We start from the raw sequence: 130,487 nt of genomic DNA, 5'->3' as shown, positions 1-130,487 counted from the left end.
GCACAATATGTTTGAACAAGAATAATATTTATTTCTTAGGGCAAGACAAAAATATGCTAACAAACAAGTATAATTTTTTTACTTTGAGCTATACAAAGTCTTTCTGTGTCATTTATTTTAATTCTTGGAAATTTGCGTTTTCGTGGATTGTTGTATGTCGCAAAAGGTCGAGATTTGTTTGAAATGAATGTTAAATGACCTCCCTCCCAGATGAGTGTGTTGGTGAGGTTTGTCTAAGATTTGCATATGTTTGCTGAGCTGTGTTGTTTGTAAAAATGCAAATTTGTTCAAAACAGCATTTTTTCCTTAGCTGTGCTTTGGTTCACTTTTAAGTGTAGCCTATGTTGTTTTGTTTTTCCAAGGGTTGTTCCGATTCCGATACTAGTATCGGAAATTCAACCATACCACAAAAAAATTCTGGCATCGGTATCGGCGAGTACTTGAACCCATCTACCGATCCAATACCATTTTCTTAAACAAGACCTATGCGCGCTAGCTTTGCTTAACGTTGCAAATCGGAAATCAATTATTCGTCGCTGCTCAGAATGCAAACACAGGAAGTTGTGCTGTGTTGCCACAATCAACCACTATAGAGCAGCGAAGAAGAAATACAAACGTGCTAGCACGTTGCCAGTAAATCACTCCCATGTGCGACTAAATCTTCACCCTAAATTATGTCTAATATTAGCCACTGGCTAATAAATAATCAGATGTTACTCGCGAGTGTGTGAGTTGGATGCTATGTATAAGTTTAGCACAGATATATGGTCACTCTCCGAACACTCTGACTGAGCGCTTCAGAGTTTCACTCTCAGTCAAGCGATCTATTTTTCAGATCATCTGAATGAATGCGCAGCGCACTTGTATTTGACGTACCGTAAACTCTAGTGTGAAGCGCACGACTCACCATTGCTTTGCTTTTTTCTCACAAGCAAAGAGAGAGAGAGAAAGAGTTTTACATGTAGCGCGTAAATTCTGCATGGTATATAAACGATATTCTTTGTTGTATTTTCCTGTCAAAATAACAGAGTTCCTTTGGAATTCTTCAGTGTAACTGCCGGTGTTGTGCCCATTTTCGACCCCCTGACAAATTATTACCCCTCTCGTTGAAATCGCTATATGATTGCCTAATCCTAACCCCACCCCTAATCCTAACCCCTCCCCCACACCTAACCCTAAACCTACCAATACTAGGGGGGTAATAATCTGGCAGGGGTCAGAATTGGTCACAACACCGGGTTCTCTGGTAGTAGGCGGAGCTAATGCGCAAACGATAATCTCATTGGCTGGCGCTCACCTATTATCGTCCCTGTTTTGATTTCAGCAAATCAGTTCGAGCCAATGCAGACAACGTGATTAATATTCATGAATCCAGCAGCTCCTTAATCCTTAGTGCGTTTTATATTGTTCTTAGTAGAATTCGTAGTATGATTATTATCTCATTATAGTTTTTTCCCCATATTTACAGAAACACTGAATGACCAAAAAAGCACCACCACCAGTCCTAAATTCAGTTAAAATGACTAATATGCATTCATATATGGTTACCAAGTTTTAATTCTAATTGCTAAAGTTCTATCATTAAATAATACTTGATTATCATAATATATGTATAATGCCTGACTGATGTTAAGAGTGTACTTTTAGATATTTAAAAAGATGTGCCATTTTCCAAACATTATATATTATATTTTTTGTTTACTTGCCAGACTATCTATTTATCTATCTATCTATCTATCTATCTATCTATCTATCTATCTATCTATCTATCTATCTATCTATCTATCTATCTTTCAGTACTCGGATCAGTACTCGGTATCAGCCGATACTGAGCCTAGGTATCGGAATCGGTATCGGGAAGGGAAAAAGGGTATTAGACAGTCTCTGGTTTTTCCCACCTGTGTCTTGAATTTCCTTCTGATGTTTTCTTATAAATGCAATATATTATAGTGTGTGAAGGTTCCAGTTTTCATAAAACACTTATGGTTACCATCTGAAAGCTAATTCTATGAAATCCCATCAATCACTTGAAAGCACCAAGACGAGTAACCATTCACTACATTTCTAAATCCTAAACACTCACTCACCTGCTATTGAGTTAAAAAATACTTCCAATGAGTGTAGAAATTTAGATTAAAAAAATTATGACACTTTTAACATTGTAATTGCAACTTACTTCACTAATTTGCTCTTTATTTAATACAAATTATTGAAAAAAATAATACAATCCTGGACATCTTCTAAAAATAAATATACAAGTATAACTTGTTGCATTTCTTGTGACATGGAGATGGTTAATAGGTTTAGTTAAGAAACAAATTACAGCTGATGAAAAAGCAATTACAAATTCCATGTGAATTAAACACTTCGAAGATCTCAGCCGATGTCAGTCATCATTTTTTATTGTCTTGGATGTAGCTGCCTAATATCTTCATTAATATTGCAGTCTCCTAGAACGAACCAAAAACAATTCTCATAAATCAATTGTCGATTATATTCAGTCACTGATTATGTTATATTGATTACGTATGTTAGATTAGCCTATAGGCTATATGGTTGGTAAAAATGCAGAATTATGCTAATTAGCTACATTTTAAGCCAAACAAACAAATGAATTCAAATCACATTTTTATGAAAAGTAATTACAACAGAAGAATATACTCTCTCATATTAATTTCAGACCAGAATAGAAACTAGCCTACTTCAAAAAGAACAGAAAATGCAGACTCGGTTCTTACCGGAACTTTAGGGCGGATCTCCTGAGAGTCGAGGTGCGTTTGAAGCGCGATCCTCAGCTTCTCCTGGTAGAGGTCCGCGGGCTCGAACTGCTGGGGATTCAGTGCAGCCTCGATGGCTTTCATCGTGGAGTCATCCTCGGTCGGCAACTGTCCGCTGTCCACAACACTTTTCTTCCCCATAAAATGACCTTAAGTGCCAAATCACATTTCTGTTCTAGGTATAAGTCACGTTATATGCAGCACAATAATAAGTCGTATATGCATCTCACCTGTTGCCCATAAATTTCCTCTCGGGTTAACTTTGATCTTTGCAACTTTGTTTCTTAGTTCAGTCAAGTCAAGGCTCACTGAGGACGCTATTGAAATGTAAAAAGAGAACAGCACAAGGTATGTGAGGAATCCACAGTGACAAAAACTGGCTACACTTAAACTGGACATTTCTAAACGCTGTTGGTGGCTCTCTCTCTCTCAACGCGCGTACATCTATTAAGACTGGAGGCGTCAGTTGTTGGTTTTATATGGCTCGGATGGGAGGGCTGGATGGGTGTCGTGTAGTAATGACTTCCAGCGAGCAGTGACAGTCATGTGCGACGTTGTCGATCACTGCAAATGAGGCGCGTGTTGGGAATACGAGGGAGCCTATGGAAAAGTAATTATCACTTGCCAACACGTGCCAACATTTTGCAGAGCCAAATTTCCCTGAACTGCAGCACTAAGTTCAGCACCATGGACAACACTCAGATCACATGCTACTATAGTGGAGGAAATGCTGTGACATTTGGCTTGCTAATGGCTTTCACATGCTTTCACAATGTCATACTGAGTAAAAAAAAAAAAAAAACATTTATCAGCCTTGTAGGTTTTTATTATTTTATTATAATTTCCTTACTCCTCATTCTCAGTGTGTTTAACGTCCAAAACAATGCCACAAGTGCATGTTGTTAATTAATGTTAGTCAGCTTAAAGTAAATAACCAAAGACTGATATAGTATTTTCTTGTAGAACATTCACAAATGACACAAATTTTTTATTATTATTTAGAACTTTAAAAAAAATATATATATATATATCATTGTTTACAGTGCATTGATGTGTTTGGTAAATACAAAAAGGTCAGGTACAAAAGGTCATGTTTATGAGTTAAACTGCCAGCACTTGCCAGATATGACATTATGAAATTGACTGCAATGCCTTCTAAATACCCTACTGCTTTTAATCATATTATGCTTTGCATTCTTTATTTTTATGCTTTGCATTCATTTTAGAGTCATGTTCATTTAGAATCAATGGCATGCCTTACTCTCAGAATATTTCTTGCTTAAACATTATACAAGGAAATCAACTTTGAGAAAATAAAGATTTGTATCAGCTTGTCCTCATCTTGTTTTTCTCCTCTCTGGAAATCAATGGGTTTCCCTTTGGGGGTGTTTCCTCCACAGTTTCCAGGTGGGGAAGGAGGGGGTGAGGACGTGGAATGAACTTACGAAGGGCTGAAGGTGAAAATGCAATCCATTACCACTAGTGACACCTCTTTTCCCTGTGGCCCGACATCCTGTGGCCCTAATGGTGTGACTGCAGTGAACAAGCATTCAACTCGGCTCTGCAGTCTGAAACAAATGGGCCAGTGACTCACAAGGGAAGCTGCATGCCATAAAACTCAGATGTGTGGAAGCAGATGATGGCTGATTAATGCTGAGAATTTAAAGGTGCTAACCTTCCCCTGCTTCACAACTTTCTTTATGATAACCCACATAAGAACTAAGCTGTAGTAAGTAAAGTGCAGAGAGAGTGTAAACCTCAACCTGTCCTGACTCTCACCCCTGTCATTTACACACCTTTTAAAGTGTGAAAACAGAATGCAGAATGATTCATGTTTTGTGACGCTGAATGTGATAAACACAATCTAATTATCACTTTGCATTAGTGTTTGAACTTTTTTTAATAAGATGCCAAGGACAGAATTTGTATCTTGTGTTTTGACAGGATAAATTGACGCAACAGAGGCAGATCAAATCATTTTCAGAGAAATGCTTTTAGACAGCTAAATGGTGAAAAAAATGTATTGAAAAAAAATGTGAGACTATTAACATGAAAGGTTCTCATCTACAAAGTAGAAAGACACTTGTCACTTCAGAAAGCTGCATCAATTAAATGTAATTGATAACTCAACCTTTTAAGAGAGAAGCTACTTTTATCACATCATTCATCTTGTATTAGTTCAGTACACTGGAATAATAGCCATTAATGGGTGGCATGGTGGCTCAGTGGGTAGCACTGTCTCCTCACAGCAAGAAGGTCCATGGGTTGAGTCCTGGATGATCCAGGAGGTCTTTCTGTATAACCTGCATGTTGTTTGCCATCACACATTTAAATAAATGAATAATGATGTTGAATTAAACAATGGGCTATGCGTTTGACAATATCATACTTATCAGCATGATAAATTGTTGTTTCTACAGGCAAGTCATATTTCTTAGGTGGTCACCATTTAGAAACCTGTCTTGTGCTATCATTGACTTTAAAAAGTGTGTCTTCTGCTTTATGATTTCATTGTCATTAGGTGGGTCTTTCAACCCATTCAGCCATAGATAACATGAAATATAAGCAAAACAGCTTCTACACTGGATTGCACTTTGTGAGATTTATGATTTATATAGATAATGACATTCCCCAGTGAAGCAGGAGGTGTACGTCACACTTTATTTATTAATAGATTCTTAATAGTGCTGACATTTTCTCACCTTTTATTGCGAGAATGTAGGTTTAAACTTTGGATTGGATTTGAATTGTGTTAGAGACAGGGACAAAAACGGAAATTAATTTAATGATTTTGTATAAATGCAAAAATGTATTGTTGTGATTTCAGAAGCAATCAGTGTTGATTTATATTTATTTGTGTGTGTGTGTGTGTGATAAATCCTTTTACTGCTCATCATGGTTGCATAAATGCTGACCCTGTTTTTTAGTGTTTCACACATTACATTCTTGACAGGTTGTCCATGAAAGTACCAAAATGTGAGGGTAAATAATTGATCTTCTTATACCATGTACCACCTGTGAAAACATAACATACCTCTTCCATTTAATATGTGATAAAATGTTTTTAAGCCTCATCTCAAAAGCAAATGTTTTTAACAGTGCCCAAAAATGGAGACACACACCCATTTCTCTTTTTTATTCAGAGAAAGTCCCATTTTTAAACATTTAGATGCATACATAGTAGTGTTGCTATGCAGCAAGAAAATTGTTGTAAAGGGCTTTTTTATGTAATAATAAAGACAGCAGTCTTCATGTTTGTTTGAATTTTCGAATGAGGAAAATTAAAACAGCAATTAATCAAAGTATTTCCATCTTTATCAGTCTGTTCTCAGCCTGACAATGCTGAGTAAATATTGCCATACTCAAAATATTTCTCTTTATTATCATGAAATTTTGTTCTAATTTCCTGTAGGGATGTTATACTATGAAGGAAATTTTTATGATCGTCAAACACAAACAATTAGGTGAGAGTAACTCAGTAAATTATGAGTAGGTAATTAGTCTTCGTGAGTAGTGTGAGTAATCTCTGGAACAACAGGTCCTGGCCAATTTTTTAAACATCTGTCATTGTTTACTGGTGATTGAAAGTTATTGGTTGCTTTATTGTCTTTATAAAGATACTGTCGTCAGTTTCAGTTTCACAACAACATCAACTGATCTAATAAGAACACTGCATAGTGTAGGTTTGCTCTTAAGAAACACCTTGATGGATGTTTGACAAATATTTATCACTTTAATTGCTTGGCTGGTTCCCATGACAATATGGGTACATCTTAGAGGCCTGCTAATCTTATCAAAATAATATTTGACACTCCATATGTTACGCTAATAAATAACAGCCAAGTAGGAACATGAGGATTCACACAATAGTCAGTGTGTACTGGTTAACTAGCAGTCATTGCTAGTCCCAAAAGAGGATCAACTTTTGAGAAAAACAAGAAAAAAGAACACACTTTGCTTCAGTTTCTATCCTTCCTGAGTTCTGACAGCACAAAACAGTTGTTTATACCCCCTTCTGAATCAGCCAGACTTCAAAGAAATATGACAACGTGCTGCCTGCTCCTGAGGACTGAATCATGACAGAGGTTGGCCTCATGCAAGCAGAACTTTATGTTTCTTTTTTTATAATATGAAGATTTGGTGAAGCATATCAGTCTTTGTATTGTTTATGTACATCTGACTTGTATAGTTTATGTACATCTGACTGCAGAATATGCAGCTAGATCTATTACACACACCCAGATGACTCTTAGTAGGAGTTTCCACCTCACACCATGGAGAATGCACATCTCTATTGCACTGTTTGCATCTTTTGCCACACCATTAAACCCTTTGACAACACACACACCTGCTCTGGGGCATTGTGACTCATATTCAGCCAGACAGAAGGACAACTTTGACTGAGTCACTTACTGATTGTGCCATTCTCTGAATGTCAGTTGATGGGATATTGCTGGTCAGTTATTAATGGCAAGGAAGCACATTATAGCTCAACCACCATGTTTTTATGTTTTGGCTAATAAATGAATACAGTGACTATATTTATTTACAACCACTGTAAAGTCACACAATGATGCTCAAATCACAAATCATTTATATCTATATGATTAAATTTTTTTTTAACAGAATCAAATGTGATGACCCTCATTTTATTTCTTCACACAAATGAACATTTGGCATGTTAAATTCATGAGATCAAATATGCATTTCACTCTCAGGAAAAATGAGTTTCCTGTGTGGATGTAGCCTGCTGATGTGTGATATGTTAAAATGTATTGACAGCAGATGGTAGAAATACAACAACGGAGGCTTATTTGAGAAGTGCGTGTTGGTTGTATTGAATATGTATTGATCATGTAAGTGATAATGTACAGCCAGCAGGGCTTTATCGCAAAATAAACATCGAATATTCACCCTGAGTGGGGTTTTTTTACGATAATGACCTCCTGACTGTACATTATCCTGCTTATTACACTACATGAAATATTGAAATTATTGCTATCATAAGTTGAATTATAATTTTTCCTGTATATTATGTAAGAAAAGTCCATATAAACAAGACGGTCTATAGCAACTAGACCAACACTGCAGCAATATTACAGTAGCCTAATAATAACTGCTCTGATGTCCTTTTCTTTATAACTGAGACATAAGATGGTGCCAGTTGTGTTTGTATACGAAATGAAAGTAGGCCCTATAGTGCCGGATATAAAGCTGCCATTTGTATTGCTGGTGTTGCTATTTGTATTTTGTATCGCTAATTGAGAATATACAGTATAGGCTACAATTAACTACCTCAGTCCTGCCTAATGTTCTAAATTATTAAACAAAGAACCTTTGATCTAACCTGTAATCTTTCAAAAAGCACTATCATATAATTAGCCAGTCGTGATATCATTCAAGAATGTTTAGCCTTTTCTCTTGTTGAGATGCACAGCGCGAAGGCTGCGAGATTGCTATCTGAATGTCAGAGCAACACACAGTTCACACACGGTCTGCAGTGCCAGATTATAGCCTAGCAGTGACAGTTACCACAGTGACGGCATAGACACACTGGCTGCCTCCAACTTTTTGTGGAAAAGAGATAAAAGTTGTTAAAATGCCAGCGCTATTGTGACATTTCAGAAGCTTCGGGTGCTTCTAATACAATTCCCTATTTAGTGCAAAAATTACATCCCGCGAGTCATCATGATTATCACCATGAAAACGATGACAGTATACTAGACTAGCATATGGGTTTTACTTGAATATTTCAACCTGACATTTTAATAATATAATATGGTTGAAGGTGTACTTTTCTCAGATGTTTTAAAAGCACATTGTTTACATATTCAAACAGAACCACAGAACACATCCTTCTCACTCTGCATTTGAATTTTAATTAATGAGTTTGTCCATTTATCCTTAAGTCTGGATCCATCCTGAACTAACCCTCCACTTTGTAGCTTATCCCATTAATGTACTTCATCATGACGTGAGCAGGCAATTATGCATAAGTACATGCTAGGGTGCTATAATTAGGCTCCCTCACAGGCATTTGCAGAACCTCAGGCTAGAATATATATTCATTCATTCGACTAATTTATCACAATCAAAGGATATGGCAATGTCTTATCACCAATATGTGAGACTATGTTAATGCATTCACAACTCTGCACACTCTTTTCAGATCCTGTCTAGGTTTTGGAATGTTTCATTTTGTATTCATAATGTTTTCTTCATGTGCCAGTGTTTGCCCACACAGACCAAGAGACACTTAAAAGAGATATATATACTGTATATTTTTACTTCATGATACTAAACACATCATCTAAAGTATGGACCATTTATATATAAAATGCAAAAATAAATAAATAAACATATTTTATGCTATTTTTCAATTGCTGCAGTACTTGTGTGAAAAATGAAGCAAAAGTACTTAAAATCCATTGAATGACAATTGGTGGAAAAATATTTATAATTTATAATATGCATATATATATATATATATATATATATATATATATATATATTGTATCATATATATGTTTCATATAATTCCGGTTAAGTAAAAATTAAAATTAAAAAATCAAAACATTTTTTTTCTGTCTAAGGACTGAACAACACCAGAGGGTTAAGGTCATTAAAGTCAGTTCTAGAACCTATTGTGATGTGCCTCATGACTGTCACGGTGAGCTAAAATATTAATAATAGCTTTACTATAGCTGTAAACAAGCTTGTCTCATAAACAAGGTGAAGTAGAGCAGATTAATTCAATTAAACTAGCGTGATTATTTATTTGACTTAATTACATTCTGTGGCCTAAAGTCAAAATGCTTTAGCGCTCATTCATGAGACATAACATATGACATTAAATTTTCCTCTTAAGTAAGACTTACTATGTACTCTTTGGATGGCTTCCTTTTCCTTTTCATCTAAACCAAAGGCAAATTTATAGACTGATCACCTGCATGTTAGTTCATCCAGTAATGCAATGTGAGATATCTGAGATAAGATTTTAAATGTCAACTCAACATTTAAGTCATGTCATTATTTAAATACTGTTATCATCAGTGACTGTGTTTCCATTATGCCTCTCATATCAAGCTCAGGTCAGCCATAAATATTCTCTCATTTTTCTTCCCCTCTTGTTGAGCAAAACCCATATAAAATAAACTATTTAAGAATATTGAGAAACATTTTCTAGATATGCATTATGCATGTTAATCCACAACCAAATGGAAATAATATGCTCTCATACAATAACACTCATTTATAATTAACTAAATTCATATTTTTAATTACTATTTACAAACAGCACCATACTTCCTTTATAAATAAACAAAGAGGTAATATAAAGTTTGTAGTGCTACAGCTGCACTTGACATTATCACACACATTTTTATAATGCCCTTTCAAAACAAATTCTGTAAAGAGCACTGCAACAGAAGATTAGGTAATGATTCTGGATTTACATATTTCATGTAAAATGTTGCATTTATCAAAAGAATGTTGTTCTTACTTACATTCGGGTAGTAAATGCAGCTGCATGCAGATCAGTGATCGACGTTCCGATTCAATAACAGACAGACATCTCTTTTTTCCATTTAGTTCTGTAAATGGATTGAGTTAGGTGGATGTCTGTGGGTTCAGTTTGCGGGATACTTTGGGGCTCTTTGTGGCCTTGCGTGGGGTCTGGGGACTGGAGGAGCTGGGTACTGTTTTTCGTTGTAGTAGCGGGCTGCTTGAGCCCTTGGGTCTGGTTGAAGTCTGAAGTGTTTCTGGGGCTTTGAGAGGTTTGAGGTTTAAGAGACCACAGAAGTAATTACACTGATGCTGAAACTGAAACTGCTCGAAAACCTTTGGATTAGCCTCACAAGGAAACCCCTGATACCTGCATTAGAAAAAAAACATCATGAATGCATCATGAATTTACATATTAATGTTGCACCACTTTATTTATTTTTTTAAATGTTTAAACCAATTAATTAACATACAATACCATTCAGTTCGGGTTTGGCCTCTTATGAAAAAAGTCTCTTTATGCTCACCAAAGCAAGATTACCATAAAAACAGCAATACTGTAAAATAATATTAACATTTAACTTTTTAAACATTTTAACTTTTTAAATATATTTTAAAATGTAATTTATTCTTATGATGGCAAAGCTGAATTTTCAGCAGTCATTACTCCAGACTTCAGTGTCACGTGATCCTTCAGTAATCATTATAATGAGCTGACTGTGTTTGAGAAACATTTCATATTATTATTACAGTTGACAATGGTTTTGTTGCTTAATATATTTATGGAAACCATGATACATAAATTTCTCAGGATTCTTTAATAAATAGAACATTCAAAAGAACAGCGTTTTGTCACGGTGCACACAGCAGGGACGAACGAGGAACACGGAGACGAGGATAAACTTCAAAATAATAGTCTTTAATCATGACATCATGACATGACATCATGACATCATGACATCATGACATCATGACATCATGACATCATGACATCATGACATCATGACATCATGACATCATGACATCATGACAGGGCAAGACAAGGCAAGGTTGACACAGACAGGAACACCGGGGAATAACGAGTAGACCGGACGAAAACTAACTAAACAGGCAGGAACTAAATACACATGACAATTACTGATAATGACTAAACACAGCTGGACAAGACTTAACTAATGATCACACTTAACAAGGACAGGAACAAGACCAAATATGGACACAAGAGGCGGGAACACATGACACACACGACAGAGGACTGACACGTTTATGTTAAATGTCACTTTTCTTTAAAAAAAAAAAATTCATACTGACCTCAAACTTTTAAAAAGCAATGTAATTCGTGTTAGTGTAAGTAGATGCAATAGAATGAATTTCACCATCAAAAAACCTGAATTGTTGAATTGTTTTAAAAGTACTAACTGGTACCCACCCCTTTGACCTGACTGCTATTCCGATATTTGTCAGTATTGTGTCAACTCCTGCAACATCAAAGAAAAACAATAGAATCAGAGTCATCATTTGAACTAAAAATAGTGCAAATACATGCACAATATTTGGTTTGAATTTGATTTAGATATATTTATTTTTAATTTACCCTCAAGTCTGGAGAACAGCACATTTCCATTGGTCCACTGGTAGATCCAGTGCTGGAGACAAGAACACTTTTGTGCCACTTCTAACTTCTCATTAAATACCAGTGACCTGGTGCAATCCAGTCCACAATACCGCAAATAGACACCCTTAAGCTCTGCCTCCACTGTTGCATAAGGAATACTGCTCGCTGGCAAGTACATGAAGTATAGCGGGTTTACCCTGAAAATATACGCAGTCACAGTGACAACACATGTGGGATCAGCTAGGATTCTCATATGCTCTTTGACCTTATAATTAAACCACAATAAAATCTTGTGCTTGGCATAGAGCTTAGTAGGAGAAAAAAATCTCACTCACTCCAGTGCTGCACCAAAGCTCTCTATCACTCTTGTCTCTGTAGCAAAGATCTTGAAGTACTCTCTAGCCATGTTCTGAATTCTACAGTCCTATGAAATTGTGAGGGATAACCGATAAAACTTATCTTTGAGAAATGTTAAATTTATCTGGACATTTAAAGAACTTAAAACATCTGTCACCTGTTTTGTGATTTGAAGATTCCTTTCAGCCAAGACAGTCTCCTCTCTGCTCTCATATGCAATAGGGCTTCGCACTTTCATAAAACATGAGCTGCCTGACTCAAACACAGGATCTAATCCATAGATCGCTTTCAGCCGTCTGGTTTTGTGCTCGCATCCCAGTCCGACCTGAGCTTCTTCCGTTGTGACCCGACCGTAGAACTTTGTGCCCCAGCAACCTGCATCAGCAAGACCTTTACCGAAGATCAGAGGAGTCATCTCAATCTCCTCCCCAACTACATGTAAGAGAGAGAGAGAAATTGTAAAAGACACAGAGATTTACATGTACCGAGGGGTAAACAAAAGACTGAAAGCACTATACAGCTGCTATTTTTTTACCTTCCTGGAGCTCCTCATGCAGAAACATATCAGACAGAACTGTCAACAGATGCAAGAGACAACACAAAACTCTGTCACAACAAATTCTCTAGAACAAATTCTCTAGAACAAATTGTTTGAGAATTTGAGAACATATGGGCAATTCACACAAAGGAACATATTAGAAAGATAATATGGAAAACTGGGTGGGGTGGGGGGGTCGTAGATTTACACTCTGCGCTAAGAAGATACTCCGTGGAATCTTTGCCATATTCATTGGTAATGGTGCATCTGTAAACACCACTGTCTCTTTTGGACATCTGTATAATAGCCAAGCACACTTGAGTCTCATCTCCTGCACTAGAAAAGACAACAACAACAACAAATACCATCAGAAGATACGATCAGCTTATAATAATATACATAATAGGACTAATATTGCACACTTGTCATATGAACAACCAGTCTTCATAAACCATCAGTCAGTAGTGATACTTTAAAGTTTCATGAATCTTAAAAAGGAAACAAACTTACTTCATTTACTGCATGTAACACTAAATGCAATGATATGATGCAGTTTAGTATGTGAGTCATATTGATTGAACTGAAGGATTTAGTGATTTATTCAGCGAGGGACTTTTCAGATCCAAACTGGTTATGTTATACTATGGGTGGGTGCCTTGTTTTCTTTTCTTCTTTCACATCTTAATGAAGAGGAACTGAGACGCGAGGATGCACAAATAAAAATTTGTGCTTTTCCCTTCTGAACAATTCATTTAAAGAACCGAGTCTTAAGGCCATTTGTTTGTGGACTGGACTGCAAACGTTGTGCTGTATGTGTTTGATTTAATACAAAGAATCGGGTTGTAAGAGTCATTAGTTGATATAAATCAGACAATATCTCTGTATGTTTTTGATTCACAGAGTCGTGTTTCTGAATATATGTATTATATTATATATATAATATATACTGGGCACTGAATACCACTTAGAGGTCAGTAAAACTTTGTGTGTACCTTCTCTTTATCTCAGCAATTTCCACTTCATCCTTGTACCATTTTATTGTTGAGTCACTTATTATGTTGAAAAACTGACACCAGAGTTTCAGATGTCCAGAGGCATCAAACACCTCTGGTCGGATTTTACGGATAACCTGTGGGACTGCAGATAGTTGAAAGGGAGGAAGAGAGAAAAGAAGATCAAGGGGGAAACAAAGAGTCATAATGGTGAGATACACAGTGGGAACAGAGGGTACTAGAAACACCAAAGGCCATAAGTGTGATTCCTAGGGAATGCATAAAATGCAATAGCTTTGCTGGAAAAGCAGCTTTTCTGTCAATTGTGGACCACTTGTTTAAACTATTAATTAAAAATACTGTAACTGCTGGAATTGTGTGTTCAGTGTCCATTTCTTGCCATCTTTACCTTTGAATTGGTTTTCTTTGTCTTTCTCTGTTGGTTTGGGCTGAACATACTCATTTCCTGCAGGTTTGGGGAGGTCAGCCTGGACAGTCCTCCGGGTGAGACGAGGGGAGTGTGTTTCCAATGATGTCTTCGATGGTGGGTTACTAACTGATTGTAATGGAGATGCAGGTTGTGTTTTCAAAGATAATTTATCCCCCTGATATGAATCTCTGTTTGCTTCTTCAAGACTCTTCTCTGTTTTAGTCCTGGGTAATGTAGTCTTTTGATCAGTCTTGGTGACAAGCTCGCTGTGGGCAGCAGTAGAGTTGAAGATCTGGTCTGTAGTCTTCAATGGAATTGTTACCTTACAGGTAGTGAGCTCTGTCACTGCAGAATTTACTTCCTCGCCACATTTAACATTGTCTTTCGCATTTATATGTGGTGCAGCATTTACCTTGGCTGTAGTACTTAGATTTGAACTCTCAAGATCTAATGCAGCCAACTTCATTTGTTTTATGAAGGTGTCCAAATCAGTTTTCAGATTAAGATCTGTTTCTGTAAGATGACTAATTTTAGCTAAGCCAGCTTCATTGGTCTCTATGCTTTTGTCAGCAGAGTGACGTTGCATAGTGACATCTTTCAGTCTAATTAAGTCTGATGCAACAAAGTCAGTGACACAATGACTTGATTCAGGTCCTTGAATCAGTTTTTCTTGAGTTTGTGGCTGTTGATCAGGCTTGTTGACTTCAGAGGGTTGCGAATGCAGGGAAAGATCAAGCTTTTCATCGGCTGTGGTTTTGTTCGTGGTGTCTGTGCATTCAGATATATTACTTACTTGTACGATTGTGTTGCTATCTGTCACTTTAGAGGTTGCTGTATTCATTTCAGTTCTGATTTGAACAGAATCTACAGTGTGTTCTGTTTCTGTACTATTTTGAGATGTGCTGTCCACATCTGTTATATATATTGTAGGAATGGTAAATTCTGTGGGTAAAACCTTTGAATGTTGGGAGAGGAATGTAGAGGGGCCAGAATGATCATTGCCTTTTTTTGCAGAGTAACTCTGCATCTCGTGATGAGTTAATTTGGGCAGTTCCGATGTGGTTTCATTTGACTGTGCCTGTTTGTCCATTTTAGCAACATTGTCTGTAGCTTCAAGAGAAGTGCTCTGACACTCTTGGGCCTTATTATCCTTCATTTGAACATTAGAGATTGATGAGTCATTCATGGTCTGTGGTTGCACCACATCTGAGTTTGTCGTGCGAAATTGTACAAGTTCTGTGACGATGACTTGATTTGTGTAATGGTTTGAGTTTGCCATTGACCTTTCTTTAGAAAGAGATGCAAGTTTTGCTTCACCTTTTAGTTTATCAGACTCTTTGATGTTTTGGCTTTCAGCTTTGCTATCCTTCTCACACATGTTAGTTAATGTGTCATCTCCTAATGAGGAACTCATAGCTGTAGTGACTTGGCCGTCTTGAAGCATGTGTGAAATATGACCTGAGGAGATTTTCTCACTCGGCGGAGTGTTTTGAGGCTCAGTGACAAGTGTACTGCTCTTTGTTGATGCGACAGACTGATCACCTGTTCTCAGCTTCTTTCCCTGTGATTCGAGGTGGCAGGAACTGAGTGTTTCCGTAACACTCGCAGTGACCTCATGCATTAATGAGGGTTGTTGCTTTAAATCCATGGGCGCGTCTCCACAAATTGGTGGCTCTGTGGGTTGAGTGTGAGTTTCACCTGCAGACTGAAATCATAGAATTTTCAGAAGCTTTATAGGGATAGTTCAACCAAATTTGTTCCAAACTCAGAACACAAAAGAAGATATTTTGAAGAATGTTTCTATTTTTCCATGTAATGAAAGTAATTGGATCCAAAACAACATTGGACCCCACTGTCATTGTACACCACCATTCAAAATACAGTAGAAAACAGTAATATTGTGAAATAATTTTTACAGTTTAAAACAACTGTAAAAAAGTAATAAATCTTATTGTAACAATGTAAAAATTACTGTCACTTTTGATCAATTCATTACATCTTTGCTGAATAAAAGTATGTTTGAACTCTAGTGTAGACTTTTTTCAAAAGATCTTTTGTGTTCCACAAACAAAAGAAAGTTCTAAAACAACATGAGAGTCAGTAAAAGAACAGAACAGAATCTTCATCATTTGGGTGAATCATGCCCCTAATATATCACTCATTGACCTGTTAACTAGTATATACAGTATATAGGTGCTGGTCATATAATTAGAATATCATCAAAAAGTTGATTTAGTTCACTAATTCCATTCAAAAAGTGAAACTTGTATATTACAGTATATTCATTCATTACACACAGACTGATATATTTCAAATGTTTATTTCTTTTAATTTTGATGATTATAACTGACAACTAAGGAAAATCCCAAATTCAGTATCTCAGAAAATTAGAATTAGAATATTTACATTTGAGTTTGAATAAATGACCATCCCTACAGTATAAATTCCGGGTATCTCTTGTTCTTTGAAACCACAATAATGGAGAAGACTGTTGACTTGGCAATGATCCAGAAGACAAACATTGACGCCCTCCACAAAGAGGGTAAGTCACAGAGGGTCATTACTGAAAGGTGTGGCTGTTTACAGAGTGCTGCATCAAAGCATATTAAATGCAAAGTTGACTGGAAGGAAGAATTTGGGTAGGAAAAGGTGCACAAGCAACAGGGATGACTGCAAGCTTTAGAATACTGTCAAGCAAAGCTGATTCAAACACTTGGGAGAGCTTCACAAGGAGAGAACTGAAGCTGGAGTCAGTGCATCAAGAGTCACCACGCTCAGACGTCTTCAGGAAAAGGGCTGCCAAGCCACTTCTGAACCAGAGACAACGTCAGAAGCATCATCTTACCTGGGCTGTGGAGAAAAAGAACTGGACTGTTGCTCAGTGGTCCAAAGTCCTCTTTTCAGATGAAAGTAAATTTTGCATTTAATTTGGAAATCAAGGTCCCAGAGTCTGGAGGAAGAGTGGAGAGGCACAGAATCCATGTTGCTTGAAGTCCAGTGTGAAGTTTCTACAGTCTGTGATGATTTGGGCTGCCATGTCATCTGCTGGTGTTGGTTGTGTTTTCTGAAGTCCACAGTCAACGCAGCCATCTACCAGGAAATTTTAGAGCACTTCATGCTTCCTGCTGCTGACCAACTTTATGGAGATGCAGATTTCATTTTCCAACAGGACTTGGCACCTGCACACAGTGCCAAAGCAACCAGTATCTGGTTTAAGGACCATGGTATCCCTGTTCTTAACTGGCCAGCAAACTCGCCTGACCTTAACCCCATAGAAAATCTATGGGGTATTGTGAAGAGGAAGATGAGAGACACCAGACCCAACAATGCAGAAGAGCTGAAGGCCACTATCAGAGCAACCTGGGCTCTCATAACACCTGAACAGTGCCACAGACTGATCGACTCCATGCCACGCCGCATTGCTGCAGTAATTCAGGCAAAAGCAGCCCCAACTAAGTATTGAGTGCTGTACATGCTCATACTTTTCATGTTCATACTTTTCAGTTGGCCAAGATTTCTAAAAATCCTTTCTTTGTATTGGTCTTAAGTAATATTCTAATTTTCTGAGATACTGAATTTGGGATTTTCCTTAGTTGTCAGTTATAATCATCAAAATTAAAAGAAATAAACATTTGAAATATATCAGTCTGTGTGTAATGAATGAATATAATATACAAGTTTCTCTTTTTGAATGGAATTAGTGAAATAAATCAACTTTTTGATGATATTCTAATTATATGACCAGCACCTGTATATATATGAAGAGTTCAGATGCAAAAGCCTTTAAGTGTCGCTCATTTTAGAATTTTCTTCTAAAATGATAATTTTTCTCAGGCTCCTATATTTATGTTCAGTTATTTCACATTGATGGCAATAAAAAGAACCTATTCATTGCCGCTAATGTGAAATTACTGAACTCACACATAAGATCCTGATAAAAATGCTTATTGTAGAAGAAAATTTCGATACTGTATATATACTGTATATATATATATATATATATATATATATACACACACACACACACACACACACACACACAAAAGATCCAGACATTTCCTTTATGGGAAGATAATGTTCTTATACACACATATAAAACAGATATACTGGTTCAGCTCAGCTGCACTGTACTAATGCCAGATCCCTAACCACTGTAAATCTGCAGGGAGATTCTGCCAATTAGCACTTCAGTCATTAATCTAAAATCAACAGATCATTGTGTTAGCTGAACCTCTGTAATATTATCACTAGATTATCTCTCATTTAGCTAAGATAAGAGAAAAACAAGAGAAAATAAGTGGATTCAACATTACTTTATTTGACAGAGCCCACATTAGATAATGTGAATTCCTTAATTACACGATTACAAGTTAGAATGAGAAGCCACCTGTTTCCAGTTAACTAGGTCTATCTTTGTTTTTTTATTTAGCATCTATTGCCTTGGGGAAGCTGTTGCACTCCCCATATTTAGAGAGTATTTTAAGGCTTTATGAGATCAGAGGGGAATGTGAGATATTAAAAGGAGAGCAGCTGGTCTGTCCACAGCACTTACGGCTTGCATAGTAAAGTTATATTTTGTATCTACTTTTGAACGTCATGTAGCAACAGGTGATTAGGGACAGCAAACATATTTGATGGATCTCAGGATCTCTATACTTCAATGTGCCCTGGAGCCACGATGTGCGTAATGGGAATATTATTATTGTCTGTTTCCCTACTTGTGTGTCATATAAGATGGGTCTTGTCACATCATCAAAGTCATGCTTGCGGCTCTATTTATACTTTATGATTGTGACTTAGGGGGGGGTACTTGTCTCACTACCACTGGGAACATTACACTCGCATGAGGTCACAGCCAGAGCATGAGGAAACACTCACCAAGCTCCTAAGAGAGCATGCAGACGCATTCCTCTCCCCTGTGTCCACATTGACGTCATTCCCACCACAGGAATGAGGAAAGATCCTCACACATGTACCTACTGGAGTTTTATTCCTGTGGTCATCAAAATCCATGCGCTTGCTGTCTATAACTCTTGGATTACAGTTCTGGACAGTATCTAGAGCTTGAGGTTGGAGGTTTGATGTCCCTTTGTCAGATGATTTAGTTAGCTTTGTGTTTTCAATCACCTTGGTCATCTGGGTTGTCATGGAAAACTTCAGTGGCAGTCGTTTCTGGGTTGTAATTAGCTTTTGAACGCTCTTTGATTCTGAGGAACTTTCCTTTGCTTTCTCTGACTGTTTATCATTCTTTTTTGTGTCTGTTATGTCCACTTTGATTCTTGACTCAGTCACTGAAGTGATCTGAGCACCTTGAGCTCGCTTTGATTCCTCTGAGACACTTTTGTTCACTTTCTCTGACTGTTTTTCATTTGTTTTTGTGTCTGTTATGTCCATTTTGTTACTTGATTCAGTCACTGAGACACTTTTGTTCACTTTCTCTGACAGTTTTTCATTCTTCTTTGTGACTGTTATGTCCATTCTGTTTCTAGATTCAGTCACTGACGCGTGGTGAGCTCTCTTCGATTCTTCTAAGGCACTTTTGTTTACTTTTACTGACTGCTTTTCATTAGTTTTTGTGACTATTATGTCAATTTTGTTTCTTGATTCAGTCACTGAGGTGATCTGAACACCCTGAGCTCTCTTTGATTCTTTTACCGGCTGTTTTTCATTCATTTTTGTGTCTGTTATGTCCATTTTGTTTCTAGAATCAGTCACTGAGGTGTGGTGAGCTCTCTTTGATTCTTCAGAGACACTTTTATTTACGTTTACCAACTGTTTTGCATTTGTTTTTGTGTCTGCATTGTCCATTTTGTTTCTTGATTCAGTCACAGAGGCAATATGAGCACCCTGAGCTCTCCTTGATTCTTCTGAAGGACTTTTGTTTGCGTTCACTGACAATTTTTGATTCTTATTTGGGGTTATGTCCATTTTAATTCTTGATTCAGTCACTGAGGTGATCTGAACACCCTGAGCTATTTTTGATTCTTCTGAGACACTTTTGTTCACTCTCTCCGACTGTTTTTCAGTTGCTTTTGTGTCTGTTATGTCCATTTTGTTTTTAGATTCTGTTGCTGATGTGATCTGAGCACCCTGAGCTATTTTTGATTCTTCTGAGACACTTTTGTTCGTGTGTGCTGAAGTTTTTTCACTTTTTCTTGTGTCTGTTATGTCCATTTTGTTTCTAGATTCAGACACTGAGGCAATCTGAGCACCCTGAGCTCTCTTTGACTCTTTTGAGGCACTTTTGTTCACTTTCACTGATTGTTTTTCACTTATTTGTCTGTCTGTTATGTCCATTTTGTTTTCATATTCAGTCACGGAGGTGATCTGATCGACCGTGTTCTGTACCTCCATCTTCTCAGTGGAAACCCCGCTCTCATTCATTATCTCTTCCCTTCTTCCAGTCTGTCTGTTTTCCTTAATTCCCTCTGTTGCTTCTGTTGAGATTTTGATCTTCTTCTTGACGTAATGCTCATTAGTCTGTTTGCTGGAGGCATTATTCACGGTATCATGGATATACGTTAGCTCCTGGCCATCTTTGTCTCTATTTGTGATCATTTCACAGTTTGAGATCTCATAAACAGATGCTGCTGCTGCTGCTGCTGACTCTTGAACTGGAGGTGTTGGACTGAGAGCATCCACCTCCATGTCTTTCTCCTCTGAAGGGCTGCCAGCTGCTCTGATCTCCATGGGGGACCTACGTTTCCTTTGTGCTCTTTCAGGACTGCTCACCCTGACATTCTCTTTGCCTGCATTGCGGGGCTCCTCCTGCTCACGACGTGGGTTCTCGTTTCGCAGTTTAAGCTTTGCAAAGTAATTTTGATGAATCTTGTACTCACTCATTGTTCCCACCTCCAACACCCCTGAACATGACACGATGCCTCGACTGTTCTGTGCTGATGCTTGGTAAATTGCAGCATCCTCCAGAGTACAGCTAAGATAGAAATACACACAGTTAAATGTTCACTAAAAAATAATCAAAACAAGAAAAATGTTTCCCAGAAAACAGCATACTTGTATATTTGGAGTGTGTGTGTCTTGTCATCACGTGAAATTTCATATTTGGGAAGACCGCAGTATCTGTCCAGCTGTACATCATCTTTGTACCACGTCACCTCGGGGACTGGATGGCCTGCAAATGTGACGGTTAAAATTAAAGACTGGGGAACAGGAAGTTTGGACAACTTGTTCCACAATGGATTCACTTGCTTTAATTGGATACCTGAGACCACACAGCTGAACTTGATGTTAGCGTCTTCAGACACAGCTTTGGATTTTAATGTGGTTTCAAATGTTGGCTGTATCTCCTCAGTTAGTTGGGCCATGACACTGCAGAGAGTGCTCCTAAAAATGGAGTTAAATATTGTAATCGATAAATCTGGTTAAAAAAAAAGTGTTAAATTTGCATTACTATTTTGCCTTATCATCAGCAGAGCACTGATGACATAACTGTCGTCTTTATTGTTAGCATTCATGCAAAGTAAGATTTACAATGTTTATATTGGCTAGGTCAGACACAATATTAAAATAAACTGAAAATTCTAAAGATTAAAAGTGTATATCAATCTCTTTGTTAGATGTACAAATTAGCTGAGTAGGTGCTGTGTGACTTTGTATAATTGTAGGTAATTCAGATGTTACTGCATCATTAACATCCGTAAGAATTTTCTTTCCTAATGACCTTACAGTAAGTTTACAAATTGGGTGTTTCTTCAACTTCTATGTCCCCATGTCCCTTTCATTTTTGTTATATGAAGCCATACATTTCATATTTTCATCAGTCATTCATTTTGAAATCCCTTTTATGTATAGATATTTTCATAGGTTTTATAGATTTTATTCTAGACAAATATGTCTGTATGAAATTAAATTGAAATGAAACATGATATGTGAATACAAACAAGAAAAAATTTAATTAATATAACGTGAGCAAAATATTTCGATTGTGCATCATTTATGCTCAAGCTGTAATTTTTAATTGTATGCATTAACACAGATTTTCTCCTCTGTATGTATGCATTTGTTTGAGAACTTTATTTAAAGTTTACAGAGAAAACAGAGCCTTAAATTGACGAAACAATCACCATTATGTTGACATTACAAACACTGTCAAGTAAAAATAAATATATATATATATATATATATATATATGAATCATCTAGCGTTTTAGGATTTGAAGTACACATCTGTTTCTTCTACTGTATAACTTTACTACAAGGCTGTAAGAATGTTAACCTGTTAGGTTAGTTAGTCCTGGTTAACAGTTGTCTTTTTACCTGGATGGCTTGATCTGAGAGAATCTATGACCAGCATAGCTAAGCAGAGATGAAGCAAGCACAAGAATCCATCAGCCATGCGCACAAGTTTGCTGTAGTGATGACCGAAATCACACAGAAACTACAGGACTCAAGTCTATTTGTATTTAAGTACATTAAGTTCTTTATATTTGGGGATTCTTTCATCTCAAAAATGTAACAAAGAAGTAAACAAGTGAAATCTCCATAGTAACTTATATAATGCAAACCTCTGCTGCTGTGGTAAATTGCGCATTGGTAAACACTAAAAGTCATTTATTGTGGCTGGCACTGCAGACTACTTATTTATAACATTATGACCTTCACACAAGTCTTTCAAGAGTTCGACTGACCATTGGCAGTAACATAAGAAAATGACCTCTCTTAGTGAGGGAACAGAATCCTTGAAGCACTCTGTATTTTAAGCAAACACATTCTTTTTTCCCTTTATTTGTTTGCTCGGAATTAAATGTCATGTAAGGCTGAATTCATTCATAGTCTGAGGAAGCTTATGGCTTTTAGTATCCATTATTTATGTACCGTTTATGTAGGCCTGTCTATTTAGATTGTTGTTTAAGCACCATTGCATTATTTACAACACTCACTATAAACATGTATATTTAGAAAGTAGTCATTTAACAAATGCTTTAATCCACATATTATAGTGACAGCCCAGAATTAAGGTTGAGTGCTTTATACAAAGAAACAATAGTGAGGGCTCATGACTCACTCACAGGGATCAAACAAGCTGTTTGAATGTTCAAACAAAATGTTTAAGCATTTAATGGTACTTTCAGTTATGCATTTAATGTATTTTACATCAGGAATCAGAAACCTCTACCTGCTTTCAGATCGAACACTGCTCAGATAACCGGCCCTTCTATTCTGAGAGCTGATATCACTGCCACCATAGTGAGACCTTCCATCACTCGAGAGCGAACGGTTCATCAGTCTTCTGGAACTCATCTTCTTGGTCTTTAAGTGTCCACTCAAAGTCAGCTGCTTATATTCAGCATATATTCTTAAAGACTGTCCACAAGAAACCGCAAAAGAAAGTTAAGGAGACCAGTAAGACAGCAGCATCCCAGCAGTAAATTCCCTATATGTTTTTGTCTTTACTTGGACACTCAGGGGTGTGCTCTAAGCTCAGTGTTTTCTTTCTGTGCTGTTGGACTCCTGGGGTGGTGCACCGGGGCATAAGACTGTTTCCAATCAGTCTGCAGCTTGCGTGGCCATGAAGGCTAATTATAGCAAGGCCACAAATAGGCACACAAGCACATCGCATTTTCCAAAACCGACTCACTAGCTTTTTTTTTTTTTTTTTGCTATCAACTAAAACATCCCTCTCTTACTGAAATCCATGATGGAAGTCCTTCTTAATTTTTTTTTTTTCCAAGTTCAGTACAGGGCCAGTACCACTAACATAAATCCTGTAGTAGCCCACCATAACCCTTAAATGGACTTCCTATTCAAGTAATCCTGCTTGTCTGCCTGATGGCATTTCTCTGAGCTCCATTAATGCAGACTATAAAGTGAGGCATCTGAGGACATGGGGTTCCTTTCCAAGCACCATGAAGCTGTAGTTACACGAACATTTCATGATGGGGTCTTGCTAGTTTTCATCTAGATTGCATTAGTGGAAGTATGAAAAGCTTGTGAAGGATTTGGACCTGTGGTGCCACATGCAGGTGAACATCACGTCACACCAGGATCCCCTGAATCCTTTTTATGGCATTTTATGACATTCTTTGATAAATAGAAAGTTAAAAAACTAAATTCATTTAAAATAATCATTATAATCTTTTTGTAAAGATATCAATTCCGTCATCATTATCAAATTGTGAATAAAATACCTGGTGTCGTTTTGTAGCTATATGTACTCTACAATGAAAGAAAATGTCAGCTTAAACCCAAACCCTAAATAAATAAGCATGTATATTTTTCCATTATTAAAGCCCGCATAATAACATGCAGTATATAATTCAGCTGATTTGCACTGGTGCTTTGTTACTTTGCACTGGTGTTGCTCTGAGCTGTGAGCAAAGGGAGTTATTGAAATTCTATGACCAAAATACATAAACATTCAAGATGGCATTGTGACATTTCAAAATATGTTTGAAACAAGGTTGGATAATTTTGGGTTGACAGTGTTGTGTTCAGTCTACTCCTTTTTTACTTTTCCCCTCACCTCTACTTTTTTAACTTGTATTTAATTTCATTGTCTGTTTAATGTCTAATCTCTTCTCTGAAAAAAAGAGAAAAGTTTCCTGTTCCAGTTTGAGGATTTACATAGATAATATGGCATCTTTGACATATTTTGTAACATGTTTTGACATGAATTTCTTCATACAAGCTCATCCTTCCCCTTTTGGGTTTGCCAGAACATGAGCAATATGTGAAAATCTGTTTTCTGAGATTTCTGATTAAAGGAGTGTTTCTGCCGACTAGTGGCAATGGCTTAACACTGCAACGAGACTCTACTAGTCTGTAGACTCAGAATGATTACTCAAATGCAATAAGACATTAGTTAAGGTCATTTACCATGCACTTTCACATCAGTAGGTTACACTTACTTATAGAAAATAAGACCATTTGGAGTAGTTTCTGGTCCTGCGATGTCCCAGGATCTCAGCAAGGTTACTGAACATTATTTTTAGATTTAATTATTCCAAAATAGTTCAATAACAATGTTGAGAAAGGACATTTACAAACGGTCTCAAGGCAGTTTGTTAAATACTGAAATTAGAACCAAGATCACCTACTACAGACCTTGGCATTTCTCATTTGTTTTTTAATGGGCTTGTCAGTAAAACTATACAGAAAAGTCATTTAAATTTGGTTTGGAGAAGGTTTATTTATTTTTTAGAAAAACATAAAAATAAACTGCTTTAATGTATTCTTGGTACAACACAGGGTAAACCATTTATGGTATGAAACAATAAAAATAAAAGTGATGTAATTTACAGAAAATAATAATCTGATGCTATACAGTGAGCAGGAAGATCACTGGGCTCAGGCACAGCCGAGTCAATGTATAACAGTGTGATTCATTATCCATTCAGATTGTCTTCTGAGCTACAACATTTATTCGTTTCAGTCTGCTATTGCTTTGAATGAAACTTACAATCTGAAATAGCTGAAACTGCGTCCATCACCATCAGTAACAGATCTGAAGAATTAGTCAGTCACAGTATATGGGAGCTGATGTATAGTACGGCCTGCAGCTTGCAACCGGCACAGCGCCAGACAAGCAATCAGCTAATTCTGAGGTTACTGAATTTGTAATGCAGTTTTGAACCATCACATTGCTCTAGGTTAAAAAAAAAAAAGAAAAGAAAAGAAAAAAACAACAACAACAAAAACCTTTTCTGCTGGTTTATCAGTGTCATTTGTATTGCTTCATTTCTTTCACATGATAATTACCACCACAGAGACACACATATCAGGATCTCGCTGTTGGTGTTTTTATCTGTGCCATCGTTGGTATTGTTGCATACTTTTTCTAGTTGTACTAGTCTACTCTATGAAGCTACACACAAGCGGCACACACAGTAGATAAAAGATTTACACAACACTCTGTTCCTTTCTAGGCTTTTTAACCCCCAAATATGATTCAAAGGATATTTGCATTTGCTGCAGGCCTTATATTTCGAGAGTACCCATAAGTTCCAGTTACGTTTTATTTATTTATTTATTTATTTTTACCAAAGATATTTAAATGTGCATAGCTGTGATTATGTCCACAGACCTTTGTGTCTTATATTTACCATCAGTTTGTCATTGAAATTAAATTACTCTGCCACTAGTCTTACGGCCTTGGCAGTACAACTCTTTACTATTGAATGAGTCTCATGAAGGCAACAGAAAAGTAATAGAAATGTAACATATTTTGGTTTAAGCTGAAAATGCATTTACTGATTCAACCACTGTGAGTCCATGCCTTTAGATAAGATAATTTCATAACCACACAACTGGTTAACCAACAAATTCATCATCACCTACAGAAGATATTATTCACATTTTAATTTTGATAATTAAGGTTATGCAAGCGGACGAATGAGCTCTCTAAAATTATGCATGAATTATGCATAATGTTGCATGGAAAAATAATTGAACAAATGATAGATTATTCCTTTCAGAAATAGTTTAAACTTTCAAAAATTTCACATTACTTTGTCTTTCTGGAGCACTTTCTTTACCCTCTTCAGAACATTTGAATCTCAAGGCCACCATCTACCACTAAATATCAGTGTTTGTTTGTTCATTAATCTTAATTTACCCATACTGTACCTTGAAATGTTAGAGATGTTAAATTAACATTAGCCAGGATGAATGATTATTCATCATTAGTTTATCATACCTAATGTTAACAAATTAAACCTTATTATAAATTGTCAATAAATTCTCATCAGAACATTACTGAAGCGCCATTAAAAGAGAGAACCCTGTCAGTGGCTTTGATCCATATTATCGACAAACAGTCTTGTTTTAGCATGGTATGGATCAAATATACACCCTTTACCAACATTGTACACTTACAAAATATCATCCAAAAAAAACTCATGCTCAGTCTTACATCCGATGTTAGAGAGATAGTTCACCCAAAAAGATCATGGTCATTTAAGTCAATTCTGATGAATATCATTTACTCAACCTAATATTGTTTAAAATCTATAAGACTTTGGTTACTCTTCAAAACACAAATTAAGATATGTTTAAGGCCTTTAAAACCTTTTTGGATCTTTTAAGATTTGGTTACCTGGACATACAGTGGAGGGACAGAAACCTCTCAGGTTTTATTTAAATATGTGCTTTGCAGATTAACTAAAGTATTATGGGGGAGTGTAAAAGATGATAGAAGTTTCATTTTTGGGTGAACTATCCCTTTATTGGCTGTCCCAGCCCCTGTCTATTTTCTGACCAATAAAGGCATCTTTGTCTTTGATTGCAGTATGAGGTCTTGCTCATCACAGTCTGGGTGAACATTCTTTGAGTGTAGATATTATATTTAAATGGTATATAAATTACAGTTGGGTGACAGCAGCATTTAAAGAGCTGCATTTATACATACCTTTTTTTTACCCGACTATAAAGTAGTGCTGCAGAGAACAATTTCACAATAACTAGAGCTGAAACATACACAGTTTTCTCGTCTTGGCATGGTATTAGAAAGTCCAAGGCTTTGGCTATGTAGATAATAGTAATTTCATTTTGATTTCATGGTACCATGATATTAATGCTCAGAATGTCCCACTCGTAGACTACAGACTACTCTCTGAGGAGACAGAGAGGGGTGATTACACACTCATTTATTAATGAGATGCCCACCCATCCAGCGCAACTTGCAGGCCAGCCAGCGCCTAAGGGGGCAAAAGTATTCATAGTGGAACTGCTGGAATTCGGGTGTCCTCCGGATGTCCCTAAGAAAGGCCAAGTCCAGCTCAGACTCTGTTAGCACAATAAGAAGTAGAAGGAGGGCAAAGAGCAGAGCCAGGGTCACTAAGAAAAGACGTGCCAAACTACAGATGAACTGATTCACCCCTTCCTCTGGGCCATGTTGGGTTGACCTAGTCTTCTCCAGTTGAGAACGTTTCCCTTTGGGTTTAACGCCCCGTGGCCTTGCCTGGTTTTGAGTACACAGTTCTGTTCCTCCTTCCTCTTGATTGCTGCGGGGGCCGTTTGTGTGGCGAACCTGAGCCGGGTCTGAGGGGTCGTTGGACACCGGTGTGGGAAGCACGCTGTCAGAGGGACTGTAAGAGTCCTCGGAAAATTCAGCTGTTCCGTGTCCTCCCTCGGCTCCATTTCCATGGGAGCGGAGGAATGAGTTCCCATTGGAGACCGATCGGACTGGCGTGGAATGACCACTGTCGCGCAAGGACTCCAGACCTGAAATACAGTGAGGATGTTCAGTGATTGTGTTTCATGTTGATGTGCTTTTAGGTTTCTGTACCATTGATTCATAATTTGAATTGAAGTAGCAGGATGCAGAATTGCAATTATACATTTGATGTAAGAAACTGCAATAATTGTCTTTTTTAGCTAGAAAAGGGGTTTGACAAGAGTGAAGTCTTGACAAATTGTTGCCTAAAAGTTTAAAAAGTTGAGAATTTCTGAACTTTCTATTCCTCAGTAAATCCTGAAAATATATCACAGTTTCAATAAAAATGTCAAAGTTTTCATTTATTTATTTATTACTACTTTCTTTCTTTTTTTGAGCAACAAATCAGCATACAGTATTACAATGATTTCTAAAGAATCATGCGACACTGAAGACTGAGTATTTCCCTCTCAGGAATACATTACATTTTAAATTACACTAAAACAGAAAACAGTTATTTTTAATAATAATACTTTTTTTTTTAGAATATTACTGGATTTTTGATCAAATAAATGCAGCCTTGGCTAGCAATACTGACCAGGATGCACTGTAAAAAAAAAAAAGTTGAGCCAACTTAAAATTTTAAGGCAACCAGCTTCAGCAGATTTTTGAGTTTTCTCAACTTGTCGTTTTAGGTTTATACAACAAAAGTTAATAAGTTGAGCAAACTCAAAAATCTGCTGAAGCTGGTAAAAAAAAAATGTTTTAAGTTCGCTCAACTTTTCTTTTTTTTTTACAGTGTGGAGGAGCAATTAATTTCCCCGAATGCTATAACCGGTTACATTTCTCTGAACTGTAATTCAGAATACTATCACTGTAAAAAAAAAAAAAAAAAAAAAGTTGAGCCAACTTAAAATTTTAAGGCAATTTTAAGGCAATGATTTTTGAGTTTGCTCAACTTATTTTTGTGGGAGATTCTCAAATTTTTGTTGTATAAACTTAAAACGACAAGTTGAGAAAACTCAAAAATCTGCAAGATAAATGTGTGGCAAATCTACTACTTCAGCTCATTAGTATCCAAGCTTTCTCCATATAATTGATATGCCCAACTTGCAGAAAGTTTCAGAAAGTTTGCTGAGTTAGAGGCAAGAAAAGCACTTCATATTATGTCCCAACCAAATATAGCTGAAAAATAATCAAATAACAGCTTGCAAATTCTAACAAACTGGTTAAACATTGCTGCAACAAGTTCTCATGTGTTTAATAACAGCAAACCTTGTGATGTTGCTGATATATTGCATATTAATATTTATTCACACAAGCAATAAAGCAAGAAAATGTTATTGGGAAAGGAGAAATAATTTTTTTGATATATACTGATAAATTGCGTTAAATATAAAAAATGTATATAGATCTAAACAACCACAAGACAACATATGAAAATATAGCTCCACCCACAATCCATAAAAGCTACACACAATCCATGCTAACAATGGTCACACTCCAATCCGCTATATATGTGCACATTCAAATGCAGTCACACTAAAATAAGATGACCGTCCAGCTGTTCCAAACAACCAGGAACTTTACCTCCAGTGCCGGTGGGTTGAACACCAAGTCTAGATGAAGCTCCAGAGGAAGTGGAGGAGCTGGGCAAGGACGGGAACAGAGGCAGAGCCCCTAGAGCTTTCCCTAATAGCCTAGGTCCCATCGTCAACACCCGTACCTTGACATCCCGGTAACAGTGGTTGATCATCCGCAGGTGAACGTTCACCTTTGTCTTAATCCGTATAAGACACTTCACCATGGTTTCAGAATGTAGCCGCTAACGTGTGTGATGTTCTCAGCCCTGCGTAAGTGTATCACCACTAGACCCCTTGCCTCCCTCTATCCTCCTGAACAAAAAGACATAACACAATGTTGTGTGTGTGTGTGTGTGTGTGTTTGTAAATGTGAGTGTGAGAAAGCGAGATCACCCTAAAGCCCTAAAGCTCTGTAAGTCCCAGTATGCCCAAAAGCCCAGCTGCCCTGCATGCTCCAACCCCCCTCAAACCCATTATGGGCTGTAACAAAGGAGCACATACACTACACACTCTCATTCTGACACAAACCACATGACATACATGGACAGGTTCTCTATTTATAGACTGTGTAATAATAGCACTGTTGATTCTTATAGTTGGACAAGTTTGTCAGTCCACATTGTCTCTGTATTTTCTTGTGTATGACACAAACTGTCAGCCCGCATGTAAGGCATGTGAAGTCTTGTATTTTCTGTCAGCTTTTACGTTGTACTTTAATATAGTAAATTAATGATTTTAAATATACTGGTACAAGCACATTGTGTCTGTTGTACTTTAGAACTTTCTGTTCAGAGCATGTACTAGAATAAAACTATCCTCAAACTCAAAATATAAAACATACTTATACAGTACCCTCACACACAAACACAACTATGATGGCAGTTGGCAGAGTCAGTAAAGTGACTGGAACAGGTGAACGTCTGGTCACATTGTGCACAATGAGAGCAGCTCTCGTGTTACACAGAGCAATAGAGCGAGTTGGAGTGTAGTGTATTCCTATCCCTGTCAAGAGCACTCTTTTGTTAAGTGTAATCTTTGGGGTCAGTAAGATTTTTTTAAAGAAAGTAATATTTTTCAGGGTTCCCACACCTTGGTTAACTTCAAATTCAAGGACCTTTCAAGGACTTTCCAGGTCCAATACCCTCAAGACTTAATGTGGGGACACATTTCAAGTGAGAGCAAAGGTTACATCGCGTCACCTTGTAAGATACATTGTTACAGTTTTCACGTGTCAAACACAACTATGCAAAAAAGCAATTTTTTTTTTTTCATTTATTTTTGGCCATAGGACAGAAATCTGATATTTGTCGTATTTCTGTTTTGCATAAAATTGAATAATATTTGGTACATACTATACTGTATTCTAAAATGATCTGATATTAACTTTTGCATGGATTTTATTGAAAAGAGCTTAGGCTCATGTAACCAGAAGTTTTAAGATATATGAATATGCTTTTAAGTTTTTCTTGCCTCATGGCTTTACATTATCTTAACAAGCAAAGAAATTCACATCCTTTGGATCTCTGGCAATCCATTCTTTGTAATCTTCTTTGGTGAGCCAAATATCTTGAAATTTGCATTTTCCAGTCATCACGTTTCAGCCTATTTTTGCAATGTTTCACGGTGTGTCTGTGAAACGTTGAGGTACAATCTTAGTAGTTTCGTGTGCGTGTGAACGTCATGGCAACGAACAACACAAAGTACCTCACGTGGGAAACACTTAACGTAACGCATAAATTTGCAACGAGCAAGCTAGTATGCACAAAGTGTTGGCGAAATAACACATTAGCGGACTGGATGGAATAATATGGATTTTGCAAGGACCTGTAACTATGTTTGTTTATTTTCAAAAACTTTCCAGGGCCTTGAAAATTTTTTATCAGATTCACAAACTTTCAAGGATTTCAAGGACCCGTGGGAACCCTGATTTTTATTCAGCAAGGACAAATTAAATGGATCCAAAAAGAAATCAGAAATTGATTTCTACTAAAATATTAAACAGCACTGTTTTCGTTATTTATGATAATAAGAACATTTCTTGAGCCGCAAATCAGCATATTAGAATGATTTCTAAAAGATTGTGTAACACTAAATACTGGAGCAATGGGTGCTGAAAATTCAGCTTTGTTATCACAGGAATAAATTGCATTTCAATTTCAATATTAAAAAAGAAAAGAGTTATTTTAAATTGTAATAATATTCACAATATTAAAATTTTTACTGTTTTTTGATCAAATAAATAAGAGCATAAGAGATTTCTTTCAAGAACATTAAGAAATCTAACCAACCCCAAACTTTTGAACAGTATTCTATGTGTTTTTACCTAATTGTGTGTGTGATGAATGATATAATTTGTAATTAAATAAAATGTAATGTAAATAACTATAATTTAAAAACTGCATTGTGAATTGTATTTATTTTTTTTTTTTTATCTATTATTACAATATTGGCAACAAGGGTCAGGCATTAAAAACCTACTGCTCGTTATATTCCAGTAAGGACACAATAAAGAATCCAAATGAAAAGATAAAACAAACCAAAAATCTCTGGAGTGCTTATATTATATAGTCACCCCATGAGAGGGGAAAAAACGTTATACCACAAGATGGCAGCATTTCAGTGCCTATGGACTAACATCCTTTGCCTTGAGTTGCATTGAATTCCGAAGACACGGAATGCACTAACATTGTTTTTCTAGTCACAAATCTGCTTGCTACCTCCATTCGAATTCAATTCAGTTTTTGTTCTTAGAAAGGAGTACTATATGCTAAAGTTGGTGTGTTTGTGTGTGCACAGGTTTGACTATACTTGTGAGGTCCAACAGTCCTCACTATTCAAAAATGTCCTCGCTAATAGTGAAACCAGTTGAACACTGACTACTGAGCCAGAGCTTAATAGTTAAAAAGGTGTATAAATCAGCCAAATCAATTTAATATTTAAAACTGTTGTTTAGAGCAGGTTTCTGAGAGGGATATGTTTATGGTTAGTGGTCGAGTTAGAGAATAGAAAATATCATTGTCTGATTATATAAAAACAAATGAAGTCTATGAGACTTCTATTGTAGGCACATAGGCTTACCCTCCATGATGGAAATATGGACCGCTCTTCTTCGTGTTCGGGGAACGCTACTCTGTCGTGGGCCATGAGTGATGGAAGGACAACTCCTACTGGGGACCATCCCAGCCCTGAACACACAAAATAATGCAATATGTCAATATACATACTGTCAGGTATATTAAACCTTTCAATGAAACATTGGGGGGACTCACCTGTGGATCTCTGGAGGTTCTCGTCTGATTTTGGCACTCTGTTCCATCACTTCTTTGGCCACTTTACCACTTTAAGATAAATTATGTAACCAAAATATGTGCGACGCTTACAGCTAATCCATTAATTAGCATATATTCAAAACACAGGCCTAATTAAGCAGAGCTGACGAACCCATGGGGTTCACTTCATAACCAGCATAGCAGAAAATACTCACCTATATCTAAAGCGGCTCCCTTTGAAGAAAAGATTACTACTAGATACAGTGCGAACTTGACTTGATTTCTCAAACCTGTAAGAAATAAAGAAAACAAGAGAGATAGATTTAAATAATTTAAATCTGTTTAAATTATTATTTAAATGATTATTCTGTGATTCTAGAATATTCAAGATTCACAATATGATTTCAGTTTACATCTTGATTTGTGTGTGTGTGTGTGTGTGTGTGTTTGTGTGTGTGTTTTGAGCATTTGAATTAATTAAAATGTTTTTATAGTGGGCCTATACTGAACTTTATGTAATACCGTACAGCAGCCTACCCTTCGAAGTTTGCTGAGGACAGTTACAAAAGTCAGTTACACACACACACACACACACGCACACACATAAAGTGAATTGGTCGAATTTGAAAAAGTAAGACTGATTACCACTTGGTTAACTGATAGTTGGCCAAACTAGTTCTTAAGACACAGTCTCAACAGTGGCTTTGTTTATGCAATTGCCTGAGAACCACAGGTGTTAACTAAGCATAGGTGTCAATGTTTGTGTCAATGTTTGAGTTTAATTTTAATCTGATATGTGACCCTGGACCACAAAACCAGTCTTAAGTCGCTGGGGTATATTTGTAGCAATAGCCAAAAATACACTGTATGGGTCAAAATTATTGATTTCTCTTTTATGCCAAAAATCATTAGCATAGTAAGTAAAGATCATATTCCATGAAGATATTTTGTAAATTTACTACTTTAAATATATCAAAACTTCATTTTTGATTAGTAATATGCATTGCTAAGAATTCATTTGGACAACTTTAAAGGCAATTTCCTCAATATTTAGATTTTTTTGCACCCTCAGATTCCAGATATTCAAATAGTTGTATCTCAGCCAAATATTGTCCATCCTGACAAACCATACATCAATTGAAAGCTTATTTATTCAGCTTTCAGATGATGTATAAATCTCAATTTTGAAAAATTGACACTTAAGACTGGTTTTGTGGTCCAGGGTCACATATGTCAAGTCATGTGAACATACTGGTAGAAAGCTTGGTTTTCCACCCCACACTTCCATAGATGCTTGCAGGCCTCAGGTGTTGGAGCAAAGTAAGTCAAGATGATCTTCTGATCCTTAGTAAAGGTCACAGGAGGTCAGAAAGTGTTATTATTTACTTCTGACCCTTTGTTCTTCTGCATTATCTGGGGCTGCGTTGATTTCACTCACCTCTTGATGAGTTGCATATATGTGAAATGTCTTTCCTTCAAACTTCAGTTTGGTCACTTCATTCCTGTACAATAAGACAAAACACTGTCATAGTTATTCATAAACACACAGTCATTTGATCTTGACTGCTAAGCAAATGAAAATGATATGAGAGATTAATTTCCCCTCTCTCACCATTTGAGGAAATGAATCCTCCTGTTCCCCTGTAGTACCACAAAGCCAAATGGGGTAAATGCGAGAAATGCAGTATTACCAGACACATCCTGTGATCAAAAAATAAATCAATTACTTTCTTTATGAATGTAAAATTTAACAGACTATTTTCAGTTAGGAAACTTCTGTTGTACTTTGAAACGATTTCCTGGATATGGGCAGCTGATAAGTTTTGCTCCTGACCTTGCATGGGTGTGGATCTACTCCATATGTTTCAAGAGTCTGAGCTTTCTTTAAGAAGTTCAGCTCAGCTGTCTCAGGACTCTGGCCTCTGTAGGAAATGAACAGGCTAGTTAATTTGCTGCATTTGTTCTAGCAGATAAATTTAATAAATTACATTTAATCTCTTCATTACAAACCTAACGTCCCTTTAAAAAGAGTGACATACTGCATGTGACAGGCTAATTGAATGTAAGCTTACGTCAGCTCGGATTTGTGGATCTCAGCAATGCGGCGCTCCAGGCGCTCAGAATGCTTGGGAAAAAACTGAAACTTAGAGCTGTAACCTTCCGGATGCTTCCCCGGGTCATAATCTCCAATCTCAGCTAAAAAATATGAGAGAGAATGAAACTAAACCAGTGTCATCTTGAGAGTCTTGTCTTACAGTAACGTCAATCATATATAACAAAGCTCTTGAGATGCCATAATTTAAAAAATGGCTGCTGTGACTGTGATTTGCTGTTACCCTGCAGAATAAATGCGGCCAACGTAGCAGCATCCGAACTTTTGCACAGGAGTCGGCCATGATACAAATCTCTTTTAATCTGTAGGAAGACCAGGTATCTGAAAACAATGCAGAGGACGTATTAAACTGTCACTGCGCTCATCATAATTACTTCAGAGAATTGTATAAGTTGGAGTACAATATTCCATATTCCAATTCCATATAGTTCTTTCTGATTATGTATGGCTAAATATATACATACTAAACTAAATATATACATTTTGAACAAAAATAGACTACATATTAATGAGCTGTACCTAGTGATCTCTTCTTTAAGAGCTGCAGGGTCCGGAGGATAGAATTTAACACGCAAACACATAGTGTAGGGTGGCTGGGCTAGGACATAAAACATTCACGTAGATATAATTAAGCAGTCAGTATAATCTTTTGGCATTTACGAGGGATATGAATGCAATGATCGTTCTTTTCACAACATGTATAAAAAGGATGTAGCTGGGATTTTCCACATACAATATGACTTACATCTCATTTGTTTGGTAATTGCCTTGCTGAAATCCAACCAATGCTGAAACAACAAAATCAAAAAGAAATTATGTCTATAATGCAGATAGAGATTCCAGATTAACACATTGTTATGACCAGTATTGTCATATCTATTGCATCACACCTTCATCTGAATAAGCATGTGATCATTGGGTGTCCTGCTTCACGCTCATGCACAAACATTAACATTGATACGTTCATCAGGCATGGTTAATTACAGCTCAGAGCTATATGTATTAGTATTAACCTTATGTAGATACCAATATTAAATTGATGTGACAGAGAGCAGGCTGTGATGAGTCTGATCATTTGATTGTATTTTCTGAAAGCAGGGTTTCTGCAGGATTTTTAAGCTCAAATTTAAGACTTTTTAAGACCTTTTTTATGACCTGCACAAATAAAATTAATACCATATGAGCGGGGAAGGACAATGTCTATAGTACCATATTAAACTGTGAAATTACTGTAAAAAGCATAATTTACAATTCAGATACAAGTTTTCACAAAAACAAAAAGTTTTATAAAATGATCAACTTTACATTTCAGCCTTTAAACCATTTTTAAGAAAATGGATCAATCAAAAGTATTGATTTAAACAATTATTATCAATAAATTATTATAGATTAAATAACATGAATTAGGGGTGTGTGATATTGACAAAAAAAATTATATCTTGATATTTTCTGGGATTTTATCGATAACGATAACTAGACAATATTTTGCTGAGTGTGTTATTGTGCTGGTATCTTAAAGATTACCGTGGACAGCTGACTCCTGAATTTTTTTGATATTCTTCATATTCTGTGTGGTCAGTTCACAGCAGTGATAGAAATTAATCTTTTCCAATAAGTTTTATGGGCATTTTTACCTTTAAGACATTTTTTCTAAAAGTGTGCATCATCTTTTGAGTCAAATTCTTACATTTGGGCTATTACCAAGCAAATGAAATCAGTATCAACAAAATTTATCTTTGCAATGCATCTGAAGTGGCATTTAGATGTATTTACACACTGTTTAATTCAGCTCAGAGGGCCATAGAATGCTAACCTGCAGTTATAAATGCATAAATGATGTTTTGATATTTGAAACATAAAACGTTGAAAACTGATGTTTGAAATTATTTTTAAAAATGAAGATACTTTAAATGTGAAATTAAAACCGCCAGTAGGTGGCAGCAAGTCACTGTTAATAAGTGAGTCATTGCGATTGAACCGAATCATTTAAACGTTTGATTCATTCAGGAACTAATCACAGTCATGTTGCTCAGAGACGCAAAAACAGTGCTGTGACTGTGTTTGGAATTATTTTTGTTGGCGAAATACAGCAAAAGCAGGAAATATGGTGTCTAAAACGTAAGTGTCTTAACATTAACTTTTTGTTTATTGAACTGTTGCATACTTCGTTACCTTACTTAAGTTGACATTTTGGGTATCTATACTTTACTGGAGTAATTATTTTTCAGCCGACTTTTTACTTTTACTCCTTACATTTTCACGCAATTATCTGTACTTTCTACTCCTTACATTTTCAAAAATAGCCTCGTTACTCCTGTTTAATTTCGGCTTGTTTTCATTCCGGCTTGTCATCCTTAAAAAAAAAAAAACCTATCCAGATAAATCGCCATCCGGATAAAGTGAATTTGATTGTGGTTGGATGAGAAGTGAAATGTAACTGATGTAGATTACCCTGTTGTTGTACATACAGGATTGAGTCCAAAGTGTTTGTTACATCTTCTAGTTAAATGTGACATTGTTGCCATTAGCTATAGAATTGAGCATAGTACAAACCAGGAAGGTATCAGGATTGAGTTATTTTTTGATTTGTATTTTTTGATTAATCACTTGGATTAATTATTAATTTTGACAGCGCTAATGTTTATTGTATATAGACAACCATACAAGGGTAATTGTTACTAAGCCTGCCCTGGGTACAGCAATTTTCTTGTCCGTTGCCCTCACAGATTCCTGCAGCTAAGCTTGGGTGTACATTTACATTCCAATAAAGGTTATTGATGACATGCCTCTGAAGTTTGACTTTTTGCACCATTACAATACTTTTAGGCAACTAGTCATCATATCTTCCGCTCCATGAAACACGTTAATGCTCAGTAGTACACATATATGGTTCTTTAATGTATTTGCATTGTACTAAAATGCACTCATTTTTAATGGGCATGTATGCGGCTGAAACAGGTAGCCTAATGCATCCCAAATTTTTCAACATTAACATTTTAATATAACATTATAGTCATTATGGCCTTTAGAAAAAAGTTTTTTTGAGGAGCTGGGGTAGTGCACAATAGGCCCCTGTGGCGCGGCCTAAGCTTTTGTCCTTAATGGCATTTTTTCCCTTACATTACTTTTACTTTTATACTTTAAGTAGTTTTGAAACCAGTACTTTTACACATTTACTTGAGTAAAAAGCTTGAGTTGATGCTTCAACTTCTCCAGAAGTCTTTTTAAACCCTAGTATCTATATACTTCTACCTGAGTAATGAATGTGAATACTTTTGACACCAGTGCATAAAATCAATATGACTTTTGTAATCATGCTGACATTTGGAGAAATAAATGGCACTCTTCGTGTGATATTAACTATATGAAATTATATAAATAGAGGCTATACATTTTCTGCCCCCATATCTTAAATTATGTGATCATTCTAAATGCATTTTAATAAACGACTGAATCGTGCAGTGAAAGAAGGCACTCCTACCTGCACTAGTTTAACCCATGTTAACTGATTCATTCTCTGCCAGCAGGTGTCGCGTTTGGCAGAAATATAACGGTTTCCCAGTAGCGGCAGAACACAAAGCAGCCAAGCACCGGACTTTGAACTTACAGCGCTTATGTTTATTTAATGAAATCATAGCCTTTTGAAGTTTAATCGTCACATTCAGCCATATTGCAATTCTGGTCTTTCCGTCTCCAAATTTAAGACATCTTGAAATCATAATTAAGACTTTCTTGTACAATTTAAGACTTTTTAAGGCCTTAAATTTGATACAACTAAATTTAAGACTGTTTAAGACACCGCGGAAACCCTGGAAAGTCTGCTTACTCACAGTCATAGTTTTGTTAATATTTTCATTGCTACATTGTCTGAGTAATCCACAAGTGTTGTAGACAACTCATATTTATACTATAGGAACTCACCCGTTGTTTGTCTGGGTCCACAAATCTGATGCCAAAGTAGTCTTTCTCAAGCAGGTTTAGATGCTGACAGACTTGCTCAAACAGCCATTGCCCTTTTGCATCCCTCTGGAACAGAGAGACACAGGAATCAACGTGACAATGCTGGGACACAGTTCTTGGGATCACATTGGATCATTTCTTTTCACAATGCCTCATCACTCTACTTTCTTTGCTGACATCCCATGTAGTGCAAGATTAGCTCTACAGTGTACTATTTCTAAACTGCGTAAAGTTTGGAGGAATTTTAGCTCTTAAACAAAAATCCATTACTCCCCTTTCTTTTACATGGGATGGCTTTAATGTTACCCAAATTCATTCTGTTGATGTCTAATCTCTTATGTTTTATATTGTAGGCATAAAGCAGGTTAAACAGCAGATATACAGCACTGAATCTGACAACACAGCATAAAAACGAGTTACTGAAATCCGCATTCTCCCTCATTTCACACATAATGGCTTTAATGTTACCCAGATTCACTCTGCTGATGTCCATCCTACTGTATATTGTATCCTAGAAAGCATTTTTGCTTAATGTGAACAGCTTCAGACATACAGCAGGGTTAGAGGTTACCAAAAACTGTTACCCCCCTCCATTTCACACATAATGGCTTTAATGTTACAAAAATTATTTCTGTTAATGTCTAACTTCCTGTGTTTTATATCCTAGAAATCTTTACATATACAGCAGGGTCACCAATTCTTAAAAAAAAAAAAAAAAAACAGCATGAGAGGTTCCCAAAATCTATTACCCTTCTCTATTTTACACATAATCCCTTTAATATCACCCAGATTCACTCTAGTGATGTCTAACCTCTTGCATTTTATATTTTAGAAAGCATTTTTGCCTGATGTGAACAGCTCCAGATATAAAGCAGGGTCACTGAATCCAATAACACAGCATATATTATCAAAATCTTTTACTCCCCTCTATTTCATACACAATTGCCTTAATGTTACCCAAATTCTTTCTGGTGATGTCTAACCTCGTGTATTTCCTAGAAAGCATTTTTGCCTGACGTGAACAGCTTCAGATATACAGCAGGGTCACCAAATCTGACAACACAGTATTAGAGGTTACCGAAATCAATTACCACATAATGGCTCTAATGTTACCCAGACTCTTTCTGGTGATGTCTAACCTCCTGTATATTATATCCTAGAAAGCATTTACCAGATAGATATAGCCTACAGTACAGTACAGATAACACAAATGACTGAAGTCTGTAACCCCCCATTTCATACACAATGGCTGTAATGTTTTCTAAATTCACTCTGCTGATGTCTGTGCTCCTATACAGTATCTCACAGAAGTGAGTACACCCCTCACATTTTTGTAAATATTTTATTATATCTTTTCATGTGACAACACTGAAGAAATGACACTTTGCTAAATTGTAAAGTAGTGAGTGTACAGCTTGTATAACAGTGTAAATTTGCTGTCCCCTCAAAATAACTCAACACACAGCCATTAATGTCTAAACCACTGGCCACAAAAGTGAGTACACCCCTAAGTGAAAATTTCCAAATTGGGCCCAATTAGCCATTTTCTCCCCCCGTGTCATGTGACTTGTTAGTGTTACAAGGTCTCAGGTGTGAATGGGGAGCAGGTGTGTTAAATTTGGTGTTATCGCTCTCACTCTCTCATACTGGTCACTGGAAGTTCAACATGGCAACTCATGGCAAAGAACTCTCTGAGGATCTGAAAAAAAGAATTGTTGGTCTACATAAAGATGGCGTAGGCTATAAGAAGATTGCCAAGACCCTGAAACTGAGCTGCAGCACGGTGGTCAAGACCATACAGCGGTTTAACAGGACAGGTTCCACTCAGAACAGGCCTCACCATGGTTGACCAAAGAAGTTGAGTGCACGTGCTCAGAGGTTGTGTTTGGGAAATAGACAGCATTGTGCCACCAGAGTGCTGCCAGCATTGCTGCAGAGGTTGAAGGGGTGGGGGGTCAGCCTGTCAGTGCTCCGACCATACGCCGCACACTGCATCAAATTGGTCTGCATGGCTGTCGTCCTAGAAGGAAGCCTCTTCTAACGATGATGCACAAGAAAGCCCGCAAACAGTTTGCTGAAGACAAGCAGACTAAGGACATGGATTACTGGAACCATGTCCTGTGGTCTGATGAGACCAAGATAAACTTATTTGGTTCAGATGGTGTCAAGCGTGTGTGGTGGCAACCAGGTGAGGAGTACAAAGACAAGTGTGTCTTGCCTACAGTCAAGCATGGTGGTGGGAGTGTCATGGTCTGGGGCTGCATGAGTGCTGCCGGCACTGGGGAGCTACAGTTCATTGAGGGAACCATGAATGCCAAAATGTACTGTGACATACTGAAGCAGAGCATGATCCCCTCCCTTCGGATCCAACATGATAACGACCCCAAACACACCTCCAAGACGACCACTGCCTTGCTAAAGATGCTGAAGGAAAAGGTGATGGACTGGCCAAGCATGTCTCCAGACCTAAACCCTATTGAGCATCTGTGGGGCATCCTCAAACCGAAGGTGGAGGAGCGCAAGGTCTCTAACATCCACCAGCTCCATGATGTCAACTCCAGTGGCAACCTGTGAAGCTCTGGTGAACTCCATGCCCAAGAGGGTTAAGGCAGTGCTGGAAAATAATGGTGGCCACACAAAATATTGACACTTTGGGCCCAATTTGGACATTTGAGGGGTGTACTCACTTTTGTGGCCAGCGGTTTAGACATTAATGGCTGTGTGTTGAGTTATTTTGAGGGGACAGCAAATTTACACTCACTACTTTACATTGTAGCAATGTGTCATTTCTTCAGTGTTGTCACATGAAAAGATATAATAAAATATTTACAAAAATGTGAGGGGTGTACTCACTTCTGTGAGATACTGTATTTTATATCTTAGACAGCATTTTTGCCTGATGTGAACAGCTGCCGATATACAGCAGGGTCACCAAATCTAACAAGACAGCTGCAGAATTACCAAAATTTGTTACCCCCCTCTATTTTACACTAAATTACTTTAATGTTATCAATATTCTGTTTTATAACGCAATTTTGCCTGATGTGAACAGCATGAGGTAGTAGGATCACTGAATCCGACAACACAGCATTACAAGTTACCAAAAAACATGATTGTGATGTCTAACCTCCTGTATTTTATATCAGATTTTGGTCTGTTGTGAACAGCTTTATTGTAGGATCACCGAATCCAAAAACACAGCTTTAGAGGTTACCGCACCAGTCGGGTACCAATGTCTTATGAGCCACACCTGGCTCTTTCTCAGAAATCATGTGGCTTGCCAGGTCTCTCATCTTTACCAAGATAAAAAAAATAGACAAATCAATAAAGTTCAGGTTTCTGCATAAAAAAACAGCCAATTATATATATATATATATATATATATTTTTTTTTTTTTTGCTCTACAGACTTAGTTAATGTTCAGAATAATAATATATTTACAATTATACTGGTCAAAGTGCGTGTTCAGTGCTGTTCGTAGGTGTCACGACAGCAATCAACTCAAAACCACTCAAGTTTATATTCTAAGCTGCTGCACTCAGATTCAAGTAGCTACGTAGCTTGTTTTCAGTAATTACGAAAAGAAAGTCAGGTCTGCTGCTTCAATTGTGCTGCGACACAGCATCCAGTTATTGGCACGAACTGGCACCCGGTTTACTCGTGCACACCCTGGGGTGAGGCGCTGGTGCACGCTTAGACAGGGTGTAAGGCTGGCACTGAGGACCCCCAGCAAACACATGAAATTCACAATGTACAGAATTGGGTGGGGGGAAGAAAGCATTTCGTTTTCAAGGGGGCCACACTTTTTACATCTGAGAAACAGACATTCACCAAAACAATAACAATCCGTATTATAACTGAAATATTTTAGACCAAGTTCTATATTAAAACAGATCACCAATACAAGATCTTTAAACCTAGAACAATTTAGATAAATTAACTACACAAAAACCATTTGCACTATGCCTACACACTTTGTAAACTAGGCCCGGTGTTCTGTCGATTTGTGCTACCCTGTCAGATTTTGCTACCTCCCTTTAAATCAGGTAGTACAATTCGCCAACGAAAAATGCTACCTATCAGATTATGGTTTATTAATGTCTACACCTACCCCAACCCTAAACCTACCCCTACAGTAATACAAATACAGTAATTATGTGTTGTTCAGTGTGAGAAAAATGATGCAATATTGATGTCCAAATCTATTCATTATAACAAACAAAGCATAGACACAATGTAAATGAGAGAATCATAGTGTGACAGAAATATAACCGTATGCCCGCCTTGGTGAGTAGTCACATAAACACAGTCAATGTAAGCACTGTTTGTTAGCACTGTGCGCTGCTCTTCACTCATTCACTCAAATACACACACACAACTCTGAAGAGGATGCTCCTCAGATGGTAACTTATAAAAGCCCTCTCCACAATTAATTTCATACTGCAAATTGTTTATTGGTCAAAAAAGGTTCCCTACCCCTGGGTTACCGAAATCCGGTACCCCCCTCTATTTCATACACAGTATAATATATACTGTCTAACCTGCCTAAAGCCACACTGACACGCTACACGATTTTCAGCTCGCCACGATTGTTTCACGATGCCAGTCTTTCGTCTGGGACAGCTGAAAATCGTGCAGTGTGTCTTGGGCTAAACAGAAACGTAATGGAGGCAGACTTCGAAATAACACCAATGCTCACCAGTCACTGGTATTAGTGGCAGTCCATGAAGTATTTATCAGTGATGCTTATATGTAAATCAATACTGATTAAACCAAAAGACTGCAGGTTTGATTTTTATCATTTTTGCTTTTGGTTATGTGACCATGCACAGATGATACCGATCTGACATCTACTCACCTATCTGAAGATGAACTCCATCCTCCACTCCTTCATTACTGCAAATTTATATATGACCCTGTATATATTCATATATTCAAGACCCATTTATAAAAAAAGAATGTTAGAAATGTGTAAAATGTACCTTTTAGACACTGTATCTTTTTTAGTGTGCTGTAAGATGCAAACCTGAAGAGAAAAATAAAATATAATAAAGAAACTGTCATTAATCAAATGATTACAGACTAAGCAGAATAAAACAGAAATGTCAAATTCTTAAATGTTATTATATATATATTACTTTATTAGAAGTATCTGGTTTTATTGATTATTTATTTTCATTTTCATATAATTTTTTTTTTTACCTTTTTACCAAATAAGGTGCATCCTAATTTGCATATTTATGTACTATTTGCCACATTTATTTCTTGGCACACTTTGGGCCCCTTAATATCAGTTGGGCATATTTATATTTAAACATACTTTTTATATTTTATATATAATTTTTATATTCAAGCTAATTTGCCTCCTCTGATGGATCACCACTTGTGATTGCAATCTTGCTGTTAGTGGAATTGCTGAATGAGGTATTTTGTTACAGTGGTGAACAGTCTGATACATCAAGCCCAGGTGGTGGCAGTCAGAGAACAATTAAAGAGAGAGGGTGTGAGCATGTGGTCTGACTTCTGTTTAAGTTCCAGCATTATGTCTCTTGCTCCAGAGAGAGCTTAATATTTCAGAATCTCTCTGGAGACATAAGAGCTCAATCAAATATTAACATTCACACAGCACTTTGAAGGCATCTTAGAAAGCTTTAGAGCTGTGTGATAGAGGAAAGTCAGATTTAAAATAATTATTATCTGCAAAAAGCAGTTCAGGAAAGTGAAGGATCAGGGTCACAACAGCAGCTTTCAGGATTCTAAACAGACAGATGTGAACTAGCAGACTGGCTTATCAGATATCATAAGCACTAATGTGGAGTATTTGCCCAGTGGTGTGAAAAACAGCCAGAGATTTTATACACTGCAACGGAAAAATCAGATAAGTATTTTATTTATTTTTTATAAGTGTGCTCATGATTGGAAGGGAGGCAGAGTTCATGCCAGAAAATACAAGCAATGTCTGACACTAGTCATCTCAGTTTGTTCTCAGATCTCTATTCACTCTTTTTAAATATTCAAATCAGCTCCATATCTGCATCACAAACAATATTAATAAATTATGCCTTTCTAGTCATGAGAAGGGAAACCTAGTGAGATGTTAAGGTGTGATTTGTGTATCTGTTTACGTGTGTGTGTGTGTGTGTGTGTGTGTGCATGTGCGTGTGTGTAAGAGAGAGAGAGAGATATATAAATGGTTTATATGGTTCTCTTGGTAAAAAGCAGGTTATTGCTTGCTTGCCTCTGCATGACAACTAAATAGTGTAAGAAGATGACAATGTTCTTAATGAAATCTTTCCATCACTCTACACTCTTTAAATACTTTATATGCAAAACCCCAAACCTTCCACATCATGATTTAGACTTAGCTGCACTAGAGCAAGTATCAAAATCTTGCAATGATGCCATATGGCCAAGATTTACTCAGAAACATATTCCCCTAATTTCCCAGGCAGGTTTGTATCAAATGAAAATCAGTTTCAATTCTCCCAAATACTAGCAACCATAAACAGAAGTCTGTTTAGTCCTAAAAAGTAAGTGTTGCTACAGGTCTTATTCCTTGCTGTGCATTTTTATACGAATATGATATAGCCCAGCATTTTTAGAGTTTAAAGGGTTAGTCCACCCAAAATTAAAAAATTCTGTTATCATTTACTCACAGGTTGTATGAGATTCATATTTTGTGTTCAGCAGAAAAAAAGCAATTCATACAGATTTGAAGCAACTTGAGGATGAGTAAATAATGACAGAATTTTCAATTTTGGATTAACTATTCCTTTAATAACCTGTTGTCACTATATGTGTCACTGCATTTATTTTATAAAAGAAAGTAACATCAACATCTCTTTTTGTCCACAGCAGAAAGAAAGCCAAATGGGGAATGATGCAAGGGTAAGTACATAATGGTAAATGTATTGTAAACAATTGAAAATGTATTTCAAAAATGTACACCTATACTCAGTCATATCAGTACATATCAGTTTGAATAAAAGATTTTATGTTACAGGAAGCAGAACACCTCAGGTGGGCCAAATGTCTCTACAGTGCATTGGTAACAGTCCAATGCAACTGTCATGTTGGCCAGTGCAACATGAACAAGAACTCGCCTCTTTAAATACAAACAAATATTAAATTATTCATACAAACAAAGATTCCATTGCTTTGAAGTAAAATCCCATGAAAATTATTTGGTTAGACTGTAAGCAACTTCTATATAAAGCATGTTTTCACAGAATGACTTGTCCTGTTGTATTTACTCAAATTTTCCATCAAAGTGTAAATTCACCCTGACCTGGTTTATCAAATCATCTTATCTGTTAGTTGCATAGCCCGAAGATCATCTTACAGGCAGCATCGGAGCAGGAGCAATATAGTGCCAACAATTGGATATGCAGCTGAAGACCTGCACAAACCAGTAAAGTCTTTATATAAAACAAGTGAGATATAAAGTCATCCTTTCACATTTCAACATACTGGCAAGCACACTAAATTGTGGGGGACAAGAGGCCCAGATTATCTAATTCTTGGTTTGTTGTCTGTCTTGTAACATTAGCTCAAGACAGGAACAAAGTCAGAAAGACATGCACTGTCACTGCTGCAGGGAGTGTGAGAAGAGGACTTGGAAAATGAAAATAGGCATGCGAACAATACCTTTGCATTGTCTGACAGTCAAAGAGATTTAAATTTGCATGACTTCATGCTGGCGTCTTTGTATTGTTACCATGCAAGAGAATATAATAAGCAGCTGAATTTGATCTACATTTGTGTGTTTGGCCGATTTTAGGAAAACATTTTATTAGTTCATGTATGTCCTGGGAACTGAACCCATGACCTTGGTGTTGCTAGCACCAAAATGAGGGGAGGGCTTTTTTTTTTTTTGTCTTTTGATATATTCTGCAGATTATTATATACAGCCACTATGACTCTAATGTTATGCATTTTATCATGAACAGCATGAAATCTATGTCACAATTTTTTTCTCTGTTGTTTTGATCATGTGTTGATTAAGAATGACTGACTGAGGAGTTTGATTCAACGAGGCAGAGGAACTGGCCATACCCCACGGTCATTTTACAAAATTACACAGTAGGTTGAGTTTGTAATAGCCTTCCATTTCAATTATTACTCTTCAGGACAATAACTGCTGGAGTACTGTGGGAGGGGAAAAAAACATTCTAAGCAAATCTTAGTTTTTCTAATTAAATGTATTTATTTATTTAAATATCCAAGTTCTAAGAGGAGTTATGTGCACTTCATTGATAACTTTGCTTTTGTGTTGTGAATGAGAATGAGGGTCTGCTGATATCTCCTTGATAGGCGAGAGTTGAGGATTCTTTTCAATTCAAAAGTGAGAGATAAAGAATGATACAAGGCCTACAATAAATAACCCTTCCTCCAATCACTCATAAATGCACAGATTGTATACAGCACAATCTTTGAGTGGCACAAGCCTCGTTACATCACATCTTTTCTCTTTTTCCCCCATGAAATACAACACCATCATGGGAGAAAAAGAAGAGAAAAATACAATACCATTGTTCTCATTCTACAAAGTACTTGGTTAAAGTTATTGATAATATGTTTTGATAGAAAAAAAAAAGCCATCCCTGTGAGAACAACCGCAAATCGTCATGCATGCAGCTGTGAGATATGAAGGAAAAGGAAGCAATTAGACACTGCAAACCATGTAAGATGTGCCTTCCTCGAGGACATGCCCTCAACAACTGCTACTTTCTTATGAAGTTAATTATGATTCTGAAATGTTAATTAGAACAATGCAGCCCAGATAGGATAAGTCAACAATGTTACAGGGGACAAACTGACGACGGTTATATAACATTTTATTATCTGAATAGTTGGCATCTTGCATTTGACAGGCATGTATTATGTGTGGCCCAACAATAAGCAGTGAAATCTACCTGAGAGGCAATAGCTGACCTACACAAAGGTGAGCTCTGTAATGAAGGTATATGTGTGAGTGTCTCAGATATCTGGTCTCTAGATGTGTGACTGCCAGGAGCCAAACACTGTCAGCAGTCTCTCAAAACAGAGAGGCCATATTTCACTAATAAGCATTTCATCACTAACCGAACTCCACTGTCCTGATCAATAAATTACAGAGGACGATCCCAAGTGGGACACGGGAAGGAAAGGACAGGAGAAGACTATCTCTATATACAATATACACCCGCCATGTTTGAATGAATCCTGTGTTAGAGACGGGTATGTGAGTGTGCACACGTGTGCTCATATCCTGTCTGACGAGAGCAGGAGCAGCTGGGAACCGATGATGGAATCGGCCTGTTGCCATGGAGACCACAGCATCACACAGAATTCCAAGGACAATGGAATGTCACAATCTAAGGTTGATATTCCCAGACACAAGACAGACATGACCTCACACAACTAGTGCCATCAGTGAATCACCAATGCACTCTTCCAAGAGTGAATGCTTCATGTTGTGAAAACCCATGTGTAAATAACTTACACAGAACGCTTATGAAATTGCAAACCAGTGAACTTCTTGTCTTAGAATAAGATTTTATATATTGTTCCAGTTGTCAAGAATTCTGCCTCAACTAAACTTTGAATATCTTCACAAAATCCAGTAACTCGCTGATGTAGCCAAGATAAACTATCACACCAAAATGTTCAGATACATGATCCTATAAATATTTCCCTACATTATTTATATTTAATGCACTGTTCAGTGTATTAAAAAAACACACAGCCAACCTGTGTTAATATGAAGGAATTTTCTGAATTGGTTTTTCACAGATGTTTTTCTAGTAGTTTAAATTGTGCATTAACACATTGTGTTGTGGTTTTGGGTTAAAGAAAATGTCCATAGATTAGCATATAGTGTACCGGCAGAAAATGACCAGTACCTTTTCTGTTTTTTTGTTTTGTTTTGTTTGTTTGTTTGTTTGTGAACATGGTACACAAATATTATCTGCTACAGTCTGCATTTGTATTTTATGTATGTTGTAGAGATGCAAGGAAGTTGTGAAAGGCTGATTCTGTTAATTGTAAGTGATAAGCAACTTATTTTTTTTTCAATATTTAGCCCAAAATGCATGTCAGTGGTGTCTCGTTTAAAATGAACCTCAAAATATACACATTAACTGAAGATTTGAACTTTTTTTAGCCAGAGCAGGTACTGCTTTAACACCACAGTATATTGCACATAGGCTCCTGCAATTTTAAAGCAACTATTGTTGATCCTGAACATCTGTGAATATTTGGCCCAAGAGGGAACTCATTAATAAAAACATGCCTAACACTGATATAGCACCTGAGACATTTTCATTGCTCTTCCTGTTCAAGCTCCACTGTGTGGATGAAAAACAGAACCACTGTTCTTCTTGGCAACTCAGCCAATGGTTCTGCTGCATGTCCCAAGTCTTCCTTTTAACTGTTCAGTTAATATAATGAAATAGTATCCTAATGCATTTATGCAACTCAATTCAAGTCATTTATGACATTCTAATCAACAATTTTACAAATCAATTCATCTTTCATCCACGCTTTTGGGCTGCTTTAGGCAAATAGTAGAAACAAAGCATCTCTGAATGCCTAAAGAAAGAGTCTGGCTTTTGAATAATAATAATAATGCATAATAATGTGGCTTGTAGTATCTGTGGCCAAATAAGAAGCACAACAGCTACTGTATCACCATTACAGTATTGCACGTAGGCTACTTCAATCTTTCAGCAGTTGTTATCGAGGATAGTTCGCCCCGAGAGACAATTTATGAAACCTTTCCAGTAGTGTCTCTTCCCGCTGAATGTGACTCAGGTCTCTCGGGCTGGCGGCAGCCACTACGTGACAGGTGACCCGCTGCTCTCTAAAGGCACAGACGGGTCACCGAAACTAGCGCTGATTCACTCATCGCGTGAGCCAAAGGAAATTTCCTAACACGTTAATTAGCCATTACGCATTGCAGCCCTTGTGCAGTGTCCAGATGCTCGCGGATATTCCCGCTTGAATGCGCAGCATCAGCAGCTCGAGCATTGAGACACGTGTGTCGGTGACGGGGATCACCCGCTCGTGATGATGAAAACATGTTAATACTGACCTGAACCGTACAAGTGTATTCCGAGTCGTCCAGCAGTCGCACCGTACAGTTGAATTCCCTGTCAAGACTCCGGTCGCTGCCACTCATCAGTCGGCTCAACATATTGGCCAGTCAGTACAGACGCATGAGCGTTTAGGACGAGCGCAACATGTCACTCACTGCAGACATGCCAGACAGACCCTTCTCGGTGATCAGAAGCCCTTTTGAGTCATCGCTCCCCATCATTATCCTTTGGACTGGACGGTGTGGTCTCCTCTGCCGTTGGTGGTTTTATGCCAACGTTGGAGGTAGTCCAATGCACTGAATAGACTCAGGCACAACAGCCCATCCATATTCATGCATTATTTCTGGGGAGGGCTGAGGCGGAATGTATTCACAAACTGGAAGCCAGTGAGAGTCGATGTTCATAACTGTTTAGATGAGGATAGATTTGTCTTTTGGAGAATCATTAACACTTATTATAATATGGAGAAAGACAGCAGGCGACGTTAATGAGAAGAGTGTTTCTCTTTACATTACATCATTGTTATCAACAGTTATGAAGGTCTTACTTGTGCAAAACAGATATTAATGGCATCTCAAAATACCTTCACTGTTTTTCACCCTCAAAATTATATATATATATGTACATATATATGTGTGTGTGTGTGTGTGAGAGACCCTGGATCACAAAACCAGTCATAAGTAGCACGGGTTTGTAGCAATAGCCAAAAATGCATTGTATAGGTCATAATTATCCATTTTTCTTTTATACCAGAAATCGTTATAAGGTCATGCTGAATGAAGATATTTTGTAAATTTCCTACCGTAAATATATCCAAACTTAATTTTGATTAGTAATATGCATTGCTAAGAGACTTCATTTGGACAACTTTAAAGGCGATTTTCTCAATATTTTGATTTTTTTGCACCCTCAGATTCCAGATATTCAAATAATTGTATCATCACAAACCATACATCAATGGAAAGCATTTATTCAGATTATGTATAAATATAAATTTCCAAAAATTGACCCTTATGACTGGTTTTCTGGTCCAGGGTCACATATATAGTTTCTCCTGTTGGTGAAAGTTGGCATCTTCTTATCCATCGCTTGTCCGTCATTATATGATATTATGACGACTCATAATCAATTCAAAACTTTGTTTTTAATTAGTCAATTAACACAAGGCACGAATATAAACAACACAATTCATGGTATTAATTTCATAATAAATCAATAAATGTCACTAATCGATTTAACATCCTGGGCTGAGGTATACAAAACAAGAATTGTTTGTAACAAATATCCAAAAAAAAAAAAAGTAATACATTTATAAAATAGCTTTTGAATTGCACATTAAGTTGATGTTTCAGTTACAGTCCAAAAAAAGTGCAAGCCCTTGTTCCATATCCCCAAAGTAACTTAGAGTTTGGAAAAAATCAGCAGTGGTGTGTGCGGTTGGCACTTACAATTATATAATTGTAGGATATATAATTAAGGGGTTAGAAAATAATGAATTTTAACAAGCATTTTATATTTTGCCAGATTTACATATATAAATTATTCACTATGGATTTTTCCCTTTTGAATGCGAGATAAACAAAGAAGGGCTTTGCTAAACAGAAAACTGAAGGTTCAACACAGTCATTCATTATCATATTGTTATAATTACCAAAACACAAACCACCAAAACTATTCTTTCTTTTCTATATAAAGTATATGTTAAGACATATGCATTTCAAGTTGACAAGTGCTCACACTTAAAGTGGACAAAGTAGAAGTTTCACAAAACACCACCGGTACAAACAAAAAACATTAAGATGTGGCAGAATAATGGTGCAGCAGGTCAATTTCTATTACTAATATAGTGATTAATGCACATAGAGGCCAATTTGAATACACTACACAAGATAATGAACTCTTGCATAGCTTTTAGTACATTATACCATATTTAAGGCATTTTGTTTGACACCGATGTAATTCTTGATGTTGGTTGTAGGCATCAGTCATGGTTGTTTTAAGGGGATCAGACTGATTAACGGAGAGAGAAAGCGGCAGACTAGAAAAGTAGGTCTATGTGCTGGTGGAAACATTGGCTTTCTTCTCACTGAAGAAACTCTTAAGCATAAGCACCTGGCCAATACAGACCAAAAACAGGATGACGGTCTCCCCGATGGACCAAAAGTGCACGCGTTCATTCAGGTCTTCAGCCCTGATTCGGTCCTGAGCCTCCCGAAGACGGTACCAAGTCTGAGAATCTGAAACCACTTTCAGGATCTCATGAATAGATAGGCAGGCTGACTCCATCTGCATGATTTATTCAGAGGTTCATGTCAAATGCATATATGCACAGTGCATGCTATGTATGAGTGAATGCTGTTTGTATTTCTCACCTGTGTGAGAGCTGTCACTTTGTTCATGTCAGGCATTAATCGGTCATCCTCTCCAGTTCTGAAGTCCAGGTAAACAGTTTTATGAGAGAAGGTTGAAAACTCGTTGCTAAAGCAGACTTTGTACACTCCCTTCATGGTTGTTGTATGGGAAAAGCTGTCATATTGCTTTTTTCGTTCCTGATACAGCACATTATTCAATGGATCTGTAACAAAACAGTCAACATCATAGTTTCCTCCAGCAATAACCTGTATGGAAAGAAAAGCATTGATATTAAGAATCTTTTAAAGTTGTTTAACAATGTTTTTCAACGTGGAAAACAAAACATAAATAATCAACATTGCAAAAAAAATAAATAAATAAATAAAAATAACCATCACTTTTGTTAAAAGCAGCTGTCGGCAAAATTACCTGAAAGTCTATATCAAACTTTGCTCCTTGCTCTAGGTCCTCGTAAAAGCATTGTTTCTCGTTATCGGGCAATTCAAACGTTAATTCGGTGGCATTTGCAATGGCTATATACACAGCCAAAATTAAAAGAAAAGGGTACCTCATAGTGTTTACGTCAAAGAAAACTTAAATTATTCTTTAGAATTAACAGAAAGCCTCCTCCATTGACTTACAGCTGAATTGCTGAACTTTCTCAGGCACTTGACAGCTTGAAGCGAAACACCACTGACGTGGCATGAGGACAGGTTACTTCCGGGTTATATGCCCCTTTACTTTTCAAAATAAAGATTATTTCCGAAATTATAAATCACGGATTTTTCCAGGTGGAACAGACAGGTTTTTAATTAGAAATGAAAGAAAAATTATGATCTGAAAATACGAAATAATAACAAAAATAGCGTGTATAGTGATATTTAAAAATAGTGATATTTTGCACGTGTTATAAATATTGCATTAAAGTTCTATTAAGGTTCATGGCTGAGGTGTCCGTACACTGTAGACAGTTACCAGTAGGTGGCAGTAGAGAAAACAATAAAATAGTTCTTATCTCATGGTGTCATATCCTGTTACTTAGGCAAAGCGAGTATGTATTGTACTATTGAACGTTTTCATAAGTGTAGAGTCAAAAACTGTTGTAGGAACACATGAGGTGTAAACCAGACACAAAAAGAAGCGATTTAACAAAAACTATAACCTTAACAGGTATAGCCTAGTTTTCTGAAGTCTTAAGCTTTGTATTTATATTGTCTTTCACCATTTCGCTATAATTTATAAAATATTATTTGTTTAATGTTGTATAACCAAACAACAAATTTACATGACACTGCAATGTGATCTGTTTCTAAATATTTGATTTTCCACACCGCCTTTAAAATGTTCACCTCTCTAATCACTGTCATTTTTTCAATGATTGGGAAGAAAAATAGGGTATGTAGCACAAAGTTATGTACACAAACCTGCTACGTTTCGTTCCCTCGCCTGAGTAGAAAGTCTCATGAAATACACAACCGAACACTATTATAACAATTATAATGACATTTTAAAGACAGTTGGCAGGTGTTTTCAAACATTTTATGCCAAGGATCCGCAAATAGGATTGCATGGGTCAGCGTAAGTCACACTGTAAACCAACACCACTAAACCGTTAAAATTTATTATGAAATTATGGATGATTGTTGTTTCTGTTTATGCTAATGTCGCATTTAAAGCCAACAATCGGACTCTTATTTTAAAATTCGAGACTGGAGCACGTGAGTCCACTGTGTTTACTCCGAGGTAGGTAGCCTGCACTTTTTCTGTGTAGAGTGGGCGGTGTCACTGCTGAAAGAGCTGGACTTTCACAACTGCACAGTTGAAGGAGAATCTACCAGGTGTAATAATGCAGGACTACACAAAGGCAGTGAAGGAGTTTGTAGAAGAACACCCTACAGAGATCACAGCTGTCCTGGTGACAGGTAGGCTAAACTTAAATCATTAGTTTGCATGTTTAAAACTGGTTGTGGCTTCCCACGACAACGAAAAACAAGTAAACATGTGAAACTTTAAAACTGAGATTTACAAGCGTTAAACATAACTTTAATAAAATCTGAATGCAAGAAACAAAAATGTAATTTATTCTTTTTTTCTTGTTATTCTCAGATTAGAAATACGTTAGTTTTTCTCAGTACAAACATTTTCCGGTAAACTTGAACGGCTGGTATTTGCAAGTCATGTAAAATGTAAAAGAGTAAGGTCATGAGACTTCATTAAGATGTGAGAGATGCGGGGACCATGTTTATAATGATAAATATTGATATGTAACGTTAGGCCTCTTGCGTCGTGGATGACCTTTGCCTTTGCTTATCAAAGGTACCGACGGGGTGGTTGACTGCTTTTTTTAAAGGCTTGATTGTGTTTATGGGGTGCAGTCTAAGGCCTTGTTCACACTTGGCGTCTTTTTTGACTAGAAAAAGTCGACAAGAGCGCTTTTTTAGTCAAATGAAAAGCTGGCAGCGTTTTGGTTACAAATAGCAGCTGAGGGCGTCTTTTGTTGCTATAACAACAGCTGCACTGTAGCCTAGGTGGCGTTTTAAAAAGCGCTCAGGACTTTTTTGAAAACACGGTTTACTCCATATGATTATAATGTAAAACAGACGCCGGCAGCTTCAAAAAAGACGCCAAGTGTGAACACGGCCTAACATGTGTTAATGCTTGGGTTTTTTTTTTTTAAAACCCGCATTATTATTCACATAATTTACCTCTCTGTCCCTTCTTTTATGACCGCTCTGATGATTTCCAGGTTCCCTCTCGAGCTTCACTCGACATCGTTGAGCTTCTCCGCTCGAGAGAGGCAGTTTAAATTAGGGATGTAACAATTAACCACGAGCCGGTTGAGATGCCAAACAAATTGCGATACAGTTGGAGTAGGAGTTTATATGAATGTATCTCTGAGGGGAACTGATTGTCTTTAGAAAAGTTTACGTAGTATTTTATTTTCATCTTGCCCCTGAACGATGCAGTAGTGTTTATAAGTGCAGCTGTGCTTTGCTTCCAGCAGTAACCCAGGAAACACTACATCACTGCTGTTCACAGCGCCACCTGCTGGCAGAGAGTGAATTTGCGTATCAGTCAGCTGCTCGTTCCAAGTAGATATCTGTCTGCAATACCGGAGGCTGCACTTTCAGGACCGCAGTTGTAGGACCGCACTTCTAGGACCCTAGTTTTTTGTGACAGCGCCACCTACCGAGCCGGAGAACCGCAGTCCCAGGAACGCATTTCCAGGACCCTAGTTTTGGAGGACTGAAAAAAGTGCCACTTACAGTATTTCCACCCAGTTTTAACTACATTAGAATTTTAGAGTTTTTTAAAAGTTTTATTACACCCAAATACTACTTTCTTTATTGCAATTAAACCTGGTTCCTAGGAATGTTGAGTAATTATTGGGTCTAAGTAGCATAATATAATAACTCAAGTAAAATAAACAAGGAATCATAGTCTTTTCAGTCACTAGATCAACCACATTTTCAAGTACAGAGGGAAGACACAAGGATGACTCTGGGGTAGATTTAAGATTGTGTATATTTTATAAAATAATATATTACAACAGTTGAACTTGAACACACACAAAAACAAATTTGTTCATGACGTGAACCACATAGAAAGAACTTCATGGACGACGTCTTCACTGACTCCTAAGAGAGAGAAAGAGAGAAGTGAATGAAAGGAACATTTAGTTGAACATGTTCTACTCTCTAATTTTAAATTTCATATTTAAAAGATCTTCGTTACCACAGAGCGCACACACATATACGATCCAAAAATAATTATATCAATCTTCATACTAATTAATGTTCATAATACTATTATTGCATACTGTTCAAAGATTTGGGAAAATTTTATTTTGATGTTGTGGGAACAAAGGTTCTTGAAACATTCATGTCAATAAAGCCCATCTGAACTGAGAAAAAAAACAATAGAGAGAGATGCAAGAAATCTGAATAGAAATAACATATTATTGACATGACTTTAAATATTTAAAGCACACGTTGTGATGCAGCAGCACTACCTACCACCTGGATGATCTCCCCTCTTTTCTCAGTTGTTTCTCTATCACCCTATTCAATTCTTCCACTTCACTGAAATAGTAAATGGAGAACATAATCACTGCTAGGTTAACAGAAATACTGGTAACGCTTAAAAAAGGATACATTGGACGTTGTGTAAAAACAATTCCAATACTTGACCAATTTATTTATTCATCTTATGTCATACTATTGCCTGCCCTGAGCTGTGTCCTTGAAAGCACTTCATATAGAGTACAGTACACAGTAAATGACACAATCTAACACGTGGTATTTTAACAGTCAATTATTATGATGGCCTCTCTGTTATGTCTGACTATTAAAATGTCATATGTCTGAATGAGAGAGAGAGGGAGATGCAGAGCAGGGGGACGAACAGGATTAAGAAACGCTGCTTAAGAACATGGATTTTGAAACTTGTGAATCCATTAGAATCGTTAGAAGACAGAATCATGAATAGATTTTTTCGTGCACCCTCAGTTTTGACGGCATGGCAACAACACTTCCTCTTCTCTAAAGCAGCGCAACATGGCTTTGCCTCCTTTGTTGCATGTTCCCGGGGGAAAGTTCATGTAAATTTCAGGGTTTGTGATGTCAGCAACCCGGGAAGTAGTATTATGGGAAGCCATAATTGTAGGCATTAATCTCCATTTGCATTGAACTTTCAGCTTCGTAACTTTGCAGATATTGTTTATGCTCAGACAGCAACATTACACACTAATTAAAGTTAAAAAAAGTGAAATCACAATCAACCACATCTTTAAGAGAGTAAGTTAGAGGTGATATAATGATGCTGGACTAATGTCGCACCTGTACCGGTAGGTGTCGGGCTCTTTGCCCTGCGGAGATGGCTGGCTGGGGGAGTCTGCCGCAGCAAAGCCCGCTTGGATGGCAAAACTGTTCTGATAACGGGAGCCAACACTGGTATCGGCAAAGAGACCGCGGTGGACATGGCCAAGAGAGGTAAGTTCATTTCAATGGAGCTCTAAAGATGTTATTTTAAAGTATTGGTTGAAGTAGCTTCATATGAGGAGTATACATACAGCGGAGGAAAAAATTATTTGATCCCCTGCTGATTTTGTATGTTTGCCTACTGACAAAGAAATTTGATGTTTCTGACTCCACAAAAGTTAATTTTATAATTTTCATCATAGTAGTGGTGCATTCAGTGTATTCAAGTCCATTTTTGGTCTGAAATTAATATTTAATGGGTTTTTGGGGGGGGGATTAAGATCCAGACACAAAATAAGCATCACATTAATGTCCATAAAAGTTGTGCTAAAGTAAATTCTGTTCTAGTATTTCACAAACAGACTTATTATATAATTTATGGAGGCTCTAACTCATTAACTTAATTGATATTTATACTGATTGATGTTCAGTACCCTCCTTATGCATTGGTGTTTTGAAAAAATGATGATAAATCCACATTGGGGAAGATAAAACTGGTTTAATTATGCAATCCATCTCTTATCAAACCACACTAACATGGCCCAGATTTTAATTCTTAGGCTAATGACACACCTTCATGGTTAGAAACATATGTCATCACCGAGAGAGTGCATAAGAGCCTTGTAGTATTGTTGTATTTGTTGAAGGATTGATGGTTGGTCATAATAACAACCATTTATAAACCATTGTTCAGGTGCAAGGGTGATCCTGGCTTGCCGAGACATGGGCAGAGCCAACAAAGCAGCAGATGAGGTCAGAAAGAGGAGTGGAAATGGCAACGTGCTTGTGAAGATGCTGGATCTGGCCTCCTTGCAGTCAGTTCGAGCTCTGGCCAAAGATGTACAGCAGACTGAAGAGAGACTGGACATTCTCATTAATAATGCTGGTAAGGAATATCAGCCAGATTGTAATGCATAAACACATGGTTGATATAGTTAAAAACTTTTATTTTTTGGAAACAGTTTTGCTCTGTTAGTGAATTAAACCTATTTATTTATGTATGTATTCAATTGTGTTTATTAAAATTTTATATTATATTTTATGTACCGGTATTATATTTTTCTGCCAACAGGGATAATGATGTGCCCACAGTGGAAGACAGACGATGGCTTTGAGATGCAGTTTGGTGTGAACCATCTGGGTCATTTCCTGCTTACCAACTTACTTCTGGACTTGTTGAAGAAATCAACACCCAGCCGTGTTGTCAATGTTTCCAGCCTGGCCCACGAGAGAGGTGTGGAAACCTATATATCTTTATGTGCTAAACTCAATCAAAACACTTATTTTTTTCATTATTTTGTAGTCTCTAAATTATTGCAAGTGGTGATTATACTCCTTATCCAGTTCTCTGACAAGATGCTCTGTTTTGACTAAATGTTAATGTTCTTGTGTTTTACCATTGTAGGGCATTAACTTAAATACTGTTTACGTAAAAACATAATTCTGATTGAAATGTATTACATGTATCATTTACAATGTAAACACATTTAAATGATTTATGCGGCACATTCAATATTTGGATTCCTTATAATATTTCAAATTATTTTCTGTTGGACAGGCAAAATTCATTTTGATGATATAAACCTGGAGCAAAACTATGATCCATCAGTAAGCTATCGACAGAGCAAGCTGGCCAATGTTCTGTTTACCCAAGAACTAGCTGTCAGACTGAAAGGTAAACTATAGACCTGAATCAGGTTAGAGGCTATATTGAATTTAACACGGATGAAAACGAGACTGTAAAAGATTTATTATCTTTATAATATCACCCTGTATAAATGTCCTAGATCATATTATTTTCACAACTCACAACTTTCAAAACAGTTTTATAAATTTTTTTTATATAGAAAGTTTTTTTCTTTTTTTTTCTGAAAGACGTTTCATCAGCTGAACATTTGGCATTCTGTTAAACTACAGTACAATCTACTAAATGCGCTGTACTTCTATCTCTCACAGCCTTGTTTTCATTCCTGTCAATAATTAAATGTGACACTACCCTGACTAAGGTCTATAATGAAAACTTTCTTACTCTTACAGTATTGAAATATCACAATGTCACATCTACACACACACACACACACACACACACACACACACACATACATACACACACGCACACACACACACTCAAACATGCTGCTTGAAAACTCTCTCCCTGTCTATCATTCAGGCACAGGAGTGACAGCTTATGCTCTTCATCCTGGGGTGATCCATACAGAGCTGGGACGACACTTTTTCCCCTCTCTGCCTTTATGGAAGAGACTTTTGTTCATGCCCTTTTTTTTCTTTCTCAAAACACCTTGGCAGGGTGCGCAGACCACCATCTACTGTGCAGTGGATGAGAGTCTGCAGAACACCAGTGGCCTTTACTACAGGTCAGTAGCTTTTTCTATCATGTGTGTTAAAGGGTTCATATGATGCTTTTTTAAAGATCATTATTTTGTGTATTTGGTGTAACAGAATATGTTGACATGCTTTAATGTTCAAAAAACATATTATTTTTCAAATACTGTACATTATTGTAGGTCCTCTATGCCCCGCATCTCTCAAACGCTTCGTTTTCTACAAAGTCCCTCCTTTCGACAAGCACAGTCAGCTCTGATTGGCCAACTGGCACAGTGCATTGTGATTGGCCGAACACCACAAGCACTCGTCGGAAATGTAACGCCCCTTTCCATAATCGCGAGCTTCAGCTTTCAAAATAAAAGTAAAGACAGTTAATAATGCCCTTAGTTTTACCATCAGTTCAAGCCCGAGAGGGGAACAGAGTCGCGTGACAGATACAGTGATGAAGCTCGTATGTGTTTGCACACAAGCCGTGATTAAGAAAGCTGACTCCACTGTGATGTGACCCTCTCTCTCTCTCTCACACACACACACACACACACACACACACAAGCCACGATTAAGATGTGACTCTGTCTCTTTCTCACACAAACACACACACACACATAAGCCGATAGCTGACGCGCTGTGATGTGACCAATGCTGTGTCCCAATTCGCCTACTTATACTATGCCCTAAAAGTATGTACTCTTTTTGTGAAGAAAAAGTACATACTTTTGAGTATGTAGCAGAATAGTAGGCAAGCTTTGGGACATACTACTTCGTCATAGCTGCGTCTTTTACGGACGCTCTGTTGCTTAGTTACATTCATCCTGTAACTGTTTAAACTGCCCTGTCAATCATCTTATCACAGTTAACATCATCCACATTTAGTTTAATTTGATTTCCAACCGTATTGGAGCAAAATAAAGAAGCACATCACGGGTCTTTCATGCTGAGAACTCTGCTCATGTGTTTGCATAATGATGTTAATGACCAATCGTATCATTATAAAAGTTCACAGTGTTGCTGCAGATGAAATATAACGTGGATAACATTAAATAAATATTTTTTGATCAGGTTAGACATTGATTATTTATCACTCAAATTCCTTTCTCTACCTGTCCGTCGGTTGCGCACATCCGCCATGTTTGTAGTTCTAATCGAATCCTCATCCACAGCGCAATGTGTTGTCGGCACTGATCTATTATAGATCAGTGGTTGTGGGCAATATTAGCCGTTAGAGTGTGCATCGATCTGCACTTCGAATTCTAGCCGGAAATAGTAGACCATCCGGGAATCTTTGGCATACTTTTTTAAACATACTATGATTTGGGACATACTATTTCTATTTTTGAATACTATTTAGGACGGATAGTATGCGAATTGGGACGCAGCACCTGTCTCTCTCTCTCTCTCTCTCTCTCTCTCTCTCTCTCTCTTACACACATACACACGACGCACAAAATTCCGCATTTGAACAGTCAATATCAAATATTTAAACCAATAACAAAACATACTTACAGTCGCTGATTCAGAAGCGCCAGATTGTCATAGCAAAGTCAGAATTACCTCCTCTCCTAGGTTCTCGAAACGGTCGTCCATAAAATGCGTTGTGATAACATCTGAGTTGTGCTGTTTTGTTGTAAGTAATCGTAATGATTACTAAATGCATCTACTTATGGAAGGCCAAATAAAGTGCTTTTGCTTTCGCACAGAAACACACAGCGTCTCCCTGACACAGCTGCATCAACACTACTGTGGTTACTGAAACCATGTCTTCTTTCTTTGCGTGCACATTTGGGCGGCGTTACGCAAATATTTCCACATCGTGACGTAGACATGTGGGGGCGTGTTTGAATGAGCCATTTTAGGGGGGCGTGGCAGAGTCTTAACTTTGATAAAGAATATCTCTTTGGTTTTGAGACTTTAGTCTTTGCAACTTCAGGGATCTTATCTATGCACAATCAGCTTGTAACACTCCAAAGAGAAAGGAAAACTTGAAATTGCATCATATGACCCCTTTAAATGCAGCCTAGTAAGATTTTGCTCATCAATGCCTGTGAGAGATGTGCACAAAATTTCTAAAGTTAGTATTACAATGGCCAAAGTTGATGACAAACTTGAGACAGAAATCTTTGTTTCACAATGTATGTCATTGTCATTTAATAAGTTCACAATGGAAAACAATTTTTTTTCACCACTTTTTTAAGCTTTTATGCACACAGTGTTTTCTGACCATTGCTGTTCAATTATGATCATTTCCGGCTGTGGTTAATTTTTCTTTTTTGGTGGTTTTACAGTGATTGTGCTCCCAAAGAGGCAATTCCTCAGGGTAGGGATGATGCTGAAGCTAGCAAACTGTGGGATCTCAGTGCTTCCATGGTGGGCCTGGCTTGAGACAATACCTTACCCAGTGAATATCACTCTCTTCATTGAAAAAGCAGTTTGTCACATTTTCCTGTGTAGATTGTACATTCCTAATTTGCAGACTATTACATCTGCCTACTTTATATGAAGTACAGATAGGCAGTTTAAATAAGAATGTAGGAAAGTAGTGTTTCATTGTCTGTAATGACTGCAATGTGTAACTGCAATATGAAGTGTGAATTTAAGCATTAAATAATTATTAAGAAGTTATATACCGTAATGCTATTAGCCATATTGTATGTAGCTATACAAATTAGACATGTGATCTATTTAAACAAACAAACAAAAAAACGGATTTCATTTTCAGTGCTTGTGTAATTGGAGACCATGTATCATGATAGAATTCTGTATGTAAAATAAATGTAGGTTAACATTTTTATGAAGCCTATTTTTGAATGTTGAAAATAAGGGATTAAATGGATTGTTAACCTATAAAAAGAAAGCCCGAATAAGTTATGGTAAAGAGCATTTTATAAAAGCTGTAGCATAACATGAACAGTGTTTTGGAATAAAATTAGAATTTTAAAAAATATTTCCCCTGTACATAAACAGAGTTTATTTAAAAGTTTGTTAAATAAACAAATTTCAACTTTAAACTTTGATGTTGTTTTCATTAAGCCATAAGCATTATTGTCATCAAACAGTAATGAAGTCTGCATTAGGAAACACTTTACAAATTTGCAGTTTATGAATCTAAAAACTACTTTTAACTTATAGAGATGATTGTGATTGAGAAATGTTCTATATATATATTTACATACACCAGAGACATACATACACATATATAAAGGCAGTTTTTCATGTATAAATGTCTATTTATTCTCTGTGAAAACACCGTATATATGGAAATATTTACTTTGATTAAGTTCTTTCTACTCTAATCTACTCTAATCTTTTTTCTACTTGCCAGTTTATATGATATTGTGTTCTCAAAATAATGTAGGGGCACCTCTGTCAATTTTTTTTCACACGTTTTATTATTCTCCAGTAGTACGTCAGACCTTAAGCCAACACCATTCATTATTTAAAATTTATTGTGAAACTATTTATGAATGTTTCTGCGTATTCTGCAGCCGCATTTGATTTTTACAAGCAACAATCGGACTCTTATTTTGCAAATTCGAGACTGGAGCGCCACAGTGTTTACTCCGAGGTAAGTAGTATAGGGGAGGTGATCTGTCTGTAGACACTTTCGCAGCTGAAAGAGCTGGACTTTCACAACTGCACAGTTGAAGGAGAATCTACCAGGTGTAATAATGCAGAACTACACAAAGGCAGTGAAGGAGTTTGTAGAAGAACACCCTACAGAGGTCACAGCTGCCCTGGTGACGGGTAGGCTAAACTTAAATCATTAGTTTGCATGTTTAAAACTGCTTGTGGCTTCCCACGACAACAAGAAATATATAAATATGGGGCACTTTAAACCTGAGATTTACAAGCATTAAGAGAGCAGTGGTGATGTAAAGAGGTGAGGTAATGATGCTGGACTAATGTCGCACCTGTACTGGTAGGTGTCGGGCTCTTTGTCCTGCGGAGATGGCGGGCTGGGGGAGTCTGCCGCAGCAAAGCCCGTTTGGACGGCAAAACTGTTCTGATAACGGGAGCCAACACTGGTATCGGCAAAGAGACCGCGGTGGACATGGCCAAGAGAGGTCAGTTCATTTTAATGGAGCTCTGAAAATGTTATTTTAAAGAACTGGCATCATATGAGAGGTCAAGTATATGTAGTAGTAAGCCAGTTTTGTGATATTAATGTCCAAGATGGTAACAAAAATTACAGCCTCCTAAATCAGTTTTAAAGCATGTTATGTGGTTAACCCATCTGTTTTTCACTAAAAGTATTTAAAGAATGTGATAGCAAAAACTGCATTTATTTTATTTATTTTTGTGACATGGCAACAAAAAAAAAAAAAAACTGAGCTTGATTTAAACAACAGAAGTTTAAACAAATATGTGACCCTGGATCACAAAACCAGTCATAATATTTTTTGAAATTGAGATATATGCATCATCTGAAAACTGAATAAATAAGCTTTCTATTGATATATGGTTTGTTCGGATAGAAAGATATTTGGCTGAGATGCAACTATTTGAAAATCTGGAATCTGAGGGTGCAAAAAAATCTAAATGTTGAGAAAACTGGATTTCAAGTTATACAAATTAAGTAGCAATGCATATTACTAATCAAAAATTAAATTTTGATATATTTATGATAGGAAATGTACAAAATATCTTCATGGAACATGATCTTTATTTAATATCCTAATGATTTTTGGCATAAAAGAAGAAAAAGATCATTTTGACCCATACGGTGTATTGGCTATTGCTACAAATATACCTGTGTGACTTAAGACTGGTTTTGTGGTCCAGGGTCACATATTGATACTATTTTAAAGGGCTCCTACTAAGTTTTTCCTACTTTCTTTAGTGCGTGATGTTGCTTTTTGTGCATGAAAAATATCTGCAAAGTTACAAATAGTCCACACTGCATAAAGTCAAATCCAAAAGGAGTTATTCTCTAAGCACAGTTTCTGAACTCCGTCGAATGCCTTGATTGTCTTTTTGAGTTTTTTTTTTTTTTTTCTTAGGAAATGCATGTCACAGTGTCCCCTCAAATTTTAAATATTTATGCCCAAGGTTGCATTAGTTGTGCGTTTTCGCCGTGTCCAAGGAACTCCATTTCACAGATCTAATATATTGATACACATGCAGACTGTGGCTATAAGAACTATGTGTGTTTATGGCAAAAGAGTCTGCTTTGTGTGTGTGTGTGTGTGTGTGTGTGTGTGTGTGTGTGTGTGTGTGCATGCTTAGTGTGTGCTCTCAGAAAACTGTTTATCAGATGTTTATACTGGCAAGGCTTTTTAAACACATGCAAAGAATAAACATTTCATAATGACTAATCTGCAATGTCTCATGAGCCCCACGGAGATAATAATAAAAAGGCAGTGGCTGTTTACACTGTGTTAATAGCGATAGAGGCTATTTAAACTAAGTTAAAATAGTGATAGATGCTATTTACACTGTTAAAATAACAGGATTTTCTGCTGTTTATACTACTTATTGCAAATAGTGGCAAATATCTGCTCCTCAGTATTGTAGTACATTATAAAACTGTATGCAATAATAATGTATTGAGTGTTGGCTAAATGATAATGTTAATTCAAATTATTAAATGAATGCCACCTCCCTAAACCTTGCCTAAACCTACCCAACCCTACCCGATACTTTATTTTCAACTTTTCGATCATTTCCTTAATTTCTATTAAAAATAAATGTCTTTCCGATGTGATATGAGATTTGAAAGGGGAGAAAAAAAGGTAAAAGGCAGATTCGAACCCGGATCGTGTTAGAAACAACTTCGGTAGGCACTTTACCATCTACACCACTACAGCAGTTAATAGACGTGCGTCTTTTGTAATGTTGACTAGCCTAATCACAAGTTGGTGGGCGGAGTTAGTGTAAATGGCCTCTGCCAACAAAGTGGGCTATTTGTACTTCGTGTAAATAAACACTTCTTAATGGATATTTTGTTTATTGTTGCCGTAGTAACCAAGGCATCTCTGAAGGCACAGCCCTCTTCTGGAAAGGGGGCGGGCAGCTCATTTGCATTTAAAGAGACACATGAAAACAGTATGTTGTTGCTTTCACCCAAAAAGTGATATTCACAGCATGTTCTGTTGTTGATTTGTGCTGAAACTTCACAGACGCAATAATGGTATATGCGATGGGTTTGAAAGGGATGATAAATCCACAGGGGGAAGATAAAACTGGTTTAATTATGCAATCCATCGCTTATCAAACCACACTAACAATGGCCCAGTTTGTAACTTATGACACCTTCATGGTTACTGATTTGTGATTTGAGAGAGTGCATACAAGCCTTGTTGTATTTGTTGAAGGCTTGATGGCTGCAGAAAAGCATTGCATCGTGCCAAGATACAACATAATGACCATTTTTGAACCATTGTTCAGGTGCAAGGGTGATCCTGGCTTGCCGAGACATGGGCAGAGCCAACAAAGCAGCAGATGAGGTCAGAAAGAGGAGTGGAAATGGCAACGTGCTTGTGAAGATGCTGGATCTGGCCTCCTTGCAGTCAGTCCGAGCTCTGGCCAAAGATGTACAGCAGACTGAAGAGAGACTGGACATTCTCATTAATAATGCTGGTAAGGAATGTCAGCCAGATTGTAATGCATCTGCATATGAACATGGTTTATATCTATGAATTTATTTATTCTAGAGCTGTCAGTTTAACATGTTAACTTAATTAATTAGTTATTTAAGCAGCAGATCATCCAGGTTGCTGCACACTGGTGGTGGTTGAGGAGAGACACCCCCCAACATGATTGTAAAGCGCTTTGGGTGTATAGCAATACACAATAGAAGCGCTATATAAAATGCTTCATTCATTCATTCATTCATTCAGTTATGAAAAATAACGTGATTAAAATATTTTAATGCAGTTAACGCACTGGCCCCGCCCCCAGACCTGTACGTCATCTTACATTTCATACAGTTGACTGTTGACAAATATGATGCAGGGCAACAACTCCATAAATGCAGTTATGCCCTAAAGTTCAAGATATTGGGCCAAAAAATGACCCTGTATGAGTTTTTTGTCTCATATTTAAAGCTGCAGTCCGTAACTTTTTTTGGTTAAAAATTATCCGAAATCAATATTTGAGCAAGTACATAACCAGCCAGTATTCAAAACTATCGCCTTACTTTCACCGATTCACATCGGTAAGCTTATAATAATGTTTTCTAATTTGAGTGGTACGGGTAGGTTTTCGCGGGAAATTTGAGCATGGCACTGCGTCATTATGTCACGTCTGTAAACAGACAAAGAAGTTGTCCCGGCTACTAGGCTATCGCATGCGAGGATCCTGCAGGTGACAGATCGTTTATAGACTTTTCTCACAGAAGCTAGAATTATTAAATGTATCATTTTGATGGCAGATTGTAATCCAGAAAGGATTATGTGTTTATGAAACACATATGAATGAAATTAAGTTATATTCCAGTTTTAAATGTGTTTCTGATTACAGATAGCCTAGGATTATACAAGATTTGTATTTAAAGAAAAACATTTCGAAGGGAGCATAGTTTCCTTTTTGGGTTAAAAGAATTTCTTAATATGAAATTCGAATGGTATGACAATTAGAGATTAGATTGTACAGAAATTGAAATCTACACGCTATTACACACTATACTCATAGTCACGCAATGCTGATGTTGTTAACATTAATAATTTGAGAATAAAATATAACAATAATAATACTTTGCACGGTTTGATGTGATATGAGCTAACCAATCTTTAGATTAAATCACCATTGGTAGTGCGAGTTATGGTAATGCTTTTTTCCTCAGTTGGTCAGAACAAACGTGGCAGACTTGTTACTCACATGTTCAGATGGCAATATATGGTGAAAATTCTTATTTTGGTCATATATTCCAAGACGTAGGCTTGAATCTGTGATTGCGAAGTACAGTAAACATCCACACTGGTGCGGTGACTGACAGCTACACATTCACCTCAAAACATTCATACGCACTGAAGCCGTGCCGAAGCACAGCCCATGCAAACAAGATAATTCTGCACACAGCTGCAATTCCAGGTTTTCAAACAGAGATGGCGACAGAGGCAAAACTTACGGACTGCAGCTTTAACTTATAGGCCTATCATATAAGCGATATCGATTTTGTCCCGAATATCACAAGTTTAAGTTAAATGTTATTTTTATACAACAGTTCAGTAAATAAGAAGTTGATATTGTGTTATATTTTAAAAACAATATTATGTGTTTTTGCTCAATTTTGCAGAGAACATATTACCTTTAAAGCCACAGCAGAATTGTGAGTCTCCGAGCAACACAGTGGTGTTTAGTTTCTAAATGAATCTGCGTTTTGAACAAATCATGTGAATCAATTATTCAAAGGCCCATTCATAAACACAGCCATTTACTTCTTTCCTGAATGAATCAGCCATTTGAATCCAATCGAATGATGACATTTACCGCCATCTGCTGGCAGATGTAGTTTCTTATTTAGAGTATAATTCAAGTATCATTTCATAAAAATAATAATAAAAACATTAAAGGGATAGGCTAAGTTCACCCAAAATATAAAAATTCTGTCATAATTTGCTCACCCTCATGTCGTTTCAAACACTTCTTTTGCATAAAAGAAGGTATTTTGAAGACTGTTGGTAACAAAGCTGTTTTGGTTAATGACTTTCGTTGTATGAACAAAAAATTCTGAGTTGTTTCTCAGATTATCTTCTTTTATATTCCATAGTTTATGTTAGGATGTTATAGCTTTAATGTTTGTGTAATATATTTTATGTTGAATCAAATACAATTTTACTTTCGAAAGCTACAGTTTGTAATGTCTACTTGATACTTTAAGTAATCTTTTGTGTATATTTTCAGTCAAATTTATTTTGCGATTAATTAATCGACACATCATGTAATTAATTAGATAAAAAATTGTAATCGACTGACAGCCCTAATTTATTCATATTCATGTATTTATGTATTATATTTTTCTGCCAACAGGGATAATGATGTGCCCACAGTGGAAGACAGACGATGGCTTTGAGATGCAGTTTGGTGTGAACCATCTGGGTCATTACCTGCTTACCAACTTACTTCTGGACTTGTTGAAGAAATCAACACCAAGCCGTGTTGTCAATGTTTCCAGCCTGGCCCACGAGACAGGTGTAGAAGCCCATATGTCTTTATGTGCTAAACTGAATCACTCATAACAAAACGCTTATTTTTTCATCATTTTGTAGTCTCTAAATTAGACAAAATGTACAGTTCCTGTGTTATAAAATAAAAGGGCATAAAATATACATGGTAATGTATTATATGTATTATTTACAATGCAAATACATTTACAGTGTTTATTTGGCACATTCAATATTTTGATTCCAATAATATTTCAGATTATTTTATGTTTGACAGGCAAGATTCATTTTGATGATATAAACCTGGAGAAAAACTATGATCCATTAGTAAGCTATCGACAGAGCAAGCTGGCCAGCATTCTGTTTACCCGGGAACTAGCTGTCAAACTGAAAGGTAAACTATAGACCTGAATCAGGTTAGGCCTGTGGTTCTTGATCCTGGCCCTGGGGACCCCCACTTTTTTTATGTCTCCCTTATCTGACACACCTAGTTCAGTTCATGGACTAAAACGAGCTGATGATCTGAATCAGGTGTGTTAAATAAGGGAGACATGCAAAATGTGCCCAGGACCAGGATTAAGAGTCACTGGGTCAGACGTTATATTGAATATAATGCAGATGAAATCGAGGCTGTAGGGGATTTACAGTCTTTACAATATTATGCTAATCCATTGAACGCACTGTACTTCTGTACTTCTAACCCGCTTCTTGAAAACTCTCTCCCTGTCTATCATTCAGGCACAGGAGTGACAACTTATGCTCTTCATCCTGGGTTGATCCAAACTGAGCTGGGCCGACACTTTTTCCCCTCTCTGTCTTTATGGAAGAGGCTTTTGTTCATGCCCCTTTTTTTCTTTGTCAAAACACCTTGGCAGGGTGCGCAGACCACCATCTACTGTGCAGTCGATGAGAGTCTGCAGAACACCAGTGGCCTTTACTACAGGTCAGTAGCTTCTTCTATCATGTGTGTTAAATGCAGTCTAGTAAGATTTTGCTCATCAAGGCCTGTGAGAGATGTACACAAACTTTCTAAAGTTATTATTACAACGGCCAACAAGATTTAATATGTGTGTATTTAATCTTGCATGATATCATATACTGGCACCAAATTGTAACAAGCTGATGACAAACTAGAGACAGCAATCTTTGCTTTACAATGCAAATTTTTTTTTTAAGCTTTTATTCACACGGTGTTTTGTGACCATTGCTTTTTAATTATGATAATTTCCGGCTGTGGTTAATTTTTCTCTTTTGGTGGTTTTACAGTGATTGTGCTCCCAAAGAGGCAATTCCTCAGGGTAGGGATGATGCTGCAGCTAGCAAACTGTGGGATCTCAGTGCTTCCATGGTGGGCCTGGCTTGAGACAATACCTTAACCAGTGAATATCACTCTCTTCATTTAAAAAGCAGTTTGTCACATTTTCCTGTGTAGATTGTACATTCCTAATTTGCAGACTATTACATCTGCCTACTTTATATGAAGTACAGATAGGCAGTTTCAGTAAGAATGTAGGAAAGTAGTGTTTCATTGTCTGTAATGAAATGCCTAAGCAATAAGATAAACTGCAATATGAAGTGTAATTAGTGAGATTTTATATACCGTAATGCTATTAGCCATATTTTGTGTAGCTATACAAATTAGATATTTGATCTTTTTTTTTTTTTATTGCCAGTGTTTGTGGAATTGGATACAGTGTATCATAATGGAAATCAGTGTGTAATATGAATGTAGCTTAATATTTTTACAACGCCTGTTTCTGAATAAGGAAATTACATTAAATGAGTCATTACCCTCTATAAAATGAAAGCCCTAGTGAATTTATTGTAAAGGTAAGAAGCATTTTATAAAAACTGTAACACAACTTGCACAGCATTCAGAATAAATTTGGAATTTTTAACATTCTTTACATTAACAGAGTTTATTTGAAATTTTGTTATAAACAAATATAAAACAAATCTGTGATATTGTTTTTACATGGTAAGCAAGTCTACATTAAGAAAAGTAGCAAATGCTTTCCCAGTTTGCAATTAATCTAAAAACTACTAACTTTATAGAGATAAATGTAATTGAGAAATGTTCTGGTAAACTTGGAATGCCAAATACAAAATAGATTAAAGTACAAGGTCACCAACTCATGTACAGCCTGTAAGTTTACACAGAGACATACATGCACCTCCACTAATATTGGCACCTTTTGTAAATCTATATTTTGTATATAAAGTAAGTTATAAAGACCTATTTATTCTTTTCGAGAAAACAATGGAAATATTTATTAAGTTGGAAGTTTATATATTTTCTACTCACCAGTCCTAATGATATTCTGGTACCAAGATAAGGCACCTCTGACAATTTTTGTTTTTTTATCCTCCAGTAGTAAGTCAGACCAATTAGTGGTAGTTTCTTAATTTTCCATCTTCTTATAAGTTCATACCATACTATACTCTAGTCAAAATTCGAACAGAACGTTGTGCTGGATTCTGTTCTCCACAACAAACTGCATATTTCTACTGTCCTCGATGTTCACACTCCTTTGAACGTGCATTGACAGAGACTGATTATCTGATTATGTGATCATCTGCGAAGCTCCGTTGTCTCTGGTAATGCTTTACAATAAACTTTCCTTTAGTTAACGTTTGTTAATGCATCAACTAACATTAACAATGAGCAATACATTTGTTACAAAGTTTATTAATCTTTGTTAACATTAGTTAATAAAATACAACTGTCCATTGTTATTTGTGTTAACTCAGGTACCAAGTTTACAGATAAACTTTTAGGCTAATTTAATAATGTATTGGTAAATGTTGAAAATAACATTAATGTTAATCAATACTTTTAAATTGTTGTGTATTGAACCTTTGTGCTGTACTTTCTGTTGCCAATTTGACATACAGTTTTTATATGCTACTTTTCCCACCCTGTTTTACATAGGCCCACCCACTTAACCATTTCTGGCCTCGCCCCTGCTCAACTTTGTACCTTGTCTACCATTAAAGGATGCATACTTGTATATCTTATGGTACTAATATGCACTCTTTTAGAGGTAGATAGGGGTGCACCTTTGAGGTTTCTTATCGGGAAAAAAAGTGATATTGCCCATCCCTACTCCGAAGTACACTTTTTGTGTGTAGTGTAGGGGAGGTGATCTGTCTGCAGACACTTTTACTGCTGAAAGAGCTGGACTGCTTATGTTACAACTACACAGTTGAAGGAGAATCTACCAGGTGTAATAATGCAGAACTACACAAAGGCAGTGAAGGAGTTTGTAGAAGAACACCCTACAGAGATCACAGCTGTCCTGGTGACAGGTAGGCTAAACTTAAATCATTAGTTTGCAAGTTTAAAGCTGGTTGTGGGTTCCAAGAATAATCAGGCTTCCCTTGACAATGAAAAATATGTAATTATGAAGCACTTTAAAACTGAAATTTACAGGAATGGAATGTGATTTTAATAAAATCTGAATGCATCATGGAATAAAAATGCAATTTATTATTATAGTTATTTCTCTAGTTATGCTCAGTTTTGAAATAGTTGTGAGTGCACACATTTCCCAGTGAACAGCTGGTTATTGCAAGTCATGTAATATGTAAAAGAAGTCATACGATTTCATTAATTAAAAGACATGAGGAGCATGTTATATTGAATGTAATGATAGTTAATATAGGCCTGTTGCTTCCTGGATGAACTTTACCTGTGCTTATCAAATGGACCGACATTAAGAGAGTAGGTTAGAGATGAGGTAATGATAATGGACTAATGTCGCACCTGTACCGGTAGGTGTCGGGCTCTTTGTCCTGCGGAGATGGCGGGCTGGGGGAGTCTGCCGCAGCAAAGCCCGTTTGGACGGCAAAACTGTTCTGATAACGGGAGCCAACACTGGTATCGGCAAAGAGACCGCGGTGGACATGGCCAAGAGAGGTCAGTTCATTTTAATGGAGCTCTGAAAATGTTATTTTAAAGAACTGGCATCATATGAGAGGTCAAGTATATGTATATAAAATAATGTTATAGGCTTAGCTCATCTGATTTCAATGAAAAAAGCTCAAAAGTATGTGACGTTAAAAAAAAACATTTCAAATTTCAAAGGGGTCCTATCATGCTTGTTTACATTTTCTACTTCCTTGAACTTGCTGTTTGTGCATTAAAAAAGATCTGCAAATTCACAAAGCACATAGTTCTCTCCAAAGGTTTATAGAGATATCTATATCAACACAGTCAAAGTCCTTTCGATCACACTTTATATTAGGTGGCCTTAACTACTATGTACTTGCACCAAAAAATAAGTACAATGTTCATATTGTATTGCAAAACACTCCTGCTGCAATTGAGGTGGGATACGGGTAAGGTTAGGGACAGGTTTGGTGGTATGGGTAGGTTTAAGGGATGGGTCAACAGTGTAATTATAAATGTAATTACAGAAGTAATTACATACAGGTATTTTAAAAATATAAGTACAATGTAAAAACATGTATGTACACAATAAGTGCATTGTACCAAATGATTAATTTAAATGTAAGTACATAGTAGTTAAGGTCACCTAATATAAAGTGGAACCGTCCTTTTTAAGGCAAGTAATTTCACTCAGCGGCCATCTTTAAAATGCCTCTAAGGGAGCTATTTCAGTCATGCAAGTACAGCTTTGTATCTCTTTGAATAGGGAAACATCAATTCTTGAAAGCTGTTCACCAAGCTTACGATTAAATTTCAATGAAATCTAAAAACAACTGTCTCATAAATTTTTCCTTATTCTCATATAACATTAAAAAGCATATTTTTCGAGCTAGACCACCTAATGCACAAAATACAGTAGGGGTGAGGCTTGATTGACTTGCGTTAGTGTGTTGTCGCAATGCCTAGAAGAATCGACTTCACAGTGGGGTATTTCAGAAAGCAAAGTTAACCTACCATCACATATAACCAATAAAGATATACTCTGCAAAAAATAAACTTATCATAATGACCTAGTCCAGTACAAGGGGTGACAATGGCATGCAACACAAGTACTGGACCCGGTATCAGACTCCTCCGCTGAGTCTGATGCCACAGGGTACTAGAGGAACTCGACCAGGGTTCACCAGATGGGGAAATTACTGGAAAAAGATTCCTCCATCAATTTATCTGTCCATACCCAACACACGGGAGGGAAACTGGCTCAAACCAGAGATTATAGAATTTCACAAAGGTATTAGGTGATGCCCAGCCCGCAGCTCTGCAGATGTATGTTATAGCGGCGCCGTGCCAATGCCAATGCAGACATGCAGGTTCCATAGATCGGGACATGGGTGCCAGAGCATCCGTGACGAGGGGGCCTCGGTCAGGTAGTAAAACAGCTGGCAGTGGGTGGATTCCTGGGAAGTGAATGGGTAAACGGGAATCTTCCTGCCCATTGCATACAGCACCCCAGCCGGCCTGGGAGGCATCTGTTGTGATAACAAGATGCCTCGACACTTGCTCCAGGGGAACACCTGCCAGTAGAAATGCAAGATCCGACCATGGGCTGAAAAGGCGGCACAAAGCCGGGGTAATGCCCACCCGGTGTGTGCTGACATTGTACTGATACGGTAAGCATTACTAAGTACAATTTGTTCCTGGATTAATATCCTTGTTGATCCTGGAACACCATTCCAATCAACCAATCAGAATTGAGGGATACATTTTCAGGAAATGTCAGTTTTAGGCTTACAATCAGGATTAGGTGCTTCTACACCCTTGTTAATCAGCTATCATTTCCCTCTGATTTTAGGAATAAATTATGGGTTAGTTTTAGGGGTAGGGATTGGGTTAAGTCTGTATTTATGGACCGTAATGTTGATCCAGGAACATTTCTTACTTTGCAGAATCACGGCGAACGTACTGATACACTCGACCCTTGAGAGCAAACTGAAGAAACGGCCTGTGTCAAGGCAAAATCGAGGCATGAAAGTATGTGTCTTATTGGGTATGATGAAATAAGGGCTGCAAAACCCTGACTTCATCTTGACTGGAGGAACAGGCTCTATTGCATCTTTCGCCCAGAGGACTGCAACCTCTGCACACAGGACATTTTCGTCTGCCATTGATAAAAAAGAATGCCTCTGAACCTGGGAGGGCACCTGGCAAACTGAATCGCATAGCCGAGCTAACGGCACCAGCGGAGGAATAAGCTTTCTTGGTGGTATATGCCCCCGGCTGTCCTTCGGGGGATGGGGCCCAGATGTCACTGGCCCAGGGCAAAGATCCTTCCATCTCTGGGTCTCCTGTCTGAGGGATGCTTCGTGGTCTTCTGCGAAGACTTAAGGGCTCCCTGAGAAGCAGGCTGTCCCCTCTTCCTGCGGGAAGCTTGACGCCCTTCTATGCTCATTAGACTTGGGTCTGGTCAGAGCAGGTGTTGATGCCACAGGGGGGGCGCCCTCGGCGACAGGCAGACGAAGAGCCAGACCTCTGCGGTTTGGTGGCAAAGTCGATCACTGTGTGCAGTTCCCACATCAACCCCGGGTCAGTACCTTCTGGATGGCCATGGCATGCAGGGCAGAGGTGGCCTGCCCCACAGCACTAGAAGCTTTGGTAGCCAGAGCTGACATCAGTTTACAGGATTTGGACATGGAGATAAGTGGTTTCTCCACGTTTTGCAGGCACAGGTGCACCACAACTGCATGCTCCACCTGGGGAACATCCACATACCCCTTGGTTGCCCTACCATCAAGGGTAGTGAGGAGAGAAGAGCTCAAATGTGAACAAGAGGTGTAGGGAGCCTTCCACGTATTGGTGAGCTCTTCATGAACATCCGGGAAGAAAGGTAAGGGGCGGAGCGTGGCTGAAAGTCATGTCCGGAGCCCAGATACCAATCATCCGGCTTCGAGTGCCCCATGCTCTCAGCGGCCTGGAGGAGCAAGGGCATTAACTTGGCTTGGGACTCTGACGGTGCCGCCGCCATTGCCGGGGGCTGCTCAGCAGAGTCTTCAGAATCAGAAGACAAAAGCCCCTCCTCTGATGCTGCGATTGACATTGTATCCTCTTCGGGAGCCCCAAATGAGATACTAGGCCAAACCCTTTGGAGGGACAGACCCTGTTGTCTTTACGACCAGAAGAACCGGACTGGGTAGAATCCAAGGGGAGCCTCATAATAAATGAGAGCCACGATCTCAGCATAGCCATTGACATGTGCTTGCAGTGCGGGCATGACCCATCCGTGAAAGCTGCCTCAGCATGCTTACAGCCTAAACATGTGAGACAGCAATTGTGTCCGTCATCAGAGGTAAGGAAACTACCGCACCCAGAAACACACGGTCGAAAAGACATCTCGAAAGACACTCACGATCATGCAAGCTGGTATAAGAAACTGCTCTTAAGGCTGATGTGCTCAGAGGAGGAACGCAGCACTTATCTGTGCTAGGAACGAGGGCAAACACACCGCTGAATGCACCATTCGAAAACACAGCAGAGAAGCCTCCTGATTTGTTGATAGCGCATTGACAGTAGTGACAATTCTCTTGCTCATGAAGCGATCGGGTCTGCAAAAGCAAAAATCTGAATGAGTGGATGCATGTCGCCATCTTATATACCCGAATGTACGGTGATTGGCTTGGCTTGCAAAATCCACTCGCCAATAATCATTGGCCGTTTCTCGTAAACTTCAGATGTGATTGAAACCCATAACGTCAACATAACTGACTGAAAGAGAACAGAATGTTTTTCTTTCACCCAAAATCTGGTATTCACAGCATGTTCTGTGCTGTAGATTGTACTCAAACGGGTACATGCAATTGGTTTGAAAGGGATGATAAATCCACATTGGGGACGATAAAACTGGTTTAATTATGCAATCCAAACAACAACCATTTATAAACCTCCATTGTTCAGGTGCAAGGGTGATCCTGGCTTGCCGAGACATGGGCAGAGCCACCAGAGCAGAAGATGAGGTCAGAAAGAGGAGTGGAAATGACAACGTGGTTGTGAAGATGCTGGATCTGGCCTCCTTGCAGTCAGTCCGAGCTCTGGCCAAAGATGTACAGCAGAATGAAGAGAGACTGGACATTCTCATTAATAATGCTGGTAAGGAATATCAGCCAGATTGTAATGCATCTGTATGAACACATGGTTTATATCTATGTATTTATACATTTATTTATTCATATTCATGTATTTATTTATTCTTTTTTCTGCCAACAGGGATAATGATGTGCCCACAGTGGAAGACAGATGATGGCTTTGAGATGCAGTTTGGTGTGAACCATCTGGGTCATTACCTGCTTACCAACTTACTTCTGGACTTGTTGAAGAAATCAACAGCCAGCCGTGTTGTCAATGTTTCCAGCCTGGCCCACGAGACAGGTGTAGAAGCCCATATGTCTTTATGTGCTAAACTGAATCACTCATAACAAAACACTTATTTTTAATCATTTTGTAGTCTCTAAATTAGACAAAATGTACAGTTCTTGTGTTATAAAATGAAAGGGCATAAAATATAGACATGGTAATGTATTATATGTATTATTTACAATGCAAATACATTTACAGTGTTTATTTGGCACATTCAAGATTTTGATTCCAATCATATTTAAAATTATTTTATGTTTGACAGGCAAGATTCATTTTGATGATGTAAACCTGGAGAAAAACTATGATCCATTAGTAAGCTATCGACAGAGCAAGCTGGCCAATGTTCTGTTTACCCGGGAACTAGCTGTCAAACTGAAAGGTAAACTATAGACCTGAATCAGGTTAGGCCTGTGGTTCTTGATCCTGGCCCTGGGGACCCCCACTTTTTTATGTCTCCCTTATCTGACACACCTAGTTCAGTTCATGGACTAAAACGAGCTGATGATCTGAATCAGGTGTGTTAAATAAGGGAGACATGCAAAATGTGCCCAGGACCAGGATTAAGAGTCACTGGGTCAGACGTTATATTGAATTTAATGCAGATGAAATCGAGGCTGTAGGGGATTTACAGTCTTTACAATATTATGCTAATCCATTGAACGCACTGTACTTCTGTACTTCTAACCCGCTTCTTGAAAACTCTCTCCCTGTCTATCATTCAGGCACAGGAGTGACAACTTATGCTCTTCATCCTGGGTTGATCCAAACTGAGCTGGGCCGACACTTTTTCCCCTCTCTGTCTTTATGGAAGAGGCTTTTGTTCATGCCCCTTTTTTTCTTTGTCAAAACACCTTGGCAGGGTGCGCAGACCACCATCTACTGTGCAGTCGATGAGAGTCTGCAGAACACCAGTGGCCTTTACTACAGGTCAGTAGCTTCTTCTATCATGTGTGTTAAATGCAGTCTAGTAAGATTTTGCTCATCAAGGCCTGTGAGAGATGTACACAAACTTTGTAAAGTTAGCATTACAACACCAACAAGATTTAACGTGTCACCTCTCCCTTCATATCATATACTGGCACCAAATTGTAACAAGTTGATGACAAACTTGAGACAGAAATCTTTGTTTCACAATGGATGTCATTGTCATTTAATAAGTTCACAATGGAAAACAACAAACTGTTTTCACCTCTTTTTTTAAAGCTTTTATTCACAGTGTTTTCTGACCATTTCTGTTTAATTATGATCATTATTATAATTTCACTCTTGGTGGTTTTACAGTGATTGTGCTCCCAAAGAGGCAGCTCCTCAGGGTAGGGATGATGCTGCAGCTCGCAGACTGTGGGATCTCAGTGCTTCCATGGTGGGCCTGGCTTGAGACAATACCTTACCCAGTGAATATCACTCTCTTCATTTAAAAAGCAGTTTGTCACATTTTCCTGTGTAGATTGTACATTCCTAATTTGCAGACTATTACATCTGCCTACTTTATATGAAGTACAGAGATTCAGTTTGAGGAAGAATGTGGGAAAGTATGCAGGATGAGGCTGGCTTTGTAATGAAGTGCCTATGCAATGAGATGAACTGCAATATGTGTGAATTTAAGCATTAAATAATTAGTGAGTTTTTATATACTGTAATGCTATTAGCCAGTCTGCAGAGCTAAATTAGACGTTTGATTTACCTTATAATAAAATTCAGTGTGTAACATGAATACAGGTTAACATTTTTACAAAGCCTATTTTTGAATAATGAAATCAAGACATTAAATGTATCGTTACCCTCTGGAAAATGAATGTGTTTATGGTAAAGGAAAAGAGCATTTTATAAAAGCTGTAGCACAACATGACCAATATTTTGGAATAGAATTGAGTTTTTTCAAATTCTTTCCCCCTTTTATAAACAGAGTTTTAAAAAAAAATCATTATAAATAAACAAATTTAAAATATTAAACTTTTATATTGTTTTTATTAAGTCATAAGCATAATTGTTATCAAATGATAATCAAGTCTGTATTAAGAAGAGTAACAAATACTTAACCAATTTGCAAAGTTTCTAAATCTGAAAACTACTTCTAACTTATAGAGATTAATGTTGTATATTTGGTAAAGCCAAAACAGATTGAAAGTACAATGTCAAGTTCTACATAAAACCTACATTTTGGATTCAGTATTAATATGGTCAAATTAATAAATACATCATTAAAATGAATTCTCATTGGGATCATAATTTTCATGTACAAAACTCAAAACATAGTTGCTGTATGTATAGATATGACATGAAATTATATAGCTTTAGCAGTATCTGGAATAAAAAAATATATCATATATCATTTAGTAAACATTTAAAAAATAATATTGATTTAAACATATTAAGAACTGTCAGTTATTAAGTCATTGACATTCACAAATGTGCAATCACCACACATCCGCAACGCACCCTGACCTGAGTGCCCAGCGGACACAAAGCTGTATGTGTCAGCCACATGCCCTTATCAGTTCTCCGTCCAACAGATTCACCATCTTCAGCTGGGCTGGAAAAGTGATAAGGAGATGTGAGCGACCATTTGAACAAACATTCAACAGTCCTACTGAGAACTCCAACTGCTTCCATACAAAACTCCGGCACAAGTTCCCACCTGCTCTGTCCAGCTTTATTCTTTTAGCCAAAGGAACATCAAATGCATCTTCATGACATGATAGGTAGCTGCAGCTGAGATTACCAGGTCAGGGAGGACATCTGGGACTTTTCCAGTAGCTTTCGACCAGGAGGAGTACAAGTCCGTCTTCCACAAACCATAGTTTTGAGGCAGGAGATCTGCGTGGTGGAGCACAGCCTCACAGTCTGTACGTATGCCACTGTGGACACACCCCACAGATGAGTTTTATTTCCTCTCCACCCCACCTATCTGCAAGTCAACCATGACATGCTATTGGTTCACAATTGGGGATCATAGGTCAAACCCCTTTAGCGGCCAAAAGAGGGGGTTTATTTGTTGTTCGTGCTGTCAGTCATGATCAAATCAGCCAATGAAAAGGGAAAGGCCATGTTTGCTAGGTGTGTTCATCCCAGGTGTGACTAAAATGAACATTCCGGTCTTCACATACCTGTCTGCCCATCTCTTCTTCTGCTTTCCTGGCTGCGACACACCCTCTTCAGACAAGAGACAGAACACTTCCTGCTGTAGTTTCTGTGGGCTTTCACCTGTCAAAATCACTCAGCCTCACTTGTCACTTAATGCTCAGAGATAGGAAAAAGTTTGTTTAAAAAAACCAAGAGGAGGACCATTTTAAAAGAGTAAAGCTTTTGCTCTGTTTTACTGTACGGAATCTCACATGCACACTCATTTCCTCCATGCTGTTCTTTGAAATATCGGTCCTTAAAGGGATAGTTGACCCAAAAATTTAAAATCTGAGCACAAAAGAAACTATTTTGAATAATATTTTTGAACTGTTTTTGTCCAGATTATGTAAGTCACTGGGGTCAAAGCAACATCGGACCCCGGTGACTTTCATTGTATGGGGGAAAAAACACTGAAACATTTTTCAAAATATGAAATGACAAAAATTAATTTTTTTGATGAACTATTCCTTCAACAGGTGCAAGCAGTAACACGCACTGTTAGCTCTGAGCAATCAACATCACATATAATTTCCCCATGCACAGACACACAGCAGGATGTATTAGGGTGTGTGTGTGTGTGTTTGTCATTGTACACATGTGCCCTAAGGTGGTGTGAGAATGCAGGTTTGTAGCATTCCAGGCAATACAAACTCAATGTACAGCTTTTGCCTAAGACGAGTTAAAACAAGTAAAAAGCTTAATCATCCCTCAGTGTGACTAAGAACTTATCACTTGCAATCATGTGTAATGGATGTCAAAAGCGTAAGAAATATATAACGCTTATATCTGGTTCACAACATAGACACGCCAAGATGCACACACACACACAGATTTTAACGCACACTAGGGAGGTGGCCAGATAGCTGTCCAAAAAATTAAATCACACTCATCTCTCAACGACTCGACAAATACTTCGCATACGGACATGGTGCACTAGTTTAGTTGTAACTCTAAAATGAACTTATTCTTAAAAGTTCATACTTAATAAATGTCCATTAAAGTCAAAGCTGTTTCTGAAATTTGCAGAAACCCAGTTTAAATTGCCCCTTTTTGGATTTTTAAAGACATAAATGGGCCTATAGCAGGTTTATATGCAGTTTTATATATGTGTATATATATATGTATAAATAGGAATTTTTGGAGATCTGTAATGAATATATTAATTTAAACATTATAATAAATCAGATAGAAATACTTTTCAGAAATACTTTGATTTTATTGGCAAATTTCAATGACTCAACAACTGTTGAGAGATGAGCAGTCGTTCCGCCTGACTGGTTGTTTTGCGAGTGATGGTTAGTGATGTCTTAGCATGCCTGTGTCAGGGAAAGGGAGCCAGTTACTCTGTGGGCTTTGTGGCTAATTATCTAGTTGAGTTCCTCTGGATGGTGTGAAAGTCGCATGCAAAGCAAACAAGCTTCAGTTGTCCTTTATCTGATCCTGGAGTTCCGTCCAAATCAGACACCAGGATCACTCATGTGGATAATAGGATATATGCTAAAACATCTTCAGCACCGAAGCAGGATTACAGAACACACATTCCCAGCATTACTATCAGTCATCTCCTGTTCATCACTTTAATACAAAAATTTAAATATAAGTTTAGTTCTCAATTATTTTTTTATATTTCATTTTTGTGAATAGATATATATTTAGGGCATTAAAGCAAGTGAAATTTTGTCTTTACCTATTAACAAAAATGATTACCCTGCCATCTAAATTCTGTTTTACTCTTAAGGACAACATAATTATGGATTTCAGCACCATTTAAGAAGCATTTTTAATTTCATTTTTATTTTGTTTTTATTTTTAATTTTATTTTATTTATTTTTTTATATCTACCTTTGTCTTATTCATAAAATGTTTGAGATTTTACTGACTGTTGTATTTATCTATATTATGAAACGTTATGGAATGTACATATTATTGATGCATTACTGCAATAAGTTAAATTTAAAAATTAAATTAATAAATCAAATCAAATAAATGTAATTTATTTCTTTTTTTCTCAAAATAAACCACCACCTTTTAATTTTTGTTTATCACACCACCTACAAAAATGTTAATGAGTAGGACAGTGTTTAAAATAAACCAACCAGAAATTACAAAAATGTACATTAAGATCAGCTATAGCATATATTTCCATCATCACAGTTACAAATATTAAAGTGTTAAAATGTACAGTATATTCATATTCCTTGCTTTATTTTCAAGCGATTATATTCTGCCTTATACAGCAGTTTGTTTGAGGAAAAGGTGCACAAGTCACTGGGGTGGTAGGTCTACCTTTTCGAAAGGTACACTTTTTTTTTTTACCTTTTAGGTACTAATGTGTATCTCTAAGGTACCAATATGAAGCCTTTAGCTACAAATGAGTACCTTTTGAAAAGGTACCACCCCAGTGACAACATTTGTAACTTTTTTTTTTCTTTCTGAGAGTGTATGAAAAGGCAGTCGGACCAACTGACTTTGTTAAAAAAATAATAATAAATAAATAATAATAATAATAATATCCCTGAGCTACAAATTCTTGACTTGCAAAGAAAAAAAAGAAGAGAAAAAAAATTCATTTATGTCAAGCTGAATGTATCACTTTTTGTCTTTCCTGGGTCTTAATTCAAGTTTTAATAGTATTTACATTTATTTTTAGTTTATTTTTAAGAAATATGATTATGAACTTTATATTTTCAGGCAAAGATAAGCTAAAAGCAACAAATTTTTGGCCATCACTACTTCTGCTGTTGACAGATAAAAGTTTTGCAATCAGTGTTGAGGCAACTACTGTTAAAATAGTCACAGTTTAAAGCAGTTAAGCTACAGTGAAGCTACTCATAAGATCATAAGATGTAGTTCACTGTTTTACTTATGAAACAAATTAGAACACAAACATTTATAATAAATATACCATTAAAACTAAAAGCCACATATGATAACATTTTTGAGGTTAACACAAAATTGTGTTTTTGTGATATAAGATTATTTTCTGTCTTATCCCTTCAAAGGCAATTGTAATACACAGGGCAGACCTTAATATGCATTAGCGCATGTGATCCAGTGGGCCTAATAAGGTTAACTTTCCTGCGTTATGTATTTGAACTTCTCAGCCACAAGAGGGAGACACTATCCTGGAGTGCTTCATCTTGACCGAAGCAGTGTGACTGGGAATGTGTCGTCACAACGGCAATGCATTCTGGGAATTTAGGTCACGGGAGCTATAGCGGAGGCTGTGAGTGGTAGTGAATGTAGACGTTTTATATTATTTAATGTTTATATTATTCTACTTAAGATCGCGTTGCAATGGTTAAGGCTTACTGTATCATCAATTGCCATATCCCTTTGCACGGCCGGTGTGAAAAGCCTGCTTTCTCCGCGTTATAATGCCGAAAAAGCCGAGGTTTTACCTGCAGACATTGACAATAAAGGCTATGGCAATTGATCATTCCAACGCGATCTAATGAATCATATAAACATTAAATATGTCTACATTCACTACGGAACTCGGTATGGTAAACATCTAAAATAAAATGTGGCTTTATAATTCATCTCTGTAGATTTAATATATTAAAGATATGATTTGCATTAAACTGTAAGCCCTCACACCACAAATAGAAGGAAATCATGTATGGAAATGTTATTTGCGGCAGCTCGTTAATAGCCGGCCACCTTTTGTACGGATTCAGTTTCGTTCATTCATTTATTTGATCGCTAGCACCGTTGTTCGGCATCGCAAGTCTTCAACTTGGTTCGGTCAAGTCAATGTATTTATTTGCATAGCATCCACAATACACATCGTTTCAAAGCAGCTTCAAGGTCTGTTACCTCTATAATGGCTTAACTCTTAACACTGAGCAGTTTTACCGGGCAATATAACGATATAACAATGATCCACTGTTTGAGATCTAGCTGTAGTGTATTCTCCCCTTACAAAATTAGCCATGGTTTTGCTACTCTAACCATAGTTTATCCATGGTATTTAATAAGATTGTGGTTATACAAATGGTAATACATACACCAAAAACACGGTCGCTACACGTTTACTATAGTAAAACCATGGTTAATTGTCGTAAGTGTTTTAGCAGTTAGCATATATTAGTAACGTTATCACTGTAGTGAAGGAGACTGAATAGTAATAAATATTTGCAGCCTGTCAGACAAACAACAGAGCGAATTTTTTTTTTTTTTTTTTTTTTTAAGAGATTTACATATTAGTCCGTTTTATTCTAAGCGTATGTAAGATGTTTTTCAAAAAATATTAATGTAAAACGGTCGGCTTTTTCTTTGGTGATTTGCATTGTTTACGCTGTGTGCTCTGTGGGCGTGACCTAAAACATGGCGGAATCTGACGCGGCGTGACATGGTTCCCATGCTCTATTATGCTATTTCTAATTCTGAATTCAACACGAACACCTTTGGGTTCGGTGAGAAGTTTACTTTTTAGACCGATATTATATTTACCTTTCATTTTATGTATGTATTTCTTTATTTACAATTTATTAAAATGAACATTGGTTATAGTATTAATTTATGGCATTATAGTATTTATGATTTTAAAATCATTCAGATATTCAGCATCTGAGTTGGCTAATTTGCAGGACCCCTTTTTTTTCTCAGAAATTAAGCCGTTTTACAAGCTTTTTAAATGTCTGTCACCATGATACAGAAGGCATACGGGTTAATAAAACGTTAGAAGTGATTCAGTTCAGAGAATGTAAAGCAAGAATAAAATAATATATACATAATTAACAATTGATTCGTCTAAAAAAGCTTTAAATTGCAAATTAATTACATTTAAAGCTTAAACGACGTGTTCGTTTAGTGTATGTCAGGTGCACTGGTTATTGACCTAAACTAAAGGAAAGGGTTACATTATTACCCAAACATGAAACGTCAAGAGTGCGCATTAAAACACCTCCCAACTAATGAATATCAAACAAGGTCTTCAGAGATTAGCAAATCAACTTCCACTTTTTTAGTGTCATAACAAAAGGGGCGGGAACAGTTACAAAACGCATCAGTAACGCGGGAGTTTTCATAACAGCTTGTTTTCAAAGGAAGTGTGTTGAATAACCCCACTTGCATAGACATGGATGAAAATAAAACTGATTTAAGTTTAAAGACGATGCAACTTTTACAGGTGAGCTCGAGGTTCGCTCCCTTCCTGAACGTTTCTCACTTCCACAGTATATAGAAATACAACACGTGCTTATAACTAGTCAGTATGTATCTTGACATGATCTGCACAAACATATATGTATGGACAGTTTACTTATCGCCCTGTACGGTAGTTTGCATGCGTTTAAATTTACGTTTGATTAACACGTATGGCGTTACATTTTATGCTTGTTTAACTTGTTTAGGTCCGCTATGATACAGACTTAATTTCGACAACTGCGTGTTGTTTATCTTAACGACGAGATGATGAGAATATTGAAACTGGTTTACCTGCTCCTTGGATTTAATATTGGGGCACAGAACGACAGCGAAGAACTTTATTTTTGAAAGAAAAGAAAAATTAATCACTGTAACCGTAGAAGAAAACCCGATTCGGTCAGTGATGTTGTATTTGAATGTTTTATCTTTGCAGTATTAAATATTCAAAGACACCCCTTGCAGTTCAAAGCAGTGATTAGCGCCCCTGTAGGACACAGCGCTTAAACCCTGCCGGTCGCTAACGTGTAAAATTATTTTTTTGGATCTAAAAACTTGTCATTTTTAGGAGAGGACACCGCCTCAGGATCCAGGAATGGACGGGCCAGAGCGTCGGACGTCCCGGCGAATCAGAGAGAAACAAAACCAAGAAAAGAACCAAATTTTATCCCCAAAATGTCTGACATATACGTCTGAGGTGAAACGACGTCTCTCTTATGGAACATTTTAGTTATAACTCTATTTATTAGCGTGTTTATTTACTATTACATATTACCTTTAGAAAAATGACAGTGAGGAAGAAGATGATATTGAAGAGGCAGAAGTAAAGGATGATAAGGAATCTCTTCCCGTAAGTACAAACACTGCATCATCACCTCAAAATGTTAACTTTCCACCTGAATCCACCTGACAGAATCAACTTTTTTTTGTTTTTTTTTGTTTTTTGTCATCTTAAACAGGGTTACCGTGAGGGTTTGTCTGAATATGAGCTGGAGCGACTGGAGAATATCAGACAGAACCAGGCCTTCCTCCATTCCCTGAATTTACCTCAGGTAAAACTTTGCAGTGAGGCAGGAGATTAATTACATTTGTTTTTGGCTTTTAGCTGTTTTTCCACATTAAACTTGCTTGATTTTATGACCGTAATTGGTACTTGTTTGCAGATATCTGAAGCTCTGAGACCCAAGCCGAAACCTACTCAGAAAGGCCTGAAAAGGTATCTTTAATTAGGAACTATTCAAAATGGCACAAATGAAAATGTATGCAATAAATAAATAAGTAATATGTATTTAAATATAATTGCATAAATACAGTAGCAGATATATTGCTGATATTTTTTTAAGTGCTCTTAATGGTCAAAGGTCAAACACCCCACCATCTTACTAACTAAAGAAAGTCAATTATTGTAGGGAAAAGACAGAAACAGAGATGCTCCCTGTTCGCAAGTCACTGCGGTTACAGAATAAGGGTCCTCAGAGAGCCATTACTGTAGACACAACCTCTTACGCAGCCAGAGAGCCTGTAAGTCACTGTCATGCATCTATAGTGTTTAATGTTAAACTTAAACATAATTTTGATTAAACGCTATGAAATGATTTAATCTGAAATTAAACTGTCTGTCTTCAGGAAGAAAAACCAAAAAAAGCCCCAGGACCAATACCACTCGATCCAATCAACCTGGATGAACATGTCAGGATGCCAGAAGATTTGGTAAAACTCTGGAATGAGGTGAATGTTTACATGTGACAATGTTCACAAAAACATGTAGAATCCTGTATTTATCAGAATTTGGTCATATTCCAAAAAACCTGTGCATAACCCGAATCTGTATGATGTCTTCTATAGGTCCCATTAAAACAAGAAACAGGAACATCAGATTTGAAATCGTGAGTAACGTGTCATAAAGAGAGTGTTTACCTTTACATGTCATTTTGGTGTCTCCTGTATCAATTTCAGATAAGGTTTCATCTTGGACTAATTAGTTGTCATTTTCCTCACCTGCATAATGAGAATGTCATATATTGCATTTAATGTGTCAACAAATTTGTTGTCAGGTACCAACAAATGCTGCAGAAATTGTCTATCAATGACAGCTGTGTGGTGAAAGTTGTGCAAGATCGGATCTGTTCAGCAGCTTTTCACCCCACCTCTTCCAACTTGCTCATGGCAGCAGGAGACAAGTCGGGCCACCTGGGGCTCTGGAAGCCGGTGAGATAACTGTGGTCTGGTGTGATTAAAAAAAGAGAGATGTTTGTGAAAGTTGAAAAGTGGCAATGTGATAAAGTGACTAATGACTATTCCAGATTTTCTCCGCTTTGCTTGTAATAATGTATAATGTTAACTGTGTTTCCCTCAGGATGCTAGTTGGGGCAATGATGGTGTAATCTACTTTGAACCCCATTCTCGTGCAATTACCAGCATGGCCTTCTCATTTCACCCTTGCAACCTCATCACAGTGAGCTATGATGGCTCTGCACGCAGCATGGACCTGGAGAAAGCAGTGTTTGATGAGGTGAAACATTGGTCATGCATGTTTATAAGACAAGACATATTATGTACCCATTTCCTAATGTCATAATTGAAATTAAGCAGCATTTTACATGGTGAAGCTAGTCTTTCTATCCACATACTGTATATATGACACAGTGTGACTGAGTATTTGAAGGATTAAATACATGTTGCACGTCATGTTGCACATGTAGTCTGATTAATGTGAATTAAATTTGGATAAGGACATTTAAAGATCAGTTGGTTTTATCTAACTGAAACTTTTAATTTGCCTGTGAATATACACTACTGTTCAAAAGTTTGGGGTCAGTATTTTTATTATTGTATTATTTTATTTATTTTTTAAACTGATACATTAATTTAGCAAGAATGCTTTAAATTGACAAAAAGCAAAAAAATACAGTAAATGCATTTTACAAAAGATTTATATTACAAATTAATTATTTTTATTTTTGTACATTTCCTTTTCATCATAGAATCCTGAAAAAATTTATTACTGTTTCCACAAAAATATTAAACAGCAACATATTTATATTTTATAATAAGAAATGTTTCCTGAGCACTTGGTAAGCAAGAAAAATTACTTTAAAAACTTTTTTTTTTTTTTAAATGGTAATGTATAAATAACAAAAAATAAGGTATTGGCAACAATAATGAAAAATGGAGAAGTGGCAAAATATCTAGATTTTTGTAAATATCTGTAATAGAATCAGTATTTTTGTAAATATTGGAATCATTTAAAAAACAAATTTGTTTACTAGTAAATCCCTGTACCATTAAATATCAGGTAAATATTTCTTGGTGCCAGTTTACAGATGTACAACCTTCAACACATTTTACAAATAACACCTCTCTTTTGAACTCAGGTGTATCGCTCATCCTCTGGCCTGAAAAGTTTTGACTTTTTGTCAACTGACTGCTCCACTTTACTACTTGGTGAATGGAATGGGGATGTTGCCGTCGTTGACCGTAGAACTGAGTATGACCAAAATATCTATATATTTAAATATGTAAGGGATAATCAACGGCTAGCTGTGCATTAATTTGAATGCACAACGTGGAGGCGAAGTGCATTCAAATCGTTTAATGCACAGCTAGCCGTTGATTTATCCCGTTTATGCCATGGTCATTTGCCAGCATTCACATATTAAAGATGTTAATAATATTTGCGCTGCAATATTTGACCGAAACGATAAAAATAACGGTTATTTTCATCTGTATTACTATTCAACTGTAACTGTATGTTACTATGGTTACCAATGTTTATAGGAAGCGCATTAATATAGAACGTGATTAAACTGACCGAACTACCTGTGCAGTTCAACTAATTTAATCAACACCTGCCAGCCAATCAGAATCCAGTATTCAGACAGACCATGGCATAACTATATCTAATATGTTTATATATGAATATTGAGTTTATTTGCAAAAACGGACAACTTATTTTTATTTTTCAAAAATCATGTTTTTATTTTGACTTGTGATTGCAGGAAAGCATATGAATCTCTGTATACCATGGCTCTAAATCCTCTGCGCTGTGTTCATGTCCATCCTGTGCAACAGCACTACTTTGTAGCGGCAGAGAGCAGGTATTATATAACACTTCTTAACTAGAATAATGCTGGTTGAAAAAGTTAATTTTTACCAAATAATTATCAATATGATGTTCCACAAGTTGCTGAGTGAATGATTACATACCCTGCAGACTGAAGCATATTGTTTATTTTCTTTTTCTTTTTTTTAGATTTGTAAATGTATATGACTTGCGCCATCTGAAAAGAAACAACAATCTAGCAGTTGGTGAACTCATCGGTCACAGCCGCGGAGTCGCCAGTGCCTTTTTCTCCCCACTCACAGGCAACAGAGTTCTGACCACTTGTATGGACAACATGATCAGGTGCTCAGAGATCTCAAGTGTCACTGGTAGAAGTGCTTGTATTGAATCTAGAATGTCCCTCCGTTCTCTCTTGCTAATGTACCAGGAGAGGGTGCCAGAGCATCATGGCTATGACCGTATTTTAAGCCACAATAGTTTGTGTTGGCTTTGTTTTTTAGCTACTAAAAAGTTATAAAGTTGTCTTCCATTGTCTTACAAGAATTGTCAATGCAATCCATTTTCCAAACCGCTTATTCTCTGTAGGGTTGCGGGGATTCTGGAGCCTAAAGAATTGGAAATGCATTATAATTTGTATTACAAATGTTTTTATTAGCCTTTTTGTGGTTTTGTTTCAGGGTGTTTGACACTTCCCTAATGAATGGCAGATCTCCTGTACTAAATTCAATTAAGTAAGTATGGGTGTTCATATCTGTAAAAAATTAACTTAAGTTTCCATTGATCAAAGAATCTTGAAAAAAAGTATACCGTTCCACAAAAATATTACGCAGCACAACTGTTTTCAGCATTGATGATAAGAAATGTATCTTGAGCAGCAAATCAGCATATTGGAATCATTTTTGAAGGATTGTGGGATGCTGAAGACTTAAGTAATGGCTGCTGAAATGTCAGCTTTGCCCTTATAAGAGTAACTTCAGTTTTAAAATATATTTAAAAAAAAAAAAATTAAGTTGCAGTACTATTTCACAATATTACTGTTTTAATTGAATTATTGACTTGGTGAGCATAAAAGAAGAAGAAATCTTGCCTATTCCAAACTTTTGAACAGTGGTGTATCTTTACAATCATCATGATACAGACCTGTTTATAAATCAAAAGAATTACTTAATGTGAAAATAGCTGCAAAAATGGTCAAAAAACATATGTAAAACGATGCCCTACAAGGCAGAAGAAAACAGATGCCATGATGTTGAATTTATGCAAACACACACATCTGGCCTTTTCCAAAAGTTTTTAAGCCATTTTTGTTCAATAACTACTATTGTAACAGCATGCTAAATATTTCCTATGTAGGCACAACATGCAGACGGGTCGGTGGTTGTCCAAGCTAAGTGCAGTGTGGGACTCCAAGCAGCAGGACTGTTTTGTGATTGGCAGCGTAGACAGGCCTCGCCGAATGCAGGTATATCACGAGAGCGGTCGCCGCCTTCACACTTTTCAAAACATGGACCACCTGACCACAGTGTGCTCCATCACGGCATTCCACCCAAGCAGGAACACTCTGCTTGGAGGCAACTCAAGTGGGAGGCTGCACATATTTACTGACAGTTTCATCAACTAGAAAATATAAAATTCTTTATCTGTTTGTTTATTTGATGTGTTGGTTTTCTGCTTCCCTCTTTTTTCCCTTTTTTGTACACGCAACAGCATTTGCCTGTATGGTTGTTTTATATAAAATATGCTGTTTGTTTTTGTTCCTGTAACATTAAATATATAATATTAAAGAAAAAAATAAACTCTTGAATCTTATCTTAGTCACATTTTTTCTTTCAAATAATGCCATTTGACAATACAATAACTGGACCTAGATTGTGATTTGTATCCGTTTTTATAACATGCTCATCCTCAAATTCACTTAAACCAAGTTTATAGTCTAATCTAAAAGTCAGTTGAGAACATTGTCCATTTAATTATTCATTTCAATACAAATACTTACAAAAAATAACTTCAAAAAACAAGTTTATTTAAGAATCTACAGAGTTGCCTTGAGAAACAACCTACTATGAATGTGACACAGGCTTTATCTCTTTTAGTTATACCAGAACTCAAACAGTCAGTGATGAAATAGGCTCATTATAAGTAATTAATTGGCTTTTCAAAGTGCAAAATAAATAGCAAATCAATACAACGGAATAGTAATTCTCCACTCAGAGGTTGTTAAACCCAACTTTAGATGAAGCTTAGTTCTGGCAACAGTAGTGGTGCTCAGGAATGGGCAGCATATGGTCCTGTACCAGACGAAGAGCAGTAGCTTTGGTACACTGGGCCCAGGCACGCACTCACTCTTTATTTATTTTTATTTTTTTACCCACAGAAGCCTATCTCATGCAGATATCCAACCATTTACATGTGCCTTACATGTGGTGGGTTTTTTTTAAGTCTCTAAGAGATACTGTAAATGAAGGCAGTATAATTGAAAATAAGTTAAAAGACTGCTCTGAGGTACCAAACTGATGAAGGCAACAAGGCTGCATGCACCTGCTATTCCCAACCAAAATTATATTTGGAGGATGGCGTGTATTACTTAACACAAGACTGCATGTGTAAGCACCTGCATTTTATGATGCTAATGTATTGGGTATTAACATAATCATGTGATCCACAACATACTAAAAATATAGCATCAATGTTTGTTTGAGCTGGAAGGAGTCAAAGGACTTTGCAAAACTATAGGTCCGTTTCATTAGAGACAGATCTGGAGTGTCCTACCCCATGAGATCAACCCCAGGAGGTCAAGATGGCCTCCAACTACCTGCTCATTAACAACTGCAAAAAGGTGAGCAGTGGTTCTCATGGAGGAACATCTCAATCAACTCATGGTTGATAAGTGCCAGCACAGGCCATTTGTTACTTAATATTTATGCAGCTTAACTTAAATTCAAACAGTTTTTTTTTATGCTGTGCTGTAGTTTCCCACATCCTTCCCAAAGTTATAATAGTCAAGTTCCTGGATGGCCACCTCAGAGAGCTTAGTTAGGTTTGGCGCATCATTTTCCATATTCTCTGGTGCTGTAAAACTGAAGTTCTCATCCTCATAGTCCTCATGGGGCTCCATGTCTGGTGGGCCATCTGTATCAAAAATTTAAACATTTTTTTTAATAAAAGATAGACAATTAAGATGTTTTACTGCCACATTTGAGGATGTCAATTAGCTACTGTTAGGTTCTTCTCACCTTGCCCATCTGGAGAGACATCCATTCCATGTTTGACCTTCATGTGCCTACTAAGATTTCCCTTCAGGTTAAATTTACTCGAACAGTATGCACACTTGAAGGGTTTACTGCCTGCATGGAGGTGCATATGGCCCAGAAGGTTGTACATTCGGTTAAATGACTTTCCGCACACCTGTTGAAAACAAATCAAAAGAGATTTACCACCCTGATGGTGAAAGTGTCGCATAGAGATGAGTGATAAGTGTTTGAAGTTTTACCTTGCACTTGAAGGGTTTCACAGGCAGGTGTACGATCATGTGAGTTTTAAGGGTCTGTTTCTGGACAAAAGATTTGAAGCACACATGACACTGGAATGGCCGGACACTGGCGTGGATTAACATGTGCCTCTTCAGGTTTGCAGACAATGTAAACTCTCGGGCACATACGTCACACTTAAACCCCTTTGTTCCCTGGTAAAAAACAAGCACAAACAACAAGTGAAGAAATAGTACATTTTAAATTAATTAGAATTTTTAATCTGCAGTAGATAATTATTGTAAGCCATTAAAAGCATGTCTATGAAATTGTATGTTATTGGCTGAAATGCTATACTACAGTGTTTAATACTAATGCAGGCTACATAGATCATCTGCTACAATGGATGTTGTTTACAGAAAAATGGCTGAATATACAACATTATATTGTACAGTATTTAAGATGAATATTCCTTTTAAAATAATAATAATAAAAGGAGAAGGACTTCTGGAATCTGCTGGTTAGATGAAAAATGTTAGACAACAGAGTTCAAAGAGTTTAAACCAATGAATTCGAATCGTTGGTTGAGTTTGAAATTAAGTAAACTCAAACCCAATGCAATAAACTGTACGGGGCCCCAGAAAACCTAGCGAAAATACTGTTTTAAGTTACTGTTTGATGATAATCTAAACTGTAAACAGACAAAAATATGCAGTATTATCAATACCAATAATTAAAACAATTGCTGATAATGTACTGAAATAAAATATTTGAATTTAACTCTAAGACTGTCACTATTTATGTTGGATGTGACCTCATCATAGCAAACAACAGCAAACATACACAGTTGTTCAAAAGCACACTATAACTCTCTGTACCTTGGTAGCACGGGCCTGAGGCTTGTTTGTCTTGTGTGTGAGGGAGTGTTGGCGTAGCTGATGAAGCTGAAGAAACTGCAGGCCACACTGACTGCAGGAGAAAGAGCGCTGCGTTTGGTGCTTCAGCAGGTGATTCTGCAGCTGGCTGCGGTAGGCGAAGGACTTGTTGCATTGGCTACACTGGAAGGTGGATGGTCCTTGGTGGCTCACCTGATGACGCTTCAGGTGGGCATAGGTGGGAAACTCCATGCCGCACTGCGAGCAAACGTGGCAGCGACCTCGTTCGTGCTTTACCTCGTGAGCACGGAGTTCACTGGGGTATGCGAAGCCACGGCGACAAAAACGGCAACTGTAGGGCTTAACGTCAGTGTGCTGCAGCATGTGCCGCTTCAGGTGGCTGGTCTGGGTGAAGCCCTTCTTGCACACGGTGCACTTGTGTGGCCGCGTGCCCTGATGCGTCAGCAGGTGCGTCTGTAGGTGGCTGGGCTGCTTGAAGAGTTTGCCGCAGTGTGGACACGCGTGTGGCTTGATGCCATTGTGGCCCAGGATGTGCGTGACCAGATTGTACTTGGAAGTGTACGACTTCTCGCACATGCGGCACTTCCAGCGCTTCAGGCCCTCGCCGACGTCCACGCAGTACGACTCGTTGATCTGGATGTTGATATCCAGTCGGTCGATACGGCGGCCGCGGGGTGCCTCTCCTTCTACTGGCTCTGTCCAGAACATCCCCTCGCTGTTCTCATCGAAGTCTCCGACACCTTCCATCTCGCCACCTTCATAGGCGACCTCGCTCGGCTGAAAGTAGCTGCTAATTTCCTCACCACCGGGTCCTGCTTTCACCATGCCATTTCTCCCATTGTCCCTGTCCTCGGTTACCTCATCTACTCCTTTTTCATGTGTGTGGACCCTGTTGCGTGAAGGTACCTCGTGAGGTGCGTGGCTGTGACCATGGGAATGAGGGTGTAAATGTGGATCGGGTGCGGGATGCGTACTCTTGGGGTCTCGGACACAGGTGGAGCAGCAGTTGTTGGGTTGAACTTTGGGCAGGACCCTGTAGCTGGAGGGGTCGACCATTTGCATGCCTTCTCTGGGCACCATGTTGTTCATCATGTGAGTGCAGGAGGGCAAACCTGGAGTCACAGCCTCTCCTTTAACGTGCAATGCCATGTCTTGGTGCCCTATAGGGGGTTTGCTGTTCTCGGGTTGCCCCTGCCACCTTCTCTCAGCACAGCTGGAATGCATGTGCCCATCCTCGCCTAAATTTTCCCCAAGATAGTCACCGTTGGCGCCTATAAGCTGGTCGGCGTACTCGTAGTCCATTCTCTCACCTGGTGGAGCGGGGGATTCTTTGGGGTCTCCGGTGTAAAAGCCGTTGGGGGCGATGGTGGCACCAAAGACCTCGTTCTGGGAGATGAGTCCCAACACAGCAGCTTGGGCCAGTGACAGGACCACCACAGGGTCTGTCTGTGTCCCTGCATCCATCTGCTGGTGCATGGCCTCAGAATAACATCTGACCAGCCGCTGTGTCTTCTCCTCCTGTAAAGCACAAGCACATGCAGATTAGTTTAGTAGGCCTACAAGTTCAGTTTGTCTGTTTGTTCGAAACAGTCAGACCAGCATCTGAAAATGAGCATTTGGCAAACTTGGAAAAGTCCTGAGTGGCCTAACTCGTTACCTAATATAATCAACCAGCCAAAAAAAATCTGCTTTTAATAGGTGATTTACTTGACTTCGGAAGCTACCATAAACATCAGCATGTACATAAAAACTGTAAACTTCAATCTTAGTGCTTCTGTGATTATCTGAAAGTCAGTAAAAAGAAAAGATATTGTGACTATTTGAGCTACGTTGAACCAAACTGTATTAGTGGCACCAAACTGAACTGACTGTTTTCAAACAAGTTTCCACCCCTCCCCTCATCTGACATAGTTTGTAAAGGTAGCCCCATCCCAGTCTCCCACAACTGGCTAAACTGATGTCTGCCTGTACAAACTAATGACTGCAATGCTATCTGGTGCCACTAGTGGTGCAAAAAATACACTTCCAGGGGCTTAAAGGGATAGTTCACCCAAAATGTTTAATTCTTTATTTATTTACTCACTCACTCTCATATCATTCCAAACCTGTACTACTTTGAGGAACAGTTGTGGGAGACTGGGAGGGGCTACTTTGACTTTCAATGTATGGACCAAAAAAAAGAGCCCTAAAATATTTTTTATTATTTCCCACAAAAAAAGTAAGTCAGGTCTAAATGGCATGAGGGTCAGTAAATGATGACAGGATTTTCATTTTTTGGTGAACTGTTAGTTTAAAACAAGGTAACCTAGTCAGCGCTGTTCGGTTTTTATACTTGCTACCTCTCCATCTCACTCATTCAATACAAAACCACATTTCCTCAGACAGGTGACTCTTTTTAAAGTGGATTCCACACCTTAAGAAAATTCTAACTCTGCTTGAGCGTCATGCAAATAATGTAACAAAAGTAATTATGTAATGATAATTGTGCTAGTAGGCGTTTTCAAGAACAACTGTATGTCTAAGATCTTTAAAAAGACGGAGATACAGACTGAGGAAAAGAGAAGGAATAGACACAGACAGCAGGGAGAATGAGTGAGTTAACAGAAAGAGAGGAAGAAAGAGAGAGGGAGGGGCAGAGAGTGGCTGGATGAGTGAGTGAAAGCAAAAGAGAGAGAGAATAAGAAAGAAATAGAGATTGAAAAAATGAAAGGGAATATGAAGGATTAGAGTGTAAGAGAGACAACGAAGACAGAAAGCATCTGATGAATTTTAAAACTGAGCAAATAATAAAATAATCACTGCAAATATAAACAAGAAGCAATCAAAAATATTTTAAAAATATTCTAAACCATTTGATCCGGCCACTCAACTGGGCTATCCAGTTTGATGAACACACACACACATAAACAAACAATCTGCTAAACAAACTGAGCTCTCAGAGAGCAGTTGTGAAGGGAACTCACCACATTTTTCTTGGTCTGTGGCTTCAGGTGTTTGAGAGATCTCATCCTGAGACAGAGTCACAGGTTCGAATTCACCCGCTGCCCTCCCCTTCATACATTATATGTTGTCTGTACCAGAACAGACACTCTCTCCTCTGTGTTTCTTGTACTCTCTCTCTCTGTTCTCTGTGTATGTGTGCTCTCTTTTTCTTCTCTCACTCTATTTCTCTCTCTGCTTTCCCCTCCCCCACTCCCCTCTCTCTCTGTTTCTGTCTTTCTCTCTCTCTCTCTCTCTCTCTCTCTCTCTCTGGCGCAAGCAAGTGTACACACATACACAGTGCTCTTTTCCCTCGCTCCCTCCCCCTCTTCTTCATTCTTTTTTTCTTTCGTTCGTTCTTTCTCTCTCTCTCTCTCTCTGTCCCTTCCTGATACTCTCTCCAACTGTCTCACTCAGACATTCTCTCTTGCATACACTTGTGAAACATGTTTGAAAACACAAACATTCATGCTGTGAAAAGATTATGAGCTCAGCCATAAACATATACGGATACATGTACATCACAGCAAGCACACAAAGAATAGACACACTTGACAGAGTGTAAAAACAGAAAGCTGCAACAAAGTATATATAAAGGGGAATACACAATTCTATAAAACAGTCCTGATTAAAAGGAGTACATAACGGAAATGCATAAGCAGATGAAAAAAAGGAAGTGACAGGTTTGATATGTAAAGCTTAAAATCAACGCTTCACCACCACAGTCTAGGCAGGTTGACAGAACAGAGGATGAGCGAGCATGCATGCATCTGAGAGCGTCTGTGCCAGACGAGGACCTTTTGGCCTGCGCGCTGAGAAACGGGTGTTCAGCACGTCTTTCTGTTTTAATGCTCAGCAGACTCTATGTGATGTGCATTTATGGTCTTACATACGAGTATCCATTAAAACTGTGTCAAGCTGGTATGATGCATCTGAGCTTTATAAGCCTTCACATTCATATGCCTTACTTTCCAAGTGAGTGTGCACAAATTCAGTCTAAATGATTCTCACACACAAACAAAACAGTAAAATATATAAAGCATGTAATGTAATAAAGTCATGAAATTGGATGTGCATCACAATACAGAAGAAAAGATCTGTTGCTACTTTTGTTACATCACAACTTTAACAAACAAACTTGGTATGGACAAAAAGCACTAATAACAAGATGTATATTTAAATAAGCAAAAAGGTATGAGAGGCTATGCTATATAGTCACAGCCAATCAGTTTGCATTAATTAGTTTGTATAATTCTAAATAGCTGTATATACATAATTATGAATGTGGACAATGCACTCACATTCATGGAAACAAGCAGAACAGTGTGAATTGTTTGTAAAGCTATTCTTACAAAGTCACAATTTATGTAAGAACGCTTTTATGAACCATTCATCCACACACAAATTCATTCTGTTTGTGTTTCATGAATGGGTCCCATTGTTGATAAGTGATTAAAATTAATTTATAACTGTGGGACATAATTACATCTTACTGCATAATTTGCAATTATTGAGTGAGTACTGATTTTTAATGGATTTAAGATTAGTAGATACACCTCCGTATAAAATGGCTGAGAAAGAGAAGGATTCTGAAAGAAGAGAAAATGGAGGGATAAGGGAGGAGAAGAGAAGCCTTTACCAGAGAGAGGAGAGAGAGAGAGGGAGGGAGGGAAGTATTGTGAGAGAGCAAATGGTGAGAGAGCAATAGAGGGAGAGGGGAGGAGATAAAGAGAACAGGAAAGGGAGGGGAAAGAGAGAGAGAGAGAAAGATACAGAAAGAGAGAAATGGGAAAAGAGAGAATTATAGCAGTAGGCAAGGATGGAGGAAAAAAACTCAGAAAACAGAATATGAAAAGTTAAGTCAGTTTGAATGTGTGTTGTGGGGCTATTAAAGGGAACAAGTGAAAAAGAAAGAAAAAAGAGAATTCAACCCATTGGGGGAAGGGAAGGAAGAGAGAAAACGGGAGAAAGAGAAGGATTGAAAGGGTCTCCCCTGAGAAAGATCTGCACATCTCAGTAAGATGTTCTGGTAATACAAAAATAAAATACAAAGGAATCTGAGGCAAAGTTATGAATAAAAACTAATAATAATATTCTGAAATATGCAATGAAGTTTAGTAATACTCAGCAAAGAAAATCACAAGATGCAAATCAGATCAGCGGGCAATGCTTTGATTATTGAACTGGTATGCAGCACCCCTGAATGTGTTGATGAATAAGGCGGCATAACCCATATGTAATGCTGCGTATGCATATGCCCTACAACGTCAAAACAGCAACTATGGCAACATTGACAAAACTGTATACATTTAACTCCATTCAGACTTCTCTGAATCTGACTATAGTTGTGCCAGACAGATAGTTTTCTGCACTTGTATATCCTCACACACCATATTATTTCAAGCAGTAGTCTGTGATATTTAATACAGGACTTCCTGGCAACATACAGTACCACTTCATTACAACTTCAAAAAAATTTCCATTACTTGCATGACATTTATCACATCAAAGAGGTGCAGGCTGATACACTAAGAACAAACTAAATGTTTCTATTTTAAATGGAAACTTAGTTGCCTGACACGGAAATAAGTTACAATTTAGAATCTTTACATTTTTGAAGCCAAACAACCATACAGTTTAACTTCTCATCTATCTACTAAACTCTTCTTTACTTTTACATAACACATAAAACCTTGTATCAACACTTCAGTATGACTAAGTTCAAGTTTTAAAAATCATTCATGTGCTATTTTTAGTCTGCAATTGTCTTTGTTGTCTCAAACGTACAACTAATATAGATGCTGGCCACATACAAACAGAAGCTATTTTTGATATGCCACAGTGAGAGATGCTTACTGCATTTATAGGGTTTTCAGAGTACAGCAGCAAAGGTACAGCAGGTAGCTGGAGTAATACCTAGATAAAGAACGTTGTGGCATGATTCACTGGACTATGTTTCCAATACCACCTAGGTCAGTCAAGCCTAATGCTGCGCTATAGACACATCACATGATAAGGTTTCCAGCAAGAAAGTCACATCACAAAAGTTATTGCATGTGCCAAGGTCTTTAAAGAGTCTCAGTGATTACAGCACAGTCTAAACTGCATCTATACTTTTCACAGATGTATCACAGACATCTTTTAAGCCTCAACACTGCGTGATATTACATAAAGTACATGCACTCATTATTATCTACAAATCATGCCCGTTATCTTTATAAGAAAAACATGCACTGTGATAGTCAAAATCTCAACAACAGCAATGACAATAGAGCAGGGGTGACGATCATCGGTCCTGGAGAGCCGCAGCCCTGCAGAGTTTTGCTTCAACCCTAATCAAACACACCTGAACAAGCTAATCCAGGCAGGCAGGTGAGTTTTTATTAGGGTTGGAGCTGAACTCTGCAGGGCTGCGGCTCTCTAGGACCGGAGTTTGCCACCCCTACAATACAGCATTACATCAAGCAAGCAGAAACATATGCAAGAATTTAACTACCCTCTGTCCCATGCATCTCAAGTAGAGCTACTTTTATAAATAATGACTGTTAGATTTGTGAAGGTTATAATGGTAATAAGGACCGCCAATATCATTCATATCTACAGATACCCGAGTGAAAATAAACTGATTATGTCAGTTTATTGATTCTGATTATGATAGGTGTTGCTTGCTTTACAGCATTAAAAAATAGTAGCTAAATGCTTTATAAAATATAATTGATAACCCACATCTCTCGTCAACTTTGTCTTTATAAGAACTAAGATTTAAAAACCTTGTGTAATACAAGATGTTATGCCATGTGACAAACCTAGGCTGCTCTTCCCAAAAGCATCATAAGCTTAAGTGCATAGGCCCATTGAAACCAATGGAGCTACGATCAACTTAGGCTTACATGCTTTTGGGAAACGCAGTCTTGTTCATTACTACATTGTGAAAAACACAACTAGTGGTGGGTTTTTCAATGACTAGATAGAGCAGCCAGTGGTTGATATATACATAATTATTACTATTTACATTAAACATTTAAATTGCGACAAATGAGAGTACACCAAATAGCATAAATAAAATCAACATATATTCACAATATTTACTCAAATTTCATTAAAACATACAAATGTGTATTATCATCAATATACAAAGCTGTTTGACAGACTTTGAAACCGCCGTTCTCACCATACTAACTATAACGACAAAAGGTAACTTAATTTTCCAATGGACAATAACGTTCGGATAAGCACGCACGCTTAATGCTCAGGTGGATTCAGACTGGCTGTCAGTGTTTTTTATCGTGTAAACATCATTCTAATGTGATCCCAAAAATATCATCCCTGCATTATTATCATCTTAACTGTAATAGATACAATTATCGTACACTATGCGAACAACAGCCCTTTAACCTGATGATACACTGGGCAACTTTTTGAGCAATGTTTCTGGAAAACTTTGGGAAATGTTGCCTTCAGTTGGCAACCAGGTGAGAGACAGGACCCACGATTATCTATCTAATATATCCAGACAGAAATTTGTTACCCATTCTCAGTGGAAAAAGTTGCCCTGTGTATCATCAGCCTTAAGGTCACGGACGAACGGCAAATTCGGAATCACTTTCAGAATGATTTTTCCATTTGACGAAAAAAAAAAAAACCTTAACAGCCAATCGGAATCCTCTCTCTCTCTCTCTCTCTCTATAAAAATAAAGTAAATATAAGTAAAAATAAGCTGAAAATAAGTGCAACTGGTAAGCTAAATTTGGCTGTGAATGAACTGAAAGAGAAAGCAAGAAGGGCCTTTTATGCCATCAAAAAATCTATCCAAATTGAAGTACCAATTTGAATCTGGCTCAAAATATTCCAATCAGTCATAGAACCTATTGCATTATATGGCAGTGAAGTGTGGGGTCCTCTCCTAAATCACGAATTTGAAAAATGGGACAAAAATCCGACTGAAGCCCTGCATGCTGAGTTCTGTAAAAGTATCCTCAGAGTACAGAGGAACATACCGAACAATGCATGCAGGGCAGCATTAGGCCAATACCCTCTACTAATGCACATTGAGAAACGAGCCATCAAATTTTGGAAACACTCAAAAATGAGCGACCCCAACTCTTACCATTTTAAAGCCCTTAAAAACCATGAAGTGAACCCTGAAAAAAGTCCCCTGATTCAGATGGTCCTGAAGCTGCAAAAACAGACTAACATGATTAACAACATCCAGCATCAGGACACTGAAATATTCATCCACAAAATTCGGCCCAACCAAATTATAAAAGCACAAAAAGAAAATTATCTAACCTATTGGAAAGAAACAACAGAAAAACAAAGTAAACTTGAATGTTATTTGGCCCTAAATAGAGATTACACAACTGCAGAATATCTGAGTACAGTGAAAGACTGTAAACTAAGAAGACAAATGACGAGATACAGACTGAGCAACCAGACTCTCACTATAGAGACGGGCAGATATCGACAGCACTGGCTGCCCAAAGAGAGCCGCATCTGCCCATACTGTACCCATGGGGAAGTGGAGACAGAGCAACACTTCCTCACCAGCTGCCCTAACTATGAAGAAATTAGAAAGAAATTTTATCCCAAATTTGAACTTTGCCCTGACTTCAAAATGTTAAACAAGAAAACACAACTTCAATATTTATTAAGTGAAAAACAATATTGTATCTTACTAGCAGCAAGATACATTGACACCTGTCACAAAAAGAGGGAGGAGTCAACAAATCAGTGATGCGCCCACAAACACCACACTAAATTTTAAATTGTTCATAGAATTCTACGATTCGTAGAATTGATTTGTTCTATTTTGTTTTATTATATATAAATGCATGTATTTTTTTTTTCTTTAAATACATATTTGTTCTATATTTATTGTGAACACTATGCTTTGGCAATACATTGTACCAATTGTCATGCCAATAAAGCACATATTGAATTGAATTTAATTGAAATTGAGAGAGAGAGTTTAAAGAGGCAGGTGATGTAGAACGTTATCGGCCAGTGGTGTGGACACTAATAGTTATCTTTTAAATAAACAACGTTATGCAGCGTGCGGTAATATAATTATTGTTATCTCATTACAGTGTTACCATTCTTTGTATGAGTGGGCTTTAAATAGCCTAGGTGTAGTTATTGGCCTTTGCCGATCATTTCAAAACCACCATATCGGTCCACCACTAAACAAAACTATCCACTTAATATTCATATAAATCAACAAATGTTTGGACAACGTCGTCTTCAAAGTCAGATTTAACCATCATGCATCATGCAAGGTGAGTGTGAACACTTGATGCCTAAACTGTCACCCGGATGGTAAAAGTTCAAACTGTGATGCTGATACTCTTTCAGCGCTCAAAACAGCGGATCTGAAGATAATGTGTGACAACGATGCACCTGCCCTGCGGAAGGTCCGAGATTTCGACAGACATACGCAGTGATTATAAAGAAAACCATAACCTCTCACTCTCAATCTTTCATCTTAAATACAGCAACGAGTACCCTACACTACAACAAATCCCAATTCACTAGCCAGCTAGCTACAACTTAAAACTTAGCCACATTCTTCAGCATCAACAGCGACATTCCATCGAAATGTAAAGAGTTGAAAAAAAAGAAACTTAAGAGAGGGAAACTTGAATCCAGAATGCATGAGGATGGGCCTGTCTTAAGTTTTGCTCCGGTCATACAGTGAGCTAGGCTAACTGACGGCGAGTGTGGCCTGCTCTATTCGTTTATGCGGCTCTTTTTCACTCCCTCCATTCCCCTCCCGACGCCATCTGTTTGTGCCATGAGAGAATGTGGAAGTAAAAAGAAAAGGCGACATTTTGGCTCTATAAAATGACCCACATACTGAATCGCTCTCTCGGAAATACGAGCGCAAATCGTAATGTAGATGTCAGATGAAAAGCGGAAATGTAAATATCAGCATCCAGTTCAGAGTGCACATTATTTTTGAGGGCAGTTAGACAGAAATCGGTGAGTTTCGCTGGGATAGACAGTGGGACAGCCGGGTTTTTTCGGGGGCTATAAGATCAGTTTCGTTTTCTGTTTCTATGGCAATAATGAACGAACCGTTGTCGAACTTACCACGCTCCAAAAATCGGCTGTATACGTAGAAAACACTTTGGAAGATTTGAATGTCGCTGTCTAGTTTGAATTGTTGCTGGTCTGGTTCTCTGTTGTTCGGCAGGAAGGAAGGAAGGAAGGAAGGAAGAAGGGAATGAGAGAAAGAGTGACGTGAACGAATAAACAGCCTGGGCTCCTCCTCGCTGTCACAAGTAAATGATGGAGCTCGTGGCCACAAAATATCTGCCTGTTCCCTCATTTGATTGCAAATATTGGCAACACAGAGAACTATATTTGTTGAAGAAAATCGACAGAATGTGAGAAATATGGTCTAATGTAGTGATATGCCTTTCAAAGCACAACATCTATAAATATTAATGTTAAAGCAGTATGTTTATTCCGTGTCTGTGTTCAACGTGCACTTTTTTGTTTTGGGTAATTTATGAAAATTAGAGGACTTATTCAAATAATGGACGTTAGAGGACGCTATTGTTTCACTAGCCTTATTCACTCATATCTCTAGCGTAAGCTTGGTAGTTTCTTGCACTACCAGAAGAGGTCGCTCTGTCATTATCTACTGAATTACTTCTTGAGGTCAGTCAATGACAAAATCTCAGTGGTTTACGTTAAATTACCATGGTTTATTAAATGTAAATTTAAAAAGCACGCTGCGGCTCTCCCATGTTGTTCCACTGAAGCAGGGTTGAGTCTGGTGATCATTACCTGGATGGGCGACCTCCTGGAGAATACAGTTATTGTTGCTAAAAGGGAGATTGGCATGTGGTGGTTCTATTGTGTAATCCTGGCATGGCATCCTGGTCGATTTGCATATTGTCCTTTATCAGTAATGACCTCCTAATTGTTCCCATATTCACAGGTGGTGGTAAAGGACCCATGTGAAAAATGCTGGATCAGTGTAGCAAGTGTAATATGCTGTAAAACAGGGTTCCAGAGTTGGCCATTATTGGCCAAATTACATGCTTCGACAGGGATTTAGGTGTGACAGTAAAACAGTACAAAGTATGGGTTTAGAGGAAGAATAAAAAGTGCATTAATGATTGTGGATCATGTGCTTGTGGAAAAGGTCACAAGTAACTGAGGTAAAGGTTTCTCATCTGTATATCAAACATTTAGCTTATCATACAAGATTTTTTTCTTTAATCGTTTTGTATAGTTTCAAACAATTAAGCATGCATTTTTATATCATATATTTATATTCAATACAAGATTATTTGTGTAGTGTTTCGAATCATTTCATATTATAATTTGTTCAAAAATTAATAGGGTAATGTGTTTAATTGACATGTTTTTTTTTTTCTTCTGCCTGCTGGATTCACGTTAAGTTATTGCTCAGGGTTAGTGCTGATCTGAGCTGAGATGGAGATCTGTTTCTTTGCATTGCATCATGTCCCCTCAACATCTGTGACCAGTGGGATCTCCAAGCTGGAAGACTGTGTGTGTGTGTGTGTGCTTGACCTTGTGTAAATTTTATTAGGTTTGAAGTGTTCCGATCCCATCAGCATGCATCTGGAAGGAGTAATCGTCATGATTCAAGATGTCTCCTGAATGCAGGAATTATAATATACAGCTCGCTTATATGTATCTGTATACATGTGCACAAACACATACATACATCAACAGGTGGTTACTGTGCGATAAGCCAGAACATTATTTCAGCTCTTGACATCTGAATGTGTGAAAGAAGCCTTTCTCCTTCTATGGGTGTGTATCCACACCCACAGTGGGGTGTGTATAGATCCAGTGGGAGAGATTAGCTTGATAGTTTCTGGCTGCAATTCAGTGCTGAGTGAATCATAAAAAGAACATGTACACACACACACAACACATGGAGTACATGTACTCTCCCACATTTGGCGACACTCCACCCCCTGCGTACAAAGTGAATGGAGTGGCATTCAGCACTAGGTTGACAGGTCTGTATTAACCCAGTTCCCATCATGCAGAGTTGGCCTAGTGTTTTAGGACAAGACCCTCATTAGTATCAGGCCTGGGCATACTGAGTGGAACTAATGATGAGAAGTGAGGTCTAAAACGGCACTTCATGTCCTGACTGGTCTTTTATTAGGGTCAGTGCTACTTTCATTTTGGAGATCCGGAGAGATTTTTTTAATTCTGTCAAGATGAGCAGTTATACAGTTTAGACTTGTTTAAAACTAACCTGTTACTGACAGAGAAATTGGAGACAGTTTGTTGAGCCGCTAAAGAAAGGTCAGGGCATTGACTTTAAACATCCTGCTCTGTCGTTCTCCTCTTCTCACAGCCTCCCACCCCCTTTCCCTTTTTCTTTCACGGTTTCACTCACTTGATTCCTGTTTTGTTGCTCTGAGAGATGAGGTAACGGTCCCCAGAGCACTGTCCATTCTCATTCAATTCTCATTCAAATATGTCTTGCAAATAAGCCTGAACAACCCAAAAAGTATCCTCTTAACAGAAAATAAGCAGATACTTGGATTTTGAGTTGCATTCCTAGTAATGACGACATTACAGCATTGTTGTTTCTCTGAAATACCAATTTATTTTTTGTGTACAGGGCTCAAACTAACACAACTGTGTTATGACAGCTCATTATTTCTGAGAGTTGGCTGCCTAAGAACGGTCAGGTCATCATTTGTTAGTCTGCTTTCCTTGTTTTATTGTTTCAAGAATGCAACTGACCCACATAGATTCAATGAAGGACATTACTGTCAACTTTCATTTTGATAAAAAACTTTACTTAAAACCAACTGGTATGAAACTGTTAGTATATTTTATTCAAGTCACATGTCCATTCCTGATATATCCATTACATTCTATTGTAAACATTTAAAGGGACAGTTAATCCAAAAATGAAAATTCTGTCATTATTTACTGACCCTAATTTCACCTTAATGTTGTTCCAAATCTATTGAAGCTTGTTTCTGCCATAGGATAAAAACAAAAAAAAGTTAGTTGCAACTTTTCTCACAACTCGCAATTTTAAGATGAATACTCAGAATTGTAAGATATGAACTTGCAATTGCAGACACAAAGTCAGAATTCTGATATAAAAGTCAAAATGATTAATTATTAATCTAATTGATATAAAGATTATAAGTCACAATTATATTTTTTTATTGGCAGAAACAGGCTTCCATGCAAACCTGTAAGATTTACTTTTTTTTTTCAGTGAAATACAGAGAAAGATATTGACTAAAAATATAAACTATTTCAGTTATATTTGTCCAAACATTTTTTTTTTTTTCAGAAACATTTTTTCACAGAAATAACACAAATAGTACTTTTCTAAGTGATTCCTGTAAGACTTGTGGTAAGCTCTAAACAGATTGTGACTGGTCTGTGAGCTGGTTGGAGGCACTGTTTCTTTAGTTATATGGAGTGCTGGTCACTCTGACTAACGTCAGTTCTTAATCACCAGTCAAGTCTCCGAGCCTGGGAATGCAACCCCTGTGTTTACACAAGATATCCCTCTCCCTTGCCACAACTCATCAGACTGTTCACGCCATGCACTGAGGGGCAGAACTGCCCAGCAGCAACACTCTGAACTGGCTCGATTCCTAGAAGCATTAACAGTTTGGTGACTCTTGGATGTTTTGATTTCATTTGAATTTGAAGAGGAGGATATGACGGCTTGCTGAGTCAAACACATGTGACTCGATGTGTATATGCAAGAGAGAGGGAAAAAAGAATAAGAAAAGGAGGATTTGGATTCAGCATTGTCAGCCAGTCCATTAGGGGTACCAGAAATATCTTGAGAGAGAATCTGTCTTTCTCTTTAGTATCTCCAGTACCCCAAAAGAGTGCTTAAGTTGCATGTCTAGACTATTTTGGTTGTCTGCTCTTTCTGCTGAATGCATTTGTTCTCTCAGTCTATCAATGTTTCATACACCAAACCACATTTGATGGACCATCATAAGTCATCCATCTAGCATTTGTATGTCTTCCAAAGAAGCAAATGTTTCAGAGATTTATGTGAAATTACATAGTACTCACTACTGCACTAGAGTCATTCCGAAACCGCATGATATTTATGAATTTAGGTGCACACTGCACACAGCTGTGACAGACGACTCACCATGATAAAATATAACCTTCAGGTAACAAAAGAAGAAGAAAAACATTGTGTAAGACCAGCGGTTTACATTTAGGTAGCAAACCTAAAATTGTAGACGAAGTTGTTATGGTCCACTGAGTGAAAGCGCATTGTGCACATGACTCAGGGCTCTCATTTCTCATTTGTTCAATTGTGGAGTAGACCGAACAGTTACTGGTTTCCTAGGAGACAAGCTAGGAGATGGTAAGGACAGACGCTCAGCTTACGCCTGTACAAATAAGAAGACAGTACAGCATGACACAGAAGCATAAGAACCTTTCTCTCTGGTTCTTCCTCGTTATAGATGAAACACTTTTTGTATTTACATAAGTTCTTCACAGCATGGATTCTGTTATTTCTGCACAAACAGGGTGCAGTTGATGAATGAATACCAGGTGAACAAAGCAACATTCTAACTTTGAATCTCAATCAGGACACAATAACAGAGTGAATGAATCAAAAGAATATCATTACCAGTCAAAAGATGACGGAAAACACTGTACCACCCGAGGTTGGAAAATATCCTTTTGATAACCAACTCCTAACTAAGAGCACAACTGCTCATTAGAAGTATTAAACTGCATTTGATGCCAGTCTACCGTAACTTTACCAGAGATTTCATGGATGCCTGAGCTCAGCTCTGGCCCTTGCTGCTGATCTACCTCTAATCCCCTGTAATTTCCTTTGAGTGCTACACTGTGAATTATTCTCCTCAATTTGAATGACTATCTTAACTTAGGGAGTCCCATAAAACCTTTTTAGATAAAAGCAACAACAGCAAACAAACAAGGATTTACATATGTTGATATAGCCTATTTACATTTAAGGTACTTAAAAACACTTTTTCAAGATAACAATAGTGACCAATGTACAATTTTTGAGTTAAAGGTTTTATATATACACACACATATATATATATATATATATACACACATATACATATACATACACATACATATATATATATATATATATATATATATATATACATACACACACACACATATATATATATATATTGAGAGAGAGGAGATTAAACCTTTAACTCAGTATATATAATATAATAATATAATATAATAAATAAATTATATATATATATATATATATACACACACACACACACACACACACACACACACACAGTATAAAGATTGTTCTGTCTCATTTAAACTGTAAATTTAAACATTTCATGTCATCAGCATTTAATAACCTGTCAACCAAAAAAACATTTTTGTATAATTAACTGATTAATTACAGTATGTTACATTAAATTACAGTAAAAGGAAATGTGTGTTTATTGTTCTTGGATTATAATTTCTTGTCCCCCAAAATTGCTTGACAGAAAAAAAAAAAGAAAAAAACCTTTTGGGTCTTATTTACCAACTGAGCGATTCTGGCTTTAGTTTCCACATTGGTCACAATTGTGACAATGAATAAAACATAGTGTTTCTCCGCCAGACCTCAGGATAAAGAGAGTAGGCTACCTCTAGTTTGATGTGTGAGTGTGTTAGAGGTGTGGCTCCAGTGAATGGTTGGAGGAGGGTCGAGTGTCTCTGTCTCAGATCCATGAGCGAAGAAATCAGCGGCTGAATTTTATACAGTTAGCCGGGATTGAGAGGAGCCATGCTGGAATACAAATCTAAAAGCTCATTTACGACTCGCATCAGCTGGCAGTCTCTTCGGAGAGCGGTGTAATGGCTTTAAGCGCTTTAGTGGTAAGTTGCGTACATAAAGAATAAGTTAAAGGGGCAGTGGGTTGACCAAGAGGTGCGATCGAGGATTCAGTATTGTTCGTAGAAGATGTAGGACTGACCACATTTATCTGTTGAATGGTGTTGCGTAAAGTCATCTGTTGCAAAACATCACTTTTTAATGTAAGTCAATTATTCATTTTCGTTTAACATAAGTGCTTTGGTGCTAAAAGTGTACTAGGACCCAGACTGTATATTTCGTGTGTTTGTAGTGGTAGTAGAGGGTGGGTGGGTGGGTGAGTGAGTGAGTTGGGGGTGGGTAGGTGGGTGGAAATGGGCTCAAATAAACAAGGTGGTGCTGGATTGTGTGTATGTGCTCTCACACATTCACCGCAAAGTAAAAATCGACATCTACAAGTATGTGTGAGGGAGAATAAACGTTGGAAGTAGGGCGCACTGTGCAAAAACAGAGCACTGATAAAAGCTGTGAACTCTTAGACTTTTATTTTTTGTGTGGTGCTACCACCCTCTTAACTGTAAATGAAACGTATCATAATTGTGTTGCGTTCGTTCATTTTTGGCATAGGTGTTGATTTTAATTTGAACCGCAGATTCAAGTCAAGTGAGGCAGATGGCAGTGGCAGTCTACAGCAAATGTGACCACTATATGTAAAGTAAAGCAATTCTCTTGACCCTCATGAATAATGAAATGGAGTTATCATTTTTGATACTGAAGCTCGATCACATCAACTTTGATATCAGGCAAATTAAGGCATCTACAGAATGAAAAAAAATATTTATATTTGATTGGCTACTGGTATTTGAAGAGCATTTGATCATAAAAATGCGTTTATCCCACTTTTGCAGAACTCATTCTGTAAAAGATTACTGATTGATATTAAACATTTTAATTATAAGTGGAATCTGAAAACCAATAATATCCTCACTTGTGTCGGCTGGACTTTTTTGTTTTTGCTCCAGACCATGTGACTTTAGAGTGTAGTATAAGGAAGGTTTTGATAATGATTAACACTTGAGATAACAATTTTATTGAAAATAGTGATCAAAACATTTTTTTCTACAAAGGATTATTTTAGTTACTGATTTATAACAAAGTAATCGAAACTGAGGAAAGCTTTCTAATGTTTCCAATCAAAGACTGAAGACTTCTGTAGTTCCTCTCAGTGGTTGGGTGAGTGAAGAGAGCACATGAAAGCAGTCCTTTATTGTTTACTTAAACTCTGGTCTGTTTAGAACTGCATCAGCCTTTTGGATCAAAGACTAGGAGGACTAGACAATGAATACCTTGTATGTCCTATCAAAGAACTGTTTGATGTTTACATTATTTAGTAAAGATAGTGTTGAGTTCTTCTGTTTTGAGTCAGTTGGGAGTCAACAAATGATAATCTCTCTCCATTTGGCTTATTACTTTGTCAGAGGAAGACTGTTCTCAGCATGTCACACCTCAGGACAGGAAAAGATCCTTTGCTTTGTAACAGTCTGAGAACTTGAGCACAGGCTGTTGCTGCTTGTACCAATGTGCAATTTCTGTTGTTTGTACTTGTAGATGACCTTCAGGAGTTTCAGTAGAAGTTATTGATATAGATGCCTTTATTGGACGTTTTGCCCTTGGGACTTACCTTGCAAATGAAACTAGACCAATGTTGTACTGCCCTCTTCCAGTTAGTATAATAAAAGTGTTAGGGGAATGATGCTATACAACTTGTAAATTTTATTGCATGTATCAGAGATCTTTTTGAAGTGAAAGATAACAAGTTTGACCTCTGTATCTACGGCTTCTGTAGATGGTCTATAGTATGCAATGCATCACATTTGTGTTGACAATGAGAAGACATTCACTTATGGTGCTTGATTAAGGGTCTGCTGAGAAGGATTTAGCCGTATGTTTAGATTTGTTCACACTGCATAATGTTTAATTCTGTTAAAAAGAGTTACATCACATTTTGAATCAATTGTAATCTTGTGTACAGAATCCTCTGGTTGAGCGGTCATATTATTAATCATACTTTTTTATGTCATCATCTTTTGATATTATGCACTAAATCAGGTAATTTCAACATAAATGGAGGGTTATTAATTGGCAAAAATTATATATTATGTAGGGGAAGTTTTTATAGAGCCATATTTTTGTTTATGTGTACATAATGGTGCATGCAATTGGGCAGCTGTAGCTGTAGTTCATGTAAGTGTGAGCAACATGTTTTATTTTTACCTCAGTCTTTAATCATTTAGAAGTGTCTGACTTCCAGTTCTCACTCTTGAGTCTTAACTTAGTCTTAATGTGTGTTTGTGTACAACTTGTACTTGTAGTTTAAACATCTATCCGTCATTTTGTCTATATTGTAGATGAATACATCTATATTTGTACATTGTTTGTCATGGCTTAACTTTGACTATTTAATTATCTAAATTGTTATTTAATGGTTTACTTAAGACAAAATAGTCACCTGATCTATCTAACAGTTTATTTTATGTCAGTCTATTTGGAATTAGATTTGAATGCTGATCTAATTTTCTCCAAAAGGAAAGCAAAATAAATAAACAATACATATATTACAAATCAATAGAAATTGAGAACATGAGCGTAAACAGAATGGCATTTTGTAATTTTATTTGTGTGTTGTGTTTGAGGCTACAGAGACTACACAGCCTTCCTGTTTTCAGGACATACCAACCTTAAAAGCTGATCAGGCCAAAAGGGAGGAGTTGTTGCATTTCAAAATTATGTTTGGATAATGTCATGCAGAGGAGGACATGAGATTCAGCCTCTTTCCCAGAAAAACACTGAAGCATGTGTTGTGGATGAAGAGATCAGTCTCTTTTGTACTGAGAAGCACCTCTTTATTTTTAATGACAGTCTTTAATTCAGACTTCAGATGTCTTTTGTATCAGCTGTGAGTGTCTGTAACTCAAGTTTTTTGTGAAACTAAATTATCTTATTATTCCTCCGCAGGGAAGCTGCATCATTCAGTGTGTTAGTTTCTGTCTGATCATGTGACTTAATGTGCTTCTTTTTCTCTCTCTGTAGATTCCAGGCTGTCTAATTGGAGTTTGCCACACAGATAGTCCCTAAAAGGAGGAATGTGTGGGTTTTCCCACAAGGATCTGATACCTCTTCACCTTTGACTTCTTTGAGGACATAATTGAAATATGGCAAGGTCTCAGTGACCTTAAAAATCAACGACGGGGTGTAAACATAACATCTGAATACCAAAAATACCTGGAATATAACCATCTTCAACTGCAAAGCAGAAACCATGGCAACCAAATGTAAAGACCAATGGAAAGTATCCATGGAAACCACAAACTCTGTCTGGCTCTTGTTTTGGACCATATGGATTTTTTTGGCTGGAGTGGCGAGTGAAGATGATGTCACAGCACGCATCAGTTTCACATACAGTGAGTGCAAGAATCAATTATTCATTATTTGACAGATGCGTTCTTATTTAAAGCTATTAGTATTCACAATTTACTTACTAATATAATAGTCCCACCTAGAGCTGGTGGGGGTTAAGATCTTTCATACTGGTGCTATGGTAGCATGATATTCCATGATGTTTCAGAAATACAGTAAAAAAAATAAAATAAAATAAAAATTCAATTACAATTCAATATAACTGTTTTCTTTTTTGTTATATATTTAAAATCTTAATTTATTCCTGTGATGGTAAAGCTGAATTTTCAGCAGCCATTACTTTAGTCCTCAGTGTCACATGATCCTTCAGAAATCATTCTAATATGCTGATTTGGTTGGAAATGTTTCTTTTATTTTCAGTGTTGAAAACAGTTTTGTTGGAATATTTTTTGTGGAAATATATATTATCATGGTAGTGCCAGAAATGTTTAAAATAAATAAATAAATAAATAGCACTTTATTCTGTAGAAGAAGCTCTGCTGGCCCAGATTCCCTCAGACTCCCACTCATCTGAAATAACTTAGCTCAATTTTAGGGCTACTTGAACTGCCATGATGTTTCCTATTCCCGAAAGACCCATTACGAGACTGTTCCAAATGTTTCCTTCACTCATCTTAGCCAAACACACAGGAGAGTTTAATCCTTGATTGTAAACATTTACAAGAGCTATTAGAACCATTTGCAAACCCTGGCTGGTGTACTGTATCAGAGTAACAGCCATACTCATTAATCATTTGAGGTTGAAAATGCAAATGTAATGGTTGTACTTAGAACAAAACGGCTTGTAAAGGGTTTTATATGAGTAAACACTGATGTTAGTGACCTCTGTGCCCTTCCAGGAAAACCTTCTGGTCATGCAAACCGACGTAATTTTAAAGGGTTGGTTTGTGTGCCAGGGTTTTGTAGTTTTGAACAATTACATGTGAGGAATATACTGTAAGAATCTGGCCTGTAAGTTGAGTAGATATGTATGAAATCTAAAGCTTTGTCAGATAAAAAGGTTTTTTGTTCTTTTTATTAAGTGAATTTTAAGCTGCGTATTTAAAGTAATATTTTTGCCTGTGTGTGTGTTCAGATGCAGAAGGACGATCAGTGAGAGAGTTCTCTGTGGATGGTGTTTATAACTATTCAACCCTTCTGCTGAGCCCAGATGAAAACAAGATCTACGTGGGAGCCAGGGAGAACATATTCTCTCTCAGCCTGGACAACATCAGCATGACGTATCTGCAGAAAGCTGTAAGTGTATGCGGGAATGTTTGTAGTAGTGTGTAGGAGTGCGTTTTGATGTTACTCAGTATTGTTCTGTATCTTTTGCAGCTCACATGGAGCACTCCTGAAAGCAAGAGGAAAGAATGTATCTTCAAGGGAAAGGACCCACAGGTACGTGGGGATTGATAATATAAATCTGAAACAATATATTAACAACAAACTAAAAAAAACAAATCTGTCTATTATGTGTTTCAGACTGATTGTTTTAACTACATCAAGATTTTACTGCATCTGAACAGCACACACCTGTATGTGTGTGGAACGTATGCCTTCAGTCCCATCTGTGCTTACATTGTGAGACTTTTTTTTTTTTCTCTTTATGATGTTCAGTGATATTTAACTGTATCCTTGATAAAGAATGGAGAAAAAGTCTTTGTATTCATATTGTCTTCATATGGTTTTAAGAAACTTTTGTCATTTTGTCATGTTACTATCAAGTAAAAATAAAACAAATTATCCAATATTTTATAATACTTTTTGACCTTTACACAGTCATGAAGGTCTGTAGACATTTACTTTGATATAATTTATCTTTTTTTTTTTTTTTTCCATTTGTTGGTTGGAAGACATGACTTTTATTTTGCATTTTTCATAAAATTTTAATAAGCAGTTTTGTTATTGTTATTTTTTCTGAATAAGAATAGATGAAAAGATTGTCGATAAGTAGATTGTCTAGGTAAAATATGACAGTCTACTTAATTAATTAGATGCATTTAAGTCATTGTATATTTAAATAAAAAAATGTTTTATGTATTTTTGAACAAATTACTATTATATCATTGACCCATGTGTGTAAATGCATCTGGTGTCATTTGTTCTAACTGTTCCTCCATGTTTTTTTGGAAATTTTATAGAACATTTCAAGTTTCTCTCTGGAAAGAGATGAAAAGGGGGAACACGTTATGGAGGACGGACGTGGACGCTGTCCATTTAATCCAGAATACAGATCTACAGCTATTACAGTGGGTGAGTATGCTCATGCAAAAACAATGCAATCATTTTGTTTGAACTTCATATATAAACATCATTAAGTTTGATGAAAATGGTGATTTAGTGTTAATAAGCACTTGTATGTTTTGTTGTGTTACAGATGGGGAACTGTACACTGCTACTGTCAGTAACTTCCAGGGAAATGAACCCACCATATATAGGAGTCTAGGGTCTGGCACCCCTCTCAAAACAGAGAACTCTCTCAACTGGCTCCAGGGTAAATATATACAAACACACACACTTCCTCACAAGGGACTTCTTAGGAGATAAATATCTAAAAATAAATGCCAACATCAGTGATTACAGAACCCTGCTTTCTCACGCATGTTGAAAACAAATTGCCGACTGATACTGAGGTTAAATAAACAGTTATACAATTTTGTTTTCTGGAATATGTTTTATATGTTGTTGAAAGTGTTTTTGTTTCTGTATGTGTGTGTGTGTGTTTGCTGCGGTCCGTTAGACCCAGCGTTTGTAGGTTCTGCTCATATTACAGGTTCAGACAGCGAGAGAAGTGATGATCAGATCTACTTTTTCTTCAGCGAAATGGGGAAAGAGTTCGACTTCTTTGATAACACCATAGTGTCCAGGATTGCACGTGTGTGTAAGGTGAGATGGATTGTTTAAGCAGTTCACACACTGTTGATAAAGTCAGCATAAACCTGAGAAAGAACACGTACAGACACACACATACACAAATGCCAATATTTACAATATCACTATGCACTTAGCATATTCTTATCTTCTAAAGATTCCTCAACTCATTCTGCTTTAGCTCTAAAGGTCAACATAAAAATCTAAATGTTTTCTGGTGTTATTATGCAAAATCCATTCTTGCACATTACATTATAAAGTCTTAATAGTCTTTTATTAAAATGTAAAGACTTGCTCTGGCTCTGAAATAACTTTTTTGTCCCCTATCGGACAACGTTAACCAATAATTAAAAAGCTCCGTTTTAGAAAACTCATATTTAAACTAGCTTAATTTACTTTAAGACAGATTTTAGTTGACAAATAAACATCTTTTTGCAGGTAGCATGGAGAAAGAGTACACATTGTTCATTTACATATAATACAGACATTGTAACAATTCAAAGCTGGTTGAAAATCTACTAACTTGTCCTTTAATTTCAAGTCATTGAGTGTGACAGATGAAGCAGGATCAATTTAAAAGTTATATCTCTGGACACTTGTAAATCCTGGGCTTCTGGTCACCCTAGTAAGTTGGATGTTAACTTAAAAAGCTGATGGTGAATCATAAGAGACTGTGAACGCTGCCCTATTTCCCTAAACTTGAAATTCACTATAGCATCTATAAAGACAGCCTTCATGCTTTCAATGTGGAACTAGCCACAGCTAGACAGACCTTCTTCTCAAACCTTATAAACAGTAACTTAAACAACACTCGCACTCTTTTTGCTACTTTTGAGAGACTGACAAACCCCCCAAGTCAGATTCCCAGTGAAATGCTCTCCGACAGCAAATGCAATGAGTTTGCTTCCTTCTTTTCTGAGAAGATCAATAATATCAGAAAGGAGATTGGCACATCCTCAAGTTATGCAGAGGTCACACAGATTCGACCGCAATTTCAAAAAGAAGTGACTATGTCTGTTTTTGAAGCAATTGATAGCAAAATTTTGGAAGAAATAGTACAGCACCTTAAATCGTAAACCTGCTATCTTGACACACTTCCCACATCTTTTTTCAAAAGTGTGCTTAACTGTTTAGAAGCAGATCTCTTAGAAGTGGTGAACGCCTCACTTATTTCTGGGACTTTTCCAAACTCCCTGAAAAGTGCAGTTATTAAGCCCCTTCTGAAAAAGTGCAATCTTGATAACACCATATTGAGCAACTATAGACCAATATCAAATCTTCCTTTCATAGGTAAGATTATTGAAAAGGTAGTTTTTAATCAGCTGAACAACTACTTAAACTCAAATGGATGCCTGGACAATTTTCAATCTGGTTTCCGAGTGCATCACAGCACAGAGACAGCACTCATTAAGATAATAAATGATATTCGCTTTAATTCTGATTCTGGCAAAATATCAGTGCTGGTACTACTGGACCTTAGTGCTGCGTTTGACACTGTCGATCATAACATACTTCTAGAGAGACTGGAAAACTGGGTCGGGCTTTCTGGGATGGTACTCGAATGGTTCAGGTCATACTTAGAAGGGAGAGGTTATTATGTGAGTATAGGAGAGCATCAGTCTAAGTGGACGTCCATGACATGCGGAGTCCCACGAGGCTCAATTCTTGCACCATTATTGTTTTGCCTGTATATGCTCCCACTAAGTCAAATAATGAGAAAGGCAATTTGGTTCTATCACAGCTATGCTGATGATACCCAGATTTACGTAGCCTTATCTCCAAATGACTATAGCCCCACTGACTCCCTCTGCCAATGCATTGATGAAATAAACTGTACTTTCTTCAGTTAAACAAGGAGAAAACTGAAGTCATTGCATTTGGAAACAAAGATGAAGTTCTCAAGGTGAATGCATACCTTGAGTCTAGGGGTCAAACAACTAAAAATCAAGTCAAAAATCTTGGGGTGATTCTGGAGACAGACCTTAGTTTTAGCAGTCATGTCAAAGCAGTAACTAAATCAGCATACTATCATCTCAAAAACATTGCAAGAATTAGATGTTTTGTGTCCAGTCAAGACTTGGAGAAACTGGTTCATGCCTTTATCACCAGCAGGGTGGATTATTGTAATGGTCTCTTCATCGGCCTTCCAAAGAAGACCATTAGACAGCTGCAGCTCATCCAGAACGCTGCTGCCAGGATTCTGACTAGAACCAGAAAATCTGAGCATATCACACCAGTCCTCAGGTCCTTACACTGGCTTCCAGTTACATTTAGGATTGATTTTAAAGTACTTTTACTCGTTTATAAATCACTCAATGGCCTAGGACCGAAATACACTGCAGATATGCTCACTGAATATAAACCTAACAGACCACTCAGATCATTAGGATCGAGTCAGTTAGAAATACCAAGGGTTCACACAAAACAAGGGGAGTCCGCTTTTAGCTATTATGCTGCCCGCAGTTGGAACCAGTTTCCAGAAGAGATCAGATGTGCTAAAACATTAGCCACATTTAAATCCAGACTCAACTCATTTGTCAAATGAGCACTGTGTTACGTCCGAACTGATTGCATTATGTATAATCATTTTCTATTCTTAACTGTTTTTAAAAAAAAATTCAAACATTTTTTATATCTTGTTTTTATTATTATTATTATTTAATTCCTTGTTTTTATTGTTGTGATTTTTTTTTTTTTTTTTTTCTGACTTTTATGTAAAGCACTTTGAATTACCACTGTGTATGAAATGTGCTATATAAATAAACTTGCCTTGCCTTGCCTATTAATGCTCATAATTTGTGTTACTTTCCTTCCCAGTGATGCTCCCTAAAACCTATGGGAGTACCATGATAATACCATGTTTTGTTTTATACGTGTACTATGTATTATAATATTATTCTTTGAGATGCCCTGAACTGGAGAATTATATAAATAATATGATATATGAATATCGTAATCATTCAGTACCATGTTATGATTATCTGATGCTGTACTATGATACTGCAACAATGCTTTTTTTCTTTATTTTGGTCCAGATTCTCTGAAACCAGGGCTGGCGTTATGATGCCCCCTAGCGGTCTTTTTGAGTATTGTGAATTATTGAGACTATATACAGTATGTTGGCTTGAAAGTGTCAATCATTTGTTTGTGTGTGTATGACCTCAGGAGGATCAAGGTGGGGAGAGAGTCCTGCAGAAGAAATGGACCACATTTCTGAAAGCTCAGCTCTTGTGTTCGCTACCAGACGATGGCTTTCCTTTCAACATCATACAGGATGTATATGTGCTTCCAGCCCAACGCAAGAAAAACACACTCCTCTATGCAGTCTTCACTTCTCAGTGGTGAGCAAAAAATGTAGAGCGGCAAAGGAAGATAAGTTTGAAGGGAGAGGATGTTTTTCATTTATTAATCATACTAGAACCTGAATGTAACATTGCAAATTTGTTGCTATTTGTTTTGTAGGAGTAAAGGTCTAGCTGGCAGTTCAGCAGTGTGTGTGTTCAGCATGGATAAGGTAGAAAAAGCGTTTAATGGCCGTTACAAAGAAGTGAACCGAGAGACACAGCAGTGGTACACACACACTCACTCTGTACCTGAACCACGACCTGGAATGGTAAGATGACACACATTCCTACATATACACTTTACCAGTTCTATATAAGTGGAGGATCTTTGAGTTTCCGTGAAGCTTTTTGTGAAGCTTTTTTTGTCCTTTCTGCAGTGTATTACTAATGCTTCAAGGCAGCTGGGAATAGTCTCATCACTTGATATGCCAGATAAGGTACTAAATTTTGTGAAAGACCACTTCCTGATGGACAGTCCTGTCAAAAGTCGGCCCGTGCTCTTCACACACTCTGTGCACTACACACAAATTGCTGTGCACCACGTGAAAGGCCTCCACAAAGCTTACGATGTGATGTTTATTGGCACAGGTATGTTTTTTTGAGTGTCTGGGCTGGGTCTGTAATTTAATTTCTCTTCTAAATAGCTGTTGATGTTATGCTCTGTGATTTGTCAGATGATGGACGTTTGCAAAAGGCTGTGAATGTAGCCGGTATGATGCACATCATTGAGGAGATCCAGCTGTTCCCAGAGCAACAACCTGTACAAAACATAGAGCTGGATTCAGCTAAGGTGTGTGTGTGTTTATGTGCTAACACTTTTCAATTTGTTACTATTAGCTAATGCATTAAATGTCATGAACTAACAATGAACAATACTTTTACAGTATTTATTAATTTTGGTTAATGTTAATATCTACATATACTGATGCAAATTTCAATTTCAAGAACATGAATTAACAGAAAGTGTTACTGTTTATAACTTATGAAAGGGTGCATAAAAAGTAACTTTTGAACACAGTTATGCTGCTTCGGGTTTTTTTTGCAGAAACTTTTCAGAGTTTTTCCATGAACAGAAAGTTGAAAATAACAGCATTCATTTGAAATATAATTTTTTTTGTGACATTGTAAATATCAGTTTTGATCATCTTAATGCCCCCTTTTTTGAAAAATATTGTATTGACCCCAAACTTTTGAATGGTAGTGTATTTGAACAAACATTTACACATTTTACTTGCCAAAACATTAATTTCACTCTTTTACTTTGAACCCTCTCTCTCAACAAACAGGGTTTGTTATTTGTGTCGTCACACTCTGGTATTGTGCAGCTGCCAGTAGCAAACTGCAGTTTCCATAACAACTGTGGCGAGTGTGTTTTGGCCAGAGACCCATACTGTGCCTGGACAAGCACACACTGTACTGACGTCACACGTATCCCACCACAAGAGTAAGTCTTCTCTTCTTCCCTTTTCCTGATCATCTGTTGCAGTAATCATTTTCAGTACCAATACCAATTTCTACCTTCCTTTGCATATTTCAGCCAATGGCAGCAGGATATCGAGAAGGCAGACACTTTAAAATGTAACAGCAAAATGTTGAGCTCAGGTAAACCTACAAATCCCGACATATACAAGCATCTATCATCCATCTGAGAATGTCATAACACCCATCTCTCTTCCTCTCTTTCTAGTGTTACCACGTTCATTCCCAAGTTCCCAAGAATCTGATTGTGAGCTCATTATTGTCCCAGCTAATACTCTTCGCCTGCTGCCCTGCAATCTTCGCTCCAACCATGCTCAAAGGAAGTGGTCATACAAGCCAGATGTAGGACACTTCCTGTTCCCAAGCCCGGACGGTGGGTTAGTAGTCAGCGGCCGTGCAGGCAGCGATGAGGTCTTCTCGTGTTGGTCAGAAGAATATGGCTTCAGGCAACTCTTGGCCAATTACTGTGTGAAGGCAGAGCCTTTATCTGAGACTACAACCAATATGGGGCAGATGGATGCACATCTTATAATCCAAAGCATATCGTCGGACGTGTTGTCCAGCGAATCAGCGCGCTCTGCTCAACTGCGCATAAAGACGTATGGCACAGAGCTGGCAGTAGTGTGTGTGCTGTTAGCTGTTTGTGTGCTTTCGTTTGGGCTGTCGGTAGCATATCGACACAGGGGCCGGATGAAGGAGGTACTGAGAGGAGGAGAGCAAACTGGAGGAGCCCCAAAGAGCACAGTCAGGCCTGGGGAGAGTTTACCCCTCAATGCTGGTGCGCTTCCAAGCTCCCCATCCGACCACAAAAGCTACCAGACATTGGAGGATAGCCGTGGTTACATAATCGCTCCATCAGAGACAAGCATGCAGAACAACTCCAAGGAAGCACAGACACTTGCCCAAACGCCACAGAATAGCTTTAAAGAGACTCATGTGGAAGTCAGTGACATTAGCCCTCGGCCACGGGTACGACTGGGCTCTGAGATCAGAGACTCTGTGGTGTAAAATACTGACATTTCCGATGAATTTCCATAATTTACGCATAAACAGTCTAACACTCTTAATGTTCACTTGGTACATTCAATGGGCAGCTTTCTTGAAGACTAAGCGTATTGAGCCCTGAGCACAAGAGAAAAGATGGGACATGCTCAGTGTGCGTATTGCCAAATTGTAGTTGTTTAAGACAATGCCCTCAAATCTACTCCCACATCTCCTTCACTCTTTCATGTTAAACATTAAAATATGACACAGTTTATTGTTAATATGAGCTTGTGCTGATACATTAGAGATCAGAAACAACAATCCAAGGAAGGGTGGACCAGATGGATGAACAGGAGAGAGATGGGCAAAGAGCCTTGTGTTGTATGACTGGTACTGGTGCTATTATCACTGCCAAGACAAAGAGTAATGATGCCTAACTCAAGGTGAGAAGACTGTTCTATATGTTTGTTTGTATTCCTTTGCTATTTTTTGCGCAAAGGTTCAATGCATAAGTGTTTAATGGGGTACTTTAAATTTAAGATTTGACTATGAAACATAACAGATTCTCATTATACCAGCATTGAACACCAGGCAGTTCAGACCAGGTTGCTTGTTAGTGTTATAGAACTTGGTTACTTACTTAACATTTTAGAAATCTGCTGTTAATTTTATTTATTCCCTTTTTTTTAATTTCCGTTTTATTGTTTAATTTCTTAGTCCTTTTTTGGGAAGTAGTCTCTTGGTGTTTTCTATTCTGTTATTCAAATGTGTTCGTGTTAGTAAAGTGCCTGGTGTTAAATAATGGTATGATGTGTATGGAACTATTAAATGTGGAGTAATTATGGAAAAAATAATATTTGCTTTTAGATAAAATGTAGCAAGCGTGTATGAGCATTAAGAAACTTTGTTTCTTAATACCCTTGAATGTACATCTGAAGAGTTATATGGGAATGTAAAGCACAAAAACTTGAGATTCTGTTTTGCTTCATAGGTTGGTGGTTCTTGTGTTTGGTACAGAATATAGATGGAATCTAAACAGGCAGAAACGAGGTAATGATACTGTACAATAATACAATATTATAATATTACAGTATAAACGGTATGCTTGGCATTTTGGTAAAGAGTGAGGTAATGGGAAAAGGCTGAAAATGTCTGTAAATTTGCAAAGAAAAAAAAAATGTAGAAGAACATAGCAGGTTATGTTCATTTATGGGTTATCCAGACTTCAAACACACCCTCCTCTCACAAAAACAAAACCATGCACTAAAGTTGCTATTATAGACATCCGTTCCTCTTGGAAAAGTCTCTTTTTAATCCACATTAACCATGATGTTTGATGTTGTTTAATCATGTGTTACATTCCACTGTGTTTTCAGCTTGTGTGTTTTGAATGGAAAATGTAAAGTAGATTGCGATCTTTTATACTTTGACACTGTTTTACTGTTGTTTTACATTGTACATTCACGCACTTTATTTTTTCTACCAGTATTTGTAAGCTGTAAATGAGGTAGGCCACTGTTAACATCCCGGTTTAATATTGTAGCCAAGGTTTGTACATTAATGAAGAGATGAAAATAGGTCTGAAAGAGTGTCTCCACTGTCTTGACATGCAAAATAAAATTTTGCATAAACTCAAACTATCACAGTCTGAGTATGTAATTTCATAAGCACAGTTGGGAAGAGAGTCAAAAATGTTGATGATGAACGATTTCTCTTTTTGAAGTAAGATCAATACATTTATGATACATAATTATTATATGCAGAGGTCCAAAATCTGAGACTAAAAAAATAAGACATTAAGAAAATTAAACCAGGAAGTAAACTTTTTTTTCCATTCAAACAGTCAAAATAGTTGTGAATAGTATAATTTGTAATTAATTTTTTTATCAAAAAAAAGCAGAATTTGAACTGATTGCAGTTGTTGTTTTTTACATTTTACACGAATTCATATGAATTCACAACCTGTGGAGTGTTTTTTGCAGAGATTTAGAATATGAAACATTTCTGTCTTAATATGAAAGGCAGTTAAGGAAAATGTGTAAACATGTTGGTCATTTTTTACTGAACGCTAGGTGAAATATTCTGCTGTGATTGCATCTCTGACAGCTTTGCCAGTTGGATGGTCCTGCGTGAAGGGCTCAATATCATCAGGTGGGAGTTGATATTCATTTGGCACCCGCTCCTTCCTTATAGTGGCTATGTTGTGGAGGATAACACAGGCACCTACGATCTGAGATGCCCGCTCTGGTGACACTCTTAGGTCACGAAGACAGTTAAACCGTGCCTTTAAAATGGCAAAAGTCATGTCTATCTTGAGCCTGGTTTGACTGAGGGCCATGTTAAAGTCATTCATTGGTTTTGTCTCAGGGTCAGGGTAGGGAGTCATCAAAAAGCTCTGACATGCGTAAGTTCTGTCTCCCACTAGCAGACCATCAAATAGCCCTGTCAATGAACAGAAAAGAGAAAAGTGTCACAATGTCACAGTCCATTCAGGTGTTGTCAACAGTTCCCATTTTATCATACCTTCTTCAAAGCGCTGACATAACAACGACTTCTCAAAAATATGGGTGTCCAGCACAGAGCCAGGCCATCTTGCATCTAGACTTGTGATCATACACTGATGGTCACAAGTCATCTGTAATTAACACACAGTAGGTAGGTGAGTCCCAAGGGTAATAGGGATACATTATCATGAAAATGTATGCATATTAGTCAAAGGAAATATACCTACCTGAACGTTGAGGCTATGAGTAGCGTTTCTGTTAAGATAATCAGCCTCAATTTGTTTTGTTGGTGTAGAGATTGGAATGTGCGTGCAATCTATTGCTCCAATAACTCTAGGAAATCCTTTCAAAAGATCAAAACATCTGTTTAGCAACATTTATCGATCATTATTGATTGTGTATTAGTGTGTTAATCCATCTTACCAGCTATTTTAGAGAAGCCCTCTTTTATGGCCACGGTGGGTAAATGTCCAGGGAACACAATGAAAGTGTTTATGTATCTCTGGAGTGCGATAACCACCCTACGAATAGTTCGGCAAACTGTGTTTTTGCTGAGCTTCTCGGCATCGCCCACCTCGTACAGGTATGTGCCACTTGCAAAGAAACGCAAAGCAATACAAATCATTTGCGGGACAGTGGTCGCGTGGCTTCGCCGCGTCGGGTTTTTAATATGGGGCTCAAGAAGCCGACATAGATATAACATTCCCTCCGCCGAAAATCTGTATCTCTCGTATAAGTGCTCATCAGAGAATGCCAGTGGGTTTTGTTTATCTCTTATAACTCTTTCCCTGCGTAAAGCCCTTTGTACAATTTTGGCTCCGATGTCTACAGGATTCTCCAAGTACGGTGAAGCCATTTTGCTACTAAGCATGCTAAGAGAATGGATTTGCTTGCGTAACTTTGCTCACAGCTGATTGGTCCAAATCATGAACGATGGATGTGTGTTCAACAGAACCTGTCTACTGTAAGAATCTACTGTATAAACACAAATCTCTCTCTCTCTCTCTTTTTTTTTAAAATTGGTTTAAAAATGGTATTATTTTTGTGTCTCAACTTTTCAAATGGTTCAATCTGTAATTACTTTAATAGTTTTTAGTTAAGCATGGAATTCCTATTAAAAAGAGTTTGCAATTGTTGCTGATGCAGTGCCACATGGAGTTCTCATGCTTTTTAGAGGTCTTTCTTTTCCAATCTCCTGTCACTCAGTGGATCTTTGTAAAACATTTGTTGGAAAACAGTGTCTTTCGTCAACTAAATCAAAAAACAATATGAAAATTAAAGTTTTGTTTCTGTGCCTTATGTAATCTCTTATTGGAATGGTTTTGTAACTGATATTCCCTGGAAGAAAGTTACCACACAAATATTTAATTACTAACAAAATGAGAGAAATAACATTTAAGTTGATTAATAGAATTTACCCAGATTGCTCTCTTAAAAGACTTAAGAATGATATTAATACTGTTCTTTCTGTTTAGAAAACCCTGAAACTTCTTTACATTTGTTCTGGAATTTCTCTTACACAACATAATTTTGGTGTGACATTCTTGAATTTATCAAATGTTATGTGAATCATTATTTTGAGTTTACTTATAGAAATGTAATTTTTGGCTTTCATGAATGTGAAAGAAAGGTGATACTTATTTCATAAACCTTATTTTCCTGTTAGCTAAATATCATATTCATAAATGTAAATTTTCTAAATGCAAACCTCTTTTTTTTTAAGATTCAAACTTGAAATGAAAATGTATTTTGAATCTATCGAGTTCTCTACAAACTTAAAAGCATTAAGAACGATGGCTTTGCTAAAGGACTTGGCACTTCCTCTGGACTGAAAGACTGAATGACCCTGGGGCCCGTTCTTCGTACGTCGCTAACTCAGTTAGCTGGATTTGATTGTTGACGATTTCACTTGATCTTGGATCATTTGGTTCTTCGAAGCTTATCCTGGACTTGCTGTCATAGCAACAGGTCCATAAGCTTAAACCTGCTTGGGAGCAGGCTTATTTCATGTAAACAAAATTAGATCGCATCTTTTTAAGCAGAATTGATACTTTAAATATGTCCCAGCCACTGCTATTTTATTAGAAGAGTACCCTACTGATCAGTCATTTAAAAGAATAATAATTTGAAAATTAATTTGAAAATAATATAATAATGTTGTGTAGTCTATAATACTATAGACACAGCCAGTTTTACTCACTGAAAGATTTATTAGTGATGAAAAAATTACTTTATAATTGTACTGGAGTGTTACACACATGCTATACGATTAATCTGAGTCGTGCATTAATTTGAGTGGTGACAGCGATTATGGGAGTGGCTTGATGGAGCACAGGAGATGCAGATAACATGATCTTGACCCTTAAGAAACTTTAATTAATGCTGTCACATAACAAATCTACTTCAAAGATCAAATTAAATGAATTGCTAATTACAACATTGAAATAAAAATGTAAAGCCTGCACAAATACTAGAAATCGTGAATATAAATATTTGGGAATCATGCAAAAAAAAAAAAAAAATACAATTAAATTAAATTAAAAACAGTGCACATTTCATTTATCTATTATAGCATTTATGTAGTTTTGCTCGCTTGGCTGTTTCCTTATAAAGGTCCAGAAATTTGTCTTTTTTTTATTAGGCTATAATGTCATTACGTTGCTGTCTTGCCGCCAGCCAATCGCTGCATTGCTGATCGTGGTTTCGATACATCTGCCCTTTTCGGGGAACATGAGAACGGGCAATAATCTTAGACAACTTAATCCAGATATTTTAATCAAATACGCAAATTCGTTTGAAGAACCAAATTAACCAGAGATCAGTTATCAGTTACAAGATCTGGAATCTTTCAAATCATCTCAGATGTATTAAGCGAGGTTCGAAGAACGGGTCCCTGGACTGTTGTTCTATTGCTATGATTTGACAGTGATGACAATTGTTATTATTTTTTCAAGCATTCAATAAATAAAAAAAAATAAAAAAAAGCATGTTATCTTTCATAAGACAGAATCCAAGGTTGGCTCTGTTTTATTAAAGAAGCTGTAGTGTAAGCGATACCGTTTAGTGAACGAATCGTTTGAGAGTCGGATCTTTTTGTTGGTCTGAACAAACCACGAATCAAACAGTTTCAATGAAACCAGATTTGACTGATGCGGCCTAATAAATGTTAAACCTGATTGTATAACGCTTTTATCAACACAATGATTATTTTTAAGACAATTTATATTATAATTATTTATTTTTTATTTTCTGAATCATGCTGCAAAAACTGAACTTGGACACAATCATATACAATAATCACCTTTTATTACTAAACTTATTGGAAACTGTAATCATAGGGGAACCACTTTTGGTGCTGTATAGCACCAAATCTTGATGCTTCAGTGGTTCTTCAGCGGTTCTTTGGCATGACTGAGGGGCTATATGGGCTACCATACACAGAACCTGTTAAGCTCCTGTATGGTTCTTCAGCGGTTCTTTGGGGTGATGAAGGTGCTATATAGCACCACTGCCGTACAAGAACCTGTTAAGCCCATTTAAAGGTTCTTTACAAGCCAAAGAACTACTTTTGGTGCTGTTTAGCACCATTTTTGTTGAAGAAATATGGTGCAATACGGCACCTCTTATGGTTCTACATAGCACCATTTGACAAAGGTGCTGTATAGCACCTTTAAAGGTATGGTGCTATATAGCACCAAAAGTGGTTCCCCTATGATTACGAGCTGAGAACCACTTTTAGTGCTATATAGCACCATTTTTTTTTTTAGAGTGATGGCTTTATCTTACTATTGTAATACGCTACATGGTTTCGCAAAACCTGCCCATAAAGATGTCACAGTAAATCAGAATAATCGTCAGGGGGATAGCGCCTCAAAATCTGATTGGTTAAAAATAGCATCCAGTGAATGCCCAGATTCGTTTTTGCTGTTTACAGAGTGTGCAGAGACATGTGGCTTCAGGGAACCTATTTCAGTGATATCTATCAAGCAATAAGTAGAAACATTCACAGCATAACCACACATTCCTGGCTCAAAAACTGTTTCTTCTTACCCACAGACCTACCTAATAGTGGTGGAATATGCATTTCAAGTCCAGGCCATCAATTTGTTAACAAACAGGGCACCCACTGGACATCATACATTATAGTCCATTGTGTTAATGAGGTTACTGACATTTCACATCAGTGGTAGAGTGCAAATAAGCAAATGAGTAATAATTTATTTAAATACCTGTTATTTTTAATATGGCAGATATTTCTTTACTTCACACATCTCATTAAAAAGTGCACTGAATATTTTGAATGCTGTCAATCACACTGTAACTGCTTTAGCAATTCTATGGTAAATGGGTTGTAGTTTGTAGAAATCTGTCCACAAACCATATCTGAACACTATAGCTTATTCTGTATAAAAAATAAAAACATTGTGAATGGTTAAAAACACTGAATCATAATACACACATTATAGGGATAACAGTTTAATTGCTAGGTGTGAATTAAAATGTACATTTTATTAAGAAGGGCACTTCATACAAAAATACAAGATTACAATGCCAGTCCAGACATTTTTGAGACTCCCGTTATTTGGGCTTGCTCTGATTATTTGAACATAAAAAACTCTCTCCTCCATAGCTGAACACAAATCATTATGTACTGTATAGTTGATATGCCCTTTCAAGCACATTATGGAGTTTGGGTTGAAACATTAAAGAATCAAAGTCTCCGCATCTACACAATGTCAGATAGTCTCTCTTGACAAAAGAAAAAAAATCAGGATGCCATGTCAGTCAATGTGTTATCCACTGGTTATTTGCCTTTAGGGTCCCCCTTCTCATTTGCCTTTTTTTGCTTCTGCTGCATGATTTCAGCATCTCTGAAATACAAAATAAATCATATTCACATTCAGTATGATGCACTTTGCAATCCAATGCATCCAATATATCAAGAACTCCGCAGCTAGGGTTCTCACTTTTTCAAAGAAATCTTCTCACATTACTCCCATCCTATAAAGACTTCATTGGCTACCCGTTCGTTTTCGTATTCAATACAAGATTCTCCTCATCACCTTCAAAGAAATCACCCCCCAAATATATTTCTGATTTCATTCATACTTACTCCACAGTTCGCACACTACGCTCTTCAGATACTGGTCTACTGTTAATTCCATGCCACAGTTTAGCATCATTTGGTAGACGAGTGTTTTGTATCTCTGCCCCCACTCTGGAATACTATTCCCAAACACATTTGTGATCTTTCTTCATTACAGGATTTCAAAACCCACCTTAAAACATATCTTTTCCTTTCTTGTTTCTCTGATCTCTGACTGTATGATCTGATTCATGCCATTTCTGTTTTTTTCTTTCTTTTCTTGTCTGCTGTCATGTTTATCTGTTTTGATGTTGTAAAGCGACCTTGAGTTTGCAGAGAGGTGCTATAGAAAATAAACGTATTATTATTATTACCTGTTAGTTGTTATTATCTTTAGGTGTTGTACCTTTGCTTACGGGCAGCTGCTGAGAGGCCATCTTCATTTCTCTTCCCTTTGGAATGTTCGTTTTGCTTCTTAGCATTCTTCTGACGGGCAAGTTCACGCTGATTTCCCCCTGCAGGACGAGACATCGCAACACTCTTAATGGCTTATTCATACTTTACTGCCTTAAATTTTACAGAGATTGCAGACAGGATGGAACATGAATGAACAACATAACACTGTTTAAAACCTCCAGACTGCAACTGGCAAATTTATTCAGTATCAGGAAGTGTATTTTTAAATTAAGGAACGTTGATGCTGTACTGTTTAACATGTAAACCCTAATCTGTGTACAGTATTATTATCAACACAGACATGTGTAGCAGTGAGGCGACGTGGCAATGAGGGCGCCAGAGAGCTTTCATAACAATAACAACATTCGCACAAAACACTGACAAAAACTATTGACAGTGTCACATAATAAACAACT

At 37.3% G+C, this 130,487-nt stretch overlaps 13 protein-coding genes and 1 long non-coding RNA gene across 25 annotated transcripts in view; 6 read left to right on the top strand and 8 right to left on the bottom strand.

Moving 5' to 3' along the window:
- tspan3b (tetraspanin 3b) overlaps nt 1-1,021 on the bottom strand; it is a 10,115-nt gene extending 9,094 nt beyond the window's left edge. The window contains exon 1 of the mRNA XM_058783578.1: nt 908-1,021. Within this exon, the coding sequence (XP_058639561.1) occupies nt 908-910 (3 nt within the window). The 5' untranslated portion in view covers nt 911-1,021. The remainder of the gene's footprint in view (nt 1-907) is intronic.
- A 1,216-nt stretch (nt 1,022-2,237) lies between these two features.
- Nucleotides 2,238-5,086, bottom strand: nmbb (neuromedin Bb). The gene is made up of 5 exons (XM_058781664.1): nt 5,025-5,086; nt 3,220-3,299; nt 3,008-3,094; nt 2,739-2,926; nt 2,238-2,450 (listed from the first exon to the last, which is right to left on the bottom strand). Exons 1-5 carry the CDS (start codon nt 5,084-5,086, stop codon nt 2,394-2,396), a joined length of 474 nt encoding a protein of 157 aa, XP_058637647.1. The 3' UTR covers nt 2,238-2,393.
- A 4,235-nt stretch (nt 5,087-9,321) lies between these two features.
- On the bottom strand, nt 9,322-23,681 carry alpk3b (alpha-kinase 3b). 3 transcript variants are annotated; one of them, XR_009271875.1, is made up of 15 exons: nt 23,348-23,681; nt 22,489-22,527; nt 21,435-21,556; nt 21,227-21,344; nt 19,091-21,146; nt 14,192-15,917; nt 13,783-13,927; nt 12,999-13,126; nt 12,788-12,826; nt 12,410-12,684; nt 12,231-12,319; nt 11,875-12,092; nt 11,710-11,758; nt 10,283-10,650; nt 9,322-9,691 (listed from the first exon to the last, which is right to left on the bottom strand). XR_009271875.1 is itself a non-coding variant. In XM_058780519.1 (14 exons), exons 1-14 carry the CDS (start codon nt 23,470-23,472, stop codon nt 10,386-10,388), a joined length of 5,394 nt encoding a protein of 1,797 aa, XP_058636502.1. In that variant the 5' UTR covers nt 23,473-23,681; the 3' UTR covers nt 9,322-10,385. The 3 variants fall into 3 exon arrangements, 2 of the variants coding, with proteins under 2 accessions (XP_058636502.1, XP_058636503.1); XM_058780519.1 differs by having other exon boundaries at nt 9,322-10,650; XM_058780520.1 differs by lacking the exon at nt 22,489-22,527 and having other exon boundaries at nt 9,322-10,650.
- A 1,669-nt stretch (nt 23,682-25,350) lies between these two features.
- Nucleotides 25,351-50,604, bottom strand: frmd5b (FERM domain containing 5b). 2 transcript variants are annotated; one of them, XM_058780422.1, is made up of 14 exons: nt 50,324-50,604; nt 39,211-39,315; nt 36,035-36,077; nt 35,809-35,887; nt 35,513-35,610; nt 35,249-35,372; nt 35,011-35,098; nt 34,789-34,877; nt 34,615-34,678; nt 34,429-34,520; nt 33,392-33,466; nt 33,177-33,245; nt 32,986-33,092; nt 25,351-28,392 (listed from the first exon to the last, which is right to left on the bottom strand). In XM_058780422.1, the coding sequence occupies exons 1-14, from the start codon at nt 50,423-50,425 to the stop codon at nt 27,812-27,814; spliced, it is 1,716 nt and encodes a 571-aa protein (XP_058636405.1). In that variant the 5' UTR covers nt 50,426-50,604; the 3' UTR covers nt 25,351-27,811. The 2 variants fall into 2 exon arrangements, with proteins under 2 accessions (XP_058636405.1, XP_058636406.1); XM_058780423.1 differs by having other exon boundaries at nt 34,789-34,817.
- Nucleotides 37,297-46,416, top strand: LOC131543263 (uncharacterized). The gene is made up of 3 exons (XR_009271860.1): nt 37,297-37,407; nt 46,105-46,137; nt 46,253-46,416. It is a non-coding gene; the product is annotated as an uncharacterized LOC131543263 (long non-coding RNA).
- Nucleotides 50,605-51,452: 848 nt separating the features above from the next.
- tmed3 (transmembrane p24 trafficking protein 3) lies at nt 51,453-53,390 on the bottom strand. The gene is made up of 3 exons (XM_058781733.1): nt 53,109-53,390; nt 52,700-52,945; nt 51,453-52,613 (listed from the first exon to the last, which is right to left on the bottom strand). The coding sequence occupies exons 1-3, from the start codon at nt 53,250-53,252 to the stop codon at nt 52,380-52,382; spliced, it is 624 nt and encodes a 207-aa protein (XP_058637716.1). The 5' UTR covers nt 53,253-53,390; the 3' UTR covers nt 51,453-52,379.
- A 1,004-nt stretch (nt 53,391-54,394) lies between these two features.
- Nucleotides 54,395-62,790, top strand: LOC131543923 (retinol dehydrogenase 11-like). Its single transcript, XM_058781731.1, has 7 exons — nt 54,395-54,601; nt 57,530-57,670; nt 58,353-58,544; nt 58,731-58,892; nt 59,217-59,333; nt 59,829-60,033; nt 62,287-62,790. Exons 1-7 carry the CDS (start codon nt 54,526-54,528, stop codon nt 62,381-62,383), a joined length of 990 nt encoding a protein of 329 aa, XP_058637714.1. The 5' UTR covers nt 54,395-54,525; the 3' UTR covers nt 62,384-62,790.
- A 742-nt stretch (nt 62,791-63,532) lies between these two features.
- On the top strand, nt 63,533-70,983 carry LOC131543924 (retinol dehydrogenase 11-like). The gene is made up of 7 exons (XM_058781732.1): nt 63,533-63,745; nt 63,925-64,065; nt 66,389-66,580; nt 68,972-69,133; nt 69,383-69,499; nt 69,844-70,048; nt 70,372-70,983. The coding sequence occupies exons 1-7, from the start codon at nt 63,670-63,672 to the stop codon at nt 70,466-70,468; spliced, it is 990 nt and encodes a 329-aa protein (XP_058637715.1). The 5' UTR covers nt 63,533-63,669; the 3' UTR covers nt 70,469-70,983.
- A 1,111-nt stretch (nt 70,984-72,094) lies between these two features.
- LOC131543393 (retinol dehydrogenase 11-like) lies at nt 72,095-79,286 on the top strand. Its single transcript, XM_058780688.1, has 7 exons — nt 72,095-72,414; nt 72,884-73,024; nt 76,946-77,137; nt 77,255-77,416; nt 77,667-77,783; nt 78,127-78,331; nt 78,686-79,286. Exons 1-7 carry the CDS (start codon nt 72,339-72,341, stop codon nt 78,780-78,782), a joined length of 990 nt encoding a protein of 329 aa, XP_058636671.1. The 5' UTR covers nt 72,095-72,338; the 3' UTR covers nt 78,783-79,286.
- Nucleotides 79,287-83,759: 4,473 nt separating this feature from the next.
- Nucleotides 83,760-91,547, top strand: wdr76 (WD repeat domain 76). 4 transcript variants are annotated; one of them, XM_058780685.1, is made up of 15 exons: nt 83,760-84,337; nt 86,244-86,372; nt 86,457-86,525; nt 86,635-86,727; nt 86,839-86,891; nt 87,085-87,196; nt 87,302-87,403; nt 87,521-87,561; nt 87,730-87,883; nt 88,032-88,187; nt 89,050-89,162; nt 89,674-89,772; nt 89,928-90,080; nt 90,416-90,469; nt 91,092-91,547. In XM_058780685.1, exons 2-15 carry the CDS (start codon nt 86,271-86,273, stop codon nt 91,357-91,359), a joined length of 1,569 nt encoding a protein of 522 aa, XP_058636668.1. In that variant the 5' UTR covers nt 83,760-84,337; nt 86,244-86,270; the 3' UTR covers nt 91,360-91,547. The 4 variants fall into 4 exon arrangements, with proteins under 4 accessions (XP_058636668.1, XP_058636667.1, XP_058636665.1 ...); XM_058780684.1 differs by lacking the exon at nt 83,760-84,337 and adding an exon at nt 84,383-84,945; XM_058780682.1 differs by lacking the exon at nt 83,760-84,337 and adding an exon at nt 84,974-85,661.
- A 136-nt stretch (nt 91,548-91,683) lies between these two features.
- On the bottom strand, nt 91,684-104,343 carry znf710b (zinc finger protein 710b). Of its 2 annotated transcripts, none has more exons than XM_058780681.1 (5): nt 104,170-104,343; nt 94,084-95,619; nt 93,229-93,420; nt 92,972-93,143; nt 91,684-92,867 (listed from the first exon to the last, which is right to left on the bottom strand). In XM_058780681.1, the coding sequence occupies exons 2-5, from the start codon at nt 95,575-95,577 to the stop codon at nt 92,692-92,694; spliced, it is 2,034 nt and encodes a 677-aa protein (XP_058636664.1). In that variant the 5' UTR covers nt 95,578-95,619; nt 104,170-104,343; the 3' UTR covers nt 91,684-92,691. The 2 variants fall into 2 exon arrangements, with proteins under 2 accessions (XP_058636664.1, XP_058636663.1); XM_058780680.1 differs by lacking the exon at nt 104,170-104,343 and adding an exon at nt 97,065-100,389.
- sema4bb (sema domain, immunoglobulin domain (Ig), transmembrane domain (TM) and short cytoplasmic domain, (semaphorin) 4Bb) lies at nt 100,506-123,662 on the top strand. Of its 5 annotated transcripts, none has more exons than XM_058780678.1 (15): nt 100,506-103,355; nt 112,979-113,349; nt 114,441-114,601; nt 114,683-114,745; nt 114,830-114,928; nt 115,489-115,600; nt 115,725-115,841; nt 116,088-116,233; nt 119,384-119,559; nt 119,681-119,831; nt 119,940-120,150; nt 120,237-120,352; nt 120,849-121,006; nt 121,100-121,164; nt 121,250-123,662. In XM_058780678.1, the coding sequence occupies exons 2-15, from the start codon at nt 113,208-113,210 to the stop codon at nt 122,047-122,049; spliced, it is 2,517 nt and encodes an 838-aa protein (XP_058636661.1). In that variant the 5' UTR covers nt 100,506-103,355; nt 112,979-113,207; the 3' UTR covers nt 122,050-123,662. The 5 variants fall into 5 exon arrangements, with proteins under 5 accessions (XP_058636661.1, XP_058636658.1, XP_058636659.1 ...); XM_058780675.1 differs by lacking the exon at nt 100,506-103,355 and adding an exon at nt 109,745-109,953; XM_058780676.1 differs by lacking the exon at nt 100,506-103,355 and adding an exon at nt 109,976-110,112.
- Nucleotides 123,663-123,717: 55 nt separating this feature from the next.
- On the bottom strand, nt 123,718-125,434 carry harbi2 (harbinger transposase derived 2). The gene is made up of 4 exons (XM_058780687.1): nt 124,953-125,434; nt 124,757-124,872; nt 124,549-124,660; nt 123,718-124,467 (listed from the first exon to the last, which is right to left on the bottom strand). Exons 1-4 carry the CDS (start codon nt 125,398-125,400, stop codon nt 124,094-124,096), a joined length of 1,050 nt encoding a protein of 349 aa, XP_058636670.1. The 5' UTR covers nt 125,401-125,434; the 3' UTR covers nt 123,718-124,093.
- A 3,555-nt stretch (nt 125,435-128,989) lies between these two features.
- The window catches only part of serf2b (small EDRK-rich factor 2b), a 2,052-nt gene continuing 554 nt past the window's right edge, over nt 128,990-130,487 (bottom strand). The window contains exons 2-3 of the mRNA XM_058782309.1: nt 130,022-130,130; nt 128,990-129,400 (exon numbers count right to left, since the gene is read on the bottom strand). Coding sequence (XP_058638292.1) covers nt 129,334-129,400; nt 130,022-130,130 — 176 coding nt within the window. The 3' untranslated portion in view covers nt 128,990-129,333. The remainder of the gene's footprint in view (nt 129,401-130,021; nt 130,131-130,487) is intronic.

The sequence above is a fragment of the Onychostoma macrolepis genome, chromosome 07 (assembly GCF_012432095.1).
Source record: "Onychostoma macrolepis isolate SWU-2019 chromosome 07, ASM1243209v1, whole genome shotgun sequence".
Taxonomy (NCBI): Eukaryota; Metazoa; Chordata; class Actinopteri; order Cypriniformes; family Cyprinidae; genus Onychostoma; species Onychostoma macrolepis.
The sequence above is the reverse complement of the archived record's forward strand: the minus strand, read 5'-3'. Positions and strand labels throughout refer to the sequence as shown.

Coding starts and splice junctions, on each gene's coding strand:
- nmbb (XM_058781664.1), bottom strand. CDS start 5,086: ATGCAGGTTATACAGAAAGACCTCCTGGATCATCCAGGACTCAACCCA. Junction 2,927..3,007: donor AGGAAATTTATGGGCAACAG/GTGAGATGCATA, acceptor TTGGCACTTAAG/GTCATTTTATGGGGAAGAAA. Junction 2,451..2,738: donor AGATCCGCCCTAAAGTTCCG/GTAAGAACCGAG, acceptor GGTTCGTTCTAG/GAGACTGCAATATTAATGAA.
- alpk3b (XM_058780519.1), bottom strand. CDS start 23,472: ATGAGTTCCAGAAGACTGATGAACCGTTCGCTCTCGAGTGATGGAAGG. Junction 21,345..21,434: donor GTTCAGCTGTGTGGTCTCAG/GTATCCAATTAA, acceptor TCACATTTGCAG/GCCATCCAGTCCCCGAGGTG. Junction 12,093..12,230: donor AGCTTTGGTGCAGCACTGGA/GTGAGTGAGATT, acceptor GTATATTTTCAG/GGTAAACCCGCTATACTTCA.
- frmd5b (XM_058780422.1), bottom strand. CDS start 50,425: ATGTTGAGCCGACTGATGAGTGGCAGCGACCGGAGTCTTGACAGGGAA. Junction 33,246..33,391: donor GGGAGCCGCTTTAGATATAG/GTGAGTATTTTC, acceptor TTTATCTTAAAG/TGGTAAAGTGGCCAAAGAAG. Junction 28,393..32,985: donor CCATATTTCCATCATGGAGG/GTAAGCCTATGT, acceptor ACTGTATTTCAG/GTCTGGAGTCCTTGCGCGAC.
- tmed3 (XM_058781733.1), bottom strand. CDS start 53,252: ATGAGGTACCCTTTTCTTTTAATTTTGGCTGTGTATATAGCCATTGCA. Junction 52,946..53,108: donor AGTTTGATATAGACTTTCAG/GTAATTTTGCCG, acceptor CTTTCCATACAG/GTTATTGCTGGAGGAAACTA. Junction 52,614..52,699: donor AAGTGACAGCTCTCACACAG/GTGAGAAATACA, acceptor TAAATCATGCAG/ATGGAGTCAGCCTGCCTATC.
- LOC131543923 (XM_058781731.1), top strand. CDS start 54,526: ATGCAGGACTACACAAAGGCAGTGAAGGAGTTTGTAGAAGAACACCCT. Junction 54,602..57,529: donor CACAGCTGTCCTGGTGACAG/GTAGGCTAAACT, acceptor CTGTACCGGTAG/GTGTCGGGCTCTTTGCCCTG. Junction 60,034..62,286: donor ACCAGTGGCCTTTACTACAG/GTCAGTAGCTTT, acceptor GTGGTTTTACAG/TGATTGTGCTCCCAAAGAGG.
- LOC131543924 (XM_058781732.1), top strand. CDS start 63,670: ATGCAGAACTACACAAAGGCAGTGAAGGAGTTTGTAGAAGAACACCCT. Junction 64,066..66,388: donor GGTGGACATGGCCAAGAGAG/GTCAGTTCATTT, acceptor ACCATTGTTCAG/GTGCAAGGGTGATCCTGGCT. Junction 69,134..69,382: donor CAGCCTGGCCCACGAGACAG/GTGTAGAAGCCC, acceptor TATGTTTGACAG/GCAAGATTCATTTTGATGAT.
- LOC131543393 (XM_058780688.1), top strand. CDS start 72,339: ATGCAGAACTACACAAAGGCAGTGAAGGAGTTTGTAGAAGAACACCCT. Junction 72,415..72,883: donor CACAGCTGTCCTGGTGACAG/GTAGGCTAAACT, acceptor CTGTACCGGTAG/GTGTCGGGCTCTTTGTCCTG. Junction 73,025..76,945: donor GGTGGACATGGCCAAGAGAG/GTCAGTTCATTT, acceptor TCCATTGTTCAG/GTGCAAGGGTGATCCTGGCT.
- wdr76 (XM_058780682.1), top strand. CDS start 85,611: ATGGATGAAAATAAAACTGATTTAAGTTTAAAGACGATGCAACTTTTA. Junction 85,662..86,243: donor AGACGATGCAACTTTTACAG/GTGAGCTCGAGG, acceptor TGTCATTTTTAG/GAGAGGACACCGCCTCAGGA. Junction 89,773..89,927: donor TTTGTAGCGGCAGAGAGCAG/GTATTATATAAC, acceptor TCTTTTTTTTAG/ATTTGTAAATGTATATGACT.
- znf710b (XM_058780680.1), bottom strand. CDS start 97,109: ATGAGATCTCTCAAACACCTGAAGCCACAGACCAAGAAAAATGTG. Junction 95,620..97,064: donor CACAGACCAAGAAAAATGTG/GTGAGTTCCCTT, acceptor TGTGCTTTACAG/GAGGAGAAGACACAGCGGCT. Junction 93,144..93,228: donor TGAAACCCTTCAAGTGCAAG/GTAAAACTTCAA, acceptor TGTTTTCAACAG/GTGTGCGGAAAGTCATTTAA.
- sema4bb (XM_058780678.1), top strand. CDS start 113,208: ATGGCAACCAAATGTAAAGACCAATGGAAAGTATCCATGGAAACCACA. Junction 115,842..116,087: donor CTCTCTCAACTGGCTCCAGG/GTAAATATATAC, acceptor GCGGTCCGTTAG/ACCCAGCGTTTGTAGGTTCT. Junction 120,353..120,848: donor TAGAGCTGGATTCAGCTAAG/GTGTGTGTGTGT, acceptor CTCAACAAACAG/GGTTTGTTATTTGTGTCGTC.
- harbi2 (XM_058780687.1), bottom strand. CDS start 125,400: ATGCTTAGTAGCAAAATGGCTTCACCGTACTTGGAGAATCCTGTAGAC. Junction 124,873..124,952: donor GGGCTTCTCTAAAATAGCTG/GTAAGATGGATT, acceptor ATCTTTTGAAAG/GATTTCCTAGAGTTATTGGA. Junction 124,661..124,756: donor CTCATAGCCTCAACGTTCAG/GTAGGTATATTT, acceptor TGTTAATTACAG/ATGACTTGTGACCATCAGTG.